This window comes from Agelaius tricolor, unplaced genomic scaffold (assembly GCF_023055355.1).
Source record: "Agelaius tricolor isolate 1412-34295 unplaced genomic scaffold, bAgeTri1.0.p SCAF_11, whole genome shotgun sequence".
NCBI lineage: Eukaryota > Metazoa > Chordata > Aves > Passeriformes > Icteridae > Agelaius > Agelaius tricolor.
This window is the reverse complement of record NW_027269271.1, coordinates 3,488,982-3,628,223: the sequence shown is the minus strand read 5'-3', so window position 1 is coordinate 3,628,223 and position 139,242 is coordinate 3,488,982. Positions and strand designations below refer to the sequence as shown.

Here is a 139,242-nt window from a genome sequence, read left to right as displayed (position 1 = left end):
TGGACCTGATCCTGGAATGACTCTACTTGGATTTACCACAAACAGTGGGGTTTGGTTCAGATGCTGTGCCCTGTGTTTGACCCCAGAGCCAGCTGTGGCCCCAGCTTTCCCTGGTGTGTGCAGCCATGGGGCCGTGCTCCAGGATCCCAGTGGATGGGCTGTCTCTGAGAGATGGATTCCTGGTGGCTGGGAAAGCAGAGCTGTGGCTGGGTGACCCTGTCCATGCCATGGGGTGTCTGTTTCCAGATGGGCTGTGCTCCCACAGCACACTGTCAGCATCGTTGTGGGTACTGTGGTGTCTGAACTGCAGAGCAGGGAAGGGGACCCGTGGCTTTCCCATCCCTGCATGGGGCAACTTTTCAGGAGGAGAGACCCTCAGGTTGATGTCAGTGGATTCACTCTGGTGAGAAGGGCAGGAGGGGCTTCCCAGCATGTGTCCTGAGGATGGGGAATTCTGGAGGTCAGAGTGGATGTATGCTCCTGTTTCCATGGGTGATGTGGCTGTCCCTGGGTCTGCAATCCCACTGGGAAGGATGAGGTACGTGGGCTCCTCATGGGTGGTGTCAGACTCCGTGGATTGCCAGTGGTGGGGTTTGGACTGGCTCCCCTCCAGGCTGGCTGGTTTCCAGCATGGCCACCTCGTGGTGCCCTCAGGATGGGAGGAGCAGCTCATCCCTGTGGCATGTCCAGCTCTCTGCCTTGGTAACCTGCAGTGGCTCCTGTGCCAATCCCACCCTGCTCCTGCTATCCTTCCTTGGAAGCCCAGGGGGAAGTTACAAACATTTGTGTTCCCAAGGCTAGAAAATGGTCACCCAGAAGCCCTGGAGATGGGCATCCAAGCTCTGGGCATCCAAGCTCTGGGCAAGTCACGTCTCCTCCCTGGAGCTCAGGGATGAGCAGCTGGTAGCAGCTGCCACATTGAGCAGACAGAGGCAAATGAAGAGAAGATCAGAGAGTTTTCTGGGTTGTTTTTTGGATCCTGATCACAAAGCCTCACTTCCAGAGCCAGCAGCTGGCCCTGATGTCTGGCCCCAAAAAGAGACAGTCTGTCTGCCTTGTGCTTTCGGGGAGGCTCCGAGAGCCCTCCTGCCTGTAGTACTGGTACACGTGGGAGGCTCCTCTCTCTGTATTGCTGCCTGAATGCAATTAGGCTTTAATGAGTCATTAAAATAAATCTCTGTTTCTACTCCAAGCAAACATGCTGGGGGGATGCTGACAGTCGGAGCAGCAGGTCTTGCATCATGCAGAGGAAGAGGCTGCCCTTCCCCGTGCCTTCCTCCCCTGGGCTGGCACCCACCATCTCCCTTTCCCTTGGAAAAAAAGACATTTCCCAAGCACCATGCAGATTAGCAGCTACTGTGAGAGCAGGATTAGACTATAACCAGCCCTGGGGTTGGGTTTTTTGTTGGAGGAGCTGTGATCTGGGGGTTGTCTGTTCCCTGGTGCCAAAGGGCACCTGGCCAGCTGGAAGTGAGCAGAGATGTACCTGGTTTGTTAGAGATGTTGATGGCCATGTCCTGTTTAACCCTTACCTGGATCTGGTAGGCAGCTGGGAGAGATCTCAGTTGGCCCCATGGCTGGATGGAGATGATTGTGAAGCAAGCAGCAAAATGTGAAAGGGGAAGTGCAGTGATTCACTGATAGGCACCCATATAGTTTTCCTAACTGTAATATAAGTGGGATTTACAGACCTCCTGAGCCAAGAGGGGTGGTGGTGGCCCCTCACCTTATGGGCAAACACAAGGCTCATCTCCTGTCATTCCTCTTAACTGGTAAACAGTGCAATTACCCCTAATGATGTCTATGCTAATTGAATCCCTCCACAGTGGCTGTCTAGCTGGCACACTTGCAGGCAGGAGGGCAGATGCTGGCAGGACACAGAGGGACATCCCATGCATGTCCCAGAAGAGCAGCACCCTTCAAACACCTGTCACTGTTTCAACTACAACTCCCTAGACTGTGGGAGGGCACGGGTTAAACCCAGGGGGTGAGACAGAGAATTTATTTTGTGTTTTATTTTAGCAAAACACGTAAATTGGGCGATGCTGTGGCACAAGGGATCCGCCCCGGTGTGCCATGCCAGGGGGACTGGAGCTGATGGGATTACAGAGGCTCCAGCCTCATCCAGAGCTTTTCCCCTGGGCTTTGCTTTCGGGAGCAGAGCTTGCTGCTGCTCCATGCAAAGGTTTTGCACAAGTTGTGTTTCATGTGGCAGGCTGGGAGGAACTGGGAGAGGGCATCAAGGACAGATCCATGTGGGAACTGGGAAACTGGGGAAAGAGTTTTCATGGGAATGGTGGGAAGGGTGAGATGTCCAGGGCAAGAAGGGTGACAATGAAGTGGTGCCTTGGAGGAGAAGTTGTCCTGGGGGTTGTTTCACAGAAAGCTGCTGAGAAACTGGCTTAATGAAAAAAAAAATCTTTGGAGAGAAACTCACTGCTCTGCTTGGCTGGATCCTGTTGGGGATGCTCTGTGGGGTTTCTCTGAACAATGCCTCTGGGATTGATGCTCCTCTTCCACTGTGCCTGGGATGAAGATGAGTTTGGTGTCCCTGAGTCCTGGTGGAATCACCCCCACTGGAGAGCAGAGCATGCACCTTCCTGTGGGGGAGGAGCAAGACAATCAAACCAGGGAGAAGATCCACAGAGTGTTTTTCCAGCCCCCAGGGAATGGAGGGATTTGGCCGAGGTCTTCATGTCCTTGTCCTGACGGGAAGATCCCACTGGTGTGTGAGGTTGAAGGTTTTGTCTTGAAGCAATGAGGGTGCTGGAGAGACCTGCCCAGGGCTGGGAATGAACAGGGAGCATCCTTGGTGGGAGGCTGGCTCCATCACACTGCTGGAGAGAGCGCTGGGAATGCTGGCTGAGGCTGGGGAATACCTGTGCTGTGTTGGTGCCTTGCCACAGGGTTAAATCAGTCATGGGATACACACAGCAGTGCCAGGTGCTGGAATCAGGGTGGAAGGAAATAACCTTTCCTGCTCCTTTTCAATCTCACAAGGATCCATGTCTTTTGCTGGATGTTGTAAGCACCCATTGTGACAGGGCAACATGGGGTGCAAGTAAGATCCAAGTCCTTGCTCTCCAGATCTGTGTCCTCCAGGGATCCACAGTGCAGCAGGATCCAGCCTGGGCTCTGGCTCTCCTCAGGCCGTGGCCATAGGCAGGGTCCCAAGCCTTTAGCACACGTGTGTGGGAAAATTCTGCAGCTTTTTGGCGAGGGTGAGTCTCACCTGGGCCACACCCAGCGTCCTGGCTCGCTGCCCTGCCGGCTGCTGCAGCTGCTCCTCACGGGGACGTGTGGGTGCTGGGAGGGACGGTGCCTGCAGCAGGGATGCTGGCCAGGTGCTGCCCGTGCGGATCTGACGTGCAGGATAATCTCACAAGCCTTCCTCTGTGTGCCCTGGCGTCATGCCACCGGTTTTGTCCCTGGTTATTTTGGGAGCAGGGCGCAGCAGCAGCTCCCCGGCACGCATTCCTGGCCTTGGCCACACGGGGCTTTTGCCAGGAGCTGCCCCGGGAGATGAGCCCTGTGGATATTCCCATCCTGCATCCCACTCTGGGCTGCCCATGTCTGACACCTTCCCTGTGCCCGAGGCTGCTCACCCCCCTCCCGGGACTGCATCCACCCGGGCTGAGCAAACACAGCGGGCAGGAGATGTGTGGGGGGATGAGGAGGGAGCTGCCATTCTCCAGCCTTGCTTTAAGGCGCCCTGCAATGAGGAGGAGCTGCAAATGGGGCTGTGATTATATAGAGACTTGCCTTGATCCAGGTGTGGCCCTGGCTGAGCCCACGGGTTGGTGTCTGTGTGTGTTTTTGGGGACAGGGTGGGGTGACAGTCCCTTTTGTGCCCCTCCATCGTATCCACGGCTGCAGTTAATCCACTCAGGCAGGCGAGAAGGGATCTGAATAGTCGCTTAAGGAGATAAAGGGCAGATGAGATGCCCAAGTAACGAGATACCGGGATAATCCGTGCCTGAGACGTCCCAGCCTGCAAAGCCGCCCTTCCTCCAGGAGTCTGAGGAGTGCTGAGAGGGCTCCCAGGGAGAGGAATGAGGATGTGCCAGCTGGTGCCAGGATGGGACCACGGCTGGTGCCAGCCCCGTGCCAGGGCTTCACACACCTGGACAGAGATCGGAGGAGATGCTTGGTCCCTTGTGGCTGTAAAGAGAAATTGCTGTTGGCAGGGAAGGTCTCCTGGGCACCCACAGGGCAGGACGAGACGTGGTGTGGGAGGCAGTGATCCTGGGTGGGCAAGAAGGTGGATTTTGGTCGAGTTTGATGGCCAGAAGAAGGGATGTCCTGGGCTGGAGGATCAGGAGCAGGGTGTTACAGCAGGAGTGCAGCCCTTCTGCCCATCTGGGAGCTGGGATCTGGTTGGCAGCTTCCACCATTGAAGGTGTTTGATTTTTTTTTAATTGAGATTAATGTCTTGCCTTTTCCACAAAGCTTTTGCAAGAAAAGAGCTGGTTTCACATCCTTGGCATTTTGTCTTTCCCATCCCTGGGCTGGGAAGAAGGCAGTGGAGAGCCTTGGGGAGCTGGTCCAAGTGATGGAGGGAAAGTGAGGGCAGACTTGCACCAGGGCAGAGAATTTTTAGTTTTGATGACTGACTGTGAGTCACTGGAGCCTCAGCTGGGGGACAGTGTCACCTCTGCAACCTGGCTGCCCTTGTGGTAGCTGGGAGCAGGGTGTTGGCTGCAGCAAAACTGCTGGGAAAACCCCACGTGGCCCAAGGCACCAAAGGCATCACAGCAGGAAAAAGCCTCAGGCAGGAAATGGGCCACATGAAACACCTTTTCTGCTGGGAAAAACCTTATCTGGAGTTTTCTGCAGCAGGCAGAAATAAAAGTTTTCCCAACTGCTGCTGTGATTTCTGTCTGCAGGCTGGTCCAGACTCCAGTATAACTCCAGCAGAACCAGCAGCAGGTTCAGCTGATTTGGCTTCACAGTGTCCCAGGGGTTTTCCACCTGGGCAGGGAGCCTGGGGGCGAGCACTGGGACCAGAGGGAGGCTCCTGGGGAGCTGCCAGCTGCATCCCACATTGCCATTGCCCTGGGTAAGATCTCCTTTGGCTCAGCTCGTTTGTGTGGTGGGGTCTCCTTGGCTCTGCCCCCCCATGGATTGGTTTGTCCCCTCGTGCTTTGCAGTACAGAGCACCTGACATGCAGGGAGTTTGGGGGCCCCAGCCTTGCCTGAGCACCCATCCTGCCCCAGGGCTGGGGGTTTGATCCCCCTGAATCTTGCTGGGCTGGGTCTGTGTGGGGCAGGTCACAGCTGCCTGGGAGCTGCCCTGTTGCCTGCTGCCATAATCTGTTTTGAAAAGGCAGCCCCTGATGCTGGTTTTTTCCAATTAGGCCCTGGGAGATGACTCTGGTGAGGCAGCGGCCGGGCTAATTTACCAGGCAGACATTTCATTGAATTATCCCGTGAGCTGCAGAGCAAAACCAGGAGAGCAGAGCTTGGGTTGGGGCAGGCCTTGTGGCAAGGTTTGGCATGATGCTCTTGGTGTATAAGCTCTTGGTGCCCTGCCCCAGCCTGAACGTGCTCCCGAGCTCTGGTGTGAGTGCTTGACCCCTGCCGGGTGGCAGGGATGAGCAGATGCTGCGGGGACACCCGGGCTGAGTAAGGATGGCAGGGTGTGAGCTGGGCTGGGAGTGCTGCTGGCTGGCAAAAACCTCACCATGGACTTGCAAACCGTGTAAACCTGCTATGGACGCCATTGAAGGAGAATAAATACAGAAGCTGGAGATGCTACTCGTTGCCAGAGTCACTTTTCAGGCCCTAACTTTGAGCCGTGAGGCGACATCAATTAAAGAAAACGTATCTGTGCAGCCAGCGGCTCTGCCCGCCTGCCCGGGGGAGCTCGATAGAGTCACGGACCCGCCCTCCGCCCGCCCCGAGCGCCGGGGACACAGTGACAGCGCTCCGATCACCCCCCGAAAGGCAGGGAGTACGGTAACGCAGCCCTGCTCCTGTAAATCCTGGTTTGATTCAAATGATTTGTGTGCCACAGGGTCCCTGTGCCCATCCCGAGGCACCCGGGAGCGGGTGAGCAGCGAGTGCCAAAGCATCTGCTCGACGTGGGATATTGAAATATTTCAACAACTCTCGACTCCCTTTTTAAGCCAGAAGGAGAAATGGGACTGTGCCTTGGGGAATTGGATTTGTGCATCCCCCTGGGATGCCTCTGTGTCCTATCCCACTCCAGGACAGCTCAGCTCACAGTGCAGCCTAGGATTTACAGGATCCTTTTACTGGGATGGAGTGGTGGAGCTGAGCCAGTGGAGCCCAAAATGCTCCTTTCCCAGCAGGTTGGGATGTGCTTGGGAAGGGTGGATGGAAAAGGGGTATGGGCTGGTTCCTAGCGGCAGAGATGTGAAAAGGCTGCTGTAGCTGTCCTGCCCCTTTCTGGACGTACTTAACCTGTAATTCCCAAAACCCCAGTTACTCCTGAGACTGTGGCTCCTGCTCCTTCCCTGGGAGGTGTGACATTCCCTTCTTCATCCATGCAGGAGAGAGCTGTGGGCTAGAGAAAGCTATTTTGTAGGCACAAATGTGGTAGGAAATGAATTCTGGGCTGCTGGTGGGCTGGGTTTGGGGAAGGGGAGAAGGGCAGGGACTTCCTCCTCTTAAAAACACCCCCTCCAAAGAGAAGAGGAAAGGCAGCACTTCTCTTGTGCTTCATTTTTCCCTTTGTTTAACATTCACTATTTTAATAAGGAAGAGCTCAGTTCCTGAGCAGGGCTAGTGAAATGCTGACCCCAGCATTCCCAGAAATGGGAACACCAGAGATGGGGCATGAGGAGGCCCAGCTATCCTCTGAGACTCGAGTGTCTCAGAGGTGACCAAAATCACCCCAAGGCTAGTCCCTCCTTACCCAGGGTCATTCTCCAGCCCTGCCTGCTCACTCCAATCCTCGGGCTAATTGGATGCTGCTCTCTGAGCTCTAAATCAAATCACAGCTCCCATGAAATGAAGTTTTCTGGATGTGAACAGCTGCCTGCATCATCCATCACCGCCCAGCTTGCGGCGTGTCCGTCTCGGGGTCATCAAAGGTCAGCGTTTGCCATTTCCAGCCACCCATTGCCACCTTTTCCCTGTTAAGGAAGGCACCTGGGGAGGTGACAACTGCACCGAAGGCTCCCTGTGTGTGTCCCTTCACACTCCTGGCAGTGGTTCAGGGTACAGTTTGGTAACAGGGAGCAGGAGCTGAGTGTGTTGGTCTCTATTATTAGCTCTGTGCTGGGTCTCCTGATGGATGGTGATGTTAGCTGGGTTATGGACATATTGATTTCTTTGGGGTTTTTTTATTCCTTTGTTTCATGTGTGAGAGCGGCTCAAGGAGGAAATCCAATGCCTGCCCGCCTTTGGCTTCCTACAAGAACTTCCCATGAGCTGAAAATCAATTTGTGGCAGGCAGGATGTGCAAACCACCACAGCAGAGTGAGGAGGGTGGGTGATTTTTGGGGAGGAGGGTTCCACACTGTGCCTGCTGGGACGTGCAGCAGAGAGGGGCCAGGGCAGAGTTGGGAAGGTGTCTCCTGGAAGCTGCCACCTCTCTCTGTCAATTAGGGCCGCGTGGTGAGCGGGTAATTAGATCTCCTCAGCTGCAACGGGCTGGCACTTGGGCCCTATCAATTATCCCTGCTCTGGACCAGGCACAGAGGGACACGGGGGCCAGTAATGAAATGTGGCTGTGCTGCTATTGGCGGGGGTGATGGGGCCATGGCTGCACCCACCTGTGAAAAATGCGTATTTTATGATTGGTTTTTCTCAAATATTAAAATGAATATTATATGTGTTATGTTAGAAAGTGATGCTGTATTAATTTTCTTAAGTAGTGTGTTAAATATAGTTTTAGGTTATAACATAATGTTAAAATAGAAACTATGCTATGTAAGATACTTTTTTTAAGAGAGGACTCACACTGAGATAGCAGCCACAGGACACCTGAATCTTTCAGAGAAAAAGAATTTATTGCTCTTTTATCGAGTTCTTCCCACCTCACTCAACCCTGAAGACACCATTAGGATTCAGAGGAAGAAGCTGACACTGACCAGACAGAATCCTGTGTTTAAATAGAATGTATGCATCATGGATGAGGTGTATGAATATGAAACAGGCTGTTGCTTTTAAGGGTTAATCCTCTGTTAACGTGGGTCCTTTTTCAGGCTTATTTTTCCTAGAAAAGGTACCCGGACTGTCTGTAACTCTTTGTTTTTATTGTCTCATATTGTCCTAAATCCTAATTGTCCAAATTTTTATTACTCTAATTATATTACTATTTTTATAACCATTTTATTGCTATAAAACCTAAAATTTTAAAAACAAGTGCTTGGTGTTTTTCACATGCTTCTTGCTACAAGTCCCCAGTTTTGGTGAAATGGCAGATTTGGGGCATGGCATCATCCTTTCCTGGCAGTTTGCTTTACCCACCTTTGCAGCACCCACCTTTCCTGACAGCCTTCCTAAAAAAAAACAATTTATTTAGCCCCACTGCGGTGACAGAGGTGGCATTGGTGGGGAGGGGGACACTGGGCAGCCCCTTTGGGAAAGGGGATGAGCTGATGGTGGACTTTTTCTCCTTGTTCTCCCTCCCAGGGCTGCTGAGTGTCCCCGTGGCCATGTGGTGCTGCCTGACCCCACTGTCCGGCCCGGGGCCAGTGTGACTGAGACATCCTGCCTGTCCTTTTCTGGGTGAGTGTCTGTGGGGTGGGCTGGAGGGGCATGGCAGGGCTCCTGGAGGGGATGGAGGAGAGATTTCCTTTCCCAGCGGCACCTAAAACATCAGCACGATGATGCATCCGCCTCCCTTGTAATAAATTTTAAAGTGGAAAAGGCCAAGTGCTGACTAAGCCAGGCCTGCACCCTGTTCCTGTAAAGCTTGGGAAATGCCTCCTTTCCCTGCTTCAAATTAGAGAAAATGACACGGGGGTGAAGCAGGGCTTCCTGCACATCCCAAATCAAGGCAAATTCTTGGGAAATGGGGAAAGGCAGGCAGGTGCAAGGGGAGCTCTCAGGCCATGTCTAACCTCTCCCTCCACTTCTTGCAGGTCCAACGCCTCCGTCACTGAACGTGAGTATCCCCTGGGTGCCAAGGCATGGGAATGGGGCTGGGGGCTGCTTGGTAAGTGCCTGACAGGCAGCCAGGGTGCAGTTTTTTGGCTCAGACCGTTGTGGAGTTCAGAGGCTCCCCTTTGGCTTTGCTTGGTGAAAAGTCCAGGTTTGTTCCTGCATTTTGAAGCAGAAACTGGATTTTCTGCCAGGAGGGTGGAAATCATCCCTTTTGGCTCAGTAAGGGTGAGGTTTTGCCAGTGGGCTGTGGGGTGTTTGACAAAGACCCCAAGCCAGTGCAGCAATAACACTGAGGGGATGTGATGCTGCATCTCAGGTGTTCTCTCACTAAGAGCAGGAGGAGAATAATATTGGATGATGCTTTTCCAGCTGAGGAGAGGAGAATGAGGATGCAATATTTTGGGATGGCTTGTGGGCATCACGTCCATGATGTGATGACAAAACCAGGGAAGGTGAGTTTAGTGTCCCTGCCTTGCAGAGTTTGATGGAGAATCGGTCGGATGACAGCGGGAACTGTTGTTATCACCGGGGGAATCCTAGCGACGGTGATCCTACTGTGCATCATTGCTGTGCTCTGCTACTGTAGGCTACAGGTCAGTGTCCTCTGCCTTGCCACCCCCACCTTGCACTGGAACAGGCTCCCCAGGGCACTGGTCACAGCCCCAAGCCTCCCAGGGCTTAAGAAGTGCTTGGACAATGCTTTGAGGTACACGGTGTGATTTTTGGGCTGTCCTGTGCAGGGCCAGGAGTCGGACTCGATCCTTCTAGCTCGGGATATTTTAGCATTCTGTGCTCCCCAGGCCAAGGTGCTGTTGCAGGAAGGGTCGGGATGTTGGGGGTTTTTTGCCTGTGATGGCAGGGAGTTGAAACCTTCTATCCCCCCAAGGATGCTGCAGTTATGTCCTTCCCTCCCCCAGGTGTGGGGGGTACTGCCCTGAGGCTTTTGAGGCTCTGCAGCACTTGCTAATTGAGGTGCAGGCTTGGCTGGGTTTGCAATACCAGATGGAGATTTTTATATAAATTTTTCCCCTTGTAAATTAACCGAGGAGGCTTTCAACAACGGCTAGCTACAACCTCCTGCTCTTTAAAAGTTAATGTGAAGTCTGTGCCATGCAGCAATGCCCGTGTGATGAAAAGCACAGCGCTTTCTTGGAGCAGTTTGCAGCCGGCAGGATGAAATACCCTCCCCTTGCAAACCTCACAGGGGGATGAGGGTGAGTTCCCCAGCAGGTGCCTCCTGCAGCACGCTCAGATCCAGGTTTTGTCTGGCTTCTGCCGCTTCCCAGGATGCAGGAATGATGGAGCAGATCAGCGACAGGCCCCGGAGGGTTCCTCTGGCAGGGGGATGAGGGCAGTGGGGTTGCGGCAGGGCTACCCCACTGGCTGCTCCGCTTCTCCTCACACAACCCCTTCCCTCTCCTGCAGTACTACTGCTGCAAGAAAAATGACTCCGATGAGGAAGAGGAGGAGGAAGAGGGGGAGGAGGAGGAGGAGGAAGAGCCCGACCTGCCCGCGCACTCGCACCTCGTCATGTGCAACGCCTGCAGCTCCCGCATGGTGGACGGGCAGGGCAGCCCCGCGCCGCCGCCCGGCGAGCTCAACCAGCACGGGGCTCACACCTACTGCCCGACGTGCTCCCCCTACGGCTCCCCCTTTTACATCCGGACTGCCGACATGGTGCGCAACGGGGGCGAGAGGGTCGCCTACACCCCCGCGTGCTACAAGGAGATGGGGCCGCCCCTCAACATGGCCTCCCTGCAAAGCTACACGGTGAGCCGCCACGGCCTCCTCCGCGACAGCTTCCCGAACCCGCGGGCCATCAGCACGGAGGTGTAGTCACCATAGCCACTAGCACAGGGTGTCCCCGGCTGGCACCGGCTCCAAGGAAGGGGCTTTTCACTTGTTTTTGAGGAGAGGAGCCCGTAGGCCAGCCGGAGGCCAGCGCGGCCCTGCTGAGGCGCCCAGCACGGCTGAGCCTCGCGGGCCAGAAGGCGAGTGAGACCTCAAAGGGCAGCGCTGAACTGGCCACCTCCGAACCCGTCATAAGTGTCATTATTATCTACTCTCTCTCCCAAAGGGACTTGTCTAACGAGGGCTATGTACAGTACAACCTAATTTAATTACCCCCGGCTCCCTGAGCCCAGTGAGGCCTTCGGTGTCCCCATGCAGCCAGTGGAGGTGATGCCTGCTGCCTCTGGCACACGGAGCAATGGACTGATCATCCAGGGCCAGCTGCCATCCCCATGAATCCCAGTGCCCAGCAGGGCATGGCAGTGCTCCTCAGCCATGGGGAAGTGAAGAAGGGAAGATCCAGGTCATCCTGCTCCCCTCGTACTGCGTCAGCTGCCGCTAGCAGTTTGCTTTTCTGTTCAAGTGTAAGATAGGGCACCGTCTCCCACCTGCTTCGGTCTTTGCACGTGCTGAAGAAGTTCAGGACATGAATTTAGGTCACTGCCGGGGGAGGCAAAGTTCCTCGCAAAAGATCTCACCCATGCCAACAGGCACAGGCCAGTCCTTCTGTGGCCCCACCTCTTCTACTCTTCACAAGCTTTCTTAGGAACAATTTTAACTTGGACCCATGAATATGGCAAGATTTTACTTATGGGAAGAATTGAATTCCTAAATAACCAGTTTTGGTCACCTTCAGCTTTCAAAGCCCCACCCTGACAGCTCCAACAGCCAGAGGAAGGTTGGCTTTAGGATGGATTTTGCTTTTTACAGCAACAGCAGAGCCCACTGGCTCATGTCTTCTTTGCAGGGCACTCCCACTGGAGAATGATGTTCAGGTGGTTGGGGTCCCCCTGCTTTTGCTTCTGGAAGAAGAGGGTGCAAGACCCAAATATGTCTTGAACATGTGAACATGGGTTCACAGGCACTGCAGCCGGCAATGACAGCCAGTGACTCTGCCTTTCTGCAAAAATGAATGTGGGAAAGTTTCTTCTTCCTCCATAAATCAAATTAGGTGAAAAATTACTAAAGGGACATCTCCATCATTCCCAGGCACTTCCATAGCAACCAGTGCAGGACTGCTCTGCTGAGCACTTCCCATTCACGGCAGGGAGGAGGGATGGGGACAGCAATGATCCCTGCGGATGCTGTTGGAGGCAATGGCAGGAAACCCTTGCCATGCCTTTGCAATATAGGGTAGGACTGCTCAGAAACGTGAGTGGTGGGATTTTATTTTCACCACTGCAATTTAGAAATGATCCCACTGCTCACAGAAGGATTTGGACTTGACCTCCCCGCTCACACACAGAAAAAGTAGGTCTCAGCACAAGGCACACAGTGCACCAGCCTCAAATATCCACACTACCAGGCAAAAGGCTGATGTACACACTGGACCTGCCCATGCCTTGGCACTTCTGATCTGAAGAAAGGAGCCAAAACATCACAAAACATGGTGATGGTCGTTGTAACCAAACACGTTGCCCCAGCCTGCATTTTACGCACACTTCTGAGGAAATGTTATGCACCATCTCCCCCACCTCCAGCCCAAAAAGACATTGTATTTCCATTATCTGGAGACTCAGTCTGGCTGCATTGCTTTTAGAGTCTCTTTCCATTCTCCAAATAGTGATAGCAGGTTTTAATGTCCTCTCACATTAAGGGCAGGCAGGAGGGAAGATGAAAGTTACCAGCAGCAAAGCTCTCTGGATCCCACTGGTCAATAGTCTGTAGCTCCTACTGCCTCCCATCTAGCCAGTGCTTCTCCCTGGAAAAATGGTCTGTAACTGGAAGAAAATCTTGGCTAACTTGCTAAATGCCATTCTTTCCCACTAGAGCATCTGCTCAGCTAGGTCTCATCGTGCTGGGAGCCACGAGAAGTTAATGTGTCCCAGCATGGTCCCTGCCAGACAGCCCCGTGATGCCATCCCCTTGGTGGGCGCAGAGCCAGCACATGGACACGGCGGCTCCTGGCATCCAACTCTACCTCTTGGCACACAGAAAGGCTTTCCACCACCATGGCAGTGCCATGACCTCCAGACAGTGGGGGTAACACACTTCTGGGGGTCACCCTTGTGGTAGAAGGAAGGCCACTCCACTGTCATCTTTGTCACAAGCAAATTAAGCATGACCTGTCGCGGGCTAACGAGGCGCCAAGGCTGGGGAGGCAGTTCCAGAGCAGCCAGATGGCCAAGATGAGGGTTGGCCTTGCAGCCAACACACACCCTGGGTCTGGCATGGCTTCAGGGAAATGGGTGAGTCTGGAAGGGCTGAAAACACGGGGGATGCAGCTGAGAATTAGAGGGTTTGGGAGCTGGTGGAAGAACACGATGGGGTAGGGGCAGGGATCCCAGGTTTTTTTCCACTTCAGATTCCTCCTGTTACTATTCTCTGTCTTTGTTGTTCAGCTATGGGTCCAAATTCAATGTCAGAAATAAATGAGGACTTTGAAATACAAACCAGGAGTGGTTTCTGTTCTTTTGGCAGGCAACACCAAAAGGGCTTTATCCAGTGCTGCCTGGAAGCTCTACTGGTGCAAGGATTTTTCCTCCCCACCCTTCCTGCTCCTGCTTTTGCTCCTCTTGTGTCCCCTGCTCCTCCCTTGGCTCTGGCCTAGGCACATGCATCCCAAATCCACAGTTTTATAGTTTATTTCTTTATTGTGACACAATTTTTCGGTGCGTTTTGGCAGTTGCCCTTGTAGTAGGAAGCCTGCAGGGCAGAGCAGAGGGATGCTGCTGTCCCTGCCCTGCCGCAGGCTGGCCTCGGCGCCCTCGGACACGGTGACAGCAGGGACAGGCTCTCCCAACTCACTCCTCAGTAGCTTTCTAGGCACTGATGGTTTGTCTTGTGTAAAACCCTCTCGGTGGAGAGGGAACAGTGATGACTAAGTCATAAAAATCCTTCCTCGCTGAGCAGGCTGCTCTACAGGGACTAGCTCCGCAGCCAGGCCGAGTGAGGTGGCTTCAAGTGGAAAGTCTGGGTTGAGGGGGCTGCTGCCCCTGAACTTGGAAAGAAAGTAGGGCCTGGCAGTGCTCAGGATGACTTGAGGCGACAGGACCAGCAGCAGGCCTTCCTGTAGTACCAGTGTGAGCACAGCTTCACCTTCAGCACCAGCACGCAGTTGGCCATCGCTTTGTCTTCACAGACATCTTCTGGGGAGCAGAAGCACACACAGGAGGGGTTACAGAGGAGATGTGCTTCCCCAGCATGGACCTCAGGGACAAAGCCATGGGCTCCTCCACCTCCCTGCCCTCCCAGATGTACCTGGTGCCTCCGTGGGGCACGGCTGGAGTTGGCAGGTCTGCCTGGCCTCTGGCTTGGCAGCGGGGTCACAGCCCTGAGCCAGCGCCTCCCCCTGGTAGCACTTCACCTCCCGCAGTCGCACACCAGCACCACACGTCTTGCTGCACTGTCGGGGTCAAGAAACAGCAGAGAGAGCATGAGAGGCATTTTCTGTTTTTCTACAGCTCCCAAGTTCTTTGCTTTACTGAGGTCTCCCAATCCCTGCTTTAGATCCCTGGTCTTGAGGAGGTTTGGGTCAAATGCCACACTGATCTCAAACTTACTCTCCCTTTTTTTTAGCTGGAGGAAAGCATCTCTGGGTTGGGGCAGAACAAGGGTGAGTTTGCTTTTCATCTCTTTGCTGCAGCTCAGAACTATTTTTGTTTGGAGTGTTGATGCTGTGACAGAAAATTGAGAAAATGGCTGCTATAAGCCAGCCACAGCTCCCCAGTCTTTCCATACCCTAAATGTTCACCAGTTACTATTAACGGAAAGAGGGATAGACAAAACATAGACTTCTATCAGTGGAGCAGACATGGCTGTGTCCTGCATGCCTGGAGTGTGGTGCATGCTCTTCTTGAGGCAATAACCCCCATGCTCCAAGATTTTGTCCAGCTTGCATGTGCCTGTCTCTCATCCTGCTGCCTGTTCTGCAGAAGAGCAGAACTTGGGGTCCCATCCAGACTTGGCAGATCCTTGACAGAGCAGAATTTGGGGTCCCATCCAGACTTGGCAGATCCTTGGCAGAGCAGAATTTGGGGTCCCATCCAGACTTGGCAGATCCTTGGCAGAGCAGGCTGCCAGAGAGCCTCAGCACACATCCTGCTCCACCAACCAGGGCTACAAAGCCTCCCCTGCCCCTTGCCCACCACCCCCAGCCCTACCTGGGACCAGGAGGTGGTGAACCACGTTGAACACGGCCTCCTGAAGCAGACAGCTTGTTCCTCAGGCTTTGGAGAGGTCTCACAGCGTTTCTCAGGGTACTCCCTGTACAGCCCGTTCTCCAGCCCCACGCACAGCACCAGCCGGGTCTTCACCCCTCGCCCACAGCTGGCATCGCACTGCAAGGGAACAGAGCAGCCTGGTGACAAATGATGCTCCAGCTTCAGGCTAGAGGGCATTCTGCTCAGAAGGAAGGCTTAATGCCTGTGCTAACACCAGTCTAACAGAGGGAAGTGCTGCCCAGGCCACAGGAGCAGGGACAGATGCTGGTAATTAGTGTTCAGCTGAGTTCACCTTGGCTGGCCTCGAGAGCAGCTACCACAGGGCGCCTGCAGCAGCCAAGCTAAGACTGCAAGAGGCTGTTCCTGTCTTATTTTATGTGTAGCTCTGTTCTGAAAATCCAGATAGGAAATGCATCCTACATCTTGGAGTACTGCCAAGCTTTCTGTGGGCCCAAGGGGACCCAAGTGGTGCAGTGCAGGTGATGTGCACAGACAAGCACTGCTGAACTCAGAGCTATGCAGGCTGAGCTGGGAGGGCTCTCTCCCTCAAGACACCACCAGGAAAAGCAGCAGGAGGCAGGATCTGCTCCCTGATGCCCATGGAGGCAGTTGCCAGTTTGAGATTTCACTGCTTTGAGTTCTTTTTCACCACAGCAGGGCCAGTACAGCTGCCTTGCCTCTGCCCTTAGTCACCCTGAAAACTCAGAGCTCATCAGTGGAGAAACACAGCAAAGAAGCTGGCATAGGCAAAGGTGGAGAGCTCAGCTGGTGTTTCAGAGCTCTAATGAGTTTCACAGCCACGTCACAGCTGAAAATGGCACTTCAGGACTGTGTGTGACCCACCTGGAGGGCCAGAGCAGGGGAGGGCTACAGAACTGCCAGGTTAAACCAGCCTGTGCTTATTACTGGTGCTGGAGGAGGCTCAGCTGAATGCAGTCAGCAGCTATAAAGGGAGCAAAGTGAGAAGAGAGGCTTAGCCGTATTGGAGGGAAGAGGGCTTGGCTGCTTCCCTTATTTCCTAGAAACCTTCTTCCTTAGTGCTATATGGATCCCTGTCTTGTTCAAGACTTCAAAGAAAAAGCCCAAGCCTCACAACTGACTCAATGTGTTTCATTGGATACTCTTGGATTTGGATCAGCATGTATGGCAAAGCATGAAGTCTTTTGGCCTTGAGCAACAGAAAGAGAGTAAAAAGATGTGCAGAGACTGAGTGTTGGGTGGAACAGAGCACCTGGACCACGTTCACTGGACTGTAATCCCTGAAGCAAGTATGCTGTTATGGTCTGGATGTGAGTTCCAGCACAGGGATCTGGGCTGCGGTTCAGGTTTACCTCCAGCTGTTGTTTATCAGAGACGAGGCTGGTTTTGTTCAGATTTTCTCTTTACTGGTGGGAAAGTCATGTCCTCTGTGGGGGTGAGTGAAGACGGCTCTGCTGAGGAGCCAGGTGGGAGAGCAGTTTCCTCAAGGTATTGCTGCCCTCCCGTGGAGCTCCTCGGGAAGGCAGCAAATGCCACAAACTTTGGGGTTTTTATGGGGTACGGCAGGGACAAGCTGGGATATTCACTACTCCTTCCCCCTTTCTCAAAGGAGCTGGGGCAAGGATACAGATCTATGTCTGGAGGTACAGCTGTGCTCTGCCAAGGGAACCAAGCTCCCACCGCATCCTGAGGGATATGGGGTGGAAAGGAGCTCTGAGGATGCAGGGCTGGGCTTGGCTTTACCTGCTCCCACTCCTGCTCCAGCCAGTGTGCGGGGCAGTTCTTGTCTCCACACGGGTGGACAGCCAGGGGCTTGGTGGCGGGGTCACACTGCGAGCTGGAGATCACCTTGCCCTCCAGGTTGCGACACGCGATGAAGCGGCTCATGCGCCCCTCGCCACACGAACCTGAGCACTTGGAGAGCAAAAGGCATTTAGACACATCAGAAAGCAGGGAATTGGACACGTCAGGGTTGGGGGTGCCAGTAGAGTTGAGTCCAGAGTCCAGCCCTGGCACTGGGACTGTTGCACTGGATCCCAAGGGGCTTTAGTGGTTCATTTAGTCAGGGGCTTCCCTTCTCTAGGTGCCGTGAGATTCCCAGATTATTGACTAGAGCCCAGCTCAGAGTTAACCAAAATATACAGCAAGGAGAGGCAAACCCAGAGGTTATGTTAGTTTCTGTAGCTTGGCCCTGCCCGAGGAGAGCCGACAGAGCTCTGCAGCAGATCTGCCCAGCCGCTCCCACCCTCCAGCCCGGCGCTGGGTGCCAGAGGCGCAGCGCAGCCGGACTCACGGGGCCCCAGTCGGAGGCGGTCCAGCGGCGGTCGCAGGGCGGGCCCGTGCACTCCTTCTCGCTGCTGGGCTTGCGGGACTCATCGCACAGCGGAGCCTCCACGGAGCAGCGCACCTCGCGTTTCATGGTCCCCGCCGTGCCGCACCGCGCCGAGCACTGCAAGGGACACCACGAGTCAGCCCCGGCGCTCAGAGCACAGAACAAGGTGGGGAAGCGGCTGTGCCGCCTCCTGTTCTCCTCCTGCTGCTCTGGGAGGGAGGGGAAGGGCCCCAGCAGGGACAGAAAAAGGTGTGTCTGCCCCTACCTTTGCTGCTCATTTATTTTGGGACTTAGAGCTCCCACACATCAATGGGCTGATGCTCAAACTGCTGTTCAAAGTCACTGAGCCACAACCAGAGCAATCAGTCAAAGGCACTGCAATGGGCTTTTAGTTTTTTTGTATCTCCATGGTACTGTTTCCCAATGGTCCCTCAGTTTGGATCCTCCAGAAGAGGAAGCTTCTTGCTGGCAGAGCTTTCACTTGGTTACTGTCCTGCTCTAGAAGTGACCTTAGAAAAGTTTTGCAATGGGCTTTGTCTGCTAAGTAGTGCCAGAACAGGGCAGCTATAGATAAAGGCACTCCTTGTGGGGAACCAGGGTGCAGTTGGCCAGGGGCTTCCTCAGCACCCAACACCTGCCAGCCACCTTCCTCCAGCCCCCCTCAGCCCTGGCTGCTCAGCTCTGGGAGCAAAGCTTACCTCAGACCACTCAGAGAGCTCCCACTGGGGCCCACAGGCCTTGTTCTTGCAGGCTTTCCTCTCCATGGGCCTGGCCAGGCCTGCTGCCTCGCAGAGATCATCGTAGACGGAGCTGTCAAAGCCCGGCGCCAGCATCTTCCAGCAGCGCACGGTGCGGTACTGGGAGCCCTCGCCGCAGGTCCGGGAGCACTCGCTCCACCGGCTGGTCTCCCACCTCCATGAGCAGAGAAGGCACAAAGGAACACCCAGGTAAGGGGGACCAGGGGCATGGGGTGGCAGAAACTCAGGCTACACACCCAGGGCTCCCTCACCCAGCAGCTGCTGCTGTGGCTCTGCTCATCACATCTGATTAAATGTGGTTCTGGCCTTTAGCAGGCAATTCGGGTCCCAAATTCTTCCCCTCTTTTTGCTTACAAGGGGATGTGAGGTCTTCTTAGTTTAAGGATACCTTTCAGCCCAAAAATGGCTGTATGCCTTGAGCAGAAAGTGATCCTTAGAAAGAGATCTCCCTGTGGACAGCTGGTGTCACTTCCACTCACCTAGGCTGGCAGTCTCTCCCTGTGCAAAATTCGTGGGTAGGTTCTGGTCGGGTCAGGGCGTCACAGTAGGATTCATCCACTTCCACTCCATCATAGCGCACACACATGGCATAGGAGGTGCTGATACCTGCTGGGCCAGCAACAGGTATGCTCAGCCATGCTCCATCAGAGCCAAGAGCCTCCTCTCACCAGCATTAAACAGCTGGAGTGCTCACTGCATCTGAAACTCTCCCTGCCATATAAAGATCCATACCAGGATTCTCTCCCTTAATAGCCCAAAAGGACCTCACATGATCAGTCACCTGAAGCCAAACCTACCTGAAGTGCAGGTGGAGCTGCAGGGGGCATAAGCTGAGACTTTCCACCGATACATGTCAGCCAAGCTGATGTCGTCGTGGCCCACAGGGCTCACATCAAACTCATTGCTGTGGAAAAAGGAGGTGGTGTGAGCTAAAAATGAAAAAAATTGCTGCAAAAATGAAATATCGGGAAATTCCTCCTTGCTGTCTTTGAAGATGGAAAGAAAGCCAGTGTTTCTGCTTTCCATTTCCCCCACCTTGGGCAAGGCAGACCACTGATGAACAGGGAGTGCAAAGCCTTGATCCGCCTCCCAAATTCAACTAGCAAGGAGGAAGCATCATTCATAGTGAGTCTTGTGTATATCATGGTTTGCCAACCACAGGGGTGCCCTCAGCCTCAGCTTGTACCTCACCTCGAGGCATGATTTGAGTTGGAAAGGGAAGCTCAAGCAAGGTCCCTCTCATATCATATGATGTGGTGGGCAGAGTTCATATGTGGCTCGCCAGAAATATTTAAAAGCTGCTCCTCAGTCTCCTGCCAGATGTTTACAGAAGCTTATGTGCCCAGAAGAATGGGACAGGAAGGGTATGACACGATGGTATATGTGGATATGTGACATGCTGTGGATTCCTGGCCTTGTTTACAGCCATACCAGGCCCTTCAGCACCATTTAAATGGACCCTGAAATATGTTCCAGGAGCTCCATGTCAGGCCAGTTGTAACAATCAGTCCTTGGAGGAAGCACCTACAGCAGCTTCCATGGATAGACACTGGTGAGTGGGGGCATCAAGGACAGCAGGGGACTGGCTTGGCCCTCCCTCCCCAGCCAACCATGCCCAGGAAATCAGGTGCCACCTTTCAGTGCCAGGGGCTCGCAGAGGCTCTGCCTGGCTGGTGTTGGCAGTCGGGCTGGCCCCGAGCAGAGGGCTCTGCACAGATGCCATCGTGCTGGAGTTGGCTGCTTCCCCCTGGCTCCCAGCAAACACCTCCACCTTCAGGTCCTCCAGCGAGTTCTTGCGAGCCAGGGCTCTGTGGAGGCCCTGTGGCCAGTGGGGCCAGAGCCTGGCTGTGGAGTTCCTTGGTGCCAGCCTGGCTGCCAGGGGCTGCAGCTCCCTGCAGAAGGCGGCGTTGTGGGGATCTCGGTGACAGAGGCGCCTGAGGAGACGGAGCCTGGAGGACGTCCCACGGCTCTTCTCTGACAGCTCAGGTCTCCTCATGCTGTAGGGCACAGCTGTGCTGATGGAGATTTGGTTGAACCTGAGAGCTGGAAATAAGATACAAGCTTTAACTATATGGGATGGCTTGTATTTCAGTGTGTGGCTTTTAACAAGGCAAAAAAATTCAGTGTTCAGCCTAAAAATAAAAAATTTCTACCAGGGAGCATCAGCAGGCTTTAATTGCCTCAGGCAAGCCCATACTCTGTCCACCCACTACTCTGGAGCCCCATTTAAGCTTCAGTCTGGACCTTCAGTCCTGGGCTGCACAATGCTGCACGTGTTCTTATTCCTGAATTGTTGTATGGCTCTCCTAGATCAGTCTCAGATTTGACTTGTCCCCTGATGATCACTGGACTGTTGCCAGGCCCTATTGCTGTCACTGCCCTACCTGCCAAGCTCAGGAAACGAGTGAGTGCCCTGCCTAATCCATATTACAGGATCACAGAACCACAGAATGAACCAGATTGGAAAAGACCTTTGAGATCATCAAGTCCAACCTATGTCCTAACACCTCCTCACTGTGGCCTCCCTCTCACAGCCTCTCCTTCCCTCACAGAGCTAGTGGCCCTTGCTGCTCCCTAGGAGTCTCCATCCCACTATTTCCCATCCTTCCCTCCTGTTCACCCTGATGCTAAAGCCACCTGAGATTTCAAGAAGACCACTGCAGAATGTCTGCTTCCACTCAATACAATGGGGGAAGGGAAAACAAAGCAACCAACCCAACTCTGTTTCTCCACCAACTGCTGCTGCTTCCTCCTCCTCTTCCTCTCCTGCTGTGTTTGCATGGTAGACCTGTCTGATCTGAAAGTCATACTTCTCCTTCTCTTCACTTTGTTCCCAGCCCCAGTCCTGGGTCTGAGTGGTGGAGTTGGTCTGGAAGAAGTGTGAGGGACCAAAGTCTAAATCTTCTTGCCCTTCCCTTAGAGGAAGCTGTTCACTGGTGTCATCTGGTGACAGGGAGAGCCACGTGGCATTGAAATCTGTCTGGGCAGCTCTGGAGTTGGCTGGAATGGGATGGCTCTGGCTGGTCACTGGTAGGTGGTGATAGAGAGGCCTGGCAAGAGCAGGGGCTGCAGTTCGGAGAGGCGGTGTCCGTGGCACAGTGTAGTCGTAAGTTATGTGAGGCATTTTCCCATTAAAGTTGTAGTACTGGAGGAAATGGGGAAAGAAAACAAAACTGCTTTTATTTTAAGGGTGTGAATTTCCCAAAAGCCTTTTCTAGCCACATCTGTTTGGTGATGTTTGTTAAGAGAAGACAGCATCCTCATAAATCCAAAAGGAAAGCCCCCACCCACCTGCCTGGCTTCCTCAACCCCCCTACACCCAGGTTTGGCTTGGGAACAGGGTTCTACTCCTGTTATCTGAAGGAGGCAGGAAAGCCTAGAGCTGGTTCCCCACATACCATGGCATTCAGAGACTGGTTAGTGGGCCCATGAGCTATGATGTACTCCAGCCCATCCGAGTTCAGGCTCGAGGGCCGCCGGTACTTGAAGACGGTGCCAGCCACCCTGAAGTTCTGAGGGTTGTCAATGGCAGAGTTGCCGTTGAAGAAGAAATGTCCAGATTCATCAGCAAGTGCTTCAAAGAGAGAGAAAACAGACAAATGTGAGATTCTGCAGAACTCTGGCACTGAGGAGAGCAAAGAGCTCACAAATGAGGAAAGCCCAGCAGAAACAGAACCCCAGGCCCTGCCCATAGCAAACTTGGGTTCCAAATGTCTCTCCTGGCACTGGAGATGTGGTGGCCTTGGTTTTTGGAGAGATGAAGCTCCCATGTAGCTACCCTGGAGGAAATGCTCTCCGTAGCTCTCTCACAGCATTGGTGGGAGTGCAGAGAGCCTCCTCCCAGCTCCCAGACAGCTGAACTGGGGTCTCCACACCCATCCAGCTCCTCTGCTCACCCAGGATGTTTTCTGTTTTCCTGCGCTCAATGATGAGGATGTCTGTGGCACCAGCAGGGATGTTGGTGATGAACACGTAACCTGAGGAACAGAACAGAGCATGAGGAGACCCCCAGGGCAGAATAAAAAGGTCTGGGTGGGAAAAGCAGCTCATGGGACAAGTGTGTTTGTAGGGAGGCAGCACTGCCCTTCAGGAGCAGGGTGCCAAGGACCTAAATGCACGTTGCACCAGTCTGTGAGCTCTCATCCCAGATCTCTGCAATCCCATTAACAGATCACCATTACGGATGTCAGTCTGAGCACTGCTGGGTTTGGAGTCGGGAAGGAACTGCACAAGGAAACAGTCTGGCTCTGGGGGTGTGGATGAATGTGCTTTCACACTCTTTCTGGCAAGAGCACAGAAAAAAAGCTTAGTAGTGATCAGGGCTGATGCTGAACAGAGGGTGGAAAAAGAGCATAGGTCCCCTCAGCTCCTGACTCCATGGAATTTGTCTCAGGAGTAACATAAAAATTGACCTTTAAAGGGAGAGGAAATAAGAGGCTTTTAAAGTTGCATGGTTTGGCAGTTTGTCTTTCCCGCTGGAAACGCAGGTCCTGTCTGTTCTGTAAGATATTATGAGGGCTGGAATGGGAGCCCAAAACTGTACCCATACTGCTACAAGGGGTAGGACCATTACCCCTGCCCTGGAAAGGGGCCTGAGTGCTTTTCTAGGCTGCTCTTTGTAGGGAGTGAGGCAAATTGGTGAAACAACATCAGTGTGAAACGTTGTTCCAAAACATCCTCAAACCACAGTTCGTTAATTACTAATGAGCATACCACAGTCCATTCCTGCTGTGGTTGGAGGACAGGGCCATCAGGCTGCAGGGAACCTCAGCCCAATTTCAGAGGGGTCTGTCCCTCAGCTGTGCCAGCCACAGGACTGGGGAAAGCAGGAGATTAAATGCAGCTTGAAAAGATGCTGTGACCCTCATCACAGCTTAAGTTTCAGATGAACACGTAGCACAAATAAAAGAAGATTCATTGATCTCTTCACATTATCTGAGGTGGGCAAGATGCCAAAATCAATAGGAACAAATAGATCCCCAGCTGCTTCCTATTCTAAACAGGTGAAGGGAAACCTTACCAGCCTAATATAGAGCACATCAAACCAATCTCCTCTGATGATTAAGTGAGAAGGACAGAACACAGGCGTTTAAGCAGGGCTGGTGGCACTCCTCAACTTTTTCCACCAAGCAGCTGGGAAAGCTCCTACCCACGTTCAAGCCAGTCCCCCTCCATGCCAGCTGGTGGTGAGAAGTAGCAGGTGAAGTCTCCAGACTGGTAGCAGGGAGTACCTATCTGTGAGATTGCCTTTCGGAAGGTGCCCGAGACACGGTGGCAAGTGCTGCCGTCCCCTCCACACACCCTGCATCTGTCCATGGTCCGGGGCGAGTACAGGCTCCCATCGCACCCAACTGGCTGCAAAGGACAAAACAAGAGAGGGTTTCCTGGGCCAGCTTATCTCCACAGGGACAGGATCTTATCCTGTGTGCTCCTCTGGGGAGGTTCTGGGGGGTAGTAATGAATGAATCCAATGCAAGGCCTCTGTTTCAATTCCCCTTGGCTTTGCCATGACCAGGAGGTCCACCCGTGCAAGTAAAATCCCAATTTCTCTACTGCTTCCTCCCAGGGCCTCACCTCACACTTCCCATTGATGCAGACCCCTTGGTAGGTCCTGTCCTTGCAGGAGGTACCATCCTGTGCTCGGGCCATCAGCTGCCTCTCTCCACTGCGGGTGGTGCACTGGAGGTCACAGGGCTTGTTGGAGATGCTGGTGTAGTCATCTGCAGGGACAGAGGCACAGGGTCACCAGGCAGCTCAAGGTGCCCAGAGATGGGCAGTGAGGAGGGGACCTGCCCCTTGTCCCTGCTGATGGTTTGATGTCACCCTGGATGATCCTGCCACTTGCAATGACACCCCAAGGCCATGGATTTTACAGAAGCGAAGGGGTCACGGTATGAGGCTGCACTGAGGACTGTGCCAAGCAGAAATATTTCCTGCTGGCAAACCCTCTTCCTTGCCATGCCCTTGTAGTGCCATCACTGTGCCCAACATGGGAATGGGCATCAGCAGATCCCAGGCCACACATAAATGCACAGGAGCACAAAAAGGGCTGTAAGAGGGGCACTGACTGTGCTGGCTGGTGGCCAGCTCTGCCCCGTTCACCTGAGCAGCTGCAGATGTTCCATGTCCCCTTGGCAGCTAATGGAAAAACAGGTGAATCCAGAAACAGGGTAATATCTCAGGTGAACTCAGTCTGGGCCTCAAGGGCCAACTGGACACCCATGTGAAGTCACTGTGTGGGAAATGGATGAGCAGCCTGTTCAGAGCAACCCAGAGCAGCCAGGAGCATCCGTTCCTTGTCCCCTTGGACTTTACTTTTCTGTGCCCCAGAAGATCCTGTGGGTGTTTTCTGACCCTCACCCCTGGTGTGAAGTTGTGAAAACCCACCTGGATAGAGGGGCATCCAGTGGTAATAGTGCTTCCCAAAGGCTTTGGCATTGAAGCTGGAGCACTGCTGCTGTTTGAAGCTTGCTGTGTTGGCTGGGCAGGGCTATGGAAGGAATAAATGCAATCAAAAAGCTCCCTAGCTCACAGCCATTCTTGTGACAGCTGCTTGTCCCTGTTCCATCCTTGCAGGATGAAAATGCCCTGTCCACCCTGGAAGGAATTGGTGATGGGCTTGGAGGTCCCCTAAGGGAGGCAGAAAGGCCAGGCCTCATTGCAAGGGCCTCTCAAACAGCTGCATTTAACAGCCCTGCAAAAATTCCTTCCAGCAATGGGAAAAGCAGCAACAAGAAAAGCACACTGGAAAAACTTCATCCCTCCCCTCACCCCACAACAAATATGCTTTTACATCCTTTTGTCCCATCTCCCCGTCCCAAAGAACAGAGCCCATCTCTCACATCCTCAAAGGCACACCATCCACCACCCCAGGAGAGGATCATATCCCTTGTCTCCATCCTCTGAGGGACCAATCCCACCCCCAGTGCTGGTGATTTTGCAGCTCCAGGTTGGACCCCATGAGTCCCACACCCCCAACAAGGACCAGGCAGAATTGGCAGTGGTTCTCACCTGCTGCTGGCACAGTTGGTAGTGCTTGGCTTGACCAACACACATGGTGCTGTTTGTTCCCTGAGGCATCTGGAGCCTGAAAAGCAGAAGTTTCCTGACATGAACTGGAGGTCTGTGAAGTACCCAGGTACTGAGGATGACACAGGAGTCAGGCCTGACTTAAGTGGGAGGAAGAAGGCAGGTGTTTCATCAGAGCTCTCTGGATCTGGACTGGCCAACATCTCCTCTGAAACACATCTTCAGTGCTTTTAGGTGGGCTGTGTGGGATTTTAGGCTGTTCTTGTTTTGGGGTAGGTTGAGCAGACAGGGAGCACTTGCAGTATTGGCACCCCTGTGTCATTCACCTCGGAGCTCCAGAAGGGCTGATGTGACCAAAAGACAACAGAACCTGATGGTCCATCCCTCCTATGGATGTGCCCAGGATTTGCAGTGACTGGGGGAGGTGATTTCAGAATCTACTGTGCCATAGGCAGAGATGGTGCCTGTCAGGCCACCCCAACAGATTTTCAGAGAAGGCTTGGTACAGGTGATGAGCCAAACCCATAGGAATTTCTCAACACTTGAATCTTTCACTCTGGCCAGCGTGAGCTCTGCCAGAGATACTGGGCTGATGCAAAGACAGAAAAAATTCTTGAAAGCTGTGCAGGTGTATGGAGAGTGGCTGAGACCACAGGTTAAGGCAAAGCAGTAATGATCTGCAAAATAATTTCGGCAGTGTGTAAAGATCTGGAGCAGACAATGTGTAAACAGCACTGGGAACTGAGGGTACAAGATCACCATAAGCACATTCAGGCTGGCCTGGTGGAGGTACAGCAGCTGTCCCTCCAGAGCAATGCTCTACATGACACAGGCAGAGCCTACATTTGCAGGAAGACTTCAAAAGTACCATGCCTTTCAGAAGCAGAGGCTTCCTGCAGACTCAGGCAGAAATTGTTTCAAGGCCATACCTGGCTCACACTTAAGCCATTCACCTTGAAGCTGCAAAAACCTTTGGGCTGGGATTTCTCTTTTTTTTTTTTTTTAATTCAGATTTGATCCCTGGACTAAAACACCACAGCAAACCCTTCCCTCCCCAGCTGTGGAGTCAAGGATAAAGCTGGCATCAAATGCAGAGAAAAATCTCTCTTCTGGAAGCAGGCAAAGGGCAGAAGGGCTGCTCTGGCTGTAGGGGTGCAGGACAGCCCCAGGCTCCCTCCCTGTGCTGTTCCCCACTGCTTTCCCAGGGTGCTGGAGAGGAGCAGCAGCAGCAGAGACATCCAGGGAGGCCACAGCTGGAGGGAAGGTCCTACAGCACATCTGGACCCTCACCATGCTGTCAGCCAGCTCACCAAAAGGAAGTTTTCTGCTGCAGGAAGGAGGGCAGGCCAGGGGCCCTGCTCTGAGTTGCTTTGCTCAGCAGTGCATTCACGCAGAAGGGAGAGCTGGCTGTGCTGCAGGGTGCCTGCTCTCATTAACAGCCCACCAGCCTGGGGCAGCAGGGTACAGAGCTGCTGGGGACCAGGAGGAGGAGGGGGAATTGGTGGCAAGGTAGCCCAGAGAGGACAGCAGAAGTTCAGGCAGCTGCAGTTCCCCTGCTCTCCCCAGTCCCACAAACCCAATCCCACTGATCCCAGCACTGTTACAGCTGCAGGGGACAAATGCAGATGCTGCCAGGTGACAGCCAGATAAATGACAGAGGGGAAAAAACTTGCCAGCTCTGCAGGGAATAAAAAGGGGAATCTCAATTGCTGAGATGTGGCTGAGCTGGCTGCTGCCAGCTCAAGTCCCCATAAGGTGTCTGGCAGCATGTGCCCACATCCTGAGCACAGGAACTGGCCACAGCAGCCATGGCAGTGAAGGTTTGTGAGGGAAAGAAGAGGAACAGGGCCAGCCCATAACCCTGTCACCTTCAGGACTCCAAGAGAGGACCAAGCCCTTGCTCCCCATCAGACAAGTCAAGCTGAGTGGGTGCCATAGGGAACCTGTCACCTGCCCTCTGCAGCGCGCTCCTCCCGTCACCGCTGCCCGCACACCACAGCTGCCTTCCTTCCCCAGAGGCCACAGAGGAGGCAATGGCTGGCCCTGCAAACCCAGGAGGCTCAGCCCCACAGCACAGCTCTGGGGCACCCCATTGCCCTGGCCAGGGGCTCAGGCTGGCCCCAGCTCACCTCTGTGTCAGGCAGTGCCTCTCCCGGGACGCGACTCCCCCTCCGCAGGAGCGCGAGCAGGTGGACCAGGAGCTCCACTCTCCCCACCACTTGGTGACTTCTTCATCCCAGGTGCCAGCTCCATCTGCTGCCTCACTACTGTCCTGACAGAAACAGAGCATTGTTAGCTGGAGAACCTGGCTCCTCACCACCAAAGGCAGCTGTCCTGTCACCTCCTGAAGGTGGGACAAACTCAGGGTCTGATCCTCTGGGGCCACACCAGGATCTCAAAATCAGAACTTCCCTCCAGGACTGAGTTCTGCATGGGAAGCAGGATGCCTTGGGGTCTCATGGGATGGAGAAGGGCTGTAGGGCTGGACATATGTGGCAGAAAGCCCAGCTGCAGCCTGGCCCCACAGCATCAGTCCCAGCACAGCTCACACCTGGCTCAGGAGAGAAGAGGAAGAGCTGCAGCTCTTGGCCGTGCCAGGGAGCTGGGACTACTCAGGTGTCAATCCTCAGAGCTGCATTTCCATGAATAACCTTCCCTTTGTGACTAAAGCAGCTCAGATCCAGGCTCCTCATCCCCCAATAATTTTCAAGAGAGCTTCAGAAGCAGAGCCTCTCCCCACAAACCCCACTATGCTCAGAGGAGGAATGCTCCCTCTCCCAGCACACCTTTCTGGGTCTCAGCCTTTAAATTTGGCAGACCTGAGCTCCTCTGGCCCCAGCAGGATCCTTGCAGTAGGCTGCTGTTGGCTGTGCCTCCACAATTCCCAGCAGGTAAGCAATTCTCTGGTTTAGTTGGGTTTTTTTTTTTCCTGGCAGTATTTTCCTGTTTAGTGTCTGATGGTCTAAAAGCTCCCAGGGACTTTGGCAAACTTGCCTGAGCAAGAACCAATCTGCTGTTCAGTGAAACACAGCTGTGAGTAGTGTTGAATGCAGCCCTGAGTTTAACACAGGACAGTGACTGGAAGGGATTTATCCAGCTAAAATGCCAAGTGTTTAAATATTAATGGACAAAAATTAATACTCTGTGTGTGTCAAGTGTGCTTTCTTAAAGCAAGGGCTCAGGGAAGTTGTATCAGTGCTACTGGTAGCAAAACATGCTGGGTTTACTTGGGCCTGTTGTAAACAACCTTCTGCAAAGCAGAACTGATGGATGGCAGAGAAAACTCTGCAGGGTTTGCTCATCTCTAAACGTGCTCTGCTCACTGCTTGGGCTGTCTCTTGGCTTTTATGCTCTTTCAGGGTGTAGTAAAGCCAAAGTGCTCTTCATTTTGTCATGTAATTCCTGCCTGAGAACTTGTGTTTCCTCAGTGCCTGCCAACAGAACAGCCTCTGGGCAGAGGAGATGCAGCTGCTTTATGCAAATGGTTTTAAGTTGTAACTTAAATGGTTGCAATGTGCACAGTGCCTCTTTCTGCAGGCCAACTCTGCTGCAAAAAAGCACTGTGTTACCTGATGCTTTGCTCTCCAGTGATTGCAAGAGCTGATTTCAAAAACGAGATAACAGAACTCTTTGTTGTACTTCAGTGTCCTGGCTGGAGCTGACAGGGACCAAATGCTGTGGCCAGCAGCTGAGCTGCTCATTAGGCAAGTGAAATTAAAACAAACAGACGTGTTTTCAAAAATACCTTTTTCTCTTCTTCCAAACTATCATCATAACCAATTTCCTATGAGAATTTTTGTCTTGCTGTGTATTATCAGACTGTAAATGGAAATTCTGACTATGCAGCTTCCACACTTACAAAGGAAATAAACCAAAAGTCTCTCATTGTAAGGGATTTTCAGCTAAAATCTTTCCCTGACCACTCCTATGCTGCTTTGTGACACATTTTTCAGGGCTGGGGTGGAAGAGCTCTTCACAGCTGTCAGGAAGGAGAATTCCAGTGATTTATCTGGTGGCTGAGTGGAGAGCTCAGCACAAAATTGATTCTCCCATAGCTGGAGGAAAAGCCAAAGCTGGTGTCTTACCCCTTCCATGAGGCACATGGGCTGCCTGGACAGAAGATAAAAACATGAGACTGACAGAAGATAAAAACATGAGTAGCTGTAACCTACAAGGCAGCCCTGCCCTGAGGATCTTGTGATCCCAACACGTGAGAAGGGGCAGGAGGAGAACAGGTGAAGTGAAATCATCTGCTCTGTGTATCTACCCCAGATACAAAGCAGGGTTTGTGTGTTTGGAATGGTGAGAAGCTGCAGGCTCCTCTCCAGGGTTCCTGCTCTTGGGGTGCTTTGCCTGGGTGCAAGGAGATCAGGGATGTGGGGGCACAGCTGAGGTTTGGGGGAGGTGAGCATCCCTGCCTTTGTGAGCTTCTTTCTATGAGAAATAGGATAGGACACATCTCTGCACTGCACCTCAGTGACAGGATGAAGATTTATTGGAAGATGCTGGTCAGGGAGATTTGTTCTTTTAATAGAAAGTGTTCTCCCATATCCATAATCCCTGCTCCTGCTTCCTCTCTGTGCTGGAGGAATCAATCACTTTTTAAGTAGATTGATTTGGCTCTCAGGTTTTCCATGACCAAGCTCCCTTGCCAGACCTTCCCTAGGAGCATTTATTTTCTTGTATAAGCAAGGACAATGCTGAGCTGTCCCCTTGGCCATGTCCCTTATGGCTTGACTGCATCTGAGTCCTAGGCCTGGACTAGGAGTGGGAACTTCAGGTACTTGGAGCTGGAGCAGCTGGTTCCAATCTGTGCTGAATTTATTGTATTGTCAGAAATAAGTCTGCATTGACCACAAGACACAAATGGTTCTTGTTTTTAATTGAAGATATATGCATTTTCCAAAAGTCTAGATAATAAATTAAGGACTGTGGGACAGACTCCAGATTAGATTAACTCCTAGCTTCAGTTTCCCAAGCCTCTCAACAAATCCCAAGAGTGAATTCTGGACAAATGAATCCCCCTCCCCACCTACTCCTCACAGAGGGAGAAATAAAAGGGGCTGAATTTTGAACTCTTTTGCACTGTCCTGGTTATGGGAGATGCTGGAGCTGCTCTAATTTGCACTCTGCTGCAGAATCATGGAAAAGGAGCAGGCTAGAAACAGCAGAGCACAGGAGATGCACGTGGCTCCAGCCAAGGGCTCTGCCTAGAGGAGACATAATTCCTTAGGTGATGTGAATTTCCATCCCTAGAAAAGACAGACCATATTCCAGCTCAGCCAGGTGCTCCCCACAAGAATTCCCCCGAGGTCCTTGTGGTTTGGCACCTGGTGGTTGCAGAGCTGCAGCTTTTCCTCTCTGAGGCTGACCAAGGAATTCCTGTGCCTGCACACCTGTGCTGGAGGCCATGGCAGGGCTGCCCTCCCATCCCCTCGCTGGGGGAGCAGAGCTGGCAACCCCAACCTGCAGGGAACTTTTCCAGGATAAAATGCCTGTCTCCAGCCTTGCCAGTAACACAGGAACACCACTCTCCAAGCCAGTGCTACTGAAAGCTCTCTCTGCCCAAGCCAAGGCCCAGCAGCTGCTTCCCCTCTCCCCCCTGCCAAACAAAGGCTGCCACAAGCAAAAAATGCTTCAGCCCTGCACAGAAGGGTGGGCCTGGCCTGACGTCCTATCGGATTTCCAGGCGGCCTTTCTGAAGTTTAAAGGGATAAAATAAATTCTCCACTGCCTCTCTGTCATGCCCTGGACCAGCTCAGAGCTACTCTGGCTTTCCCAGAGACCTGGGAATGACTGCAATTACCGTGTCGGTGGCCCAGTCCCCCGTGTTGCTCATTGTTGTGCCTAATCTTGAGATTCATTAGAGCCTGGCTCCTGGGAAAAAAAGCTGTCTGGGAAGAGAGACCACAAACATGCCTCCTTAATAGAGGAGCTGGGGAAAAGGCTCTCTCTGCAGCCTTGAGGGCTGGGCCACCACTGAAGGGCACAGTAGCTGTCGTAAAATGTTCTGCTCAACCCTGTGTAGGACAACTCGAAACAGCAGCTGAAAATGAAATAAATTCTTCCCAGACCTTTTCTGAGGCTGTTAACTCTATGTCCTCAACCAAAAATCTCCACAATCCCTTTACTGAAGGGCTTCTCTCTACAGCAAACCCACACCACTTACTGCAATACTAAGTAGCTTCAGATGTCTGAATGCCTGGAATGAACGGCAGATTATTATCTGGGAATGAATGACCGTGTTCAACGCCCCTGGTTTGGGTTCCCCATCTCATTCTCTGACTAAAGCTGTGGTGATACACTCCACCAGAGCCCTGAGAAAAAACAATAGCAGTTGCAATTATGCCCCGATGTTTCACAAAAGAATTGGGGTTTGTATAAAGCTATTTCTCATCCTGTCATTGTTTTACACTATTTGTGTAGACTAAATAGTCTGTGTGAGAGATTCAATACTGGAAGCAGACACAAACCCAAATTTTCCCTAGAAAAGCTGAAGCAAGGTACCTGAGGAGTTTTTCATAGGGGCAGGTATCTGAGGTAAAACAAGCAATGCAGAATAATTTTTAAGGGATCAGGAAGAACAGTAATCTGTGGGAAAATGGAAGGGGATCCTTGTTGAGGATGTGGAATTGCAGCAGATAAGTAACAAAAATCTGGACGTGTAATGAGGCACAGATGAAAAGCAAATTAGAAAACCAGTGAACAGAAGTCAGTGGAGAAACGACCAAGTTCTGTTCATAATCCTGCCATGACAGAAAGTTCACAGGCAAGTGCTGCACGTCATAACAAAACACTGGGTCCAAGTCAGTTAGGCCATTCCCTGCAAGCAGGACAACTCTCTTATCCTGGGGCAAGCTGCTAGAAAGGATGGAAAACTGGGAAGGGAGAGGAGGGAGTGAACATGAGACACTTCTATCACCAGGGTTTGCAGAGGCATTGAATGCCGTTAGGAAGGAAGTTAGTTGGGAAGTTGCTTGCCCAAACTGTGGATTGAGGTTTTCTGACACTCTTTGTAAAATGTTTTATGTGGACAACGGGAGGGCAGGAGGAACCACAGGTGAGGGTCCCCAGTGGGCATTTTGTGCACTGCCTTGTAGTAGAGACCAACAACAATCAGTAGCAGCCACCGGGACAATTCACAGCACATCATCTGTGATCAGAGGGCTCCGTGGGAGCAAGGGAACCTTCAGGGCAGAGCTGGTGTGTGTTTATGCTGGGGAGCCCTCTTCCCACCTGGGGATGCCCTTGTCTGAGGTGTTGTGCAAACACAGCTGCTGGGGCAGGGAGTGCACTCGTGTTGATGGAGCAGTCCATCCTGATCAGTCCCGAATGAAGGATTTCACATCTGTTTAGCTTGACCTGGCTTGCTCTGCCTGAAGCTTCCGATTTAGCCCTGCAGCTCAGGGTAAACAGAACAGGCAGCAGATGTGCAGGGAGGTGAAAGCAAAGTGGGAATGAGACACTTGAGCTTCAAAATTAAGACAAACCCCAGAACAGGAGACACTGCTGCTCCTCAAACCTGAGTTATCCCCAGTAAATCTGCAGTGTCTGGTCTTCTCTGTGTCTAAAACGGCTCATGTGGGATTGCTTTATCCCAGCCATGAGTCTGGGGGTGGGAAACACAGCCCAAAACCCTCTTCCTTTAGCAGAGCAGAATTCCTTAGGCAGCAAAGAAATCCGGCCGGGTTCCCCTCGAGGAAACGGGAGCGCCGAGGCACAATGCAGGCAGTGACCCGCGGAGGCAGGGGCACTGCGGCGCCCCGCGAAGCCGGCATTCCTGCCGGGAACACGGATTTCTGCCCGCCCTGCCACGGGCACGGGGGCCATTCACCCCGGCTGGGCCTCGGGAAGGAGACGGGACAGGCACGGGGGTCTCGGTGCTGCGGTGAAACAAGTGCCACGGGAGGAGGGCCGGGCCGAGGGCTCCTTTGTGGTGCGGAGAAGAGATGAGGGCAGCGCGGGGCGCTGATGCCTGGACAGGCTCCCCATGGTTAGTGGGGAAAGCAGCTGCCCAAAGCCGTGCTCGGGGTGGCGGGGAGGACAGGGAAGAGGGAAATCTGTTTGTTTCCAGCCCTAAATTTGAGCCAGCCTCCTGCTAGGGACGAACGTGGAGGGATGGACGTGGTGGGCAGCTTCGGGCGAACCCCCAGGCAGGGGAAGGCGCCGCGCCCCCGTGGTCCCTCTGGTGATGCTGGGACCCTCTTGGCGCATCCTCACACCCCCATCAGCCTTTTGTTAGTGCCAGGCACGGCAAGCGGGCAAAGCCTGCTCCTGGGGTCACCCTGGGGGACAGGCGACGGAACCCCCTTGCCGAGCAGCGCGGGAGGGAAGCGCGGGGATCCCGGAGCTCGGGAACCTGAAACCTGCGGGGAAGGGCGAGGGGCCGCGGCTCGGACCCCTCTGCGTCCGTCCCTGCCCCGCCGCGGCTCCCCGAGGGGAGGGAGGACGGGAGGGAAGGAAGGCAGGAGGGAGCGAGGGAGGGAGGCTCGGCGCTTACCTTATCGCCGAGGGGGGCGGCGGCGCGGAGGAGGAGGAGGAGGAGGAGGCGGCGGGGAGCGGCGGCCATGCCGCGCTGCTGCTGCCGCTGCCGCGGAGGAGGAGGCGGCTCGGCGGCCCCACCAGCGGCGGCTGCGGGCGCGGCGGGGCCCGCGGAGCGCGGCCCGGCATGGCTGGGGGAGTTAATGACTTTACAACCTGCCGGGTGGCGGGCGGCGACCCGCGGCGCGGCCGCTCGGCGGGGGAGGGATGGAGGGATGGGGTTGGGATGGGGATGGGATGGGGATGGGGATGGGATGGGATGGAGATGGGGGCCGGGCGCTCCTCGGGCCCCGCCGCGCCCCGCCTGCCCCTCGCACCGCCCTGCTGCCGCCCCCCGGGCTCGGAGCTCTCCCGGCGCTCTGTGCGATCCTTTCCGAGCCCCCGCGGCCGCCCCGGCACCGAGAGGTCCCTGCGGAGCCACCCGCGCTGCCCCTCGCTCTCGAGCGGAGCGCTCCGCTCGTTTCCTCCCGCACAAAACTCTTTTGCTGCCCGATTCCTCCTTCCTGCCCTCTGGAGGCAAGCTCTGCCTGCCAGGGGATCCCTCTGCCCGGGCTGGAGGAGCCTGTGCTCCGTGCTGGGACAGAGTACAGCATCCCCCAGGACACGGGGAGCTGCTCTTGCTGTGTGGTGGTTGAGTCACAGAATCCTAGAATGGTTTGGGTTGGAAAGGACTTTAAAGACCATCTTGTTCCACCCCGTGCCACGGGCAGGGACACCTTCCACTATCCCAGGTTACTCCAAGCCCTGTCCAGCCTGGCCTTGGCACTTCAAGGGATGGGGCAGCCACAGCTTCCCTGAGCAACCTGTGCCAGGGCCTGCCCACCCCCACAGGGAAGAATTTCTTCCCAATATCCCATCTCATCCTGCCCTCTGGCATTTTCACCCCATTCCCCCTTGTCCTGTCATTCCATGCCCTTAAAAAACCATCTCTCTCCCTCCCTCTCTCTTCCAACCCCTTTAGGCACTGGAAGAGGCTCCGATCTCTTGCCCTCTCCTTTCTGGGTTGCCGTGCTGGTGGTCAGAAGGCAGCTTTCGGCAGGGAGCTGCCAGTGGCCGTGCTGGCACAGCTGGGCCCTCCGGAGCTGCCTGCTGTGATCCACACACAGGCTGTGCAGAAATGGCATCAGGTGTCCCCGGCCGGGGCGGGCAGCGGCGGCTGCTGCCTGCCAGATGTGCTGTGTTTAGTGCGGGAGGCGACCGGGTCCTCAGCCCTCCCTCACCCAGGGTTTCAGCCTCCAGGTGGAGGGAGGAGAGGGAAGGACAGGGATGTCAGCAGGGGGACTCCTGATCAAAGCTGTCTGCCGGCAGGGAGGGGATAGGGGAGGAGGGGGCGATCTGCTTCTGACCCAGCCGGGGAAAATGAGAAGCACTGACAAAGAACACGGCTGTGCCTACAAAAGCAGGGAGGGGAGAAAAGCTTCAGCCAGCTCCTGGCGGTCCTGCCCTGCTGCAGCCCCGTGTCATGTTCCTCCGGAGCCAGCTCCTGCCCCGCAGATAAGAAAAATTGTGGAGGGGCACGGAGGTGGGGGAGAGGCTGTGCCTAAGCAGAAAAAGGGGCTGGCTGGCTCCAGCTGAGCGAGTTTCAGCAGTCTGAGCTCAGTTTCAGTGCGTCTGATCTTCCTGAGCCCCTGTCCAAAGCAGTGTCCGAGAGCAGCCCTGGCAGGCAGGGGGAGGCTCTGCAGCACGGATGGTTTGCAGAGCGGGATCTGCCTGTGAGGCTCTGCGGGAGCCTGGTGGGGCAAATCCAGGCGGCCCCCGGTGCTCTCCCCTCCAGGGCCCCTCCGTGCCCTTCTCTCCTGACCCTTCTTGCTAGTCCTGCTTTCATCTCCTTTCATCACTCCTGAGCCTCCTGTGCTCACAGGGGTGATACAAGTGCAGTGTGGAAGGCAGAAAGATGGTGTTTAAAATGTTGCTTTTGTCATTTCACGTCCTGAATTCAGGCAATGTGGTTGGTTGTTTCCTCTAGGTGCAGAGGAGGTTTTGAGTACTCTCAGCCAATGTGGGAACAAGGATATGGGAGATAAGGGTTCCCTTGCAGTCTTGAGACACTCCCAACATTAACCTGTGTCTGGGAAGGTTTGGTACCACAACTGATTAAATACATCTTAAATCTTGTTAACAAAGCCACCAAAACCTCCTCCCAGCCTCCTAATAATTTCCAATCCAATTCTCTCATTTTTTCCCCTACTATCTTTATTCAGACCATAAACTAAAGGTGCCATTTTCCAATTGGGCCAGCTGGTTCTGCTGTGGGGTAAGTTCTGTGTGAGCAGACTGAGGCATGTGCAGCAGCCCTCTGTGGCCTTGCATTCAGCTCTGCCCTCACAAGGGGCTTTCCCCTTTTTGCTTTCCAGTTTCACATGTCCTGTTAACAGAGAGCAGGTCTGTACTGCCACCAGGCAGTGTTTAAAGGATTCAGGAGTTTGAGGATCTCCCCTGTGGTAGCACCCATGGTTTCATCCCAGCTGTCTCTCCATAGCCAGTGTTTTCCACTATGGGATGCCAATCCTGTTTGGGACTGATTCACACTCATCCCCTGCCCTCTGGAAGTCTCCTGGGATTATTTGAACCTCTTGTTTCATTGAATTTGGTTCCATCAGCCAACAGTTTCCTAAAAAACCTTCCAAACACAATCAGAAGGGGAACCACAGGCCTCTGGAATGGAGAAGCTGTGCTTGTGGCTGCTGTTGCATCAGGTCCTGATGCATTCTGCTCCCCTCACTTGTCACAGGCAGCAGCTGCCTTCTCATGGGGATGGTCTTGGGATCATAATTATAGAGGTTGAGAGTTAAGAAAGATGCATGTGAGACTGGCCTGGTGTGGAGAGGTCTGCAGGCACCTCTTTATTTCCCTGTGTGTGCTCCTGCTGCTGCCCAGCCTGCTGGAGGGAGCCTGGTGCTTGCCCCAGAGCAGGAACAATTGGACTTTTCTCTCCCTGTGAGGAGGAACTGTTGCAGACATCTCTTCATGAAAATTCCTTTCCTTAAGATTTTTCCTCCTGAGAAGCTGAGAAGCTTCAAGAACAAAATGCAAACAATGGTTATCTGCTGCTGTGGAATGCAACAGGTGCATCTGGGATTGGCCCATGTTGGTTTGTCTGTAATTAATGGCCAATCACAGTCAGCTGGCTCGGACTCTCTGTCCAAGACAGATGCTTTTGTTATCATTCTTTTCTATTCTTAGCCAGCCTTCTGATGAAACCTTTTCTTCTATTGTTTTAGTATAGTTTTAATGTAATATATATAATAAAATAACAAATCAAGCCTTCTGAAACATGGAGTCAGATCCTCATCTCTTCCCTGATCCAAGAACCCCTGTGAACACCATCACAGAGGAACCTGTGTGATTCAGGCACTCTGCAGACACAAGCTTTGCCCAGGACTGTGGCTGATCCTTGTTTCTACTGCTCTGAGCAGCCCTAAGGATTCAGCTCTGTTAACCCAGAGATCAGGGGATTCCTTCAGCTCAAGCTGTCATTGTCTGGCCAGGTCTGCTCCCCTGTGGACGTTGCCATGTCCTGGTTTTTGTTGCCCAGAGGGGTCCCTGGGCTGCTGGGGCAGGGGATGGAGCAGATCTCAAAGGATTGTGAGCTGTGTGAGCTGTTTCCATCCTTTGTGCTCTGCTGTCCTGGTACCTCTGCACTGGCTCTTAGAGGATCCTCAGCTCTTGAGTGCCCTCAGGAGGGATCTGCAGAGCCTCTCCTCAGCCTCAGCACAACTGCACAGTCCAGCTACAGCAGGGAGAGGCCAGGGGGATGCCTGCCATGGCTTAGCCCCCTCCCTCTGTGGGGAACACACTTTTCAGCTGCATTCTTTGAGCCTTTTCATGGATCCATGTCCCACAGGCTGTGGCCAAGCTCCTTTGTGTGATTCATTGTACAGCTGCTTCCCCTGCAGAGGCTGAGGTGGGAAATAAAAACAGCTTCCAGCTCCCAATATCTGCAAATCTCAATTACAATGGAGGTTTTGTGGGCCAGAAAGTGGCCCCCGAGGGAGCAGCCCTGTGGAGGGTTAAGCTGCAGATGAGCTCACAGGAGAGATGAGGCAGAACTGGGTTCACTCCTCCTCCTCTTTGTGCCCTGCCTTCTTCCAGCTCCAGCCCGTGCTGGTGCAGAAAGGTGAGAAGGGATGTGGCAGGAATGTCCCTGTGCCAGGGGCAGGGGTGCTGCAGGCAGCTCAGGGTGATGTGCCACACCTGGCCACCACTGGCTGAGGGTGGCAAAGCTGCATCAGCTCCGGGACAGCAGCACATTCACAGGGATAATCAGCAGTGATTTTGTGGTGGAGCAGACCAGGCTGGCATTCCAGGACTGGTTTTGCCCCTGAGTTGTGCTCCTGTGTAATTTTCAAGGTGATTTTTAGGATTGTTGAACACCTCGTGGCAACACATCCTTTCCTGCAGAGACTGGAACTCAAAAAAACCCCACCAGTGCACCTTTCTGCCTCTGAGTTTGTTCAGCTGCTCCCTTTGGACTCAGTTTTGGATTCATTTGCAAGACTTTAAAAAGCAGCCTGGTGTTTGCATCAAAAACCAGTGCTTTTTGCATAAAAACCCAGCATTGCTGTACCTGGGGACACTGGATTTTCATGTAAATCTTTGGTGTAAGATCAAATCTCCTCTGGCATCAAACAGGAGATGGGAGATGTTTACTTCTGGCAATCAATCACGTGGACATCCATGTGAAGGCAGGTGCCATTGTCATGGCTATTGTTGTCAGGGGACTGAAGAAAATCCAAACTAACAGGGTAAATACTTTCTTTTCCTGACCTCTCTCTGTTTAAGCTAGAGCTGGGTAAAATAATTCATCACGAAAGTAAAAGTTTGAGTGTGCTGAAGTGGTGGAATATCAAGTGGAACCAATCAGTTGAAATGAGAAATATTTGCTTTTCGTATTTCTGAAACATTTCTGTTGTCAGTGGATTTCAGTTTTATTTATTATCATTAAATATTATGCAAACCCCAGTATACTTCAGCCTGGGTTGAATCCAGCAGCTCTTTGGGGGTTTGTTTTTAATTTTGCCTCGGCTGAAAAAGCTGCAAATATTTGCCCCAAACAACTGAGAAAAACGTTGTTAAGAGTTTTTCCAGGAAAAGCAAATATTCACTTTGTTTGCACAGCTACAGCCCTGACCTAAGTTAAACTTTGCCTAATATGATGATCTCTTTAGCTTAATGAAAATAGCTGAGAAAAAAAGAATGGAATACAGACTCCAGTCTCACTTTGCTGGCTTCTTTCACAATCTCACCATTTATTTTTAAATAGAAATCCTGTTCCAGAAGCAAGCAGATATTTGTCTTTAGAAGGCCATAAAAATATCTCTGTATTGGAAGAACTCAGGTGGGTGACACTTTCAGCAATGGGGAGTTGCCTTTGCATACCTGGGCTATGCATTGCAAACACAGTATGCAAAATGGAGAGAGAGAACATTAAAATACAGATTTCCACCAAAATATTGGCATAGCATGATTAATGCTCTGCTGGTCCTTAGATCAACACCCTGCAGAGCAGGATAGTGTTTTCCCTCACCAAAGTAGTGTACAGCAATAGAAAAGAGGGAGAAGAGGAAGCAATCTGTATCTCGTATCAAACTGTGCCCTGGGCTCCAGCAGGTGGTTCTCACATTTAGCCCAGTGTTTATCACAGTTAAAACCCCTGTGGTATCTTGTCTTCACATCCCCAACCAACCAAAAAGTCTGTTCTTTGGTCAGAACATGAACAAATAACCCTCCCTCTTCCTTCATTTTGTCCCCTCCTCCAATTAAGGGCCACTAAGGTCCTGGGACAGGTCAAGGCACATGGCAGGGGGAAAGAGAGACAGACTGTGGTTTTAGGGTGCAGGGCTGCACCTCCTTGAGCCCTTGGTGGGGCAGATGAGCAAGGCACTGTTGGCAGGAGACCCATCCAACACCAGGGTCCAGCTGCTGTAAGGAGCACCCTGGTGTGCAGCTGCTAAAAACCAGCGTGGTGCTGTGGATTTGTTCTTTTTGGACACAGAGCCTGGCTCTGCAAGGCCACATCTGCTACAGCTGCTCCTTCTGCACAGGCACATGGGGCTGGCCCCTGGGGCTGCCCTTGGGTTATAAAAAATGCTGTAACCTGCACCTGCCCCTCCAGGTGTTCCTGAGTTGGCTGCCCTGCCCCACAGCACCTGCAAAAACACAGTGTGGAGAAACCACAGCGCTTCCAGACCTTGGATTTCCCTTCCTAGAATGCAGAAGAGGAGGCAAGGAAAGAAACTAATCTGCTTTGTCAAGGAATTTTAGTGTTAATGGCAGAGATTTGGTCTTTACCAGCTAACCCAGCTCTGCTCCTACTTGCTTTGGCAGATGCCAGAGCTCCATCTGCCTGGCAGGGAGGCAAATGTACCCTTGGAGGGCAAGGACCTGGTGTGCTACACTACATGGTTTGAAATACCAATGTTAACATCTACATTCATCAACAGAAGTCACCTGGGGAGAGGCTGGGACAGGCTGCCAGCCCTGCACACAGACCAGAGATCCAGGTGAAGAACAATCTGTTGTGTGGGACCAAAGCATCAGCCTGAGGAGAGAGTCACAGCCTTTGTGTGGTAAAGGGATAGAGTGGACTTGTTTTAGAGAGAGGAAGCATTGCATTACATTGTATTATTCATTTTTTCACCTGTGTAATCCCTTGAGGCTTCACACTATCACTGTGGCAGCAACTGTTTCACTGCTCTCTGGTTCTGGAGCTTGATCTCTGGCACGTGGGATATCCTCATGGGATCCCTGCCATTACGGTAGTGTTCAAGTGCTGACAACTGGAATTTCTGGTAATTGATGTTTAGGGGATCTCTGAATTGCAGGTTTGTTTGAGGATCTGGGCTTGCTTGGTGTCAATCAGGCTGTGCCAGTGGGACACTGCTGGGACTGACGGGTCACACCCTTGACTGGCAAACTGCTTTTCTTTTTGAAGCATGCCTTCAGAAGGTTGGGCCTTGAGGAATTTGACCTTTCTGTGTTCCAGCAGCTCCCTGGATAAAATATATTGTGAGACTGATGTACACAACTTTAGCAAGCTGAGGGGCAGGGAGAGATTAAAGAACTGCTGAATCCCAGCATCCTTCTGTCATACTAATCCTGAACATTATTTGTCTATTTCTTGATAGAAACGCTCCCTGCCAGGCAGTGTTTCTATCAAGAAATACAGTCAGACTGTGTCTGACTATCAAAACACTACCTATTTTCCCTCCTGCCTCCCCACATGTTGATGTTCTCCTGTGGAACTCTAAAACACCCCCTGTTCCCATCTCCCAGAAAGAAGTGTGTGTATCACCTCCAGGACTCAGCTTCCCAAATATCCTGGATCAACTTGTACCTGTCAAACTCTTCCCAGGAACCTACAAGAAACAAACCGAAGAGAAGTAACACCAGTTGTGCCTGTAGAGGCCACCCATGAGCATCTTTCCAACCCTCCTCGGGGCTCTGGCCACTTTTGTCCCTAGGCTTTGGCATAGCAGCCCCCCTCCTCGATGGTCTGCACGGGGTGAATGGGTAGGACCAGGTGGGAGATGCGGCTCCACAGCCCGCTCAGCTTGTCCGAGTCCATGCGGTCGTAGGAGCCGGGGCTCCTGGCGCTGGTGAACTTGGCCCAGAGGAAGTCACGGACCCTCTCCTCCAGCTGCTGGAGGCTGATGTGGCTGTCCAGCACGTCCTCCTCCAGCAGCACCGTCAGCAGCAGGGCCACGTCCTTGAAGGCGGCGCTCTCGTGGTCGCAGTACTTGTAGAAGATGAGGGTGGCCCCGGCGGGCAGCAGCTCGAAGCGGTGAACCACCGCGGCCCGGCTGCCCGCCTGGAAGGCCGCGCTCAGCTCCGAGTCCACCTGCAGCTTGGCCTGGTCGCTGTGGAGCCTGCCTTTGTCCCTGCCCTCGACGTGCACCGTGCTGCCGTGCAGGGCGGCCGAGTAGCAGTCGGCCAGGCGGGCGCCCAGGCAGCGCAGGGTGCGCTCGCCGCGGCGCGCGGCTGTGAGGATGATGATGGCCGGCTGCGTGGGCCGCGACGCGTTCAGGTGCTTGCGCAGGAACTTGCGCCCGCGAAGCCACAGCTCGGGGCTCTGGCCCGGGAAGCTGTGCTGCAGCTGGTCAAACTGGGACTGGAATGCCTCCACCGTGGGGTTCCTGCGGGGCTGCTGGGAGCTGGAGGTGGGGCTGCCGAAGCAGAATATGCAGAAGCCCAGCACTGTGAGGCCCAGGATGAAAAGCCCTGTTCAGCAGGGAGAGACACAACACGGGGAGCAGGAGTCAGTCCCAAGTGACCTGCAGTGACATGCTGGAAAGTAGCTACAATGGCTATTTCTCCCCTCTCAGAGCTTCCCCCTGCACTAGGAAAGTGGAGCAAGTTGGGCAGGAAAGGTGAAAGGGCTGCTGGCTCCCACTCCAATGTGCCAGGTGTGGGGGCTGCAGCTCCAGGGATGAGGGCAAGGATTGTGCAAACCTTCCTGAGGAAATTGCAGCTGCCCACAAGCTTTCCTCTTTTCCCCTTCCTCTGCTTTTTTTTTAGGTTTGTGGCTGTTTAGAGCACCACATATGGAGGTGTCTGACCCAGGTAAAGTGCTGCTTTCACTGCCCTTCTCCATGCTATGAGTGAACAAAGGCCACCGTGCTTCTGCTCAGAAAACAGAAGGTACAGACACAATGCCTTGTGTCCCTCTCCATAGCAAAGCAGAGTCTCCTTCTAACAGGAGGAATGTGTTGATGCAGACCAGCATCAGTGTTTCTGCTTAGAGCCCCAGGACAGAGCAGGGCTGGGGAGGGGGACCCTCAGCACAGCAGCCCCCCCAGACCTCCCAGGGCACTCACAGCATGATGACCACAATATGCCAGCTTTTGAGGCTGAAGAGCTGGAGGGGAAGCTGCCACTATAGGCTTGAACTGAGCCTGTATTTAAGGGGATGTTTTTTCTTTCAAACCCTCAGAAGAGGCTGTGAAAGGTCTCGAGAGAGAAGAGTAATTAAATGTGCTTTATTACTTGCTCCTGGAGGATCAGTGCCTTCTGGTCGATGAGTAACATGCAAGGGAAGCTTCTTTTCCTCACCTTTCCACAGGAGGGACTTTCTGGCCTTCTCCTGCTCTGTGTTTTGGGTGGTGATGTTCTGCAGGGAAGACAGAGTCTCTGGGTTTGGGGCTGTGTCCCCTGCAACAGGAGAAAAGAAATGTGCCACTCAGTGCTGAGGGAACAGGTAAATGGGGCTGTAGTAAGCAAAGCAGGAGGAAACACTGCTTTGGGTTAATACTGCCCCGAGTCTTGGCTCTCTCCTCTTGGGCTGGGCAAGGAGAAAGACAATGTAGAGTGCAATGTGGCTTCACGCCTTTCACAGCACAACAGGAGCAAAGGCAAGAGAAAGAGAGAAGCCAATTAATTTCTTATACCTTGTGACTCCAGGGAAGTGAAAATGGCTCTGAGAGATCTCATCCCATTGTTCTAGTGCCTGTGGGAAATGTAGGAAGTGGAAGAGCAGCAGTGTGCAGCCACCAGCTCACCTTTTGGTCTTCTCCTTAACGTGCCTTGGGACTCACTCTCCTGTGTTTCCTGCCCTCTGGGTGCCTCTGGCTCCCAGTCTGGGAGAGTGGCACTGCTGCTCTTCTCTGCCAAGTGGCCCCTGGGGACATCTTCCACACCAGTCACATCCAGAGGTGTCATTTCCCTGCCAGAGCCCTGTGCCTTGCTTGTTGACGAGACATCTTCCTCTGCTTTGCAGAGACTTTCATGGTGCCCAGTTGTCTCCTGGTGCTCCCGTGTTTCCTGGTGGACAGGGCTGTCTCCTTTGCTTTCCACATTCTCATGGCCCAGCCCAGCTGTGGGGAATAAAATTCACAGACCTACACTTCGTCTCTTTTAGCCCAAGAACCAACAACCCTTTCTCCTGCTCTGCCTCCTCTAAGCCAAGGCCCAAGTTATCAGGCCCAAGGGTGGGGAGAGACTCACCTTCATCCAAGTCCTGTTTTTCCAGGGGTCTTTCTGAGACACCTTCTTTTGTCTTGTCAGATTCTTCTGGCAACACTTCAGTTTCCTGGGCAGGTTTCTCCTCTAGTGTGGGACCAGCTGAACCCAGGAGTGTTGTCTCTCCCCCATCAGCAGCTGATTCACACACTGAAGAGTCCTCCTCTGGTTTGCAGGATGTCTCAGGCCACCTGCCTGTCCCTTGGTGCCCAGGTGTTTCCTGGGTGGGCTCTTGGTGCACAGGACGCTCTGCTGTGCTCCCCACCTCACCCTGGGCTGGTCCAGCTGGTGGGATCAGAGTTCACAAGCCCAGTGAGCCACACAGGAGTCAAGAATGCCCAGTGCTTTACCACCACCCACACAACTCCCAGTTCTGGCACTGCAGAAACATTTACCCCCAGTGAGACAGGAGAGAACAGAGTGACCAGAGGCGAGAAAACTCTTGGGTTGAGATCCAGACAGCTGAGTGAAGGGAAGGAGGGAATCAGGATGCAAAGGCATCACTCACCATCTCCTACAAGCAGACTGATGCCAGGCCAGTCTCCCAGAATGGCCACCTTGGAAGCCACCCCCTTTCTCCCTTTCTGTCTTTGCCCCATTGTTTTGTTACTGAGCATGGTGCTATATTGTGTTCAACAACTCTTTTCCCACCTTGGGTCCCTGCCCAATCTTCTGCACACCCCAGGGTATTTGCTGGGCAGGGACAGAAAGCCTTGATGCTGTGTTCATCAAAAGCCAAAACACTGCTCTGTTTCCAACAATTTTTTTTCTCTAAGTCCACAAATCCAAGCCACAGACCTTACAGCTGCCTTGCTAAAGCTAACTCAATCCCAGCTTGTGTCCTAGGTGGGATGGGCAGGCAATTCCTTCCTTCAATGGTAAAATATGTTACCACATCTTTCACAGATAGCAATGGATTTGAAGAATTCCTAAGGCTGTTGTTGAGTACAGTTATGCCAATCCACTTCAAGCATCTGTCTGAATGTAAATGATAATTCTCATGCTCTGTTTTTCTGTGCTGGAGCTGCTCTCCCAAAGAGCTATGGCAACATTTAATTAGAAACAAACACTGGAGCATAATTCAATAGAGAGATCCTGCAACTGAACAGTGTTTGTGACATATTCTGACTCTCACAGAACCAAAGTGCAGCTCAAATTTCAGGCACTACTTGTGAAAAATTGCTTATGAATGATCAAGCACTACATAAATGATTATGCTATAATTAAAATAAACACTGATTAAAAGGGCGAGGAACTCCCTTCTAATTTGAAAACAGAGAAAAAGCTGCACTTGTCACCTGTCAGAACATGATTTTTACATTCTTTGTCGTTGATTATTACAGTGACACTTCTGACTATCTAGGACAGACCTGAGCTGGTGATGGCATCACTTTATCACTGACACACTCATAGGTACCAGTCATAACAAGGCTCCCACATAATGTAAGTACATTAGAACAAGGCTCCCACATAATGTAAGTACATTACATGGTAGAAACTGAAACATGAAGAACTTGGAGATATCCTGCTGTTCAAGCTGGGCACAAACTGCTCCCTGCCCTGCCTCTTCCAGAGTTTTTCCAGCCAGAGGTGGTGGAAAACTGGCTCATTATTTAAGCATCTGCAGATGGGAAGCACCAGGACGTAGGGAAGAAAGCTCTTCCAGTCTGGATCTCTCTCTTCAGCATTCCTTGTGCTGCCACCTTGGGACACAGAGTCTAAACCTGTTGCAGATCAGAATCTAAAACTGAAAGTGACTTGTTCATCTTTCACCGTTTAAGAACTGATGGCAACTTGCTTTCCTCAGCCTGGAAAAGATGAGATTCTTTTACTGGTTTATTTTTCTTCTGCACAGGTTTCTCATGTCACTGGCAGCAAAGGGATTTTCCTAGCAGATGGAGCAAGCAAAGGATTCACTTACCTCCAAGAAGATCCACGCTTGGAATCTCTTCCATTTTCCTTTTCCCCTGGAGCTCTGGCTTCTGCACGGTTTGGTTTCACTTTCTCCGACGTTCACAGGGAGCTGTATCTCCCTGCTGTTCCGGAGGCTGACCGAGTCCTGCCCTCCTCACAGCCACCATCCCGTCCTGCTCCGGCCAATTCCAACTACACGCCCACAAACCTGATAAGCAGAAACACCGTGAATCACGGTGGGGGAGGCTCCTCCTCCGTGATTCCCAAGGTGAAAATGGGAGGATACGAACCTTCAGCCCGTGGGCTGTCAGCTATTTTGCTTCCCGTCAGTGCAGGGGTTAATGCAAACCGCATTTATCTTGGGACACGCCAGGGGGGTGAGGCACTGCTGTCTCATCCCCACGGACGCCAGGCCGGAGTCTGGGGCTCGGCAGGCTGCCCCGGGAGCTTTTGGGCAGCTGGTAGCTCGCAGCCAGGCGGGCACGGAGCGATGACCCTGCTCCTCCTGTCCTTCCCCCGCCTGCCTCCAGCGTGTCGGATCGGGAGGCGATCCGGCAGAACCACCCCGCGGGGCCGGAGCCGCCGCCTGAGCCCTGCACGCCCCCAGCCATGATTCCCCCCGGCTAAAGCCCTTTGGGACAGGGCACAGATGGAGCCGGGCTCGCCGGTGTTATCCAGGCTTTCCCGAGCACAACTAAGCGGATGGAAAACTCCCAAGAAACTTTCCCCGCTTGGAGAGCGGTCCGTGCGGTTTTCCGTACAGGAATCTCCAGCCCAGCCTCCGAGAGCAGCAGCTTTTCGGGGGCCCCTCGCCCCCTAGCAGTGTCTCCACACACGGTTCGGGGCTATGGGGTGCAGTCGCTGCCCCGGCGCTCGTCCCTCCCCTCCCTGTTCCCGATGCCGACGCTCCGGCAGGAGAAGGAAATCAGCAGAACAAAGTGGAGCCGCTTACCCAGGCAGGTTCGGAGCCGGTCAGGGCGGCGATCAGGAGCAAAGAGGCGGCAGGAGGAGGCCAGCGCTGGCCTTTCCCCTTGCCCTCCGTCCCAGAGGCCCTTTGGTGGCAGGACACCAGCGCACACCCTGAATCCTCCGCTGGAAACGTGACGGTGAACCCTGGCCTTCCCTGGCTCCCGGCTGCCTGCTGGGAGCTGTAGTTTTCCTTCCCGCAGTCATTCTCGGGAGCCTTCAGGAAACGGGAACTTCCTTTTTTTGGCCGTGTTTCCGCGACTCTGTGGCTGTGCGCTTTTTTTTTCAGGCACTCTGCATGACTGGCGCATTCAGTAACAGTGTTGCGGATTTGAAGCAAGGAAACGATAGTGAAAGGAGGGAACTGGTTTGCGAGTTGATTTAGGAAAAGTACTACAAGAAAAGTCACCCAAACACATAAGCAGCAAAGCCCAGCCGCTGGAAATGTCACGTTTCCAGTGCAGGGAGGCTGGGGAGGATGTGACATGGAGGATCTTCAGCATCAGCCTGGGGGAAAGGGATGCAGAGCCCACCCAGTGTCCCCAGAAGTAGGGAGAGGCTGCAAAGCAGGGAAAGGTCTGAGAGTGTTTGAGTCAGCCCTTAGCCTCATTTAGGCAATGCTTTTCCCAAAAAAATCCTATTCTAACTCGTGGTGCCTGCACAGTGGCATGTATAGGCATGGGTATGTTCCAACTCCTTCCCTATTCCCCCTGCCCAGGACACGTTTCATGGAAAGCAGCAGCAGGGAGCACTCCAGGGGAAAGGCAGCAGCACAGGGAGCAGCAGAGCAGAGACAGCAATGCCCCTGGAACTCTGCTTGCTGCCTTTTCATCAGCATCCTCAGAGGAGCCCAGCAGCAAGTGGCTGAGACAAAACACAGGGAAAGGCAAACACAGTGCTGGAAAGGAGGGGGCACTGAGTGGCTGGGGCTCCTCAGTCTGGGGAGCAGAGGGCTGAAAGGGGAGATGGGACTAATGTGTTTGTTTTGTTTCAATTCGACTAAATCCTCCCCTAAACTAGTACTGGAGGCACTTGTAAAACAGGTAAGAGGTTGGGTTCAAATGGGAAGGAAAAAATACTTCTTTATGCTGGCCCAGGGGGCACAGAGGCAGTGTCAGAGGGGTCAATAAAATGTGTGTGCCATGTTACCTGGGGTGTCAGCATGTGCACAGGCATCAACACTGACACTGCTCATGTCAGGAAGGTGGTGAGAAGGTGAGGTGTGCTGGCCACTACACCTCATTTCTGACAGTGTCTACCTCCGTCACCCACAGAGCTGGGAGGGGACAGTGGCCGTGGCAGACTCAGCACATTCCCTTGTCACGACCAGCCTCTCACCAGGGGCAGCAGAAGCTGTAAAACCGGAATGGAAAAGCAGGAAGGAAAAAGTCAGCGTGGCTGACTCACAGCGGCCAAGGTCACCTTGAGGGCCCTGCTCCTGGCTGCCATCAGTCTCACACCACGATCTGATCTCCCTCAGTAAGGAACAGCCCAGGAACAGCAGAGAGGAGCTGCAGGTGGCAAGGGCTTCATGGAAATCCAGGCATTTTCTATCCCTCTGTCCCTAAAACCATCCAGTCCCTTCAACACAGTGTTTGGGGCTGAGGGGCCGCCCTTTCCATGGAAGCACAAGTGTCATGATACTGGTGGTAAGTGTGTGACAAAATTGGGGTCATTTCAGCCTCTCCAGGTTGAGAACCTGGTTCCCAAAAAATCGTTTGGCAGGAAAATTAACTGGCTGGCCTAGGCCATTAAGTAATCACAAAACAGTTACAAAAAGGGATCTTGCCATTGTTGTGTTGATTTTTTTTTTCCTGATGTGGTATTTGTCACATCCTCTTTCATTTTTGCTTTAGAAAACAATGCTCAATGTGTGTGTTCTGCTTTTAGGACTGAAAAGAATGACAATATTTACTGCTGGTACAATGGGAGGTATCTCACAAATATTCACTTGCTTTTGGGTGAAACTGCAACATTTATAGTGTGTTAGTAAAGAATTTAGGGTATTTTTTGTTTTGAAATCTTTGTACAGAGAAGACAGGCATGGGAGTGCAGGCTGAATGGCACTTCCCTCACCCAGCCTTCCTGCTGGATTGCATAAAGTGCCAGACTCTCCTCAGGGACAGGACAAGGAGCAGTGGCCATAAACTAAACCACAAGAAGTTCCACCTCAACGTGAGGAAGAATTTCTTTACATTGAGGGTGGCAGAGCACTGGGAAAGGCTGCCCAAGGAGGGCATGAGGACTCCCTCTCTGGAGACATTCCAAACCCGCCTGGATGTGTTCCTGTCACCTGCTCCAGGTGACTCTGCCTTGCCTGCGGGGTTGGACTGGATGATCTCCAGAGGTTCCTTCCAACCAGAACAATTCTGTGATTCTGTGAATTTGTAAAAGGGTCTCTATTTACTTAGCAACTAATTTCCAAGCTGGTCTTGAGCTGCTAAGGAGGGAGTCTAGAGGAGACCTTGTAGTCCCAAAAAATTGCATCTTGAAAACTTCCAGCCATAGAAACTCTCCCACATGCCTGGGTAAAAAAGTTTTATCAAGAATGCAATCAAACACATTTTAAAAGCCCAGTTTGGCAGTAATTAATCGCTACAAACGGGTAAGAAAAGTGAAATGCCTAGTGAGATATTCCAGATCTGATTCACCAAAACGATTCCCACTCTAAGGAACAGACTAGTGCAACGTTATCAGTGCCAGAGGATCTCATGTCCCCCGAAGTACCTCCAAGTTTCCCTTCTCTGCTACTCAGCTGCTATTTGTGCTTATTTTACAGGCTTTTCTGCCTCCGAGAAATGCAAAACCGGCCTTGTTGCGATCGGTTCGCACATAGAAAATATAACGCGGTGGGGAGCGGAGGCGCCGGGCCCGGGCTGCCCTCAGGGGCCGTGCCCGTCACGCATTTTTTTCACTGGGGGGCAGCAGCCGCGGGGCCGCCGGGCGGGCGTTGCAGGGGCCGCTCCCGCCGGGCCCGGGCCCGAGCCTGATCCCGGATCCCGATCCCGATCCGGGTCCCGCGGGCGGTGCCGGGGCCATGGCGGACCGGCCGCGCTACCACGTGACGCCGCGGCGGCCGCTCCGCGCGCGGGCGGAAGCGGCGGGCGCGGGTCCCGCCCCGCGGGAAGTGAGGCCCGCGGAGCCGCCCCCGCCGCCGCGGGAAGGCGGCAGCTGCAGGCCCGAGCAGGCGGCGGCGGGCGGACGGGGAAGAGGACGGGGCAGGGGACGGGGCCGGGGTAGGCGGCGCGGCGCGGCGGCGGGCGGCATGGTGGGCAGCGGCGACGAGGAGGCGGCTCCGCCGGACGGCCCCGGGATGGCTCCGCCGGACGGCCCCGGGCTGAAGCGGCGGCGGAAGAGCCCCCGGCTGGCGGCGGCGCGGCCGGAGGAGCTCGGGGACGAGATGGACAGCGCGGCCCCGCAGGGTGAGCGGCGCGGGCGGGCGCAGCGGCCCGCGGTGGATCAGGTGGTTGAGGGCGCGGTGGGGCGGCGCGAAGCGGGGCGGGCGGGAGGGCGCCGTGTGGTTCCCCCCCCGGGGGTGCTGGGACGGGACCGCGCCACTGGAAACGTCCTGGTGAGCCTGGTGCTCCTGGAAGGCTCTCAGGCCCGTGGGCTTGAGCTGAGTGTCCGGCTGTGCCCCTCACCCGTGTCTCGTTTCAGGGGACGAGCATCACTTCGGGACCCCAGACTCCCTGACACGGCCCCCTATAAAAGCGTACAGATCGCCAGGTAGGCTCCGATCCCAGAGCTCCGGAGGGGCTGGGATGGCCCACGCTCAGGGAAATGTGAATTATTGGGTTCTAGCTCCTCGGCAGGCGTTACCGTGGCACACAGGTGATGAAATCCCGCTGTGACTCTTACCCCACAGACGAGGGATGGGAGGTGAAGCGATCCTTTACAGCAGGGCACGCCGAAACCCTCAGGTGGCTGTTTTTTTCCTAGGGCATCACTTGGAACAGTACTTTTACCACAGCATCCAAATTTTACTGACACTGCTTGGTTTTGAAAGGCAGGATTTAAATAAGGTGTGCTGAGCTGCAGAATCGATCCCTCAGTGGCTGTGCTCCTTATTGGGAGCAGTATTGTTTATGAGGAAATGTAAAACTGGGGTTTTCCTTCCTTTGAAACACCAAGGATGCTCTGGGACCTGCTCCTGGACACTGGACTGGACAAGCTGATGTGTTAGCACTGTGTGGCAGCCACTTGTGGCTTTATTGATGAAACTTGTGTCTTTCTCCAAGCTATAGAAACATGCTAACTCAGTGTAACATAGCCATGTGGCTTTAGCCCATCATTCCACCAGGAAGCTATGATTAAATTGTATTTCCTTCCTCTTTTCTCTGTTTTGGAGTGTGGCAGTGCTCAGGGATGCATTGGGCTAGCTGAGACTGTTCTCCATTCCCATCTGTGTTTTTGTCACCAAGAATTGTCTGCCTGTATTCTGCTCCAGAAGCAGAATTTCCAGGAGGCATGGAAAAAAAAATCTTGTTTTGAAGAAGGTTATGAGTATTTCTTTAGGCAAGTACAGAGGTTTGTCTATGAAAAAAGCTTTTGCTCCCACATGGTGGCTAACAGGGTATAATAGGCTCAGTGTTTTAAATGCGGCTGTGCTGTTCCAGGAGGTGCAGCTGAAGGTTGGGTTTTTAATTAGATGGCTCTAAAAATGAGGCTCCTCTCCCTCCCAGCCTCCCCAGCTCTTAGCAGCTGTAGTGGATCATAGGCACAACAGGTGTAAAAGTATGATAACAGACTCTAATTGTTTATATAGAAGCAGAGGATTAGTTTCCCCCCCATCTATAGATGTGCAGTATTTTGCTTTTCCTGCAGTTTATGGGATGATCTGTGAGGCAGGGGAATAAGCAGGCTGGGTTGTTGGGGGAGCATTATTGTCCTGCTTCCCTGAGAAGAGAATGGAAACAAAAGCACACCTTGAGAAACTGGTTCCTGGCTCCTACTAAGAGGTTTTAAATACAGGTTAGGCATCTTGCCTGGGGAGCTGGAAAGCTTTAAGAGCTTTAAGAAGAGCTTGCAGAGTTTTAAGAGCCTAAAACCTCCTGCCTTGAATCAGGGCAGCTTCTAGATCAGTGAGCTGAAGATACATGCTAGCAATCTCCATGGAAGTTGTCTTACATTGACCTTTCTTTTCTACAACTTCTGAGAAGTCTCTGTAACACAAAAAATAGTGATTGATACCAGGAAGGGGAGAGCAATTAAGAGCAGGGACTGCCTGAGTAGCCCTCTTTAGATTCATAGATATTTTTGTCTTCTGGTCACAATTACTAGGGAGATTTTCCTTGTAAAATCTGGGTACGTAGTGAAATATTATGGATATGTAGTTTGGCATTCCTGAAAATAATTTAGTGAGGAGCTTTGTGGGAGATCAGTCACTTAACAGCTTTTTAAGATGGGTTTAAAACATGGGCCCCCTTAAGTGTGTGCAAATACTTAACTGTTGCACTTGTGACTTACCATAGTTTAAAACTTACAGCTTTTTCCCATTTTTTGTGGTTTGGATGGGTCTGGTGGTTTTATTTTTCTCCTTAGTATGTTTGACATACACTGGTGTGTGAAACTGCCAGAGCACATTAGAAAAAGGCTGTTTCCTTAGTTGAAGTAAAATTACTAAACACTAGGTGGCAAGCTATGCACTGCCCTTGGCATGTGGTCAAAGAGCTACAGAAACACACTGAACCCCAGCAGGATTAAAGAGTAAAAGGGCCCAGAGTGTGTCAGAAAAAAATAATGCATTGTATTCTTCCCTCTGCTGATGCTTGATAGCTGTGCCACAATCTCTGTTCCCCAACTGTTCTACAGCTTTTTATTCTATACCTGAGCTTTTTCTTGTCAGCCCCTTGGTTCTGGGGTTGCATTTTATCCTTTCTTGCATTTGGTTTCCCAGCCCTGACCTTTGCTCTGTGACCTCTGATATCCTACAGGGTTTACTCTTTCTAGTTAGTGACATATCAGCTAGGCTGGGTTTCACAGCTGAATGGCTCTGTAATTTGGCAAAGAGCTGAAAAATGTTGATTTATCTTCTTCCCACCTACCTGAGAGGTGAAATTAGGTTGCTGTTATGGATTAGGAGAGAATGAGACCTAACTAAAGGATGGCTTGGACTCCATTAAAAGGGAACTTATTTTCTGTATTTGCTTCTGTCTCTTTTCCCCTCTGGCCAATGCTGCATAAGAAAGACAGCACAATTATTGTTTAAAAGTTGAGCTCCCAAAGCTGTGGGGAAAACTCTCTATACTCCCATGGTGTTTACACTGAATCCCCTTAGTGTAAGAAATTTCTTGGCTCCTAATATTCATGTTTTTAAGCCAAGAACTCCTAAATTTTTTTTTAAAGAAGCGTGTGGTGGTGTAGATAGCTGTATTTCTAGTGAACTCAAATTTACTTATTTATTACTTAAATTATAAGCATTTCAAGTCTTAGTTGCTTTTTGTTGCCTTTTGAGAGAGTAACTTTTGGGAGTTCACAACTTAGAAAATCAGTGATTTAGGTCATGGATGTTCCAAAACTACAACTTGGTCCTTCAGATTTATGATCTTGTCAATCCTCTTTTTATTCTTTTTTTGCTCCTGACAGGTGGTACTACAGTTTACTTTGAAGAGAATACAGTAAAGGAAAATGCAAAGGCTCGTGATAGTAACAGAACTGAGAAACCAACCATTTCTGCACCATTAAAAGGTAACAGCTTTCATTAGTACTTCTTCCATGGTGTAACAAATGATTGCTTAAATGTATTAAAATGACAATCATTCAGTTTTTTTAGAAAAGGGGGAGTTTTTGAGTTGAAATCTGAATGGATGAAAAAGGGTTTCTTTTAAAAAAAAAAAAGTTTCAGTGTGTACTCCTGCCTGAGCCAAAGTAAAACTGGTTATAATAGGATGATGATCTGCTTGGGTGGAAAACCTTAAAGTTCAAGAAAAAGCAGATTTCAACTTTGATAAATATCCAACTGTGTGGTTTTTGAAAAGCAAAACGAAAAGAAGTTTTTTCCTTGCTTCAAAAAAGGCCTTATGAGAGTGGATCTTTAATTGCCTCAGGCAAGGAAAACTAAAACTCTTCATTTTCATTTTCTAAAGAGGTGAATTATCTTTGACTTCAGCAGGGGGAGTGACTACACCAAGTAATTTCAAGGTGAAGGGAGCACTCTGCTCATTGCTCAGAGATTTTTCTCCATGTGTATTGCAAAAGCAATGGGGAGATACAGTGAGGAAAAAATGGGATTATTTTTAGCCACAGAAGGAAGTTACGTGTCTTTTTAAAAGAAACCATAAGAAGAATGATTTGTCATGTTGGCAAAAGCCTTGGGGTGAAGGACCAAATTAAGCCCTTTCTAATAGATAAAAGTAACTTTCTCCAGCTCAGGGAGGTCCAAGAGGCTGTGCCTATGCTGCAGGCTTGGTTTGGCAGCACAGCATATCCTCCTGCCCTGATAAGCCTTGAGGATTTCATAGAAAGAGCCAGAAGCATGTGTGGCTGGTCTGTCCTATTCTGATCTCTGATGTGGTGACTGAGTTCTTCCATTTGTGCTTTGCTTTCAGAAATAAAGGCTGACTTCCTTGAGAGAAATCAAGAGTGCTACTCAACTTCTGCACCACAGAGTAAGTAAAACAGGAGAACCTCGTCTCTCCCTGTCATTAGATGAAAAGGACAGAGTTCAGAGTTATTTTCCTTTCCTCTGCTTCTGGTTTTTCTTGTGCCCTGGGACATTGTCTGGGAAGATGGCCATGCACTCAGGAGGCAGATTCAAACAGAAACTGGAGAAGGCAGCATATTCCAGTCAGAGCCTCTCTGAGGTTATTCAGCTTGCTGACCACAGAAAATGCTCCACTTTCTCTTTCATTTTTCTTTTTGGAGTTGACTCATGGGACAGTAAGTGCAGAGCATGGAGTAGAGGCATTGTGGGGTAAGCTGAGAGGGGGAACAAAACCTTCACCTTTTGGTGGCAGTGAATGTTATTGTACACAAACTTTCCCTTTTATCCTTTCCCTCAGAAGTGATGGCTTGCTGTGCTGTGATTGAATCAGTTGTTCTATATTCCTGAAAAGGAGCAGCATTTTTTCTTTGCTGGCAAAATCCAGTCTGCTCATCTAATGACTCCCAGTGTTTCAGACTTTTGGGGGATTTTTTGGGTTTGCCTTTTTTTTTTTTTTTTCCCTCCTGTTGGAAGAGTACTTGAAAGAAAATGTTCTGAATTCTTAGAAAAATCTTGATCCTTGTTTCTATCCTCAGCAGGTTTAGATACAGATAAACAAAGTTCTATAAATCAGATTTCAGTCTGAACAACCTGCAGGAGTTGCTTGGGGTTTTGTTTCTTTTTGGTTTTGTTGTTTGTTTTGTTTTTTTTAAAACCATGGTGCTATCAGGAAGAGAAGTTCATCTTGTGGTAACTGCACATCTGTGAAATGCCTTTGAAAAATGAATTGATGCAGAGAGTTCTATCTTGTCTGGTAGTTCCACTTTTTTGTGCCACTCCAGGTGCTGCAGGAGTGTTTAGTTGTGTGTAGGGTGAAGAACTTTGCACGATCACTTAAAACTCTGAAATCTTTAAGGTGTTTGCAGAAGTTAGACTTTTTGAATTAAGCAAGACAAAATTTACTGGGCCTTTGTGCAAATTGTGTTGTAAATAATGCACAATTCTTAGGCAGAGTAGGGTTTGGTTTTAGACTGTTGATTGAATTATTTTTTCCTTTAGTGCATGAGTTACAGCTGTCGTCTAAATATGAAACCTGCTCTGTGCAAACAGAGCTGCACTGTGATGCATTACAGAATTGAGGTGATTTTGAGCTGTTAACTCTTACAAGATTGAGATAAGCTTAGCCAGGACAAGCTCCATGGCTGTGCCCTTTTGGGGCAGGGGGTTGAAATTACAGAATAGGGCAGTTCATTAAGCCAGTTAAGCCCCAGCTTAAACCAGAGCTGCTTTTAGCACCTTCTGCAATTGCATTCATACAGAAACAAGGTTATGGAGTTTATTTCAGTGTCTTTAAATAACTACTGCAGGGTATGTTTGTTCAATTTATTCTCAATAGTGCCATTGACAGTGTCCTGATTTGGTTATATATTAAAGAGCCTTCAGCTTTGAACCAGTTGCTGTTCAACAAGGAGCCATAAATTCTCCTGTCTTTTTAATTAACTGGCTAAACGTAGAAAACATGCTGACCAAAAATTGCACAGTATATATTCATACTGCTCTCTTGGGAAAGTTGTTCATAACACTTTATGGATAATGCCTCTTGTACTTTGCTGTCTGAGCCCATTTAAATAGACCAAAAGTATATTTTGAAGTTGAAAGCTTGCACTTTGCTTTAAAAGCATAACTCATCCCAAGAAACTCACTGCTGATGAAGCAGGCCTCCAACTCAATCTACATGGAGAGGGAAAAGAAGATATTTAACAGATTGCTTTGTTTTTCCTGTTTAGGTCTTGCATTATGTTGTTTATCTAGTGTGTCCATTGATTAAGTTTCCAGTTTTACGCCTCTCAAATTCTTGAGCAAAATCAGGAAACTTAACTGGGACATGGGATCCTTGTGCAGAAAATAACAGCTTGTTAAATCTCTTCCATTTTATCACCTTGTACTTGAAATGGAGTTTTATTTGCATAATTCTTCAAGAGTTGGAAATCTTTGGCGGTGATTTGTGGTAGGCTGGGGACTTGTGCTTTCTAGGCAAGGCCATGAGGATGCCTTGGGGGCTGGCATTTGGCAGAGGGCAGAGATTGAGATTTGCTCTGACAGTTGAGTGAGACTTCTCAGGCTGGTGACAGTGGTGAAGGTGTCATTTTTCTTGTTCAAGATGATTCTGTTGAGCACAAGGGGGAAATGATCTGGAAAGGAACTGAAAACCCTGAACTTGACCCTGTCCCACCTGGGGATGAGGTGACAGCCTCACCTTTGCTCCAGCTTAGCAGGACTGGCTTTGGTTCAATAGGGTGCTTTGTTACCCTTCCTGTAAGCTTTGTGGAATTTTGCATGTAAAAGTTTTTGTTGAAAATAATGCAGTTTGGTGATTTCAACTCCCTGCTGGAAGACTGGTCATAATTGTTGTCTTAGTGTTCTTCTCACATTCCTTTTTAATCTCTTAACAGGCAGAAGTAAATCTCGGTATCAGTCCAGTACAGAGAAGCAGTCACAGCCTTTGGCCAAAAGTAAGACTTCTGCTTTCACTTCTGTTTCATCCTTGGGTAACATTTAACCATTTTTATGCCTTTCCAAGTATTTCAGTTCCTGGGAGTTGGTGTTAAGCTGAAGGTCCTTGCTAGAACAGATGATTTGCTTGCTGGGATGTGTCATCAGCATGAAGGAAGGAAGGGTGTTGTATAATGGACAACATTTGCACCTGAATTTGAGGTCTTTTATCTGTAATGTTTACAAGATTAAGACTGAGGCAGGGCTAGTGGTGGTGTTATTTAACCATTGCTGTGTTGCTGTCCTGATAAAAGTTGGGGTGTAAAAGGGGGACAAGAGGAATGCAGTTCTTCCTGTTTCCAGGAAGATTGGTGTGTTTTGTCACTCATTTCACTGGGAACAGAATCCTTTTGCTTGCAATGCATGAAACAAGTGTTAATTTAACTGTTCAAATATGAAACCAAATCAAAATTTCTGATATTTGATGTACGTTGTTTGCTGTGTGTACTTTGTGAAGCTCACTGATCCAAAGGCCACAATGTTCTCTGATAGTGTTGACCACCAGTGTTTGAGATGCAAAAATTGCTGCAGGAACTATTTTTATCCTAAGGGAATAGGAAAGAAAAATAACACAGAAACCATTCTGGTGCAGCCAGGTTTCTGTAGCATCTTTTCTGCAGGCCGTAAATGTAGGAGAAGCTTTGACCTTTTTCAGAACCATTTTAAGCTCTTAGTTTGGATTTTATTAAAGTGAATGGAATATTGATGAACTTTAAGAGCTCCTTTTTCAGAAGAAGGACTAATTTAGTCTCAGTCAATGTGGGAATATGTAAAAATGTTCTTTTTTTTTAATGTTGTCACTTCACAAAGTGGCTTGAGTTCAAAACTGTGTTCTCTGTTTTGTGGTTTGGTTTTTTTTAACTAAACCATCTTTTCTGTGCTCTTCAACTACTGTACCTGTATTGAGAATGGGGTGATTTCACTGTTTTTCCTTTCACTTGTTGACTTCTGATGCCTTTTAAAACATTGTTTTCTTCTTGTTTGCTCCATCTCTCTATAGAAGACAGTCAATCACAGAATGGATTTCACAAGATGTGGACTTTTTTACTGGTTCTGTTAATTTGTGTCCCACTGCTTTATGTCCTGTGGAGTGGAATTCAAGGTGGAACCTCCTCAAGGAGAGATGCTGAAATTCTGCAAGAGTTTCGGGCCCGGATGGAGAAACTAAAAAATACTTACCAAAGCCAGGACCCCAGACTGTGGAGAAAAGCCCGTGTGTCCCTTGAGAAACGTCTGAACTCTTCCCATGTGCATCTGGAGCCTGCTATCCTGCTGCTCACAGCTGGCCAGGAAGCTGAGAAGGCCCTGAGGTGCCTGAGCAATGAGATTGCCAATGCTTTCGCCTCATCCCAGAACGCCACCACAATCAGCATCGACGGGGTGGACAAGGCTGTGCTGGACAGTGACACTGTCAAGCTGGAGGTGGACACAGAGCTCAGCTCTGGGTTCAGTGAAGGCAAGAAGGTGGCAGTGGTGCATCGATTTGAGTCACTGCCTGCAGGCTCCACCCTTATCTTTTACAAGTACTGTGACCATGAGAACGCAGCGTTTAAGGACGTGGCCCTTGTGCTGACAGTTCTGCTGGACGAGCAGTCGCTCAGAAAGAGCCTCACCTTCCAAGAAGTGGAGGAGAAAGTCCGGGATTTCCTCTGGGCAAAGTTCACCAGTTCAGATGTTCCTAGTTCTTACAATGGCATGGACACAGATAAGCTGAGTGGACTGTGGAGCCGGATATCTCATCTTGTGTTGCCTGTTTGGCCTGAAAAGGGCCTCCCTCTGGAGGGGTGCACGTAAAAGTTGCTGGAGAGCACTTGGGAAAGGAGGAAGACACAAAACGTGTGTTGCAAGGCAGAACAGGGAAGAACTCTTAGTGTGGCTGCTGAGCTCAGGCAGCAGCAAACCAGTTCTTTCTGTGCAGAGCCTTTCCACCAAGTGGCAGAGTTGTTTCTGCCAAAGTAACTGGGACTTCTCTAAGTAAACTGCAGAGTGTAAGCAAGGAACTTGTTGGTTGTTGGTAAATTGCACTCAGTGATGCATTCAGCCTTGGTATCCTGGAGCTGAACATTGCTGTGCCTCAGTTCAGAGTCACCCATCTGCCTCTGAACCTGTGTTGAAGCACTCTTGGCTTTGCTGTGAGGATCTTCCTCTGGTGGTGCATAAAGCTGGTATCACATTTGACCAGGTAACAATGTAAAGCTATCACCTTCATCTCCCACCATTGCTTACTTCTAACATAAGAAATAAACTGAAAATGATGATTAAGTGATGTGAGTCTAAGCACAAGCTTCTTCCTGATCCATTGGATCACAACATAGGTGTCAGCTATCTCTGGCCACTTGCAGAAGTAGCAAAACTGCTTGAAAGATCTGTGACCTGTAGAGAACCTTTCAGCAAGCATTTCTTCCTTAAATGAGCCTGCCCCAAAGAGTTCTGGGGAGAGAGAAAAGATGAGGTACAAAGGTTACTTAAATTCAGTAGTAATGGCAGTTAAATAATTCCTCAGTACCTCTTTGCCTGGCTGCTTGCAGGAGTTCTCTACTCTTTTTCAAGGTTTTGCAAGTTGTAAAATTTGGATGGAAATGATAAAATGTCATCCCCGTGTACATACTATCTCCTTTCCAAACAAAACTTTAGGAAGACATAGTTTATTTCTCCTTTTACTAAGATCATTATTTTTGCATTGAGAGAATCTATTTATTTGTGGTACTTGATATCCTAAAAAAATAACTTCTATTATCTGTGTATAGCTGGCTGCTTGCTGTATAAATTTCTAGCAAAGAACAGATTTGCAGAGCATGCTTTTAAAATGTTTTTTAGTCTCTCATGTCAAGAGTTTCTCACAAGAACCTGTTTCTATTGTTAAATACTTTGGGTAAAAAAATAAAGAGAATAGCAGCACTTCCATTTCATTGCTGTTACTTCATGCTCTGAGTTAGTGGTCCATGTCCATTTGGTTTTATTGAGTATGAAGGAATGTGTGAAGATGCTCTCAAATTAATAGGATGTTTTCTTGTAGCAGCTGAGAGACTTGGCCCATCCTTCATTCACAAGCCCTTTGAACTCTCCTGTTGCAAAAAAAAAAAAAAAAAAAAAAAACATTTTCAACCAGGAAAACCTGTTGAGGAGCTGGAGCTTCTGGCTTCTTTCTGCTAGGCAAGGTTGGGGGTGTTAAGAGAAATTGACCAAAATCACCTGAAGCAAATAAAAGAGCAGAGTTTGGGAGACACAGAGCTGTGGTCACTTTAACCAAAGGTGGATTGGTTCTAACTATTGAGAGCCAGCAATGGATAATGCTTCCTATTTTAATGGGTAGAAATAAAAACAGTAAGAAGACATGGAAGTGCTGTTGTTCAGGATGTTTAATAGCTCAGGAAAGAAAAGATGGCATTTACATTTTGAACATTTCACTGGACAAATGCTTTTTATTAACAAAAAACCAACTGTGACTTATTTTCAAATTTGTCCTCATAGCATATTTGTATATTATGTAAACTATTTTAGTAATGATTCAAAATAAACATACTTGTTTGTTTTATAAAGCTGTTTTAAGACTTGCCCACTGAATTTTAAGTGCTCAGACTTTTTTTCCCCCGTGTTTAAATTGCTCATTCACCTTTGACCAACTACAGATGCCTAAAATACAACTTTTTGCAAAATTCAGAACTTTTAAGAACCTTGAGTGGAGTGGTAGATACAGGGATGCAGATGCATGTGTTTCATAATATCAGGGCTTTGGTCTGACAGGGAACATGTCAGGAAATGGCTGTGAATTGTCTTTTACTTGGTGTTCTTGTACTAATTTCCCAGTTCTGATTTCAGCTGGAACTAATGCTAAGATATGGCTCACTTGTTTCATTAGCCCAAGACAAGAGTCAGTAGCTGACAAAAGGAATGACTTCATCCTTGTTCCACTCCTAGCTGCATGTTCTGTACTTTTGGTGTACAAAGCAGTGCACTGTGAACTGATAGGAGGGACAGTCTTACTGAAAAGTAACTTTAAAAAATTTATCAGAACTGGCCACCACAAAAAAGAAGACAAAGTTGCAATACAAAGACAGGAGATTGCACACAAATACAATTAAAACACACTTAATACAGGTCATTTTCTGTTTCTAAAACTCCTCTTCCTTGTAGGTATTAAGAGCTGTATTCGTGGTTCAAGAGAAAATAGGAAGGTGTCTGGAAACTGATGATTTAATGTTGTTCTAGCCAAAGGAAAATCTTTTTGTTGTTGTTGTGAACTGTGGGGAAAGCCCACAGAGCTGTACTTCTAAATATGTTGTGCTGCTTAGTCTGAAAAAAATTAAAAACAAGATGATATGGCCCTCCCATAGGAGGGGAAAAGGCTCAGGATTAGAAGACTCTCCCTGCTCTTGAAGCAGCAAGTTCTTTGGTAGCTGGTTGTGGCTTTGTCCTTAAAAGGCTCTCATTAAATATCCACAGGTACTTAATGCAGATCTCATTAAGCAACTCCTACTCAGCCAGAGGTGAAGAGTAATGTCTGTCTGTGTTCCTCACAGGCAGCTGATTACTATCCTCCTTCTATAATTATTTCATTGCCTGGGGCAAACGGAGCCATTTGATGTTTTCCAAACTGCAAAATAGTTTGGCTCCTTCTAGAGAAATCTGACTTGTGAAGTTGAAGTGACCCTGACTGTCAGCAGATCAGGAAATTAGTTGTTGACAGAAAAAATGTGGTTTTACAGAGCAAAGACACCAGATCTGGCCTTGAGACCAAGAAGGGGATTTTCCTTCTTCTGTGGCCTTTAGCAAAAAAACTTTGGAGTAGAACATGATCTTTTGGGGGAGGGCTGAACCAGCTACACACCAAGCTGCAGACAAGATTTCCAGCACTCTACAAATTGGACTGGAAATGGTCAAAGTGCTCCTTGGGTTGTGAGCAGATGGAGCTGCAGTTGGTGAGAGCCCCTTGCAGGTGGAAGGGGGAGTGTGGCCCCTCTCCTGCTGTCATCTGTGGGATGGAAATAACCTTACTGCCTTCAGCAGGGGCTGTTGTGGAAGGGACCCAGAACAAAGCACTGCCCAGCTGGTGTTACCTTGTCTCTCACACCCTGCTCTGAGTCATGCTGTGCTGAGTGTGGAGCATGCTAAGCAGGTTTGGAAAAAATAATTAATTTTTTCCCCTCTTTTTTTTTTTTTTTCCACATCAACAAAATCATACTCTTTCTGCAAATGAAATTAAAAAATAAGTTGTGACTTTCATATCCTTGTTTTTGAAAATTAGATTTGTTTTGAACAAAAAGTCCAGCTTGAACTGAATGCAAAAGGTAAGGTGAGAGCTCCATGTTAAGGCAGGCATAAAATTATTTGCTGTACAGGACACAGCTATATGCACTACCTGCAATGCAATGGCCAGCATGCTGTATATTTAGGAAAAGAATCTGATTTTGGAGGGGTGTAATGAAACATGAACAACTTGCCAGATTCTGTGTTAGGACCCTGTGGTACAGTTGGAAAACTGTGGGAAGAAATCTGAAGTGATGCCTTTATTTCATAAGAGAACAATTTTTCATGCATTGTTTCTGCTGGACAGCAAAGTTGTAGGAGTAGAGAGCGGGGGGGGGGGGGGGTATCCTGTAGTCCTCACAGCTGTGCTGTGTCCTGTTTTATTGTCAGCTCCTGACAGTTGGATTTATAATTGTGTGCCTGGAAAATCTCATTCCATGTCCAACAGGTGGAAGCACCCTTCCCCAAATTCCTCCACGGCTCTTGGGAGCCACGTCAATCAGGGAAAGGGGGGAGGGAGTCTGGGGGCTCTGGGCTGCAGGAGCCAGCTGCCCCTTTCTAATTTTAGGAGGGGTGTGCAAGAGCAGTGTGGAGTGGAAAACTTTCCAAACCTCTTTCTTAAAGCTGCAAGAAGCGAGTGAGTGAAAGATGAGAGTGTGGCTCTTTGCTTTTCCCTCACTGGGTGCCTCCATCCAGCACCAGGGCAGCACTCGCTGCTGGTCCCTGCCATGCTCTGCCCTCTAGGGAGCTCGTCCAGCTGCAGAGGCTTCCATCCCTGTCCTCTCACCTGGGGCTCTGTGCAGGTAAAAGCTGTTTTTTTTATTTCTGAATTTCACAAGGGGACTGTGTTTTGCACGAGAATGTCTTTTTCTCTCTCTCCTCGTGTCAGGTGTTTGGCCATCAGAGCTTTCCACTTCACTGCAAGGGAATCTTTGACAAAGATTCACTTTCAAACCAGTTAGGTTCCACTGGCAGGTACAGAGAGCAAACAGGAGCAAAACCAGAATACAAACACTGCCTTTTAATTCCATTTAAACCAAATGATTTCCATGTTTGAGAAAATCCTAATGTGATGCCTAGTTTGCCTGGAGATGAGAAGGAGGAGCGTGAAACTAGACTAACTGCTTCCAAGCAGAAAAGAGAAACTCTGTTTAAAAGCATAATTAAAGAGGCAGTACATTACGAAAGTGCTGAATAATTTAAATAGGCTGCCAGTCCAGCAATATTAAGCAGTAAATTTAAGCAAACACTATGTGATGATGGGGAATATAATAATTTCATTTGCCCTAGTCTGCAATCAGGGCTCCCATACATTGCAGTAATATTGTTTTCATTGACTGAAATTGCCATTATTATTATTATTAATATTATTATTACTTTCAGTCTCCTGCTTTTGGGAGCAGCGAGTTTGCTCTTTGAGAACTCAGGAGGGAATTTGGCACTGCTTGCCACTCTTTCCCACTAGACCTGTGCTTGTCTTTCCATGTTCAGGCATTTTTTTCCCCTCAGCTGGCAAAATCAAAATAATTATAAAATAAAAATAAATTTTAAAAGTGCCCAAGGAGCACTTTGACCATTTCCAGTCCAATTTGCAGAGTGCTGGAAATAAAAATAATTTCCAAAGGTTTAACCACTGACATCTCGAGTTTACCTCTTCTTTCAAAGGAGGTATGCTTATGCAGGAAAATGTACTCTGTAATTAGTTTGTATATGTAAAAGACCCAAATTAAGGCTAAATGAGAATCCTGTAATTGTAATGTGATTAAATTCTGCATTGCCTAAACTTCATAGCTGTAATCTCTCAGTATTTAGGGTGTTTTCCTATGATGTTCCCACACTGGAATAACTTCCATGCAAAATGATGACCATTTACTAGAGGAGAGGCTATATACAAATAGATTAATCCTTTCTAGTGAAGTTAAAAAAAAAAATAGTTATCATGGTAGTTACCATGATCTTTTAGTGTTTGGTGTTGATAACTCTCCACCCCCGTGCTCCCCCGAGAAATTTGGCACCAAACCATCACACTAATGACTGAAAACCAGACTGGGGAAGTTGTAGACAGGCCCTGAAGGAAGCATTCCCAAAATAACTGTAGGAAAAAATTATTTTTTCCTATTCTAATAACTTTCCTTCTTCAGTGGAAATAATTTGCTATAGCTGGATAATATCTTAGACCTATTTTTGAAGCGTGGGTGGTTTTAATGCATCTTCGGGGTGGAATCTATGCATTAGAAGTCAGTATACTAACAAATTCTTAATTCGTGTTTATAATGAGTGATAAAAGTGAAATGAAGCCCGTGGAGCTCAGTCATGTCTCTGAAGTTCTGCAAATGTTTATTTAAATTTAAATTTGGGAGAGTGTAATCGGAGACTCTTTCATTTACAAAAAAAAAATTATTTTTCTAAAGATGAAGGCTATGAACACAAATGACTAAAAAGCGGTGCCCTAGTTTCGGCTGGAGCCGCTTCAGGAATGCCAACATCAGCGCTGGGTTTAATTAGCATTGCCAAGTCCTGGCCTTGCACCAACACCCAGGGCTCTGCTTAAGAAACGCGAGGGGACTGACCCGGCAGGTCAAGCCTGTAGAACTGTGAGGGGAAAAAGACAAGCTCCGAGTGAAAGCCCGGAGAACGAGGGAGGGCAGGGCAGGGCGGCCGCGCCGCACCCAAGATGGCGGCGGGCGCTGAGGGGGCCCGGCGGCCCGGCGCCATGCTGGGAAGGTCGGCGGCCGGCGGGCCGGTTCTCGCGAGAGTTCCCGATGCGCCGCCGCCGCCGCCGCTCCGTGTCAGTTGCGGGCCGGTAATGGCGGCGCTGAGCGGCCGCTGACGGGCCGCGCACCGGGCTCGGGCCGCCCTCCCTCCGCCCGCCCTCCGCGGGATGTGCCGCGAACCTGCCGCCGGCGCAGCGGGCGTCCACCAGGTGAGGAGGCGGCGGGAGCGGCCCGCGCCGCCGCCCCAGGCCGCGCTCGGCCGGCGGTGCCGCCCCGCCGGGGCGTCGGGCGAGGTGGGGCCGGGGCGGGCCCGGCCTGAGGAGCTGCCGGCTGTCACTTGGCTCGGCCCCTCCGCCCGGCTCCGGCGTCTCCGCGGCATCCGCTTCACCCGTTAAGTCTCTTTCTTTTTCTAGTTTTAATTTGTTTTCCGCTGCCTGGCGTACTGGGGGGTGGCGGGTGAACGGAGAGGGTTGGGGTGCTCCGTTTCGCTGTTGTCTTTTCGCGTTGTGGGGGAAACCACCGATCCCGGGTGTTTTCCGCGGACAAACAGAAACACAGCCCGGGGTGGCCCCGCTGCCCTCGGAGCCGCGCCGAGCACCGGGACGGCGCTTTTAAAGTTTAAATGTGCTCTTTGCTAAATGCGTGCCTGTGCTGTCCAGGGCGTCCTGCCCTGGCATTGCGGCATCGCTCGGTGGCTGCCCGCTCAAAGTCCTCCTGACATCCCCGGCAGCATCTGCCCCGAGCGCTCTCTGGCTTCATCGCTGCCATTCTCTGTGCCTGTTGGAGGCATAAAGGCTTCTAGATGGGTATGACTGGGTTGATTTGTTGGTTTTTGGGTTTTTTTCCGTGTGGATGCAGTTTTGTGTGGTGTATTGCCTGCTGTCGGTGTAGGTTTTGTGGAATCGTTAGGATGGTCAGGCACTGGAGTAGGTTGCCCAGGGAGGTGGTGGAGTTACCATCCTCAGAGGTGTTTAGGATGTTTGATGATCCTAAAGGTGTCTTCCAACCTTAATTTTCTGATTTTTTGATTGTTTCTGTCTCTGGGTATAAGCTGTAGCTTAGCAGCTGAGCATCTCCTGGCACATTGTGTAAGTTTGCAGGTAGAGGTTTGTCTGTCAAATAGCTTCGTTGTGTAGATGAACAATCCACTGTCTTGAAATTGAAAATTTAACACTTGACTGATCGGTTCTGGAGGGAGGGGGGGTTTGTCATCTTAAGCTGCTTCAACTGTTCTCCTGATTGGAAAACTCAAAGTACAGTGACCAAGTTGTTTGTGGGACAAACGTGTGGAGCTGTAAGTGATTCACTGCTTTGCATGTCAGTTCTCAGTGTTCTGTCGGGCTGTCTGCACCGACGGGCTAAGTTTTGCTGTCTCTCTGCTATAGTTCTGGTTGCTGCAACAGTTTCATTAGGTAATGCTTGAGATAATTAGATACAACTGAGGGTGTGGCCATGTGAACACTGTAAACTGTCGAAGGCTTCGGTTTCTGTGAGTGACGCTACTTTAAACAGAAGGTATCCCGCTCCCACTAAGCAGAGCAACTTAATTTATGGAGTAATGGAACATTTCTGCAAGGGCCAGGGTACCGTGCAAATCACCTGCATCCAAAGGAGATCTGGGCAGCATCTTGAGAGAGGTGACCGTGCCCCTCTGGTCCTCTCTCGTGGGACCTCACCTGGGGTCCTGTGTACAGTTCAGGTGTCTCCAGCATAGAAAGAACATGGAGCTGCTGGAGCAGGTCCAGAGGAGGCTGCAAAGTTGGTAAGAGAATTGGAGCACCTCTCCTGTGAAGACAGGCTGAGAATGCTGGGCTGTTCAAAGATTGCATGGAGACCTCACAGCATGTTCAGTGTCTGAAGGACCCTACCAGGAAAGCAGAGAGGAACTCTTTGTTGGGAACTATAGAGGTAGGACAAGAGGGGATGGCTTCAAACTGAGAGACTGGGTTTAGCTTAGGCACTGAGAAGAAATTCTTCCCTGTGAGGGTGGTGAGGCTCTGGCACAGAGCTCGCAGGGCTGTGGCTGCCTCTTCTCTGGAAGTGTTCAAGACTGGATTGGATGGGGCTCGGAGCAACCTGGGGTAGTGGAAGGTGTCCATGGCCAGAAGTTGGAACTAAATGATCTTTAAAGTCCCTTCCAACCCAAACCATTGTAGGATTCTGTGTTGCTGATTGGCATGGATCATCTTGCAGGCTGCCTAGGCTGGGTGTGGTGGGGACTGAGAGAAAGTGATTTTAAAATTATGAACATCTTGTTTGTGTGGGTTTGTTTTACTAAGCTTTGGTGCATAGCTCAGGTTTGAACACTGTCCTGATAAACCAGTCCCAATGTGGATCATGTCTTTTCTGTCTTGAAATAACTTTGTTGGCAATTTCTGTCACCACAGCATAAGCATCCCTTAAATGGGTAAGAATCTAATCTTGGAGTTGCTACATCTGTACTGAAGGTTTTGTTCACTTGGATGTGATGAACTTTGTGTCTCCTTTCACCCCTCTACCAGACATACAGCTGCTTTCTGCTAAAAAGGTTTCCTTGTATCAAGCAGACTTGTGGATGAAGTCATTAATGGGTTTAGTCCCATTGACTTTAGAGTGCTCAGATAAGGCTGCAGTGCTATTAATGTGATTCCAGTTGGGTTTGAAATCAGGAATGTCAGTGCACACAGCACTGGATCTATTCTGTGTTACCATCTCTGGGAGGTGGGTGAAGCTGCACTACATAACATGAATGGTGTCATGTGCTGCTGCTGCTTCTTTCCTCCCACTTTGTCCTGGCAGCAACCTGATAAACTGAAAGAAAAGTCACCATAAAAGAAAAATTACTATTTTACTGCCAGTTTAGTGAGTTGAACTGGCTTGTGATGCAGTCAGGTGAGCATTGCATCTATGACAGAGTGACTTGATTGCTAGAGAAGGCAGCAAGGAATATTTGGATTCCTTCATCACTGTGGAGCTGCTAAATCTGCTCAACTCCACCTTGAAAACTTACATCAGAGAGCCACCTTTTTATCAGTACAGCAGAACTGTTTAACTCTGCTATCGATGTACTTAAACTAATTCATTCTATTCAAATCAATATGAGTGTTAATATAAGATCAGGTGTAGTGATACAGTAATGATCAGAAGGACTTTGGTAGTTGAGTGCAGAAAGAAAACTTTCCCAGTGCAGTCAATATATTAGGCAAGTGGCTGGATTACACCAGAAGTGTAAAATTTATCCATAGATGTAAGTGCTTGGAAGATAGATGTGTATCATTGTGCTAATGATATAATAGGCTTTAATGGACTGCTCCATTGAGAATAAAATTACTTGTATGCCTAAGCCTGAAACCTTTGTCAATATGCTGGAGAAAGAATAGAGCAAATAAATGAACCAATCAATTATACCAGGTCAATTGAAACTTAGTGAATGCTAACAGAAATTCTGGCTGGTTTAGCTTCCTAAGAGCACTTCCCACTGATGGCAGAATTTCTCACTAAGTCACATCCATGGCCATGCACCAGGTGGAGTTCTCAAACTGAAACAGAAAAACTTCTAAAGGGATGGTGTTCTTTAGAAATGAGAAAATATCTTATTGCTACATTTAGCTAGATCAAGAAAAAGTCTTTTAGCAGAGTCCTGGTATCTGCCTTTGTAATGCCAGGTCAGAAACAGAGCTGGTGGTCACTGTTGAGCTTGTTGTGAGCTTTTTGTGTTTGGGATGTTTTGACACCTTGTGTTGTTATTGAGGCACTTCTTAGATGCTCCTTCTGAATGCAATTCTGAGCAGAGGCATCACAGGTGAGAAAGTGGCATTTGGAACATTTTCCATGAAGTTTTCACGCACTTTACTCTGCTTTGAAAGAAAATAGCAATCATCCTGCAGCTGACACAGCTGCAGGTGAAGTCGCTTCTGTGCTCATGGCTCTGCTGAAGCGTTGAAAGTTGCTGTCCTTCTCAAAATTGACAGGTCTGGTCCTTGTACCTGGCTGAGGGCATTGCCTGTAAGTTCTGAGAAGGCTCCTTCACAGTGGAGTGCTCCTGGTGAGATGAGACAGAGCTTGAAGAATTTGAGCACATTCTGCTGAATGGATTTATTATGGGCTGCAAGAATTGAAATCTTCTAATGTGCACTTTCTGGTAACTGGAGGTGGAACAAGTTAAAGTCCTGTTTTGAAGGCTGAGGAAGGAAAATGCAGGAATACTTTATTGCTTCTAGGAACTGGGGTATTTTCTTCTCTGTCATAAATGCTAAGATCTTTGAAGTCAAAGAAAATACAGAACTTGTGAATGGATAGGCAAAGCCTTGTGTGCATCTCCTTAATAAATGGATGCATTCTCTGTGCCTTTGTGCTCTGATTTCTTCATGAACAATGAATCAAGTTACACTAGCTGTCACAACATTCATTTCAATAGATTTCCTCAGAGTGCCTCCTGGCACGTGATGCAGCAGAGGAAGACATTCAATTTCAGTAGAACCACTAGTCCCTTTTTAGGGCCAGTTTTATTTTTTTATCACTTCTCCATCACTTGTGATGAAGCAGAGACACTTTTGCAAGTTGCCATGTCTTTTCATAGCAAAAGAATGTGCTAAATGTCCATTCTCAGCATACAGTTGGAAAAAAATCAGATCCAGAAATGTTTCATTTATAGAGAAATCTTCACTGTAGTTTGGATGCAGATTTAGTAGCTGACTAGTGCCAATGATTTAATCATAGAACTCAGGAAACATATTTGTATTTTCTACAGGGTTTTTTTGACATTTGATGGATGTGTGTTTATATCATTTATCTTCCTGGTTAAAAGCTAGAGGTAGTGACACATGCTTTGAAATTTTTAAGTGCTCTTCTTTCTGCAAGTGTGTGGTGTATCTTGATTGCTCTTTTTTTGTACTGCCTTAGTATCCTTAAAGTTTTCTTGTTATCTAGCTTAAGACAGATCAAATTTAATTTAATTTATTTTACTTATGAAGCTTTTGTTTTGTTTTAATTATTTTCCAAAGTAATGATATTTGGAATGTGAGTTCTTCTGGTATATATACTGCTTGTATTACAAGACAAAATATTGAATATTATCTAAAATTAGATCACTCAGAGCAGCTAACATTCATGAGCTCCTTGGACCTTGCTGGTGTTCACTTCCTTTACATTTCATTTGAAAGCTTATTGTATAAATGAGCATTGGAAGAAGGTGGGTGGAGCACCTGCCTCATTCTGCAGTGTCAGCTGTAGATTCTGGAGATGTGGAGCTTTTTGGACAAACATGTCATGCATTTGTTTGCTGTGCTGGAATTTGTCCTCGGTCCTGAGGAAGGTCAGTACATTGTGTGCATCTGATAGTGTTGAAAGGCAGTTTGCTCAAAATATGCTCTGGCCAAAGAAAGAATTATGCCACTCTTGTATCAAAAAAACATTTTTAAAGCCCATATACATAACCAAAACAAGTCTTAGAACAATGTATTATGGATATTTTTAACTCTCATTTAAGTGAGATAATGCAGTATGGTGAGGACTTGGATTCTGGAAAAATGAGTAGGTTAACGTTATTTTTATTCCAGACTCAAGCATATCATAATAAATTGTATTTTGTGGTATTTGAGAAGACATAGAAAGTGTTTCTGGCATCTTTAAATATAATTTCCATCACTTTCAGTGGACTGGCTCAGCAAAACAATTTGCTCAACTGGGTCTGCCTGTGCCTGTCCACCTTTGTCTGTTACTGCCAGCAGTGCAGAGTTTTAGCTGCACAGACAGCAGCTCCACAGGGCCTTTCAAGATTCAAAAGTCACCTTTGTATTTATACATGGAAACTTAAAATGTTTTTGCAAACAGGAAAAAATAATTATTTGTGTCTGTGTCCATTTCCTCCACAGCCAAGTGTGCACTGTGTGAGGTGTGGGTGCACTGGGACGCACTGGCCAGGGTGCCCTCGGGCTCCAGTGCTGTCTCCACTGGGAATAGGAGCATGAATGGTTCTTGTTTTGCCCAGCCCCTCTGTTCTCCTCGAGGCAAAGGCAGGAGCAGCTTCACACCTTTGCTCCTGGGGAGCAGCAGCCAGTACAGGACTGAGGCTGATCCAACTGTTCACCAGTGTTTTCACCCCTTCTTGTTCATGCATGGAGGGTGGTGTTTACATATGACATAGGTAAAACTAATACAGCAAAGAAACCACCGGGCAGAATTCTCTTAGCCTGTACCAGACTCTCAGTTCACTTTGCTTTACCACATAAACCCACTGACTTTCTGCCTGAATAAGGCAAAGAGACACCCAGGCATAAAGAAAGGAAAAGATTGCTTCTTTTATTGGCACTGGTGCATTATTTTTGCTTAAACTGCATGAAATGTTGTCCTTGTGCACTGTGTACCCAGTTTGTAGCAAAGTCTGTCACTATGTGGATAAAACATTTGAGAATATCCCATAGAAGTCAATGTTAATAACTTGTTTCATTCCATACTCTTAGCAAACTTTCATGTTTTCTTTTGTGGTATCCCTTTCATTTAGTATCCCTTGTGTTTTTATAAGAAACCAAGTCTTGAGGAACACTGTTCCCTGTGCATACTTGTTTTTTTTTCCCCCATAACCACGAAATGTTAATGAAAACAGCAGTGGGTGATCTCTTGCTCACATTGTCTTCCTTCTCTGAATCTGCACAATTCGGTTTCCTCTCCTGTTTCCTTGATTCAGTGCCATGACTTCTGAGTTTCCTCTTTCCTTTTCTTACCAAGTTGGTGCTACTAAGGAAAAAAAACCTTACCAAGGATCTTTGAAAAACTTCACAATTGGACCAATACAAAAGCTTCTTTTCTTCCTTTTTGCTGCTCTCTGTGCCCGTTCTTTAAAAGTTCATTGCATTTCTCTCACCTTCCTAGCTTTCTCATTCTCTTCCATTTTATTTCCTGCTTCTCTCAAAATTTTCTTTCTCTTTTTTCCAGTCTTGTTTTTAATCTCTTCACATTTTTATATATCTTTGGTAAGCATATTCTGCTTTCATATCTCCCACTGTTTTTAAAATGCTGTGCTCTTAGCTGTGTTGAGCCCTTAATTTGCTGTCTGTTGTACCTTTCAGTGCCATCCTTGGTATGTTTAGTATTAATTGTGTGAGTTTCTCATGTTCCTTTTTTACATGGCAGTGGTTTTCTCTTTGTTTTCATTTCTTCCTTTTTGGTGCTTTCTCATGCATTTTCTGATCTGTCAGTTCTCTTCAGTGTCTTCTTGTAGGAGCAGTGTTTGTGGAAGAGAGTGCTTGTCAGGTCCTGTATCCATCCCCCTGTCCAGTTTCTTCCAGCAGTTTGGAGTATATTGTTTCCTGTTGTATTTCCTCTTAGTCCTCATCTGTAGCAGTTCTGCTGTGCCTTCTCTTGTGTACTTTTATTTTTTTTGGACCTGTGAATAAAGAATGAGATGGGCACTTAATGTGGGATTGAAACATCAGTACACAATGGTGTTTGTGTCTTCCTCACCCAAGGAGGGGCTTGGCCAGCCAGCCTTGAATGGACCTGTGTGGGATGGATGTCTGTGTGTCCCAGGGAGCAATCCAGTAACCATCAGATTAGTGCTGTTGATTCTGCAGTCTTCCACCTTTTTTCCAACAATCTTAAGATTCCCAAAGCCTTATCCAGCCTGCAGATAGCCTTGTGCCATCAGTGCTGTCCTCTCAGAAGTTCTTTGGCATTTCATCTTTTGAGCTCAGTCTCTTTGCTTAAGGTCAGTATTTAATACAGATGGTGATTTAGTTTAGCAGAACAAGATCTCTTTGAAGCAATCATTTCAGAATGATTTTAGTTTTTACGTATTTTATCTAAAAGTTATTCGTGGGACTTCAAGACAACTTCTGTATTGATGGAAAATATATAATTTTTTGCTTAGTATTATTCTCTGATCAATATTTATTTCAATATATTTTAGTGTTTAACTGGTCTATTACCCTGCATGCAAGTCCTATAAACAGACATGGTAACTGTCTGGATTTATTTCTTTTTTATTCCCCATCCCTTTTTGTACTCTTGGTAATGTTAAAGAATCTTCTCTGTCTGGTTGAACTTTATGCAGAGGCAGGGTATTGCATTGTACAAGTATTTGGGTTGTTTTTTTAATAGAGTGCTGCTTATTCATGTCAGCTGTAGCAATAGAGAGAAGTTCTTTTAGAAATATGTAGGAATTCAAAGTTTATAATTTATTTGTATGTAGGTTTTGAAAAGCTTATAAATTTCTCCCACCCTTCCAGAGGCTTGGGAGAGGGACACATAAACCCCAAACCCTCAGAGTTATGATTACATCAGGACTGAAAATGACTGCAGTGTTGCCTTCCTGAAACTGTAGACAGCTCCAGAGTGCTCGGTTCTGATGTGCTTTTTGTTTCAGTCAGCAGCAGCCTGAGCTAAGCACAACTGCCCAGTGAATCTCAGGGGCTCTCTGAAGCCAGTGGGGCTCAAACTTTACACTTGGAGCTGGTACTGCAGCTCTTCCTTAGGATGCTTTCTGATTTCTTCCCAGCTTGGAGGAGAGCTTGAATGGCCTTTTCCTGAGGGGCAGTAGAGACTTTTGAAGGAGTTGAGATAGAATTATTGACCACTGGTGATCCTCAGCACACACCTGGGGAGTAACTCAGTGGCTCACACTGTGTATAGAGTGCACTGTATCAGGTGTTCTCTAAAGTGTTTCACTGTCTGAATGAGTTCTGTTAGCTCAGGTCAAGGACTGGCAGTTTAGAGGGTCAGGATGAAAGCTATCAACAAGCAATTTCAGATTGTTTAATGTTGCAATTCTACATTTGCATGGCTTCCTAAAATAAACTGTATATATCTGTACATGTAAAATAAAAGGAACAATTATAGTGCCTGATTAAATTTTCTTATCTATACTAATAATTCTAATGATAAGAATAAATCCCAAGCAATTACATGAAGATGGATACTTAATCCTTTAATAGATGTTTGCTTGTCCAGAAATTATCCAATTAAATTTACATATTGAGTGGGTTTTGTTACATGAGTGTTTGGGCAAGAAACTGATACTGGTATGATACAGTATTTTTCAGCAGTTCTCTATGGAAAATTCCCTCATTTTTATTAATATTTATTTTCTCCATTTCTAGCCCAACAGCTCTTTTCTCCAGTAATGGAGGGGATCAGCTGGATGATTTCCAGGGCAGGGCAGTGCTGTGATTTACAGCATGAATGATGTGAGGCACAAAGTGCTGTTCTGCATGAATGAGCTCTTCAGCACCTGTCCTAGAAGCAGAATTTTCTAACTACACTTGGCTTAATGCCCATAACTATTGGATACTTAAAAACACACCCACCCTTCCTTTCTAGAATTTCTGAATTATTGTGGACTTGTGTTTCTGTACCTACATATATAAGCTTACATGCCTTTTCCTTACTCTTTCAAGCATTCTTTCCTTACTCTTTCAAGCACTTACTTGAACTCATCAAAAAAAGTCACTACTAAAGGTCTTTTGAAGACCTGTGTTCTTATTATTGATAGTTTTTCCTGGGGCATAAGAACAGTTTTTTGGGATAACTTACTGCTGTAAATACAGGATATATGACTGAATGTGAAACTTTACTGCTGTCACTGTGAGTATCCTTAAAACCATATATGATGAACATCCTTGTCACAAAATATATGGGCAAAAATCTGTTTCAGGAAGTAGTAGATAGTGTTAATTTTGGTCTGCTTTTACCAGAAGATTGATCTTTATATTTGATTGCTTTTTTATATGGCACACAGTATAGGGAAGTAAGAGGAAAAGAAATTTTCAGTAATTAAAAAATAAGGAAAATTACATCTGGGAGTTGATGAAAGAAGAGAGGAGAAGGTGCTTTTATGACTCCTTCAGAGGTCTAGAACTTCCTGCTGATTTTTTCTTTCCATAACAGAAGTGTTGTCATTGTGTTATGAAGACAGCTCAGTAAGCATGTACTGGACACTTTTTTGTTGTTTGTTTGTTTGGGTTTTTTTGGGTTTTTTTTTTCCTTTTCTCCTTTATAAAAACTGCTTTGGTGATAGTGGCCAGGAGTTTCCACTAATTTTAGATTCACTGTGAGTCTTAACTTCAAAGTTCACAGAAAAACAATGGTGGCACCAGCTTTGTCTTCTTTCCTGGCTGTGGTGTCCTGCCATGCAGTTCTGCTGTGCCTTTTCCTTTTCCAGAGGTTGGTGACACATTCATTCTGTCACTGGTGGAGTTGGATATTTTCCCCAAGCATTTATAGGTTCAGGCCATGTGGTGCTGTCTCTGTTAGGCCTGTGTGTGCAGTATTCCACTGTGGGCTTCTTCAGACTTGCTGCAATACTTGTTACTCTGATCTAAATTGCATCAGCCTCTAGGCCTCCTTTTATCAAGTTAATGTTTCTTGATGACAGAGAACAAAATCAAACCCTTCTTTATCCATGGAATTACATGGTTTCTGCAGGGAGCTGTGACCACATCTGTGATTTCATGCTGGTTATCTGACCTTGTTCATGAGGAAGGTTTGAAGTCATCAGATGAGGTAGACATTCATCATAATGATCACGGTTATGTTCTCTTTAGACCAAGACAGATTTACTTTTACTTTGTACCTTTTTGATTCTTACAGGACTCTTTTTTTTTTAGGTAAATTGACACAATGTGGAGCAGCAAGTCTAATGAGGTGCCTCTACAAAATCCGAGGCATAACCAAAGCAAGGATTCTACCAGAGGTGAGGGTTTTCTCTGTTCTGCTGCCTTGTTTTGGGAGATATTTTGTCATGAGCTGTTTGAAACTTTGGGGAATTGTTCCAGAAAGCATTCTCCTGCCTCAGTTTGGGAGTAAGAGCATGTGTTCTGTGGCTTCCTTTTTGCAGATAGCAGTTTTGTACTCTGATCTCTGGAGTATTTGCTGATCTGCATTAGCAGTTGCCAGCCTGGGATATGGTTGCCAAGATGGCACAGAGACAGATTTTTTGAAAGTGCTGTAGAGGAGGAGCAGTGCAGGAGCAGAAATTGGGAACTGTTGGCTCTTGAAGGAAGTGAGGAAGAGCCTCTGCCAGTTGCTCAGTTCCAGAGTGGTGAAGACACTTGAGTAGCAGCAATGCATCTCTGCTAGGATGACTTTTACAGCACTGTTTTCTCCCTTAGCTGGAAAAATTGTTTAGCTTTTTACTGTTATGATTACTCAAATTTAGGGAAGGAGGGGGCAGAAAAATTTTAAAATGACAGTACTTCCCTGAAAAAATCTTCCCAGAAAGGAAGAAAGGTCTCGTCTGTAGAGCAACTGAGTCGCGTGCTAGGCCTGTGGTTCGAGATCAATCGTGTGATCTCCAGTGTGACAAAACTGGACTCCAGAAGCTGTTTTGAAAGCAGAGAAAGATTATTATTTTATCTGTAAGAGAACATTATTGCTGATTATTTCCTGTGGTATGGTCAGTTTCCTTTTAAAATTGCCTACTCTTTGAAGCTGTAGTGTTCTGTGGACAAGAAGCACCATCTCTAGAAGTCAAAGCAAAGTTGTTTCTGTGCTGCTTCCCTATCCCTTTTCCTTTGTGGTGTTGTATTTTGCCTGAAATGAAATTGGCAGGTTTTTTACTGTGAGGAAGAGATCATTTCTTTCAGCTGTTACTACTACTCTCCATGGTTCTGACATAAGGATGTTGTGTTTTATAAACCATTAGATTGTAAGAACCATTAGAAAACAAAAGAGGGGAACTGATGAAGTAAATATTTATGGAGGAAAACACTACTACATCCTCCTGAGCACAATTGCTTATAGAGAAGGTGCTGTCTGTTTAGACTAAAAGGCTTGGGTTAGTACCCCCTGCTTGTTCACAAACATTATTTCTGTTTTGTTTGTAGGGTGTACAGTTCACAAAGATTACTGTTCATAATTCTGCCATTCGGAGCTTGGGTTTTGAGTAGAGTCTTTCAGTGACCATGTGGTCATGCTTATTTTACTGAAGAAGAAAATGGAAGGGGGAAAAAAAAGTAGTTAAACTGTAGTATAATAGAAAAATAGAAAGTATTTATGTTGGGGTAGATAACCAGCTTCATTTTATCTTCTAAACATCCTCTATTGTATGTGGTGGATTTGATTTCAGGGGTCGTCATGCATTCAACCTAAGTTAGTAACCTCATAATATGTTACATTAAATACATTTAATGCTTTATAGCTTTGCTAGGATGAGCCTTGACTATGACAGTCTTTCATGGAGGAGATTTACAGGTGGGAACTGTGCTGTGAAAATAACTTGATTAGCAAGGGAATTAAAATTGTTTTGAAGCAACATTTTATTTCATTGTTTTTCATGTACTAATGAGACATTAATGTCTTTGTTTCTGCCCTGGAAGATCTAACTGCAGCATGGGCTTCTATTTCTCAGACTAAGGCTGCTGTAAGTACTTTTTTTTACTTTCTTTTTTGTTCCTTTAGGATTGTTTGGTTTGGGTTTTTTTACTCATTTTCAAATCAGTTAGTGGCTACAAAAGCTTTTACAAAAATATTTTACTTAGTGATTGTCTCTTCAAAAAGTTGTGAATAGCACAAAGCCATTGGAGTATGTAAATGTTGAACATTGCTTTATCTTGGAAAAAGTTTTCTGCACACAAGGAGAAGCTTTTGCCACAGCAAGCTTAATACCTTTTTATTTAACAAAGTGATGATGTCCCATTTTTCTGGAAACTTGGAAAAATACCTCTCCTCTGCTTACTCAAACCAGTCAGAAACTGGGACAACACCAGTGTATTTAATAATTTTCCATTCTGAGCATTGCAGTTGCTGTATTTCTGTGGGAATTAGGTGCATAAGATGATGTAGTAGTGTCTAAAACCTGGCTTCAGTGAGGCCAAGCAGTTTGGGTTTGCATGGAATTCAGCTCTTTCCCATAGCCATGTCCCTCTTTTTTCTCAGTAGCTGAGCATCAGTGTGGGGTTTTACATGTGGAATTTGTATCATGCTCCATTTATAAGGGAGTATTACAGATTTTTTTCCAAGTGGCATTAATATTTTATTCAGGCCAAGCATTAAGTCTCTGAATGGCATGTTATTAATTTTTTCAAAACAGCCTATTTAAGGGAAGAAAACTATGCAACAAAACCTAATTTAGATAATCTTATTAAACAAAACTTAATAGTAGTTTCTGGCCATAAGACCATACAGTTTTGCAATGTCAGCCTTGTGAAGTTGCTTTTGCCTGCAATTTGACTCGTTGTGAAAAAGGAAAAACTTGTCATGTTTGGGGGGGAAATAAAAATATAGCTTAAAAATAGAAAACAATGTTCTAATTTGCATTATCTTCCAATTCTAGCTACGTCATATAGAGAACAAATTGGAAATAGCTCCCAGCAGCACGGCTGTGTTTGATTCAGTCATGGATGCCAAGAAGCCCTCTGCTAGTGGCAGCAGGAAGAGCAGCAGGAAGGGTATGTATTATTGAGGAGAGAATGTGTAAGGCAGCAGAAAGCCACTGCATTCTGGGAAAGCTTGGGTTCTCCCTGCCCCCAGCTTGTCTCCTGCCTGTGCTCTTTATTCCTGAAACTCCAATTGCCCAGAAGAAACTGGTGTTTCCTTCACTGAGCTTAGGATGGAGGGTGTTCCATCCTAGTCTCTTGGTTAGAAGGGATGACAGGATTTGCCCCATGCACTGCTCATCCCACTCTGACAGGAAGTTTGATAAATCTGATGCTTCTGTTATCTGACTGAAGGAGAGCATTTGCTTTTAGGAAATAAGCCCTCATTTTATATACTAAGAGCATTCTGGGAATGTGCTACTGAAGACCAGACAGATCGACCTCTAGTGGCAACACAGCCAACTTCACAGATTTAATTACTTCTAATTAATCTTTAAGCATTATTATCTCTCTTTAAGTATGGTCATTGTTTCAAGCACTTACTGCCTTGCTCCTGGTTGTTGAAATCAGCTTGTAGAAAGAGAGAGCTGCTCAAACCCAAGAAAGACAATGTCAATGATTCAGCCCCAGGAGCTTTCTCTTTCTGGAGAGGTGGGTACATGGAGCATTCTTTGCTTTCTGCTTCAGGTTCCCGCTCCTCCAGCCAGAATAAATCAAGCAAGGAGAAGTCCTCACGCAGCCCTCTTCGAGCAACCACTCTGGAGAGCAACGTGAAAAAATGCAGTCGTGTGGAATTCCGGGAGCCATTGGCTTCGTACAGGTCAGTGCTGGGACAGCTGCCTATTGAAGAAAAACATGCTGAGATTAGATTTAAGCTAACAGTGGTGTTTTTGACACCTCCTCAAAAATTGGTTTGCTTCCTCCCATCACCTACCCATGTGACAGCACGTGTTGTTGGAGTTTTTTAGTAAATATTACAAATTTTTTTTTTATTTAGTGAATATGAGTTTAAAGTCAACTGTTTTGAAATGGGACCAGGCCATCAAGTGATATGCCTATGGCATTAGTGACCTGATGGGTTGGATAGGTATTTAGTTTCAGTAATAAGAACCAAAAAGACTTTTGCTTTTCCAGCTTTGTTTCATTAGTTCTTCAGCATATGTTCCCAAAGGTGTTACCAAGACAGTGTGGAGTAAGAGTAGTAATAGTAGTACGAGAGCTAGTACTAAAGTCACATTTTTGTGAATGTGAGAAACTCCTATGAACAAAAGTGGTACAGAACACAGAACGGCCCATAGAACATGATTATTATCCTGACACCTAAGTTTTGGTCTCTTTCCATTACTTGAGTCAGCTGTGAGGTGATCCTCCTTGTTGCATGTGACAGGGGCTAATTGACCCCTGATTTGGGTCAATTTTGTTAATTGAATAGCTCATGTACTAATTATGCTTCTCTTTAGTCTATACTTGTTATTTAAGGCTTTTCTCTTTTAAATTGAAGGGTGACATTACTGCTTGCTGATTTCCTAGTCTTCAACGTTATATATATTCTTTTCAGACAGAGAGTGCAAAAAATGAAATTTTGAACAGAAGTCTCTTTCTGTTTGATCAGACTTGCACTATTAAATATGAGGTGGTCAGACTTTAAAAGAACTTGCCTTTAAAGTGGAGCCAGGGTAGAGGAAGTCATTCATTTAGTTGATGAATGTGCTGATTGCTGTGTTGAGGGTCCTACATTTGTGTTTCTGACAGTGAATTTTCCCCCCTTCTCTTACATCAGGGATTTATATAATTCTCTGTCTTACCACAGTTCTGGCCAGCTTGAGGCCAAGCAGCTGCTGTCTAGTTTGGAGCTGAGTGAAGCAGAAGGGAAGAGTGAACTGCCAGCCTGTCTGGCACACGAGCAGGACCGGCACAGCAGAGCCTTTGACAGCCCTTTCCCTTCTGCTGCGGACGAGACCATCGTGAGGTACCTGAATGACCGACCCACAATCAACGCCTTGCACAGTCACGAGCCATTTCCTAGGCTTGCAGCACTTTCAAGACTGGAAGAAGAAAAAACCAGTAGCTCCAGGGGAGATGAAAGTAGCACTAGAGCTTCTCAGAGTATCACATCCCAGGACAGTGAACTGAAAGTGTCTTCCCCTTCTGCCACGAGTATTTGCAGTGCTCATAGGCTGGAAATCCTGAGGCAGCGGCAGCACGATGCCAAGTTGGAGAAGCTGAAGGAGAGGATCCGAAAGCAGTGGGAGCATTCTGAGGAGCTCAGTGGCAGAGGGCAGCACTTGGGCTATGCTGAGCAACCTGTCGTGGTCACTAACGTGGAGAACACGGTGACTCCCAAGGTCAGGAAGGTGACAGCTGTGCCTGCTGCTCCATCATACAGAGGTATGGAGGTGCAGATCCCCTCCCTGGTGGCGGTACAGGGTGAGGGAGAGAGCTCAATCCACTGAGCAGCGTTTCAAAGCATGGACCTGGCTCGTAGCTCTCTTTGGGCAATATGGGGGTGCATGGTATGATCACAGATCACAAATAAAAAGAAATTCTTGCTAAATTACATAAGTGTGAATTCCTTTGAAGTTTTTCCTGTGTCTTATTAGAATTACTATAAAAAGAAGCTTGCTGTATTGGTGTTTGGGTTGATTGCAATAATTTTTTTAATGGTCTCAGAGCTTATTGAAAAAGCCTTTCACATTTTTAATAATCTTTTCCTCACCCATTCTGCTGTTTTTCAACTGTGAGCAAGTGGCAGACTGGTATATTGCTTTCTTCTAATTTAGCATTAGATATTCACACAGTTACTTTTTTACTTGGCAGTTTCCCATCCCTTCCACTCTAACAAAGCTGTATTTCCATTTTATGGAGTTATTTTCAGCTCTTGAATGGTTTACTTTCAGGTTTCAATCCTGCTGAAACAAGGATTCGCGCTCCAGATGGAAAGATCTGGCATACAGACGAGTTTCGTATTGGTCGGGAGCTTTACAGAGATATTGCACTCCAGTTAAAAGGTGAGCCACAAGTAGAATTGATTAAGCCACAAAACTTTCTCTAAGAGGCAGAGAAATATATTTTGTACAAGTCTACAAAGTCATGGGAACAAAAAATTGAAGGAATGGGTGTTGAATATATTGTAATTCTCTCCACGGGAGGAATTTACTGAACACTAAAACAACAACAAAATTAGTCCTTCTCCCAGTTCTCTCATTCAAATACTTCTAATAAAAAAACAGTACCACAAAGAATGCCAAGTAATGGCATCTCTTTGAAACAGGAAAAAAGAAAACTCTCCATTAGAATAACTTTTGTTTAATTTTGTGGCTTTTTTATACATGGTTGCATGAATGAGTACAATTTCCTGGTTAAAAGGACAAAACCCACTTTTGGTTTCTGTTTTCAAATGTACTGCTCCAAGACACAATCTTTATTCATCTTCCTCTCTGAAAAACTGCAGTACCATTGGCAGCTCTTTTCTCTGGGTGAGCTGGAGTAGGATGCCCAAGTGTGCTTTTTTCATTTGCTAGGCTGGTTACAGTGAAGTGCTGTAAGCTTGAATTGCCTTGACTGACTGAGTAGGGGAAGGGAGAAGAGATCAGGTGAAAAAAATGGAAGGGAATGGAAAATAAAAACCCCAGAGAACCTCTAGTTTTGCAGTAAGAGCTTACTTATTAAGAATAACTTTTCTCTTTGCTCAAAACATTTAAGACTGAAGGAAAATGCATTGAGATTTAAATCTGTAGGTATCTGTGCAGTAATAAACCAATTTGTCTTTTTTCCTTGTACAACTCGATAAATTACTGAGGACTTTTTATGGAATCACTCATAAAAAATAGTTCAGAAAGAAGAGATGCTCCTTTCCAGTAAAATTATTTTGCAAATATTTTTGCACTGTTCACATCAGTCTGTGAAATTAATGCTAAATTTCCACAGACTTTTAATCTATACTAGCATTTTTTTAATTTTGGCAAGCATAACAAGCTGTTTATAGAAATTCAAGATTTTTTTACAAAAGCTCTGTTGAAGAGATCCAATTAAAAGGCATTTGGATCATGTGTCCAGTGCCTACAAAAGGAAGGAGCTGTGTGTGTGTTGATCCACACTTCTGTCCTGATGCCATGTGTAGAACAGCTGTTGTGGAACGTGTCTCCTTTCTGAGCTGAAAAGATTATGCTGAATATCTGATTGCTAGTAAACAAATGCTGGTGCTACACATAATATGTACTGTAAGTGTATTTTTAGGTTGTCAGATTAACTATCCATGTGTTACTTCTGTATTAAATTTACACCATGTGGTGTTTTGGGTGTGTACAGTCAGTTGTATCAGAACTGTTCTTTGCTCTCTAGTGCTGAAATAATCTGTTATATCTCTAATATCTACAGCAACAGTCATCTTTCCAACAAAAAGATTTTTATGTATAAGCATAGACCATACAGGATGTCTTCATCTTTGTATAGCAGTTGGGCTAAAGGATATGATATGGACTCCAAGTTTCCAGTAATTTTGGCTAAAAGATGTTCAGGATTTGCCATAGTAGAACAAAATTGCTGTAATAGGAGCAGGGTGAGAAGCAGCCTGTACTTTCCTGGAGTCAGGAAAGGGCTGTTTGTTGCTAAAAGAGGTGAGGAGGAAGTTAACTTTCTGCAAATGCAATCACTGAGGCTTGTGGTACTCACTGCATTGATTGTCTTACCTGCTCTTGTTGTCAGCCTTAAAGGCAGCTAGAAAATCTGTAAGGAAAGGGTGCTAAGGGTGAGAAAGACTCCAAAAATTCCATTCTTACATCTTTGTAATACGACATCCTGTTCTGCCTCTGATGCTTCCTATGGACATCCATCAGAGAGTGGATTCACATGAAATTGGGGGCTCTAAATGTTTACATTGGCATCTAAATAAAGCTTCAGATCTGTCCATAGAGGGGGTTGAACAACATCTTGGTTGTTTTAGGTTATCTGATCCCATTCTTCAACGAGGAGGAACCAAAAAACAGTGGGAACAGTGGCCACAGAGTTCCTGATGTGCTGAGAGTTCCTGATGTGCTGAATGTGCTGTCATGCATTAATGTGGAAGCAGCAGCCCTTGAGTTCAGGAACTACATGTCCTTGTGGAACATTAGAGCAGTAAAATGCAGTATCTGTAGCAGAAGAGAACCAGCAACTGTTTAATATAAACTGACAACATTTCTTTTTAGTATTGAAAACTAACTTTGTAAATATCTGTATGGCCTTGCTGTGGCTTCACTGCCTTCCAGTGCATAGGTAAACAGACCTTGATTCAAAATTCTGTGAGGATTTTAAAGTGCTGGACTGGAAGTCATTGATCTGGGTGTATAATCTGGGAAAGTCAGTGAATTCTATTATGTTTCTCTGAGGTCTGGTTTTTCAGATGCTGAAGCAAGCTTGTTATTCTATGTTCTCCCCTGTGGGATATCACTTAACAGCTTTTGTTTGTTTTTAGAGGATTCAACAGTAAAAGGAAAATCTAGTGAGAGAAACAAAGAGAGGAAATCTACAAGACCAGTGCGGAAAGTGCAAAAACTGACACGGTTGTCAAGTCCAGAGTCCAAACAAGGTGACTATTTCTGCTGTGGAGGGAGGATTGCTACATGTCCTTCAGAGATAAGTTTTGTCTCAAGAAAGAAAAACAGAAGTGCATTCCTTTAAAAGCCTTCTTAGATGTGCAACAGTGCTGTTGTAGTGAGTTTGTGCACTGTGCTGCATTGGGGCTTGTGTGTGGTTTTGTTGTTGGCACTTTTTTTGTGGTTTATTTTAATTTTTTGCCTTTCCACTTGCTGTGTGCACCTTGAGGAAACTGCTGCAGAGTGTGAGTTTCTTGTGGGGAGAGGTATCCTTAGGTACCTGTCAGGGTTATGTAGACAAAAAGAAGCAGTAGCTCTGCTCTGGATCCTGTCTCTGTTTGGGGTGTGATGAAGCTGGATAAAGCCTGACCCATGGCTCAGTCAGCAATGCTGAGACATGATCTTAAAATCAGTGCCAGTGGGACTTGCTGAGTTGCTTTCCCATCAGGTGAGGAGGGGCTGCTGTCAAAGGTGTTCTCTGGGCTGATTTCTCAGTGGGGAAGCAGAGAACAGGATGCTCCTGGCTTTTCTCTGGTTGTTGTTCTTCCATGTTTCGAGTTATTGCTATTCTGCACCTTCATTTCTCCTTAACCCACTCCTGGCTTTTTCAGTTGGTGAAATAATGTAAACACACATTCCCTGAGTAGTCTTCCAAATCTTGGTATTTTTAAATAAATGTTTCTTTCTTTTACCAACTGATAACTTTTCCCCCCACTGTTGTCTGACAATCCCACTGATTGTTAAATACAATTTAAATTTAATTATTTAGAGAAGATGATGCAAGCAGGTTTCTGTAGAGCAGTGCCTTATAGAAGAAAATAAAATTAAGCACATGTGGAATTCTGACAGTGCTTCTTAGTTTTCCAGTAGTGTGAATGTTTGATATTGGCAGCAAAAGAATTAGGAAGACTTCCTGATATGCTTCCTATTTGGTTTTAGTTTTCATACAAAGTGAGTAGCTATGGCTGCAATCACAGAGCAATTTCTTTTCTTTTAATATATGCAAGTTTAGGCACCTTTTGAACCCCTCTTAAGGTATTCTATTTTTCCTTAGGTACAGTGACCATAATCTGTAAACATTTTGTAGAAATAAAAAGCAGCTTTAAAAATTATTACAAAGGATTTTTAGAGAGTGAATATGTGCTTCTGCATGCTGTAAATCCTGCTTGTGAATATTTTGTGGTAAGGAATACCAACACTTCAAGTGATAAGCATGGATTTACTCCCTCCTATGCTGATCAATCCCTACTTAAGGAATCACACTGAGCTGTATTTATGACAGTTCCAAGTGAGAGAGAAGCACAGGACAACCCCAACAATCCCACCTTGTGCCTGAGAGCATTGTCCAAACCCTTCTTGAGCTACATCAGTCTTGGGACTGTGACCAGTTCCCTGGGGAGCCTGTTCAGTGCCCAAACACACTCTGAATGAAGAATCCTTTCCTAAAATCCAACCTAACCCTCCACTGACACAACTTCAGGCCATTCCCTCAGGTCCTGTCACTGGTTACCATGGAGAGGAGATCAGTGCCCACTCCTCTGCTTTCCCTTGTGAGGAAATCCTCTCTTCCTTCAAGGGAGTCAACAGCTGTAAGCTCCAGCCCCTTTATTGTGTACAAAGCCACCCCCTGTTATAATGGATTAAGTCCATGGAAAATGATGGCCTGAAATCCCTGGAAGACAAGAACCAGCCCTAAGTGTCATGTCCATCCTCCTCCAGTGACTGCAGTAGGAAACTGCTTACCATGGCCCAGGCTATGAATAGCCATGGCTCATGTTCTGCCCCATTGGCGTGTTGGAGTTAAACAGCTGACTGGAGATGCAAGATGACACTTGACCCTGGCTCTTTAAACACACACAGAACTAATGGGAGAACAGTGAATTCTGCAGGAGAACCCCTTTGGCTGATGCCTCTGTTTTACAGAGACTTGAAGTGACATGTTTCAAGTGACAGCTCTTTTATAAAATACTTGGGTAATTTACAATGCAGGCAAGGAGTTCTGCTAGCAAAGAGTTGAGTAGTGGGCTGCAGACTTCTAGGTTAAAATAACAACAAGAAAGGGGGTTGGAAACTGAGGACTGGGTTTGCCAAAACAATTATTCTGCTGTGCTGGAGTTCACTTGACATTGTTGGTATCCTGTCTTCAAAGTGCTCCTGGGCCCAGTACAGTGCCTTTTTTGTTTGGCTGTGGTGATCTCATGCTGCAGTGGCTGGGTTTCTTTAGGCAGAGTACTTGGAGGTAGAACCTGAAATGGAATCGTTAAAAATCAACTGCAAATTATATATTCAAGTTAGGTGCTTTTCTGACAATTAAATACCCCTGGAGGGTCTGATTAATTTACAGATTATTAATTATCTGAATTACCTAATTAAATTTTCTATTTTATACTGTATTTTTCTCCAAAGCATTTTTAAGGTCATTATTAAAAAAAATATATTAGTATTGGAAGTTAGCATGTTGAAAGGTGAGTTGAATAAACCTATCATTTAATCTACCCAATATTAGATAAAGATGCCACCATAACCAGTTGTTATTATTTAATTATATGGAAGAATGTTCTAGGTAAAAGAATCCTAGAACATTTTGATTGGGTTACTGTCACCTGCAAGGTATTTTGTCCTTGAATTAAGTATCAACTAATAGGGTTTATTCTTAACTGTTTTCAGTGCTGGAACAGAAGTCCCAGCTAAGGGACAGTGAGTTAGCATTAGTTGGTGTAAAACATCTGGTGCTTGATATTTTTTAACCTCCTTACAACACATGTATCTCACCAATTAATTACCGGTAAAAGCCTTTAAAGTAGTTTTGAGGTTTTTTCCTAGAGTTTTAGCTAATATTATTTTGATAGGAAGCTTAAGGGGTTTTTATAACTCACCTTTATTTTTGTTCCTCTCATTACAACAATTTAGTTGCTTTTATGTTTTTATTTCTTATTTTCCATATTTGAGTGGTGGTCAACAGCTCTAGAAATATTACCCCTGTCCCTATAAGGCTTATTTGTATATTTTAGACCTGCATAACCCATTCTTCTTTTTTAAATCAGTTTTTGTAGGGCTTTAATATGCTGCAGTGTGTTTTGTGTGTTACACTGGGGCATCAGTGTTCTGGCTGTTTGTGTAACTGCAGCTGTACCACTAATGCAGAATTAAATGGTACAGAAATGATGAATGGCTGCAATGATACTTCTTTCTGATACCATGGCAAATCCTCTAGAGCTTGGCTTTTATTTATTCTTTATTTTGAAGGTGGAAACTATGTGATAAGTGCATCCTCCTGGCGGGAGGGACAAAAGCTGGTAAAAAAGATCCTGGGTCCAGCTCCCAGAATAGAACAGGACAGAAGAGCTGTATCCAGTGACAGAACAGGCCGAGAGAGAGCTGCCAAGTCTGGTAAGTTGTTCTTTTATCACTGGACTTACTTCATTTTACTTTATTATATAACACTGCATGTCTGCAGACTAGAGCAGACTTCTGAGATAGAATGTTCTGAGATAGGAGTTTCTTATCAAAATTGCTCCTATTTTTAACCTGGAATTTGAGGGAGGTGGGGGGAAATTTTGCTCACAACCATGGCTGGGGTGCATAAGCTCTGTTCCTGGGTGCATTATGGACTTTTTTTGGTGTCATGGTCCCTGCACATGGGACTTGAGGGGTGGTATGTGCTGCAAGGGTGCTTGGGGTGTCTGGAAAAGATGAGATATAGGCTGCAACCAAAAAATGGACCACCTGCAATCTGTCTTTGCCTCTTGAAGCTAGTGGGAAAGGAATAGCTAGCATGGTCCAAGGCCAGATGAATTTTGTAAGTTTGCTGTGCATAATCCATAAGCTGTGATTGAGCATCCCAGTTGAACAGGGATTGTGGATTTTCCAGATACAGTATAATGTCATCTGTGTGCATCATAAATATTCATTGATTCCTCCACCAGCCTTTTTCAGAGTTTATACAGAATCTCAAACAGACAAATAAGGCATGCTGGGAACTGCTGTGCTTCTTATGCCTGTGAGGTGGTGAGGATGGTGAGAGTAGAAAGGGTGTGGGCTCAGTCTGAGCAAGGGCTGCCACATTCAGATTGTGACGCCAGATGAAGCAAAGACCTGTTTACAGTGAGATCTGCACTCCTCCCTCATCCTTCTTTTTGCAGCTGTTTCCCAAATTTGATTGTTACCTGACATATATGACATCTCATTCTTTAGCAGGCTGCATTGGAAGGACAGGTTCTGATTCCAGATTAGATGTTACCCGTAAAAGCTCTTCAAGAAGTTCTGAAAGGTCAAGAAGTAAAGTTCGGTCTGAGACCAATCTGAGAAAACTGGAAGCTGCTCTTCCAGGTGATAACCAAGAAGATCATGCCTCTGTAAACAAGGATTTCCTGCCCGTGGAGATACGTGGAATTCTTGATGACCTGCAGTTGGATTCCATGAGTACAAAGCAAGAGACAGATGTGGAAAAGCAGAATCAAAAATCTGTTTTGCCAACTCAAACTCTGAGGAGTCACAGTCCAACCAAAAGGAAACCAGACAAGGTAGCAGCCAGTGAGGAGCCTCAGGTGATCTCTAAGAAACGCCACTATGACAGTGATGAGGTTCGGCAGTACATCATCAGGCAGCAGGAGGAGAGGAAGAAGAAGCAGAATGAAGAGAAGAAAGCACAAAAGGAGGCAACAGAACAGAAGAACAAAAGGCTCCAAGAGCTCTACAGAAAGCAGAAAGAGGCTGTTACTAAAGTGAAGAATGTGCCTCCTCCTGAGCCTTCAGCAGCCAAACGGTTACAGGAAACCTATTCCAAACTCTTGCTGGAACGAACACTTCTAGAAGAGCCACCTCAGCTGCCTACGGTGCAGGAAACACAGGTACAGCTGATTCACTAACTTAAGGTCTTGCATTGTTTGCAGGAATAGGAGCTCGGATGTTTAGGGAGGCTGGGACTTGTGCTGTTCTGGTGGTTATCAGTTAAGAAAAAAGAACAAATCAAAATGTGTAGCTTTGCTTAAACAGAGTGATTTCAATGTACAGCCTCTTTGCTAGTGGCTGCTTTTTGGCCCAGCAAGGCCTACTAGAAAGTTGACTGGAAATCATCTTTCTATTTTAAAGAGAAGCTGAATTGTGGATATTAGCCCTCTCAATAGTAATGAAGCAAGAGCTCCTAAACTCTGACACATTGTTGAAAATGCATTTTTCTGATTGTCTTCATCTCTAGCCCAGACCTGGTTATCAACCATCTGGGGAATCTGACAAAGAAAACAAGGCTCAAGAGCGTCCTCCGAGTGCCTCTTCCAGCAGTGACATGTCCCTTTCAGAGCCACAGCTGCCGCTACTGAGGTGAGCAGATGGGGCCTTGGGGGAGAGAGGAAAGTTCTCCTGCTTTCATCCCTGGGAGGAGAAAATAGCCTTGGCTCTTGAGTTCCTGTTCCAGTGAGAGTAATTGTCTTTATGTCAATTACAGCATTTTCCTGGCAGTAAAAAGGAAGCTGATGCAGGAAACCATATGAAAATTTCGGCTATGGCTGATTTGCCAGTGTGTAAATAAAGTTAATAGTGATTGCTGATAATGTTTTGTTGACATCAGTGGGGTGTGTATTTCATATTGGGACACTCTTATTTCCTCTGCCATTGGGCAAGATCATATGAATGTATTTGTTGATTTTTCTTACTCTATTTGCTCAGTGTTGCTGTTTGATCTATTGTCTCAGATTCAGCCATTAGTTACTCTCTATGAAGTACCAAACATGGCTGCTTCTGCTTGAAACTAGCCTTTCCCTCTTTCTTTTCATGCAGTTTTCCCAATTTTGAATTGTTCAGTGTATTATCAAAGTTTTCTTACTGCAAGTCAAGGTGCCTGACCAAACACTTAGATGTAAGGAACTAAAAATCCTGAAGTTTCTTGTATATTCTTAATATCCCTGTTGTGCAAGTGTCTTCATTTTTAACTACATAATGTCTGCTTCTTAAATGTATACTTGTTTCATTATGGGTACTCTGACTTAGTAAGTGCAATGAGAGCTGTTTCCCTTCTGCAAAAGTTCAAGGAATGCCATGTACTACCATGTGTAGAATAAAATAAACAATATGGTAAATACTGTTAGTGTAACATCATAAAGAAAAGATATAATTACTAGTAGTAGAGGAGAAATGAGACTCCCAGGACTGCTTAAGGTATTCAGAGACCCTCATAGTCATCAGAGAAGTTTTTTTGGGGGACTTATAAGGTGTTCTGGACACGGGCAGGTGAGAAGGAAAAAAAAAATCTCCCTGAAACAAAGAGTACACCATCAATGGCATTTCAGATTTGGGAGGTGCTGTGTTGTTTGGTTTGTTGGTTTTTTTACTAAATAACATTGTGCTTACTGTCTCATTCCCCACCCCTCTGATCCCATAAAAAAGTATTTTGTCCTGAAATTAAATCTGTGGCAACAATGCTTTAATCTATGACATCAGTACTCATGTAAATCATCAACTAAATGTTGACTTTTCATTTCAGGAGCGATCTGATGGAGCCTCCATGGGTACAACCAGACAGGTTGAGCCCAAGAGTCCAGCTCCCCCACCCACAAGCTCTGTTGGGCTCAAGTGGAGGCCCTTGTTCCCAGCACTGGAGTCTGGAGCAGATGGACCTTCTGTCGAAGGAGTGTGATGCAATGTTGGCAGGCAGGAGGAGCCATTCTGCCCCTGTGGGGTTGCTGATGCCTCAGTTGTACATGAATTCATCTGCTGCACAGGAAAACCTCTTGGTAAAACCTTCTGCCAGCCAGTATAAGAGCAAATTAGATCGCCTTGAAGCTTTAAAAGCTACAGCTGCTTCCCTTTCTAGCAGGATTGAAACTGAAGCCAAAAAGTTGGCTGGTGCTGGCATCAACTATGGTACCACGTGGAACTCAGAATTTATGCAAGAAAACCAGGATGAGGGACGGTGGGCAAAGGCTGTGAGTCCTCCTGTGAGGGAGGAAAATGAAAATACTTTTTCAGCCAGAATTCAAAGGATGCTGGGTGCCTGCGTGTCTCATACAGCCTTTGATGACAGCCTTCCTGGGGTAGGCAACCTTAGTGAGTTCAAAAAGCTGCCTGAGACCATCAGACCTCTTACTGATGTAATCAGCCTTGGATTGAGGTCTCCTGCTGCTAACAGGCATGAAGGGATCCTGGGACATTTATCCAAGAGGCAGATGGAGTCCCCAGGGCGTGAGAACCAGGCGTATCCTCTGAGCAAAGCCGTTACTCCTCACGAGTCCAGCATTGACTCCATCAGCGAAGGGCCTCTCCTGAGTGATGAAAACCTCTCCGAAGAGGAAGGAGGCCAGCAGAAGCAGCTGCCACTGAAGATGTTGGAGACATTAAAAGAGAAGGATTTTTGCATTCGGGAGAGAAATGCTTTTGAGCCCATAAAGGAGTTTCAGAAAGCAGCTGAGAGGTACTCCCCACTTTTCACTCAGCCAAGTGACACACACAGCAAGGGGCCCTGGGAGGAACTGGCAAAGGGAAGTCCCCACAGTGTCATCAACATCTTTGCAAAGAATTACCAACTTCATGGAAAAGGTAAAAATGGAAGCATTTCTCAAAGCTCTTGTGAATTTTCCCAGTCCTACTGCTCCATGCACTTCATACTTTGCAGTTAGGAATGTTCTTTCAGAGGTCTCAAATACGAATCTGTGTAAGACATGATTTACAACTGTCTCATGCAGCATGCTCTTTTATTTTCATTTTTTGTACAATTTTTTTCCTCTTTTTATGAGTACTTTGTCTCTACCCTGGAACTCCTCATTCTGAGGAGGAGTGTTTTCTAAGGAGTTGATTTTTGTCTTGTGGTTTTTCTCAATTCTTTTTTACCTTCATATTATTTTCTTTAAAGATGATTGCATGAAATTTTCCGCAGATGGCTCTACTCTAAAGCACAGTACTCTTCAAGAATGTTTTGGTTGGAGTAGGTTAATGGACTAAAGAATTCAATAATTTACAAAAAGAGGAAGACTGTGCTCGTTATGTTGTGTTAAAACTGCCATTGTGTTAAAACAGCTGTACTGCTGTTCTCCTGATTCTGTGTTTGAAAGGAAGTCATTGTAACTCACAGTTGGGAGCATTTAAATTCCTATTACCTACTTGATGTATGTTTGTATTTGTTATAATCTTTGTCCTCTCCCCTCTCTCTCCACACCTCAGTGTTTGAGGAAAGGCTGAACGGAGGCTCTGCCCTTCTGCGCCCTCTGCTCCCTGCCATGAGCCCTCCAGAGAGCGTGGCTTCTTATGAGGATGACTTTGCCTCCTCGCAGGGAAGCAGCACTTTAACAGACAAAAAGATTTCACGTGACCTCAGGTAACTGTGTTAGACTTCCTAGAAAAATAAAAATGCAGAATTCAACAGAAAATAGTTAATACAAGATCTGGTTCATAATATGCTGGGTGTCTTTTCTGCTATGCTGTACTGTGCTAGTCAAAGTGATGAAAAACTTTCTTAGGACCTTGCAGTTAATAGAGCAGCCAACATAAAGAAGGTGGAGTCAAGTATTCCTGTTCCAGAGTCCAGTATTCCTGTTCCCTGTCTAATTTTTGCTGTTCTTTAGCCTGTAAAGGTAGCTTTAGACAAGATTCTTATCCTTTGTAGTCTGGTGAAAATTAGTTCTCTGACTTGTGTGGCTGCAATAATGCTCAGTTGGGTAGTCTTGTAATTCAGAAAAAATAGAAAAGCTATTTTAAGTCTGAAAATGCCTTCAGTACTTCAAAACTTTGTGGTAAATCTGTAATTGCTTTCAGTAAGCATTTGTCAGTGCTTACTTAGTAATGGATACATTAACTGTCTGTAAGAATTTTTAAAAGCTTTTGTTCAGATTAAAATTTGAAGGCTGTAGATCATAGACTCCATGCCTACTACATGGCTTCCTGAATTTTCCAAGACCCTCTTTTTTTGTAAGGAGCTATATTTATATCTTTTGGCCACCTTGGGGAAGGCCACAAGTGTGTTTGTACCTGTGATACTTCAGAAGAAAAGAAGTTAAATGTCACTTTGCAGACTGAAAATGATTCTTTCTGATTAAAACTTCTTTCTTCTTCTGGTATTATTTAGTGTATGATGCATTGGCATCTCTTTTTTGCAAGTCTTTTGTAATCCTTTATTGAAAATTGCTCTTATTTCTGGCAGTTGATATCTGTATGCCCAGAGATTATCTGAAATGCAGTCACATTTTGAGTCATTCTTATGTTGTTCAGGTTTGGAGTCAAATAGCTCTTAAGAGTTAAAATTGGAGAGCACAGTTGTTATCCATCTTTTAGTGTCTCATATTATTGGAAGCATGTTTCAGTTTGTTCAATATCATATCAAACTTCCCAATGCCTTAGCTGTCATAGCTTTTACTCTCAAAACCAATGCTCTTCTAGATGGGCTGAGTAGTGCAGTTTAGTCATCTCTCTCTAATGCAAAGTGTGGTAGTTTCCTTGTGCACAGTGTAACATGGGAGCTGGAACTCCTTAATCACCAACAATGTGTTCCTTTCTAGTGCTGGTGGCAGCAGTAATTCAAGCATTCAGGAGGAAATTCCCAGTAGGAAGTCTCCCCTTGAGCCTCCCCTTGGTTCTCAGCACTCGTCTGGACCCCGGTCTGCAGCGTCCTCCCGCTCCTCTGCTTCCTCCAAAAAGAGGGGGAAAAAGGAAAGTAAGTGCAACACTTGGGTGTGGAGGATCCTTTTTTATTAAAGCTTTTCTTGTTAGGAAAATTGCAGTACTACGTATCTAATACTGATAGAATGATTGATTCATTCCTTCAGTGATTCCTTCTTAGATTCTTTTTTACTCTGGTTATTCTCTAACCTTAAAATACAGTAATTTAAAGTTGAATAAACATGAGGTTGTTAACAGCATTGAAAAGTTTCCTTTCCTAAACCAGCCTTCTGATCAATAAGTTAATTTTAATATTGTGTGGGAACTATCCTTAGATTCTGTACTGAGAAAATGCCAATAGGCTTCTGAGTTACAGCCATGTTTGTGAAGGTGACAGCAAATTTCCCTAAATGCCTTAGTTTTTACAAGTGCACAAATTAATAAATACATTGGTTTCTGTGGTAACCTGTACATTACAAAAGCATGAAGAAACTTGAGCCTTGGTGCACCCATAGTATATAAGCAATGGATAAAAAACCCCCTAGGTTTTAAGCCAATAGAAACATGACAAAACTAGGATTAGGCATTCTAAATTATCTCTCTTCCTATTTTTTCAAAATTCTTTGCCTTTCCCCCAAAAAGCTAGGCTGTATTCTGATTATTAGTAGTAAAGAATCAAACATGTAGTTTCCTTATTTAAACTGATAGTGTGCTGAAATAAAAGCTGAGTGAGAGTTTTGGCAGTGAACACAATATACAGAAGAGAATTCATTGCCAATTCTACATTTCTTACTTGTTGGATTTATAGACTTCTATCTCAAAGGCTTCTTTAGTTGGGGAAAAACTTCTACAAATTCATTGTTTTGGGGCTTGTGATGGTAAGGTATTCACATGTAGAACCAAACAAACTTTTGACACTATTGTTGCTTCTTAGGGTTGGATGCTTTCAATGGAAGTTCTCACCACTTTTCTGTGGAAGAAGATAAAATACTGTCTGAATTAGAGAGGGGACCCCAACAAGCTAAGAAATCCTTATTGAGTAGCAGAATTTCTAATAAAGAGCATGAGCAGAACCCAGATACAGACAGCACACTGGAAAACTTGTCTGGACACTCCCTGATGAGGTAACAGGATTGTTATGAAACTTTATGCAAATATAATGAGGCTTGGTAATGTTACTGGCTGTGTCTTTGGATATGCAAAAGGGAAGTAACAGAAATGGTCAAATGTTAGTAGGATGTGCATGCAGAAAACATTTCTTCCCTGTATTTTAAATATGAAACCTGGTGTCCTGTCATGTTCAGTACCTTAAGCATTGAAATACAGTTTTTGTTTCCCTCTTCTACAAAAGGTCAGTTAGGAATGTGTCAAGGTTTATTCAACCTGTGCAGTCACCTTTCTTATTTCAGAAGATACACAGACAGTTTTGGCAGTACTTGTGTTCAGCTAATACTCACAAAGTCTGTCCAGCTCTGTGAGTTGATGCCTTTTCAGAGATTAACCCATTCTTGGAAAAGAGTGTATTAAAAAAAGAAGGAAACATGTTTTCTGTTGCAACCTCTTTTTGTCTAGCTGAAAATGCAGTTTTTCTGCTAATTGTCCAATGAAGATGGTTATGAAACACTCAGTTTTCACTGCACTTTTTTCTAAAAAGCATCAAACAATTTGCATGATCTCTCTTTGTGTGTTGGTTTAGAGCAGTTCTGAGGTATTGGCTTCTATTGGTGACTGTTGCTGGCATCCAGGATTGGCTTGGAAAGGTCCTTTGACCTCCCACGATGTGCCAAGTAAAGCAGAATGTCTTCCCAAAGGATTTAAACAGCCACTGTTAATCCTCTGCAACCTATTAAAATTGAAATAGTAAATTTAAGAAGCATCTGTATCATTTTCTCTGTTTAAAAAAGAAATGTCTTTTCTCAAAAAGTTTACCATAGTATCTCAAGAATTGTTCAAGTTAAGTTTTGGTCTCCATTGCATTTTAGGAGAGAGATCAAGACTCAGGGCAGTGGCTTGTCACAATCAGTTGCATCCATGTGCTGATAGTAAACTGTTCACTTCTTAAAATGCAGATGCAGATGATTGCATCCTGACTTTCTCATGCCAGCCTCCTAACAGGAGGCACTGAAACTGCTTGTCTAGTCATGTACAACATAAAGATACTGTGTTAATTATAAAAAAAAAAAAAAGTGTGTGTTTGTGTATGTGCTAACTAGGCTTAATAATTGGGGAAAAATAGGGTGCTCTAGAAACTTAGCTCTGAACTGGGATTTAGGAACAAAACCCCTCTCATGAGGCATTTCCTGAAAATAGACTGGACCTGTGCAAACTGAACAGACTGTGCCCTTTGCATGGATCTGTTTGTGTGTAGGAATGGAAGTACAAGGTTATTCCTTTATTTTATCAAGTGGCTGGACTAGGAGAATTATTGACTCCTTTTGGTTTTTGTTTCACTGTCAGTTTCTCAGACAAGGGAAGACCCCAGAAGACACCGACTTCTTCCCCATCATCTGGCTCTCAGAAAATGTTGCAGTTGGATTCTGCAGGCAATACAGCAGAAAGAGTCAAGTCACCTGCTGGCTTTTCTGGAGGTTCAGCCCCAGGGCTGAAGCCAAACGTGGCCTTCCCCGACGGGGGCCTGGGAACCAGCAGGTCTGCAGCAGGAGCAGCCTCAGCGAGCGGTGAGTGTTTGTAAAAGCCATGCTGGTGCCAGAGCAGCTAGAGCATTTTTCCTTGAGTTTTTGGTGTGGGAGCCTGAGGTGTGTGAGGGTGAGCAGTGTTTGTTGCCCTGCAGGGTGCATGCGCTTCTCCCCCGCGGGGCTGCAGCACCGGCTCTCAGCAGAGCTGAACTACCTGAGCGCTATCGAGGAGTCCGTGCGGCAGCTCTCGGACCTGGAGCGGGTACGAGGCATCTCCCTCGCCCAGCAGGAGAGCGTTTCTTTGGCTCAGATTCTCAAGGTAATGGGACAATACTTCTTTGCCTTAACCTTTCTCTTTTTTTGTTTTATTGTTTGTTTGCAAAAAAAAAATTATCAAGTTAGGGCAAGTTAAGCTTTTGTTAGCAGTGCAGAGAAATCGTAATGGGCATGATGGGCTAGTGGCCATTTTTTAGGATGAACATCAGTTATCTTCCTTATTTTAAGTTGACACCAAGGAAGGAGCTACTCTGGAATACGTGTCATTAATATCCTCTTAGCTGGAATCACTGTTTTGGTTGTATTTCTTGTTTTGGTTGTGTTCCTCAAATAAAAGCATGATTGCCTACTGGGATTGATGTTCAGTTCCAGTGCCATGCAGTGTAGTTGTTTGGGCTGGATAATTTGTTTTATTCCACAAAAACAGTATTTTTGGCTGAAGTTTCCTTATGCTGACAAGATTGTTTATTCTAGTTTGTTGAATTAATTGATCTCCTAAACTCCTTTCTGCACTGTGGTGGAAGAGTATGGGGAATGTGCATTGCCTTAAAAAGGAAGAGGGTCAGTGGGTTAAAAATTCTGTTTCAAGCAGAAGAGACACCCCCAGCAGAGTAGATCCAGATCTTTAAGAAGGTAGTTTGCTTCAACCAGTGGCTGAAGCAAATCACATCTTCATGTTTAACTTGCATGGTCAAAACTTGTTTTCCTGATCTGTAGGCACAACAGCAGCGCCACGAACGGGACTTGGCTCTTTGGAAAATCAAGGCTGAACAAGAAGCTCTAGAAAGTCAGAGACAAATGGAAGAGGCAAGGCAGAAGGCAGCCCAGGTAAGACTGCCCTTTAAAAATATGGAGTGTGTAAGAGGCAAAATGTTGTAAGTAAATCCATGCCTACAGATATTCTTAATTTGAAGCTGTGAACATATGAAAGTGCTAAAAGGGTTTAATACACTAAAAGAAACTCTCAAGGGCTGCTTCAAACTTTTTTTCTGCCAGATTTTGAGAAATAAACATGTAGTTACTATGGCCAGACCGTTTTGAAGAGCTGAACTGTCTGTGTGCTCTGCCTAGGTCCATGCAGAGTCACTGCAGCAGCTGGTGCAGTCACGGCAGGAGGCTGGGCACGAGCCCCCGTGCAAGGCTGCAGCCAAACAGGCAGAACCTGCACTGCTCTCTACAGATACAACTCACCAGCTCCGTGAGGTGAGGCCCCAGGGAGAGAGAGAAAAGCTATTTTATTACTTTTTTGCCTTTTAAGTTATTTTCTGTTTGGTGTCATTCTTGGTACAACTTCTTCACTTTCATAACATGACAAATGATAGGACTTCAAAGGAGCTGCTCTGGCATTGTTACTTAGGAGTCAATCAGCAGCTTTAAATCCCTGTTCCATGTTCTTATGATCTTCCAGTTGATGAACTGTTAAGAAGTTTGTTCTTCCAGGACAGATTGATGACAGTGAACACAGCATCTTCAGTTTGTAAGAGTTGCTCTCCATCAAGCATTGATCCTATATCTGTTTCGTGTGCAAATTAAATTAGAAAAGCAGAGAATTGCAATTTTACTTACTGCTGAAGGTGGAACAACAACAAATAAAATTTAAAAAAAAAGGAGAAGGGAGAATCTTCAGCAAAGCTTTTGACTTGGTACAGAGTTTGAAGTTTCCTCATTTTGAATCTTTTTGTTCATCTTGTGCTATACAGAATATTTCTTAGTTTTCAGGTTTTTATATCAATTTATCAGTTTTTATACTTCTTGTTTCCAGTATGTAGCAGATGCTTCAAACATGGATAAGGAACACAGTAACCAAGAAATGGTCTTAGTCCATCACAGTTTAGAAATCACTGTGACTGTGGGTCAGTATTATGGGATGGAGCACAAAAGGCTGACGAGTGTGAACAGAACTGTTTCTTCACAGCACCTGCACATGTTGGTGCTCACCAAGTCTGGTTTTATGATGAGTAATGGAATTGTAGAATAATACTGATGTACTTGTTCTGGGTTCTGTCAAATATGGGAAGTTTAAATAATTTTTGAGTAGACAAGAATGGGTTAAAGGAGCAGAAAAGCTCAGAAACCTCAAATAGATGCAGTGTATTGTCATTGAGAGTAGGTAGTGAAGTCTTGGATAAAGACAAGGAAGCATTTGTAGTTTTTAGAGCTGTAATGGGCAGAAACCAGTTAAGAAACAATGGAGAAGAAACAGAGAAGACAGCTTTTATTTGGTGTAGGGTTTTAACCTCATCAGGTTTTGACTGGAGTTTGAAGTCTGAGCATAAGAGGTGCTGGTGGAGAGGCTGATGGGGATGACCTGGTCACTGATGCTGGATCAGCAGAGTAGCTTTTCCATCTCTGTTCACAAGTGACTCCAGGTACTCAGTTGAACAGCCATTTGTTTTAACTGGAATGCAGCAGTGGAAACATCTTTAACCAATGTGCTGGGAATATTTTTGAATGTACACTGTAATTTATTATGTGTAAAGGGATGGAGTATGGAGGGATATGCATTCGCAGAGCAGTATGAGCACACCTTTACCATCAGAAGTGACTGACATGTGTTGTTACAAACCATTGTAACCTCATGGCTTACACAGCTGTTATAAATCACTAAATTGGCTGCCAGAATGATTATTCTCTCTTCCAGAAGCATTTTGATGCTGATAAGCTGACAGTATTGCCATGTTTTTGCTGTACTCAGGTGACAGAGTCGGCACGGGACACTGTCAGTGCCCCGGCTGCTCCCGGCTCCGCCTTGTTTGACCACCAGCGGCAGCACCACTCAGAGTTCATGAAGCAGCTGAGGGCCCGAGCTGATACAAACAGGTTTGGCTTAATGTTTCACATCTTGGGAGTGGGGAAGTAAGATTTGTTAGGTTTTGCTTCATCTGTTTGTGCAGAAAATGTTAAGATGTGATAATGAGTGAGCATTTAAGATGAACTTGGATTCCATCTTTATGCCCTTAATAGCATACAGCAAAGGTGACGTTAACTGGTTCTGTGAAACTCTACATAAAAAAGAGTAGAAAAAGATGATCTAAATGTTTTGTGGGATGATTTAAGCTAGTTTAAGCTTTAGGAAATCTTTTAGCAGAAATTTTAGCTGTTACTACTTCTAGTAAACTGATGAAAACTCATGAAAACTGTATTACTCCTATGTTTAAGACAATGCAGATTGACCCCAAATGCTTCTCATTTCCAGGAAATGTGAGTCTACTGCCATATCACAAGGTAAAGAGGAGACTGGTGACTCAAAACAGACATACTCACCAATGTTTGATAGTTACTCTGAGTCCTCAAGATCAAAGGTTCATGATCAGAGGTAAGAAGCTTTTTGTGTTCTGTTCACTTACCTGATACAGTTAGGTCCTGTGAAATTTCTCACAGCCCTTCTCTGATCTTGAACTGGAAAAATGTTGTCCTCTGTAGTTCTCCTAACTTCTAAAACAGAAATTCTAACTTACCCATTCTTCTAAAATCTGGAAGAAGAACTTGTTTGCATTTGTTTATCATTACTACTCATTGCCAGGTAAAGGATGTGCATACCTTCCAACCGCATGGATTTAAGCTAGAATAAAACCAACAATCAGTAGTTTGATGAAACTTGGAATTTTAAAATAGCCAAACTGCATTTTAAAACCAAAACCAAACCCTCTGCATGTTGGTTATTGTTGTGATGTTAATCATGGTGTGAACAGCAGTAATATAAGTATTTTGAAATGTGCAAAGTGTTTTTAAAAACATAATCTCTGGATAACACAGTAGTACCAGCAGCCGCCAGGAGAGCCCTTCAGTTCCATCTTCTAAGGAGAATGAGAAGAAGCTTTCTCGTCGTGAGAAGACAGCCAGCAGTATTGAAGAGCAGGCTCACACTGCTGCAGATGATTCCTTGCCCAGTGACAGTGTTTTGTCCCTGCCAGATGAAAAAGGTTGGCTCTGCTGCTGGTGTGTGATGGGTCTGAAGGTGGAGAGGGAGGGAGGGTGGTGCTGTTTCAGAATGAATTTCTGAAATAAATGAGGGAAAGTGTGTGAAGAAAGCTGAGCCCCAGGTGAATTGTAGTCTCTGAAGAGGTAACAGAATGGCACAGGGAGATGGGAACCTTTGAGATTCTGCTGTGTTAGCTTAGCCACATGCTCACGTGCTGAACCTGCAGGCACAACACCAAATGTTTCAGCAACTCCAGATGTGTTTATACCTGTGCACACAAATCTGTTAGGTCTCTCAAAGCTGAATAATAGATGTCTTCTAACTCAAAATCACTCTTTCCTAAACACCCATTTTTCTACATTAGTTATCTCCCTGTCTTTCTGACCCCCCTAACATCAGTGAGATGAGACAGACTAAAATTGCATTTGGGGTGCAAAACTGAGTGGAAAGCAGCTTCCCTGATTTCTCCCTCAGATTCCGCTTCTGTTGCAACAGAGTATTCCCTGAAATTTGATGAGTCCATGACAGAGGATGAGATTGAAGAAAAATCTTTTCGGTCTTTGCTGCCCTCTGAGAGTCATCGCAGAAATAATCTGGAGAAGAAGCGAGGCACTCGTGATGATTCTGATGAGGAAGTGTCCCCAGACAAAACAGCTCTGTCATCTATCAAGGTAGATGTTTTAAGTTAAATTAAATTAACTGAGCCGACATGGTTAAACTGATAAGCTTCAAGTGAGCTGTCCTTAGCTGTGTTTGCTGGGTTGTGGGTTCTTCTCCTCCCTGTGGTTCTCTGAGCATCTCAAAACAGAGAGATGTGTGAATCATGCTGTATGTCACTGTTGAACAAGTGTGATGACTTATGGAACAATCCATCCAGGCCTCTACCTTGTGGCTTAGGAGGAGTGACTTTTTGAGGTAGGTTTTAAAGTGGATTAAGTCCTCCAACTATGCTAATATAGAGCTAGGAAAAACTGTCACATAGGGCAAAAATAGCTGGGCTACACAAAGCTCAGACTAAAAACAGCTTCCCTTCCTACATCTATTTTTGTTTATCTGGGTATATGCACACACAGACATACATTTTGTAAGTGGAAAAAAGCCATGGCATTTCTGTGGTATTTGTGCCAACTTTATCTTTCCTTCTAGGAGCTAAGCATGCCGTTCTCAGGGGGGCAGGACAGTTTCTCTAAGTTTACCATGGAGATGGTAAGACAGTACATGAAAGAGGAGGAAATGAGAGCAGCTCATCAGTCCTCACTGCTCCGGCTCCGGGAGAAGGCTCTCAAAGAGAAGACCAAGGCTGAGCTGGCATGGCTGGAACACCAGAAAAAGTGAGGCAGCTGTGAATATACATAACTGCTGACTGACCATTTCCTTCTACTTTTCAAGGCTTTGTTTCCACCTTACTGCTCCTTTATTAAGTGTTAATGGTTGAACTAATCTTCTGACATCAGTGTTCTGTACAGTTGTTACTGGGACTTGGGAAGAACAGGACCCAGTTTATTAATGTGCTTTGATATTTACATTGAATGGGGTTTGATTAAGAATTTCACTGAAACAGTAGAAGAGCAGATGTTTGTTGTCAGTTGGAGGAGGTAGTTGACAACTGTTCCTCTACACGTCTTAATTCAGGAAGATATAAAACTGTCAATCAGTTTGACCTGTCTTTGCTTGATGTGTATCTGAAGTCATTTTAGTTGACTCAGGCACATTTTGTGAATCTGGATGCATGTTGTACTGAGTGCTTTGTTTCCAATCTAAGATATACTTTGTCCTGAAGTCCACTTGAAGTGCTCACTGATACTAGTAAACAGCAGTGGCCAGATTTAATCAGTAATTTTCTCTGCATGACAGTATCATTGTTCAGCAGACATTTTCTTACAATTTCTTGTTATTGTGGATTTGACAAAGGAGTATTAGATAGTGAGCCAAGTGTGCTTCCTATTGTGTTTCTCAAATGGTGAGTGTGCTACCTCTGCAGAGCTTCTGCCCATTCTTTTGTGATCTCCTATTACCTGTGCTGGCCTTTTTACTGTGCCTGTCTGACCAAACGATGCAAAACATTCCACCATAGAGCATGCCAAGGATTAAGGTATATACTTTTCTGCAGAATAAGAAAAGTAAACTTTTTTTTTTCCACTTTAAAGAGTAAAAGGCTTGTTGTGCACTTTTGAATACTGCTTTATTATTATTTATTATTATAAAGCAATTTTATTACTTTATTTATACTTCTTTCTTTCAATCTATTTGCAGGCATTTGAGAGACAAGGGAGAGGATGATAAGATGCCTCCTATTCGAAAGAGGCAGCGTGGTCTGCTGCTGAGATTACAGCAGGAAAAGGTAAGGGATGCCCTTTAGGAAAGTCCTGTTGAAAGCCATGTGTACCCATTAAGGGTTTCAGACACTGGAAATATAGATTACAGCAATATTTCTTACCTGTAAGTTTTAATTTGCATTTCAGTCATATTCAGCACATTGTTCTCCAGGGTCCTTCTCTATCTGTAATCTCATGATTGAGACTCTGATTAATTCATCTCCAATTCTTTGCTACTGAAGTTCAGCCTGTAACTGCAGTCATGTCAAACCCATAGCAAGGGCACTGTGGCACCTTTGAGTGTGTTCTTGAGAGAGGTCTGTCAGTGTTCTGATGCTGACTCTTTTACACCTAACAGGCAGAAATTAAACGTCTCCAGGAGGCAAACAAGGCTGCTCGGAAGGAGAGGCAGCTCATCCTTAAACAGCAGGCGGAAATCGAGCGAATCCGCCACACTACGATGAAGCTGCAGGAAAAACTGAAGTCTGCAGGAGAAAACAAGCTGGTGAGTGTTCAGCACAGAAACTGGAGTCTTCCCTCTTCACCATGCAGCTTCAGTGTTTATAGGAATGGAGGGATGCTAGATTGGACCTATCACTTGGAAGTTTTGTCTGCCTGAAGTGATCTCACCCCTTTATCTCCGCAATTTATCCTTAATTTCTTTAGAACTTCATTTAAGGAAACGCCTGTGGAGAAGTTGCAAAATGCTTTAAATGAGCAGTAGATATGTTTGTTCTTTCTTAAGCTGAACTAATGACTTTGGAAATATGAGTTTTTTGATGCCTAGATCACTCAGGCTTTGATTTTTGTTTGATTATTTGTCAGGCCCAAAGTACTAAATATAAGCACTAACCCCAAAACTTCCTGCTGTGTGCTAATGTAATTATGCTAAGTTGCTTGCCTCTACTTGCCTCCTTACAAAATTTTGAGAAGACACAAGTTTAATAGTAGTACTGTAGAAAAGGTTGATTTCCTGTTTGGGTAGCTGAATTCTGGTTTGTTGCTTTGGGGGGCTTTTTGTTTTGGTGGGGTTTTTTGTTTTGGGGTTTGGTGGGTTTTTTTTTTGGTTTTTTGTGGGTTTTTTTTCCTTGGGTTTGGTTTTTTTTGTTTTGTTTTGTCTTTTTTGTTGTTGTTGTTCTGGATAGAGTTAGGGGAAAACTTAAATTATGGAGAGAAAGGGTGTGCTAAAAGCTGTGTGTCAATTAAAAATGAGGTTATGAAGTTAAATCTGCAAGTGGACAGAAGCATTATTTCATGTAATCTAGAATTACAAGTTAAATTAACACTAACACAATTTACAAAGGGTTTTGGAATAGTCTTGTAATACTTCATTTTTATTTTAACCCTTTAATTGCAGGAGCTTCCCAGTGAGGATGACATCAAGCAGAGCAATGGTTCCAGCCCACTTCCAACTGATGCAGAAACACGCAGCCCTTCCCCAATCTCCATCTCCAGCAGTGAGACCAGCAGCATTATGCAGAAACTTAAAAAAATGCGCAGCAGAATGGATGAAAAGTAACTATATCTCTTTTTTTTCTTTTAAAAAATACTGCTATTTTAATGGAACAAGTTGGTTTGGCCCAAATTTGCACTAAAAATGGCCATCAGAAATATTGGTGGTGTTGATATCACACCTTGATCTGAATTGCCTGAAAAACAGCTGATTGGAAGCACAAATAAAACTATTAATCTTTGAACATAATAATTTAAAGGCTACAGTTCTTTCATGATTCAAGCATTATGGCAGGCCACATAGTCAAGATTTTCTTGAAGAAGATTTGGTTTAATCTCCTTTGTACTTGATAGAGTTGGTAAAAGCACATCAGCTTAAGAGATGTTGATGTTTGTAGGTACAAGGAGTATGGACAGGTTGTGGCTTCACAGCACATCCTGTCAGAGTTTCTCTTGCAATGAGAGACCTGAAGTCAAATGGTCACAATGGTGCCTGTATTTTGTACCTCCCCTTTAACCTTAAAGAGCAAAAAAATATGGGGAGTGAGACTCTGGAATTACAGTGCTAATTTTTGAGTTGAAATGTAGTTTATAACAGCAATTATCTTATGCAAAAACTAGTAACTGAGTTTCAGATCTGGCTTACAGAAAGACACTGAGGTTGTCAGGTATGTGATTTCTATCTAATTATCCAGCTGCTGAATTTTAATTCTGATTGCATTAAAATCAACTAGGATGAGCTCTTTAAATATTTTCTTTATTAATGGAGATGATGTGTATGTGACTGAGAATATATTTGGTTTACAGGTTGGAAGAATGTTGAAAATGTTTGTTAGGCTCCAGAGGAAATAACAAAATCTGTGTGCAGTTCCTGTGTCTGAAAACCTAAAATGAATCTCCTGGTTTTGCCTATGAAGTTGTTTTAGACAAAAAATTGTTTCTGCATCCTTTTGGTGTAGGAATTACTTTGTGTGCATGAAACATCCCAAACACTTTATACCTGCTTGTGCTCATTAGTTTGAAGTCCTAAATTCTTATTTGAGACTAATTGATTGAAAGTCTGGCTTCTGCCAGTTGCCACAAGAAATAGTCTTTGCTTAAACAATTCTTTTGAGCTTAGAACCAAGACAGTCACTGCACTTCACCCCACATGGGTGATCTTTGCAATGTGTTTTCTCTTGAGACTGCAAACACAGCTGGATAAAACATCCCAAAGCAAGCAGTGCCATGGAAAGGCCAGCTGTCCTTGTCACATTTAGCAGCCTGTTTGCTTGCAATCATTTCAGAAGCACATTTCCCACCCATGCATATATTTGAGTGTGATGAAAATAAAACCCAACAGCAGTAAGGGAGGCTTTGGTGTGAGCAGGGAAAACTCAGAACCTGTTGTAGTTTCATGGCCTTTGTGGCTAGTCTGAGTTGATTGCTGTTTTATTCTGACTCCTCTGGTGGCATCTGATAAACTGAACAGCCAAAATCAATGCTAATTAAAAGTTTCTGAGGTGTCATATTTCTAAAACTAAACTCAAGGCATTCCAAATTGTATGAAAACCACCCCATCATCATAGTGGTGAATTCTCAAAGTATCTTTTGAGACTGGTAAATGACTTAAGATAGAGACTTGAAAAGCTTGTGTGTTGTAGGCCATGCTGACTTCTAGGGTTTCAATAAAGTAATGTTTTTCTTCTGATCTTATTTTTCTGTTAAAAGAGGGTCTTTATCTTATTTTTTCCCCACAAACAAATTCAGCAAATTTCAAATGGTGATAAAAAACAATCTGCAGCTTAGGAACTTTGAGATACAGTATTAATACTAAAAGAGATGACAAATAGACTTGTATATTCAGGACTTCCTTTGCTACTTTTTATCAGCTAGTGGCTTTGTCAATCTTGTTCTTGAAATCTTATTTTTTCAAAGTACATTCATTCCTAAGCCACACTTAAAATTGCAAAAAGACTTATCTATTACAAGGGATAGTAGCAGATATCAAGTATGTTCTACTTTTAAAAATATTTTAGTCATGATTTGATTATTATTTTATGTAGTTGGAAATATTTCTCACCTGGAGAATACTTTTCAAAAGCTGGATACCAAGATTTGAGATGGAACAATTACTTTTAGGCAGAACAAGTGGAAATTGTGTGATCTATATGGTCATGTGTTTTTGGTTTTATGGTTTTAAGACTTGGATTGTTGTATATGTTCAAAGGAGGAAGTATTTTGTGTGAGCATAAATGATTCTCTAAAACTTGATTTCCCTCTTGTACAGTTTTTGCACCCCTTTGGCAGGTGTTTTGGTAGTGATAGCAGTGCTTATTGATTGAAAAACTGCTGACTTTGCATCTTTTTTTAATGTCTTGATTTGTAAAGCACATAAAAATAGCATTGAGATGTTTGGTTTTGGGGTTTAATGGTAGCAAGCTGCCATTTGAGGGGAATCAGGGTGGGAAATAGGGCTCAAGGGAAGAAGCTGGATGATAAATATAAAGGAACTTAAGGAACTGGGAAAGCCTGCTATGCTGGATTTGCTGTACTCCACAGCAAGTGAAAATCCTTTGGCTTCCTTACTTAGGAGGCAGCTTTAATATTTGTCTTGTGCTGAAAGGGGAATGAATGGATAGTTTTGTTTTCATTTGAACTGATGAGTCTGTGTAGCCTGCATGTGAACAGGAGCATGCTCTGTCAAAGAGAATTAACCACTTTCCCCTGGCTTTCCTTGCATATGCAGCATTAATGATAATTTTTGCAATAACAAATTAAATGCTTATTTTCATTTGCTTTTCCTTAGTGTGCTTCTTAGCTTGCATTGTGGTTGATAGAGCTAAATGGAGCATGGCATTTTTCTATAAATTTGATAATTCATTAGGAATTAGCTTAAAATGGTAATAGTTTTAAGAAATACCATTTTAAGCAGAGCTGTCAATTATGTAGATTTTTTTTAAAAAACAATAGGTATTATCTTTCTGCAGTTAATACTTCAAATGAAATATATGAGTATTCTGAGATCAAGTCTGTACTTTATTGCAAAAAATCCCAATTAGCAGCTGTAATGTGAATGGCAGGTATATCTGGAACTGTCTGTGTTTTAAAAGTAAACTATTTAATCTCTTTTTTCTTTGCTCTTTCACTGGTGCTTACACTACTGTAGAAATAATTTTACTGAGGTTTCACCAGGTGAAGAAAATGTGTTTAAAGTTTCAGACCAGGAAATTGTTGATATTGCAAACCAGCATGCTCTTAAATACCAATAACACACTCTTTTGGGAGAATAGCTTGAGAAAGGTCAGACTGAGATAAGTTAACTGGTACCTGTGCATCAAAGTAATAAAACTCTCCAAAATTTAAAGAAAAATACAGCAGTGTGAAAATAGCTTGTCTTTCATTAACAGAAAACCAAATGTTGCAAGTGTATGTTCTATAACCTTCTGCATAACAGTGTATAGTTTTTGTACTGCAGATGTTGGGTATTAACTATACAATGTTAAATGCAATTAATTTTAAAGTTCTTTGCCAGATGCTATCCTTTTCTCATTCTTTCTGCCTTAATTGCTATCTTAGTTTTAAACTCTTCCTCCTTATTTTGTAGACACTGCTCTCCTGTTCACTACTTCTTCTCTGTCTTTACGTCTCACCACTGGGCCTCTCTCAGTGTCTGTTTTCCCAACCTCCACCCCAAATTCCAGCTGTATATCTACAACCAATTGGTCAGGTAACTGTATATTTCTCCAGTGATAGACTCTTTGATAGAGCATGCTCTGTTCAGTCCTAGAAAGTCCAGAGGTTCTTCAGCAGTGGACATGGTTGACACTTGCCTCACTGTTTGCAGATCTTTATCAGTGACATAGGCAGGGGGATTACTCCGCCCTCAGCACCAGGCTGAGCAGTGCAGGGATTTGCTGGAGGCAAGGAGTGCCATCCAGAGGGACCTGGACAAGCCTGAGGAGTGGGCCAGTGTGATCCTCATGAAGGTCCACAAGGTGCAAGGCCCTGCAGCTGGGTCAGGACAATCCCCACTATCAGTTCAGCCTGGGGAGGGAATGGATTGAGAGCAGTTCTTCAGAGAAGGACTTGGAGATGCTGATGGACCAGAAAATGGGGTATGACTCTGCAGTGTGCACTTTTAGCCCAGGAAAACAACTCCTGTTTTGGGCTGCATGGAAAAACAACAGGTCCAAGGAGGTGGTTCTACCCCTGCACTCCACTCTGCTGAGACCCCACCTGCAGTGCATTGTCCAGGTCTGGGGTCCCCAGTGCGAGGGGGACATGAACCTGTAGGAGCAGGTCCAGAGGAAGGCACAAGAAAATGAAAGAGAGGTAACACCTTTCCTGTGCAGAAAGGCTGAGAAAGTTGGGCTTGTTCAGTCTGGAGAAGAGAAGGCTCCAGGGACAACTTATTGTGCCTTTTCAGCATATACAGTGAGATTATAGGGAAAATGGAGAGAGACAGGGCCTGTAGTGATAGGGCAAGGGGTAATGGTTTTAGGCTGAGAGAAGGTAGATCTAGATTAAATATAAGGAAGAAGTTCTTTGCTGTGAGGTTGGTGAAGCACTGGCACAACAACCTGTCCCATCCCTGGAAGTGTTCAGGTCAGCAGGAACTTTGAGCAACCTGGTCTAGCAAAAGGAGTCCCTGCCTATGGTAGAGGAGTGAAACTAGATGGTCTTTAATGTCCCTTCCAACCCAAACCATTCCAGGATTCTAATTTCTTATTCCTGCTATGTTCTGAGTGGCAAACAGACAGTTCACTCTGTTCCCACTGTCTGGTTACTACTTCAGAATAGCTGCTGAAACCTCATAGTTTGGGCTTATAGTCAATATACCTTAAAATGTGCAAATACAGTTTAGAGCAGCAGGTTAAGACTAATATTTGAAATGCATGGATAAAATGTGTGATGTTAGCATCAGAGAAACAGACTTTGAATTCATGCTGCTGTAATCTGAGTGCTGCTGCTTCCTCATTGCTCCCCCACATTTCCAGCTGCATAGATGCCAGATGTGCTTTTGCAATTTTTTTTTCTGCTTTTGAGGATAAATGTGTACGCTTGGTGTTGCAACTGGAACCCTCTAGACTGCAGTAAATATTAAGGCAATGCATCTGCTATTTTGTGGCTCTGGCCTTTAAAACCCCAGGGTTATGAAAGGGTCTGCATCTTTGGCCATGCTGCTTTGATCCTCCTCTTCTTGTGGGTTTTTTGTTGGAATCTTCTTTCTCTCCCATCACTTCTGTTGACTTATCTTTCTTATTAAGAAGTTCTTCTGTGGTAATTGTTTTCATGGCAATTTTGTTAATTCTCCTCCTGTTTGTGGTCTTTTGGGTTAATTCATTTGACATCTGCTTTTAGGGAGTCCTGCTCTTTTGAATCCATTTATTTCAGCCTTTCTCTGCATTTTATTTCAACTTGAAGTGCCTCTCTCAGGACCCGGTGAACTGCAAAAGTTCCCGATGAAATCAAACAGTAGGTGAAGAAAAAAGAAAAGGTTGCTTTTTGCATTGAGGTCATTGTAATAAAGACCTCTAGAACAAGTTCCACATGCATGATCTGCTGGACTAATTGGAACTGATGTGTGTGTGAGAGTAAGAGTGGGTAGATCTGATAGTGCTGGTGAAAGACACAGCATTATCATGACTGTCCCTGTCATGTTTGTAATGCAATTGCTGTTGGTAGTTTGCTCTGTGAATGACATCAGCCTGTCAGTTTTGCCTAAGTGTAGATGATGTTTGATGTTTGTCTATAGAAAGGATAAAATTATGCACAAAATCATGGAATCTGTCAGCTTGAAGGTGGCAGATGTTCCAGAGATTCTGAGGTGCTTCTGTTTTTCACCTCCTCTTGTTTTGACCATCAGAAAGAAGATTGTGAGCGTCTCTAACTGGCTTCTGAAACTTTTCTCTTCGTGTCATAACTTGCTCCCTTTGTCTGAATCTGTCTTAGGTTGAGATTCAGATAAGTCCTTCTCTTTCTGATCAACTGCCAGCTCACTTTTCCAGGGAACAGAACAAACACTGAGTGAGCAAATGAGAAATGTCCCTTAGCAGGCAAGACCTGCACATTAGTCACTTGGCCATTCCAGACTCTGTAAATAAAAGGGTTTTTTGAAACATGAGAGATTAAAAAGCACAAATGAGATTATTATCTGCTTTGCAGCTTAAAAACTTTGATGCTAAGTGCTTGGGATGGCTTGAAAATTATAAGGACAAATTAGCAAAAACAAAGTATCACAAGTCTTTGAAGTCTGCCTTCTATAGCACCACAACTTCTGTACCATTGGCAAACTCTCTAGCTGGCAAACTATGGACTTTGTACAGAGTGATTCTGTGACATCTTAAAGCTTTCAGTGGAGGAGATTAATAGATTGATAGACACTCTTCTCTAGACTTGGCATGCCAGGGGAAGTGTGTGCAATTGATGCTGAACTTGCTTCCAATTTACTGTCTGAAAGGTTAAGTGCTATGGTTACTTCAGTGCTCAGAAATGAGACAGGAGCTGGCAAAGAGAACAAATGTGTGCACACAAACCTATTCATACCTACCAAATCCTGTGAGAGTTTTATCAATTCTAAGGTTTCATGGATCACTTAAGAGCTCTTTGTCAGAAAGAAAATATCTACGAATTTTCAGCATGAGCTTAAATTTTTATTTCTTCTTAAACTACCAGCTAGGTATGTTAGTAGCTGGGAAGAAACAGTCTGGCATGGTTATTCTCTTGATGCTGTCAGCTCACAATTAACCTTCCAAGATGATGCTAAGATGATGCTTAAAGGAAGAAGGATTAAAGCTCCAAGAGGACTCTTAATATAGAATCATCTTCTCTTATAAGAACATATTTGGAAAAAGCCATGGGGCGGCTGAGGTTACAATTTTTCTGTCACTGGGATTAGCAGAAAAGAAAAGTTCATTTTTCAAATGGTCACAGCTTTCTAGAAGGTTCCAGTTTAATACCACAGGTACATTTCATGTCCTGAAATTGGGAACTTTTTTTCTGTTTAGTTTAGTGCATATGATTTTAATGATTTGGAAGATTTTTTAAATATAAACAGCCTCTTTACAGTATGATGTAGAGATTACTTCCTGCAGAGAAAAGAACCCTTGTCTCCTTGTGGGGTTTTTGCAGCAGCACATCAGAAGTCTGGGAGATACGTTCTTGTGGCTATTATCCTAGAAAACAAAGTGAACAGCTGCAGTTCTGGGAATGGTGGCAGTGGAGCCATCGGGGTGTTGGGAGCTCAGAGTGTGGCTGGCTGGTTTGGCATTGTCCTGTGCTCTGCCTGGCAGGTTCCTGACCAAGCGGGAGCAGAAGCTGATGCAGCGCCGGCAGCACGCGGAGGAGCTGCTGGAGTGGAAACGGCGCCTGGATGCCGAGGAGGCAGAAATCCGCAGGATGGAAAAGCAGGCTCTGGCTGCCTGGGACAAAGAGCTGCTCAAAACCAAGATAGCCAAGAAAGACCTGGGGGACCAGAGAGCTGAGCCCAAAGGTAGTGGGGACTGGGGGGAAGTGACACATATGATAAGAGTGAAGGATTGTTTAGGTTTGCTGTTGTTTCCTTTTCTGATATTTTAGTTGCTTTCTGGATACTCTTAGAATCTCAATTTCTGCACTTTGTTGCCTGTTTCACACCATAGTTAAATGTGTATTTCTCCTTTGCTATGTGTCCTCCCAAGTGAACAGTGCAGCATAAGCCCATCAGTCACTTCTATATACAATTTTTAAACTGTATTTCTGTCTTTCAAAGCAGAAATATTGCAGTATGGCGTCACAGACATCTTTCATGAAAAATCCTTTCTTAGGATTTTCCCTTGTGAGAAGCTCCAGTTTCAGCAACCAAAAGTAAACAATGGTTATCTGCTGCTGTGGAATGCAACAGGTAGACCCGTGATTGGTCTCCTGTGGATGTTGGGATTTCCTGACCACTCATGGCAGAGCTGGCTCTTGCTCTCTGGCTGAGACACAGATCTTTGTTATTCATTCTTGTCTATTCTTAGCTTAGCTAGCTTCTGAAGAAACCTTTTCCTTTCTATTTCTTTTTAGTATAGTCTTAATGTAACATATATCATAAAATAATAAATCAAGCCTTCTGATCATGGAGTCAACATTCTCGTCTTCTTCATCCTGAAAACCCTTGTGACCATGGTCACAGTATGGCATGATTGTAGCAATGTATCAGAACAACTTAGACTACAAGGTGCACCAGCCATTTCACTTGTTACTGTTCTTACCAGGATTTTCTCAAGGCCCTCTGGGATTCATCAAGGTTACTAAGACATAAACTGTGCTAAAATAAGAAAGAAGAAGCTGAGAAACCAAATTCCAAACCCACGAGAACTCGATAAGGGGGGGCAGCAAAGCTCCTGGACTGTAACCAATCACCTATTTTGAGAAGTGCATGCAAAACACATGAACAAACAAAGGCACCAATCAGAAATACATTATCAGCCTGTGCAGTAGAGTTAGAATGTATAAATAAGTGCACAAGAAACAGCTTCTACTTAATCATATTAGTTAGTTGTCCAGGAGTCCTGAATTTCCCACACATGATCTTTTGCTGGTAGTCTTCTGAACTTCCTCTGTTAAAACCATTTTCTCCAGTGGTGAGCAAAGTATCTCTGCTTGTTAGCTTTAGTACTGTTGGTGAGGATGGCTCCTGGCTGCTTTACCATTGTCTATGTTTTCAAAAAATTGAAAGAATTTTTTTCTCCCCTCCCTTGTTAATGCCACCTGTTTGAAATGTGTAGCTGTGGTAAAGTATGCTAGGATGTAATTAGTATAAATGATGCTATTGTGAGGAAAAATTGAATTCCCAGATGTTGGAAGCTACAACTTTACAGTTCTGTTTTAAGTGGATCATGCTGAAGCACAAGGAACAGAATAGCAGTGAGAGAAAGTGATTTCAGGGATTGTTCTAAAAACATCTATTTTCCTTTTTTTCCCCACTTTACTGAAAGTAGGAAGCACATCCTTTGAATGTACAAAGGCAATTCAGAGTAATGCCCTATTACACTTGTTACTGAAAGCAGTCATGTGGATTTTAGGCACTGTAAGACATTTTAAAAATTATATGTGTATGGGTCAGTAAGTTCCAACGAACAAAAATTCAGCACAAATGCTGAATTCTTATCAATAAGTGAGAGCTGTTTGTATCTACCAGTAAACATTGGAGCACAACCCTGCTTCAGAAAGAAAAATCCTTTCCCCAGCCTTTACTCAAACATTGAATAGCTCTCCATGGCTGCCTCAGTAATGCCATGACTCCTGCAGAATTTAGTAAACAGGAATATTGAAAACCTAAATTATTATTTTGTTTGTTGCCATTTGAGAGACTCATGATGAAATCATAACATTAAAATGTTTTCTGCAGCTACTGTAAAGGAAGCAATCAATTCTAAATTCAAGATCTGGCCTGTAGATTATATGCTCCTCCATGACTTCTTCAGACTAATAGTGACTCTTGCTTCTGTATGGTCAACTGGAAGGACAGGTTTCCCTAATAATCTTTTCAGGGTGTGTTGTCTGGAAAATGTTAGAATATCCTGAAAACCTCTTTATTTTAGATATTCAGCAATCACTAAGAATGCTGGGCAGTTCTCACAGATGCCCAGAATCATTTGGATTGTAAAAACCCTTGTGAGATCATAAAGTCCAACCTCTTACTGATACCACCTTGTCAACTAGACCAGGACACTAAGTGCCACATCCAGTTGTTTCTTGAACACAAATCATGCTTTAAGTCATACTTCTCTGGTAAACAGGCTTGTTCTTGCTAAATATTTCACCACTGGTTGTCTAGGTGAGTGAAATAGTGCTTGTTTGACATGTACTGCTAGCAGTTACTGCTTTATCTGCAGACAGCATAGAAAGTTTGCCTTTCAACCTTATGCCTTTAGCCTTATATGCCTTCAGCTTCTGCATATAAGATGGTTCTGATGTGCTTTGTTTTTTCTCTCATTGAATCTCAGAAACAGCTAGTGAGGAAGAATCTCCAGTGCCTTCTTGCTCTCATCTGAATAGTGAAAGCTCTATCCCAGAAGATCTTGGCAGTCTGGTTGCTGAGTCTGTTCCCTCAGAGCCCATGGGCCATGGACAGCCAGAAAGCCCAGATCAGAGTACAGTTAATGAAGAAATTGTTTATTCTGAAGATTTCAAGTCCTCTACATCACCTGGCAAACTGGTGAGTGAGCTATTCTGCCTTAGGTACTCTTACACACTATCAGAGAAATGGCAGGTATAGCCATCCCAGTTGTCAAAGTAGAGATTACACTGTTCACTAAGTCTGTTTTCTGTGTTTATGATACCATTTAACATTACTGTGAGTAATCATTGTGATCAGACAAGTGCTTTGAAGTCTTGAGGAAATATTGTTTCCGCACAGAGTTTAGATATTTTTAAAATTGTGCGTAGTCTTGCAAAACATTTTGCGTATGTCACGCAGGTATGCAGTGCTAAGTGGTGGAATACTGACCCAGTTTAGCAGTGTGAATTAGCTGTGGGCTAGCTTGTTGCCATTGTATAAATTCTTTGAGGCCATGGAATCTATGCTCTGTTTTTCCACTTTGCCTTATTTGCAAGTGATGTATCCCAAAGTGTAGCTGTAGGATGAAGAAGCAGACCTGTAACCTCATGCACAGTCCTTTGGGTTTCAGATTGTGTCTGCTTGCTGCTTAATTCTGCCCTATTGTTCTATTCCAATTGTTATTTCTAGTTGGATGATAATTTTAATGAGTTTCATCCTGATAACTTTGCCCTGTGCTCAATAAGACAGAAAATTCAATGTCTGTGGGGTAAAAGAACTGCTTATCTAGACTTATTACAAATACTTTCTTGGCAAAAATTTGCTGAGGAGATAATAATAAAATGTCTAATGTGTGCCAGAAGTTATGTCCAAGGTGTGTTAAAGGTTTGTAGGATAATGTTGAAACATTAAGCAGCATTTTAGAAGAAATTTCCTCTTTGAGTTTTTGCCTGGCCTCAGAAAAATAGTGCTCTGTTGTTTCACTGATTCAGAATGTTGTCTTGCACCCTCTCCATGAAGTGGTTAATTTTATTCGTTTATTTACTGGGAGTTCCTTTTGCTGCAGATGACACAAATGTATTGAACACATGTGAGTCAGAGCCATGTCAGTTCACTTAGGTGGTAGCAGAGTAGTCTAAGCAGTTTTATTGAAATCTAGGCTCAAAGTAAGCAGTCAGCTGTTGCTGCTCTTCATATTGCTGTTTTATTTTCTAGCAAAAATTGAATTCTTCAAATGGTTGTATAGGTACCACTGCTTGAGATGTCCTCTTGTCCTGCTGTTCTTTCCTTTTAAGTGGCTCCTGATGACAGTGATCTTTTACTTTCAAACTGCAATTACTTATTTATCCTGTTCTTCTCTCAGTCTCCTCCCAAAAGCAGCATATCTGTATCAAAGCAAGACTCCAGCAGAGGTAGCCACAGAACTGGAGGACAGCTACATTCACCTGTGAAGTCCCACCAGACATCTCACAACTGGTCTGATGAATCTTTATCCATGACACAGTCAGGTAAGTGTAATACTCACTTGGGTTTATGTTGCTTTTTCAAAATTTTGCTTTTAACAAACTTGAAATGCAGACATGGGTGTGAAGAGGCAGACAAATTCCTGGAAATAGCCATGGCTTGGGGTTGGTGGGTGTATTTTCCCATTATGTAATTTGATCTCTTCAGCTGAAGAAGATCTTAATGTAAGAAGGTTTATACTTTATATCCTCTTGTAGAAAGCTGTACAGGTTCTGCAAGCACATGTGAAGAAGATAAGAGTCAATAGTTAAGGTGGTCCTAGGATTTAAAAATCCTTCCTTCTGCACCCAGCTCCAGAAGCAGAACAGCTCTGTTACATGGCAATATGGGAGAGACCTTTGGGGCTGCTCTGCCATGTGCAGAATCAGTGGATGCTTCAGGACAGAGAGGTTTATTTGTGGAGGAGGGTTTGGTCTGTGTGCAGTAAAATAGAGCCTGGGGAGGTATTTTGAGCTATAAAATCTCCTGCATGAACTCATTATACCCTTTATCCAGTTACCCAAGCTGCCTGCCAGTAAATGCTGAGGGGAGGAATACTGAAAGTGAAGTGGTTCAGAGCCCTTTCCCTGCTGTGCTCTCAGTCATATGGAGTCCAGAGGTTCCTGAGCTCCCTCCAGTGGGTCACCATCATCCTCTCTGTTCACCTGGGAAGTCTGTTTTGACTCTTTCCACAGTTTTAGTCTCTAGAACATCTTGTTTTCCACAGTGCAATTGATAGAGCAAAATACTTCTTAGCAAATGAGATAGCATTTTCCTTCTTGGGATTTTTAATAGTAAGTCTTCAGTGGAAAAAGAATGAGCAGGTTCTCTTGTGTGTACTGTCTGTTGTTTGTGATGGTTGGTAACTTACTGTGGGAAACACCTACGTATTTGCACTGAGTAATCTATGTTGGGATTCTGTTTGGAGAGCAGTTTCCAACACAGTGAAGCTTTCAGCACCCTGATAAAAGTTATTTTAAAGCTCTGACTCAGCAGTCATATAAGGAAGCCATTATGAAGTGTAGAGCAGTCAACAGTGATCACAAAAATAAGCTTGTATAAAACAAAATATTGACAGTCTTTGATTTCAAATTCTAAAGAACGGTATAAAAGGTGGGAAGCTGATCAGGATGGTGCTGGTTTCACAATAAATCATTCCATTGTAAAGAGACAAATGTTCTGGCCTGCTGACTAACAATGAAGTCATGCCCTGTCAGTCTGATGCATGCGTAGACAAGGTTGTCAAAGATGAAAGCATGTGCAGATCTTTCCCTTATGAGTTGATCAAGAAATGCTGTAATTACATAGTGGTCACTTACTGCTAGGGAGGAGCTGTTAATTACAGTGGCATCACAAAGTGTTCCTGATTAGCAAGTGAGATTCCATTCTTTTTGTTTGGGTTTTTTCAAATTCTTTAAATGGTTGTTAATGCAAAAAGAATACAGTCCTTTGATTGCATTTACTGGCTGTTGTTAAGAATGGAATCCTTCATTATGGTGGTTTGTTATGTTCAGAAAGGAGATGTATTAGGAACATGTCAGCTGCTCCTGCTAGCTGACCAAAGCATATTGGTAACTGACTTTCTGAAGTACCAAGTAATTGGCATTTATAAGCATCCAGAAAACAGGACAGGTGATACTGAGCATTAGAAAAACAAACCAGCCAAAATCCTCATCTTGGGAGCTGCAGCTGTAGCAGAGGAAGAGGCACATGAGCTCAGGGAGAAGCCCCCCCCCAGTAAGGCTATGTCAGGTAACACTTTGAAGAGTTTTTGATAGTTAATTGTGGTAGCAGCAATCTGGGACAAGGATCTTGTTTTGCACTATGTTGGTATACATTTAAAGCAAGAAACAAGTGGACATGGTCAGGTGGGTGGAAAAAAACAACTAATGAGAGGCTGAGGCAGTCTGTCTGTGGAGTCTGAGAGACTAAGAGGAAATAAGGAAAGCTGTTACAGCAGAAATAAGAAAATCAGCAGAGTTATTGGTAGAATTGTGCTACCATGCAGAGACTAGATCTGAGTATCAGGGGACAGTGACAATCTCTGCATTGTTCAAGTTGACTTCCCTTCCAGCTGTTGGCCAGTCAGCTCTGTATTCATAGATGTATTTAGTCTAGGTGACAGAAAATCTGCATGGGCCAGAAACTCATACTTGGTTTGAAGTACACTGTCCCAAGTGATATTCTCATCAATGAAGTGTACTCTGCAACTTGAAACTCTGTATTATATTTGTAAGGCTGTGTTTCAGATATTTGGTGTTTTTAGACTTTTGGTGTGCAGCTCCGAGTTGTATTTTTAAATATAAAAATGAATTTCTGCAATACCCAACATGACAAGCAGCTAATGTTGAAGAGCATAAATGTGTGGTTGGTGTGAATAAACTTGTTACCAAGTTATTGTATCACAGCCTAACTATGTCTTTTAAATTAAGCAAGATGCAACACCTTTTTATATCTTTCACACATAGTAGTGTTTACAACCTGAAATCCCACCTTAAGAGTCTTGCTATGTTAAATAATATGCTGACATTGCATTCTTTGACATGTTTCTTGGAGTGTATTTTGTAATTACTGAATGACTGTTTAATGCTTTGCTCAGAATTGTTTTGTGAGGTGCAAATTTGTAAAGACTAAAAGTCACTTTTTCAGAAACCACCTCTGATCAAAGTGACATCGAAGGACGCATCAGGGCCCTGAAGGATGAGCTACGGAAAAGGAAATCTGTGGTTTACCAGCTGAAAAAGGAGCAGAAAAAGAGACAAAAGGAGAGACTGAAGGCCCAGGAAGCCAGTTTGATCAAACAGCTGGAGGTCAGGAATAGAAGAAAGAAGGGCTAAGTAACAGACTGGTAGCTTTAGATAAATCTTGATAGTATGGATGTTGTTGGCAAGATATTGTATCAACAGCTGTGAAAGACACCTTCTTGTGATAGAAGTGTGACTATTACACAGAATCACAGAACAGTTTGGGTTGGAAAGGACCTGGAAAATCCTTTCATTCCAGTCCCCCTGCCATGAGCAGGGACACCTTCCACTAGACCAGGCTGCTCAAAGCCCCATCCAACCTGGCTATTTAACCATTTCCAATCATGAGCCAGAGCCTTGAGGCAAAAATGCCATTTCCTTTTAAAATGTGTATCTGTAATGAGTTGCTAGCAGCATTCTGGGCATTATGTGTGCTTATACACATTACTGTCCTAGCTGAGATTAAAGATGAGTGCTCATATAATTTGGTTTTGGAAGTAAAATACTGAAATTTCTAGGATTTGCAGCTGTAGCTTTTAGGAAGTTAAATAGATTGGTTTATAGAGAAACTGAGTGTATTCTTTATTCACTTACTAGGTTTTGATTGTTGAATTGTAGTTGTGGTTTAATGTATTAACAGCTGGAATTGTTTTCCATGTGCAGTCATATGATGAGTTTATCAAGAAGACTGAAGCAGAGCTGAGCCAAGATCTGGAGGCATCACCAACAGCCAAACCTCAGATCAAAACTCCATCCTCAGCTGCTGCTGAAAAACCGAAGATCAAGGCACCACCACTCCATAGGTAGCTGGATTTCTCTTTTTTTTTTTTTTTTTTGAGATTATTTTGGAACTGACTGCTGTTTTAGCCAAAATCATAGATGCAAGGAAAGCTGCTAACTGCTGTGACTCAAAGCACTGGACATTGGCAGTATCCAATTGACCCATTTGCTGCTGTCACCAGACCCAAAACAGAGAAGATTTACCATGTCTGTAATCTTATGCACCTCACTGTTCTCCTGCCCTGCCTTTCAGGCTCTATTTTCAATTTTTTAAAAAATTATCATTTTCTGTTGTACAAGAATTCTGCCAGACACTGTGTGTGGATTATTAGCCTGAAGGCTTTTTTGTTTCCATTTTGGTCACTCATTATGTCCACTGCACTGTGTGAGGCAAACCGTTCATCTTTGCAACTAAAATCTGGTTTAGATCTTAGCTTTTAAAGGGTAGAGAATTCAGCTGATCTTCTGCACTTCCTACTGTATTTTAAAGTGTTCATTTTCTCCAGCAGATGGTGCAATTTTAGTGCATTCAAATTTTAAAAAAACAGAAACAACCCAACTTTTTTCTCTCCTTTTTTTTTTTTTCTTTTTCTGGAAAGAGATAAAGTTTGATTAGTCTTTTTTAAAAAATAGTTTCCAGGACTCTCCAGCCTCTCCTCTGTCCCCATTCCCATTTTCTAAGGTCATAGTATGTTGACAAAGCAAACTACTTATGTTATAATTATAATGCCACTTTGGTGTGGTGTTACAATTATACATGCCTGTATTTCTGTTTTTATCTATTAAAAAAACCAACCAGACATCACCCACTGGTGTAACTGTAATTCATGCCATTTGATTTTTCCAATTTAGGCCTGAGACAGCTAAAAACTGGAAATCACTGACTGAGTCAGAGAGATCCAGAGCATCTTTGGAATCCGTTTCAGAACATGCAGGTAGGTAACTGGAAGAATCCATACCACAGATTAAGATCTTGAAGACTGACTGTTTTAAAATTCTTTAACCTTTTCCTTCTTGATTCACCAAGAGGTTTTAAGAGAGGATGGAGACTTCATGAAATGATAGTGATGGAGCTGTATTTTTTGCAGTTTTATGTAGCAGGATTCTGCTTTTGCAGAATACCCTGTGTATTCAGTAGTTTACTCTTTCTGAGGTGTATATGAAACCGTAATTAAGTGACAACCTTTTTACTTTGTTTCTTGTTCCTTTACCACTTGAGTTCAGACACTTTCCACTATTTTGCAGTTAATGATTATCTCATTATTTCCCGTTCTGATCTTCATTGTATTTGTGGCTTGCAAACTAATAACTGAGTCCTTATCTTGGGATGCTGGTTAAAGGAACAGAAGTAGAAAGCAAGCTTTGTAACCCTGGAACTGAATGGAAGTTGTTCATGTTCATAGAACTGCCAGAAGTATATGTTTCCAAGGCACCAGTTTGTATCTTCTTTTAACACAGAAACCTTGATATTAATTTAGTTCCCTGTGATTACAGCTTGCAGTAAAACAATGGGGGTTTATACAATCTGCTAAAATTCACTTTTTATTTTCCTTCAAGATGCTGTGTCATCAAGGACCGAGAGATCTGTGTCTGTGCACACCAAGAAGGTGGCTGTGACAGCTATCCATGCAGGAGAACCTTCTGAAACAGCTTCCTTGGCTTCAGTGCTACCAAAGAGTTCCAGAGCAGGATCTGGTGATTCCTCAGATAGCTCTTCAGCTCGTCTCAAAGATATGAAAGACATTAGCAGGAGTCTTGAGTCACTAAACAAAGTGGTAAATGCATCCAGTGTTGGTCCTACCATTAGCCAGAAATCTGAGATTACAGAAGATCTGGAATACATAAAGTCAGAGGAATATGAGACTGGAGGTTCTGATGTTAAGCCTGTGGACAGTTCTGACGTCTTGCTGACGTTAGATGAAGGACGGGAGAGTTCACTGGATCACTGCTCTGAAAACAAACTCTCTCAGAAGGAACTGTTAGATGTAGCTGTGGAAGGTCTTCATGATACAGAAGAAATCTTAGAACAGAGACAGTCAAATAAAGATGCTGTAAGTGGCCCAAGCATAGAGGAGACTTCTCACAAACTCAGCAAATCTGCAGAGGAAAAAGGTGATCTGCTTTCTGAGCAGCTCTTGAGTCAAAAAGAGCCATCGTACCCCGATGACTTTGAAGGATCCTCTTCCATAAAGCAAGGTTCAGCTGAAGAAACACTGCCTGGGGAACACTACAGAGATGACTTTGAGGGATCCCTGCTCTCTGCTAATGGGAAGTCCCTGAGGGGGCAGTCCCAGCACACCCAGGCCAGCCGGAGCAGATCCACCAGCCTGGGCAGCGATGGCGAAATCAGCGAGTGCCTCAGTGACAGGTCTGTCTCTGGCAGCACGCACTCAGACAGGCTGCTGGAACTCAAGTCCCCAACAGAACTCATGAAAAATGCTGAACGCAGAGATGTGGAGCAAGAACAGGCTCCTGCTTGTTCACCACTGTGGGCCTCGGCTTCAATCACAGAGGAAGCAGATAGTTTGTCCAATTTCAACATTGGAGACAGAGTACTTGTGAGTAAAGTCCAGCCTGGAACCCTGCGGTTCAAAGGGCTTACTAAATTTGCCAAAGGGTTTTGGGCTGGTGTGGAGTTGGATAAACCTGAAGGGAACAACAATGGAACTTACGATGATATTAAATATTTTGATTGCAGAGAAAAGCATGGTATTTTTGCTCCTCCTCAGAAAATCTCTCACATTACAGAAAGTATTGATAGCCACTTAGACACAAATAAGGATGATGAAGATTCATTCTTTGATGATAGACTGGAGAAACAACACAAAGCTGAGCAGAAAGACAGAGAAAGTTCTAAACCTGGCAAAGAAGCTGAAAGCCAGAGCAGAAGTGCAGCAGAGAACTATTCCCAGGATAAAGCTCCTGTGGACACAGCTGTTTCAGAAGCCTCAGCTGAGGAAAGGGTTGAAGAGGAGTTGTCACCTAAAGCAAACAGCATAAAAGAGATTTCTGTATCTACTGGTTCATTTGCCCAAGAACAGTCAGTGGTGAATTACCTGAAGGATGCTGTAAAAGAGGAGAATGGCCACACTCCTCTCACTTCTAGTGTTGTGGATGAGATTTCCACTGTTCAGGTGGATGATGTATCGGATTTCCTTTCTGAAAAACTGGAGAGGCAGAAGACACTGGGAGAGGAATGTGCTGAAAAGTTGGATGATCTCTCTCCTGGTGTTGTGGAGAAGCCTGCAACTCCACTGCTGGATTTGCTGACAAAAGAAAAGAACCAGTTAGAAGCACAGCTCAGCCTGCCTCTTAGAGAGGAAGAAAAGTCAAAAGACCAACTGGAAAAGGTCAGTTTGCTGACAGATAGTCTGCTAAGAGATTTTGTGAAAGACACAGTCAATCAGTTACAGCAAATAAAGAAGATCAAAAATGAGAAAATCCAGCTGAGCAACCAGGAGCTCTGTGATGTGAAGGAAGAAGCCACTACTCCACCCCAGCAGGTGGAAAAGCAGATTCCAGATGGACTGAATAACTTCTTCCTAAGTTCTGATTTGGAAGATGACAGAGAAGAGCTTTCCTCTCCAGACATGTGTCCCAGACCGGTGAGTAGGAGACATTTTGCACTGATTTTAAAAGTTGATTGTGCCTTTGACTGGGGATGATTGAATCAGGAATGTGATGTGGCACCAGTTGTTCTCCCAGGTTCTGTTGGATGATGTGGAGATTACCACATGTTCATACCACATGTATGTTCTGTATGTGTCTCATATGTTTTTGTGTATCCCAGTGCATGGCTTGTTTTGGTAGCCATTTCTTGCCAACTACATCAGTAAAGCATTTAAAAATGTAAGCTGAGGGACACAAGCGTGTGACACCACTTTGACATTTACTCTGTGGCTCTTGATTCGCAGGAGAGTCCTGTGTTTGGTGCCAGTGGCCAGGAGGAGCTTGCCAAGAGACTGGCAGAGCTGGAGCTCAACAGGGAGTTCCTGAGTGTGCTGGGAGATGATCAGGACTGGTTTGATGAGGACTATGGTCTGAGTTCCCGCAAGCTGCAGCAGAAGCAGGCTGAGGAACCAGCAGTGCTGCCCCAGGCAGAGCCGCAGAAAGTGCCCACCAAGCCAAGCGAGGAGCCCCTGGCGGTCCCTCACACCGCAGTGGAGGTGGAAGGGATGGTGCATGCAGCAGCTGAGGAGCTCTGGAAACTGAAAGAGCTGGGTCATGATCTTCAAAGCTGCAGCCTTAAAACAGATCTGAGTGGTACCCTCCAAGAGCAGGACACAGACACCATAAACAAGCAGGTTTATAGAAAGGTACGGTCTTCAGGCATTTGGTCTTGCCCTCCAAAATTTTATCATGGACAAAAAAAGCCATAACCTTTACTTTTTCCTTTGTTCAGGTGGTATTTGATTTAACAAAAGAGATCTTTGGGGAAATCTTTGCTGAGGATCCTAATCTGAATCAGCCCATTTGGATGAAACCGTGTAGGATCGCATCTGCTTATTTTCGCCGAGTCAAAGATCCAAATGATCTGGATGAAATCAAGGTAGGACAAAGTATTTGTTGAGCAGGGAAAGTAAGATGAAAAACACCAAACTGGCATTTACCTGAGTGGTAGAAGATCATAAGAGGTGTATCCAGCAAGAGATGAGTTGAGAAAAGAAAGAAAGAAAATTTGTCAGAATGGTCCTTTTTTACTCAACAGATTGGCCTCCCTGTCCTTATGACTGCTGCTGGTTGTTTTTAAACCTCAGTCCTCTATGCAGAACTGCCAGGATGACCTTGATCTTATAAAATTGGTATACTGACAGCCTGCTGCTGTAGCAGATTTCTGTATTGGAATGGATCCAACGGTAGGGTTGGGCCAAATGGGATGAGCTAGATTTTTCACTCAGACACACACACTTATACCAACCTCTCTGAGGACAGCAGGAGTTGCTCAGAGGAACCCAAACTTTGACTTGTGAGGGCATTGTTGTATTTGGCAAGCCGGAGGAGGCCTTCATGTTATTGGTGGTAGTGCTCAAGGAAGGACAAAATCACAGAGCCTGAGGGACAAACAAGAGCCTGACTGGACCTAGGTTAAACTTGCAGGGCTGTACATTGGGGGAAAAACCTGTCTCCCTTAAAGCCCTCCACAAAGAACCTTCCATATGCCTCATCAGGACACAAAGGAAAACTTCCACCTGCACTGTTTCTTCTGAAAATGAGGCAGTTGACTAAATTTTGATTAAGCTGCTGAAGATACAGCATGTTAACTGTCTAGGAAAGCGAAGAAAAGAAAGAAATAGTATCTAAATCACTCTGTTAGTTGAGAAGACTTTCAAAAGCTTGTGGCTGGGGACAGCAGGGACACAGGACAAGGACACCAAATTCCCACCCTACTTTTCTTTAATATTTTCCCATAAAATAAATTGTCAGAATCCTCTGTTTGTGTAGTGTATAAAGTGTCTGTTCTCAAGGTTGAAGCAGCAGTGGGCGTCTTGTTTTCCCCCCCCACTTCTGGGTTTAATAATTGTCCTGCCAAGCTGATGTGAATTCTATAGTGTGACTTTTTTATGGGAGCTGCTTTGTGCATACCTTTAATTTCTTAGCTCAAGTGTGATAAATCTCCCCTTTACTGTTCTGTAGAACTTCATTGCAGCTGAAGTACTGAAGCTGTTCAGCCTGAGGAAAGAGCCTAACCACAAAACAGACTGGCAGAAGATGATGAAATTTGGGCGGAAGAAACGAGACCGGGTGGATCACATACTGGTAAGTGGATGAAAACAAACAATCTTGTCAGGTGCTGTCCACCAGACTGAAGTGTGGCACATGAATGTATTTTCAGTATTCAGTCATGCTGTTTAAAAACTACAAAGTGTACATGAGCTGTCAGAAGTCCAGTGCCAGTGAGGGAAGATGAATTGAGTTAATTCTGCCTACTTGTTTGACTGCAGTATAAATTCACTCACTCACAAAAAGTTTAAAGCATGAATTTCCAGAAGGAAACAATGAAATACTTGACTGAGAATAAACTTTTTCTTTGAGATGGGAATATGGTTTTCCTCTTAGTTTAATAAAAAATATTTTTATTTTGAAGTAATATTATTTAATTTGAGACAGTAATAGAATGTAATTAAACTAATGAATGCAACTGCCACTGGGGCAGAGACAGTTCAGTGTTAAAACTGCCTGAGATGGAGCATGTCTGGCTGTGTACAGTTTTTGAAAGTTATTTTGTTGTCTTGTATTGCCTGGTTAACATCTTTATTGGCTATAATGATAGTGAAGGTTGTGCTTGGGAATATGAGTCGTCATTAACACTGCTTCACTTAATTACACCTGGAATTGATTCCACACAGCAAGCACATATGAGTAATTTGGAGTTGTGGGTCGTGTGGTCTTTTAATTGCCCATCACTGGAGGGTTTCCAACACAGGGGTTTAATTGTATGTAAATAGAATATATATTTATAGATCCCAATATATCCTGATATTCTTGATTCTGGGGTATAGAGGTTGTTAAAGCATGCACAAAAAAGTTATCTTTAGATCTCCAAGGAAACTAATATTACAGCTGTTATGCATGTGTACCAACTTCCTAATGTTTTTGCAACATAGGCATCCAGAGTGCTTCAGATGATGTTTGAAGTTCAGACAGTCCAGTCTGTGATTTACATGCAGAGCCAGACATCAAAGATTAATGGAGCTTTGACAAGTTTGGCCTAATAAATAATGTGTTTAATTTTATTTTGTTCTCACAAGAATATGGTAATAAAACTTCAGCTGAACACTGGGAATATCTCTGTGAAGGTTGCAGCATGCCATGCTTTAGGAATAAGGCAGTCCCAGGGGCATTTCTTAAAAATTTATACTGTGATGTGAGCCACTATCAGAGGAACTTTTAACTGAAAACCTAAGGAGATAAGGCAAGAGAAACTGAACTCTATTTTATTAAAATCTCTGTGAAGTATGAAGTATTGGACAGCTTTCTCTGTCTCCTAAGCAGCCCCAGCTAAGGTCATGAGTTCTGTGGTAACACAGATGCAAGGCCAGAAGAGGATATACAGGTGCAAGACCTGCTGCCTATTCCCAGTAGCTCATGAGGTAGCCCTAAACTGAGAGGCCAGGTTTAGGATTCTTCACATTTTGTTGAAATTCTATTCAATGAGTACAAGAGAGAAATTTCTTGAAAGTGAGATTGTTTTTGTAGGTTTCGGTGCTGTGAAGTCATCTTTGAAAATCACAATTCAGAATACTTAGTTCCAGTTTTTGTGAAGGTGTAGCCAGTATACACCACTGCAGTGTGGAGGGGATGTCATGTGAATACAGCTCATTGATTCCCCACATTCTTTTCATGCTTGTAAAGACAATGACTGTTAAAATAAAACATGATCTCTTTAAAACAGAGATTAATATTCTTAGGCTTCTGTTACTTGCATTTAAACTTAGGGCACAGTTTCTTCCCAGTTTCTTTGTTCCCATTTTAAGTCAAATTAACCTTAAAATGAAAACATCCCTTCACAGTTTTCTGTTGAGACAACTGTGTATTTTAGTGATGCTGAGAAGACTGACCACACCTGACTGTCCAGTTCTGTCTGACCCAGGAGCTGGCTGTGACTTTTACTTCTTCTGCAGACACAGAAACAAATTCCAGGCTGTTTGACTGAACTTATTCTCTCCCTGATTATGCCTGGATACAATGTTCTGGGTTTTTCATATTAAATTTAATTGCCAGGGGAAGGTTCATCCCTGTAAAGAAGGGGCACAGCAGGAGAAGCAGCACTGATGATCTCTGTGACACTGGGACCTCTAGGTTGGCCATCCCACTCCTGGGAACAAAAGGGAGAACAGGATGGATTCATCCTTTGCCTCCTTGCTCTGCCTTGAGCTTTGCAGCTTCCTCCAATGGCTGCACTTTTAGCTGCATTTTCACTTTGGTCTGTGCTTTCCCAGCATTGACACCAATGTGGTGAGTCATGTTTTAGTGCCAGTGACAAAAGAACATCTTCCTCTTCTCCTTTTTGCAGCATTCTTTTTGTCTTCAATCAGGCATCTCTGTCCTCAGAAAAGAATTTATATTGGGATTCTTCAGGGATCCCTCTGATATGCTGGATATTTGCTCCAGTTACTAACATTTGCAGCAAACCTTGGCTTTCAATAAACAAGTACAGGAGTTCACATTTATGAAAAGCTACTTTGTTTAAAATCAAGTTAAAGGAATGTCTGAGTATTTGCTTTCTTCCCTTTTTGTCCCTTCATGTTGTTCTTTATCACGTGTGCTGTCTGTGCTTTGTGGAGAATGTCAAATGTACATTTCAGTACATCAGGGCTGCCACAATCTTTCAAAACCTATTTTTAAACTACAGCAAGAACCCTCATATCTCCTTATTTAAGTTCAGGTGCTGACAATAGGTTGTTTCCACTCCTTTTTTTTCCACTTGGGTCTTCAGCCAAAACTCCCTGTGCTGATCTGTTTGCATGGGGCTAGAACAAACTCTGCCATTGCTTTCCCTGCCAGCCCCTTTCTCTTTTATGTGGAGCTTGAGAAAGCAGAGCTCACATGATACTGCCAAACCTATGTGTTTGGTTTTCACACCTGAGGAGCCTGCCAGCAGAGTGCTGCAAAGTGCTTGATCTTCTGACCTGTTGATTTAACAGCCAAAATGTTTCTCTCTGTGCAGAAGCTCTGCAACAAAGCAGGACTGTTCCCACCAAGCTGGCTTAATTGGAAAGCTGGAGGTGCCACTGCTGCAGCACCCCAGATCTAAACCCAAGGGGAGTGCACAGTAAGAAGAGAGTGAAAGGCTGTTTGTATGCTGTGTCTGAAGGTTTCCAGGCACTCTGAGAGCTAAGGGCTGTGAGAATGCACCTGCCTGCCTTCCTCCTGCTGGCCTTCTTCCAAGACACTACTTTATATCTGGATGCTTATTCTTTTCAGTCTCCCTAATAGTCTACTTACTCCTTAAATGTAGTTTATTTTAGAGATATTCTTGGTTTTGAACAGGAATCTTGAAAATCAAAACATGCTAAGTCACTCTCTAAATTTCCTTCTGATTATGTTACTTCATGTGGGGTTTTTAGGTGCTGTGCCATTTAGTGGAGGGCCAGCAGGATCATGTGACCATGTTATCTCCTAGTTTTTCTTTTGTGTGCATGCCCCCCTCCTTTAAATGTTTTATTTTAAATAAAAAGTGTGCATACAAAAAGAAAGGGTACAGAGAAAAAAATACCACACAGCCTTCTGCATTTCATCACTCTTTATGTTTTCATGTAGATGGAATTCATTAAAACTGTAGTTTTCCTGACTTCACCCAAATGCAATTTCTTTCTGGTATAGAGATCTTGCTTCCTGGTATCAAATATGTGAAGTTTTACTTCTATCATGAGAAAGTGCAAAGTACTGAAGAAAAGGCAAAATCCATTTCCATGCAATCCATGATAGTTGTCAATTATTAAAGAAACTGTATCAATTACTTAGGAGCAGTTTGTGGTAACACAACAAATGGATCAAACCATTCAAACCCAGACAAAGGAATCACAACTGCCTTGGCTCAGATGTTGCAGCCAGGGCTGCAAAGCAGCACAGCAGTTTCCACACGTGTTCTGAATGCACTATAAACAGGACTTGCCTGCAGCTGCAGATTGTGCATTCTCGCAGTTTTCCAAAAGCATGCTCGAGGAAGTCCTCCTAATGCCAAAGGAAATTGTGCACTCTGCCTCTGAGAGAGGGAGGGATGATACAGGCAAGAGAAAATTAATTATTGATACTGTTTTTCTTTCTGGTGCTGTTAAACATTCAGCCTTTCTCTGCCGGGATCAAGTACCTTCTCGTCTCTGGTTTACTTTCACTTCTTTATCCCGTGTATCTCTTTTCACTGCTTGAGCACAGTAAAGAAATTGTCTCATCACACAGTTGTCAGGGAGACAGAATAAACAGCACCTTAGCATGGATCTGGACATTGGGGTTTGTTCAAGGCCAGTGAGATCAGAGCTTTTAACCTGCTGGATTATTTTTCTCACTAGCTTCCCCCACCCTCAGTGTTACCTTCACTAAGTCTTGACTTCACTTTTCAGCAGTGGAGTGGCTGCTGGCCTGGGAAGGCTGGGCAGAAAATCCCTACGGTGTAGCTGCTCCAGGTTATCAGCCTTAGATGTCATTGGTCAAGGTCCCTGGGCATCCCCTGGCATTTGTCTCCACCCACCTCCTTCATCTTCAGGATCTTCCCTCATTTCCAGGATCTTTCCTGCAGCAGCTATCATCACCTCTCCCTTTGAGCCCCCTGTTGCTTTTTCCCAGATCACTTCTGCTTTTAGGGAATCCTTTTCCAGCATCACCTCTTCTTTTCATGACCCCTGTCTCTTCCTTACCTAAATAATCTATGAAGTGGACACACAACACATGATCAGTCTGCAAATTGCTGCTTCTGTATTGATGGGAGAACTTGAGACATGCTTCTGTTTACTTTATCAGAATTTACAACCAGCACATACAGGTTGCAGGCAGCACATTTCTGTGTGAGACTTCAGGAGTCTGTTTCAGACATTCATCCCCACACAAACCCACAGCCAATTATCCACCACTTGTTAGCCTTCCATTTAAATTATCTTTCACCTACAGCACTCCTTCAAAGTTTGATTGCAAATAGTGTTGCTTCTTCCTTATTAGTAACAAGCCTAATGAAGCCATTAATGCCTCTTCCTTGACAGCTGTGTGGGAAAGAGGCACTTGCTGTGGTAGCACAGATTTGTAAGCAGGCAGTGTGACTCTTCCAAAGCAAAGCTGTTTGCAGGATGAGATCCCTGCCCCTCTCCCAAGCTCTCTTTAGAGAGGGAGAAAGGAGCTGTCAGCCTGAAGCCCCGTGTCTAACCAGGACCTTATGAATGGCTGCAAACCCTGCAGCAGTGACAGTTCCCTGGGGTTGCCATAGCAGGCTTTTCTTGGGCTTCACACTCTGCTGGGGTTATTGAATCAGCATTGTGCCACAGCAGCTGTCAGCTTCAAAACAGACCAGTTTCTGGGAGGTTTAGCTTCAGGCAAAAGGAAGAGAGTGTCTTGGGGCTATAGTTCATGTTCTGTCTCAGAAAACAGCACTATTACATACTGATCCTGGGTTAGTGGGTTTTTCAGTATGTTTAACCTTAGTTTGGCATTGTGTAGGTGTCTTCTACACTGTAAATGTATTTTGAGTTCAGAGTGTAAGATTTATGGGCAAAGGAGGTTTCTGCTGAAGCTGAGCAGAGACAGAGCTTTTAACAGGTTTTTGTTGTCGTTTTAAATACAAGAGATGTTTGCATTCATTCCTTCTTTTCTAAAATGATTGAGTATGTTTAGGTTTGTCTGTAATACTGAAGTGGTCAGTAAGACAAATTTTTAATAAGTTTAATTGAAGATGTTCGGTTTGGAGAGACTCTCAATAAGACTTGATTTGCTGATTGAAACTATATATTTCATTCTGATACTAAACCACTTATTTGTCAGTGAGCAGTAAAAGGGAATTTTCTTTGTCAACAATTTAGTAATAGAAGGAAATAAGTACTTTTTGAATGTACTGGTGCAAAACTCCATTTGTAGTAATGCTGTCAAATCCAATGAAGCATGGAGTATTCTGTGCAAATGAGTTGTAATGCTGTCTTATAACATTTAAGCATTGTTCCTATGCAGAAGCACTGGAAGTTAGTTGTTTCCTTAAAGTTTTCTTATTACTTTGAACTGAACTGCAGTGAAATCTCTTCTTTTCCCCCTTGCCCCGTTCAATGCCTTTCCATTACTTCCTACCAGTTTAAGCTACAAGGAATTAGCTTCTTGCAAAAACATAATTAGGGACTAATTAATTAATAGAGCTTCTGCTGCTGGCTAAGACTTTCCCATTAGCTGAGTCCTTTCAAGTGAAAAACTTGTGCAGGAATATGAAAGCCTTTAAAATGGTTGCTAGAGTGAAAAGTAGAAAACATTCATACAGTGAAATAGCCTGGTTCAAACAGATCTGTGTTCGTTTTGCTATTCCAAGCGTTTCCTGTAATCTCTTACAAAGACAGATATGTTGTTGACAGACAGACTCTGCTTTGGACTCTTTCTGGAACTTTGCAGGCAATATTATTTTAAAGCAATGGAATTGTAATGTTTCTATTGCCTTTCTCCCCTCCAAGGTGCAGGAACTCCACGAGGAAGAAGCGCAGTGGGTGAACTACGACGAGGACGAGCTGTGTGTCAAGATGCAGTTGGCAGATGGCATCTTCGAGGCCTTAATCAGAGACACTGTTGATGTACTGAACCAGATAAACGAGAAACAGAGGAGGCTGCTGCTTGTCTGACAGTGCTGAAGTGAGCTCAGAGCTGCCAACCATGGAGTCACAGGCCTCTCTGACTCCTGACCTGCTCTCCTCCCTGCACGTGCTGCAGCTGGACTTCCACGCGTGGGGTTCCCAGCCAGTTCAGATGGGCTGAACAGAACCTGAACTGGCTGCCAAGACCTCGCACCAGATTTATTGTTTGGAACAAGCTGATCCCTCACTTGAGGCTGCTTTGAGGAGTGCTCAAGACTGTTCATGTGCCAATGCAGTTATGTCACATAACTGTCAGCAGCTGCCCAGGGCCCCGGCCTGGGGCTTTGATATGTTTGGCTTGTTCCCTGAAAGGGTTGGGTTAAGTTGGGATATTGGCTGTTTTGCTGGAATGGTGGTCAGCCATCAGTACTCAACTTGTCTTTAGAAATGTGAGTAATTTGGAGAAGCAACAGTTTGGTCAGGTTTTGGTCATAAACAGAGACTTACCATACTGAACAGTGTTATAATCTTAACACGTCTTCTCCTGCAGTCCTAACAATGTGCATCAGTTCCTTCTGCTTCAGAGCCTATTTAATTCACTTCTCTGTGAAGCTGGTTTTCATCTTTCTTCTATGATGTGGTACCAAGCATGGTGCCAGCCCAGTCCAGGGAAATTAGATGATGTTTCTTCCTGCCTACAAGTAAAGAATTCTTGCTGCTTTGCTCTGAGGCAGAGCAAGATAAAGCCTGCCTAATGTCAAGCCTGAAAGATGAGCCCATGGACAACTTTCCTCCTACTGTGTAGCACTTCTCTTCCTGGAGCACCAGCTGCTCCCAGATAATGGATACTCAGGATTTTCTCAGGCACGAGACATGCAGGAGTGGAAAATATTTCCTCAGAAAAATTTGGCCTTCAATCCCTCAGCTTTCTCCCTTACTGTCACCTAATGAAATTGGAGAAGCTGTTACTTGAACAATTTAGAGAACAGAGTGTATTCACCAAAGAAAGCAGTGTCTGGTGCTTGACTGTCTGCATGTTTTGTGCTTGTGGGTTTTTTATTTATTTTCAGATAATTTATTAAGTGGATTACAGGAGAGTGTCCTGTGCAGTTGGCTGCACTGTCTTGTGTTTTGAGACAGACAAACTTGAGAGAGCATCTGGTTTGGAAGTTCCAGAGCCCCATATTCTTCACACAAAACCTCCAGCTTCATGAGGCAGATACAAGGGGGTGAAGGTAGGAACAACCAAACCTCAATGACCAAGGGTGATGCAAGGACAGGTCTAGGAGTGGAGCTTAAAACCGAAGCACCTGGTTCAGAGACAATGGAGAGTTGAGGGGGCTGAGCTGAAAAATTGTGTGAAAATTCCCAGCTCTTTCTATTCCCTTCCTTTCCTAGAACTTCTGCACCATATTATGTGGTTGATTTTGGTTCATTTGCCTGGATTCATCTGCAGTGTCGTTCTGCTGAGTGCTGGTTCCTGACCTGTTCTTCCTGTTGTGTTTTTCTTGGAGGAACACAGACAATCTAGGGTCAAACGTTGATGCCTTAATAGTGGATGTCCCTGTTTGCTAACCTGGGACAAGACCCAGAGGGAAGTCAGATTCTCCAGGCACTGGAGTGTAGACAGACACTTTGAAGCCCTCAGAGGTGCCCCAGAGATGCTGCAGCCCACAACAGGTGTGGCAGGGGGCATCTCAACTGTTTCATTCATCTGCTTGGTTCTTGGGCTTCCTGCTGTGCATAGCTCTGCTATGCTCCAGTTTGGTTTCTCTATTCCACCTTTTTTTTTTTTTGGTTGGGTTGTTTATTGTTTGGGATTTTTTGATCATTGGAATATTTGCATTTTGCACAATGACACACAGCTGGTAATTCTTCAGGGACAGCACTGGGAAATGTTGGATTTGCCAGAGGTCCATACAGATTCTCAGATGTAGTGTTGCCAGCACCTCACTTATGAGTTAGTGGTGAGTCATATCCATGGGAGCTCTGTGAGTGGAAGAACAAGGAGGAGGTAATGGTGGGTAGGGACACCTCCAGTGGGAATATGCATGTCTGTCCCTCAGTGGTGGGCCTTTTGGCTGGCTGGAAGTCAAATAGTCTTGGTGGAGCATTGCTCAGCTTTTTTTCTCAAGTGATTCATTTGTTCATGTAAAATGTCATGATGCTGAACCAAGAAACCCTTGGATACTTAAGACAGAAGCAAACTAAAGCTGCTAGATTTAACCAGCATGGTGTCACTGATCGGGTCACCACCTCAGATTCCCTTTCCTGGGTGTGTATCTTTCAATAGCAAGGATTGCTATTTTTATAGGTAGCAATTATGGAAAGAGGACACAAACCTGCAGAGTGGGTTGTACCTGGAGCATCAGGTCAGGTTCTGTTCTGTAGATTCTGTGGCCAGTGTTGAGAAGGTTGTCCTGCATCCCCAGGGCTTTTTGCTCTTCTGAGGGGCTCATGGGGTGTTTCTGGTCTGTCCAGCAGGAGTGGCGAGGTTGTGCAGTCAGGCCTGACAGGGCATGGGGGCCTGTTGGAGATCATGTGCCTGTTGTCTTTTGGCTGTAGTACCCTCCACAGAAGCACTAACTGTTTTTAACAGGTGTTTGGACAGAAGCAAGCTGCATCTAAGTAATGGCTTTGTTCCTTTGCAGACATCACTGATTTATTTTTGGTAGCAATCCTTGCTAGGAGCAACCCTAAAATGACTTGAACGTACGTGAATTACCTTCTCAATACCTCACGTGTGTTGAGTTGCTTTGAGTTGAGTGTATGTTCAAAACCTCAAGTGGGTTGAGTACTTGTGGACTGATGATGAAGCAAGGGTCAGGCTGGGTCAGGCTGCTAGTGAGGAGATATGGGGAAGCCTGGGGTCCCACAAACAGGCTGAATTCTCTGCTTCTCTCCCCAACCTTCCCTTTGTAAGAGCAAGATGATATTTCTGCATCCTGGTTATCTTGGTGTAACCACATAAGAAGATTCAAGGCTGGGACACTTGGCTGAGACTCCTGAGCTGTTTGGGGCAGCAGCAGCTGTCATCACTGGGGACATGCTGCTCCATTCTTTGGAAGGATCTCAGAGCCAGGTGGGAAAGCCCAGGCTTGTGGGAACAGGGAGTGTGAATACCTCTGTAACGGCAGGATGCTCTGTGAGCCGGGCCCTGGAATATCAGTGCTTCTGCCTTTCAAAGAAGGCTTGTTGCTCACAAGGTGGAATGAGGGATTGAAAAATCCCATCTTGTTCCTTTTCCTTTCTTGAAAAAGTGGCCTTAGCTTTCTGCAATACTTGAATAAGTGTGTACCTGCAGAAGTAGCACAGTGACAGAGACCTTTTAAGTGAATATTCTGCGAGGAACTGTGTGCAGTTCCAACTTTCATATCTCTTTGCTACCTTAAGAATATTAGGAAATCAAAGTACTTTTCAGCAGACAAACAGTTGAATCTTACAAGGTATTTAGTGCATCTGAAGTGTTTACAAACCAACTAAAATGGAGAAAAGCAAACTATTGAACTTATTTGTAATTTAAGTGTTAAATGCAAAATTATATACAGATGAGAAAGGAATACTGTAATTAACCTGCATTTACTAGGGGGTTTTATTCCTTGATTTTGCAGAGCCTTTTGATACACATTTGCAAAGCCGCCTTTTGGGAGGCTCGGTCTCCCCATGTACTGTGTTGTGGAGATGCTGAAAAGAAACCCATTTACTGTGTATGTGTAAATAACCTGGTAACTTGGGGTTTGGGCCAGTTTCAGCTCATGTTCACATCCACAGCAGCTTTGCACAGTAGACAGATCCAAGGATGTGGAGGGGGGGTGGGGAGGTTCTTTTGTAATTAAGAACTGTAAAATAACCAGGATGGTCCCTGTGTACACCAGTGTAAATATCTTTGGTAACTGAAATGTACTTTAAGAGAACAAATTCTGTAAATAAACTGATTTATAAATTAATCTTGTTTCCTGGATTTTATAAAATTGAGCTTTCCAATTACCCAAGCAGTTGCTAATTCTGACGGTGTCCTGGAGATTTGTCACTTGTACGTTCCACTTTCTGTCTGATGCTGTGCTTGGGATGCCAATCACAGTCTACAAAATCCCATTAGAGTTGCCCTAATTATAATCATAACTTTTTTAGAATTTCTTTATTGTTAAAGCTGACTGTTGATAACACCAGAAAATAGCATTGAACAATCATTGCAGGAGTTCACAGTGGGAGAAAAACTACTCCTTGCACATATTTATTTAAAATATGTTTTTAAAACTCATGGTTTAAAACATTTTTATATTAAACAACAGATTTGGAATTAAATTCTTCAGAACCTCAGTCTTGTTTTCTGTTCCTAAATTGGTACATCTCTGTAAAGATGTTAGCAGCACCAATCCCGTCCTCACCAAGGGGCAAATATTGCTCCCTGGAAACTTTATGTGTTGGTGGAACTTGTCTAAATCTTTGCTGTTTTCTTTCCAGGACAAGAAAAAAACAAATCACTTTAACACCTGAAAGGTCCTGGAGCTCTGTAAGAGGACAGCCAAGCACTTGCAGTGCCAAACCACAGGTGGGGGCACATGGTGATGGAGTGGCAGCGTGAAGGGGTGAGCCAGGGAGCACAGGTGTTTACTGAGCCTCCTCAGTGTCTGTGGCCACCTCTGCTCTGGTACCTCTGCTGTGTTTGGTGCCTTTTATTAATGTACAGCCCAGCAGAAAAGGCTTTGCTTTCCATTTATGGCAGACCCTGTACAAAACCCAGCATTGGTCTTTCCAGCTTGGAGGACACTGTGACCATCAACTCCTCACCTGCCTGGGAGGGCTGTTTGCATTAAATGGGGGGGACCTGTATGAGCTAAACCATTGCAGTTATTTCTTCTTTGCTTTTCTTTAGCAGAGGTACCTCATCCTGGAGGAGGACTTGCTGCATTCAGGCTTCTATTATGGAAGCAGCTTTACTGCAGTCCTGCAGTGCCGGTGTGCTGCAGGGCTGGTACTCAGTGGAGCATGCTGGGGACACCATCACAGCCCTCAGACAGAAGAATATCACAGCCCTCAGACAGAAGAATATCACAGCCCTCAGACACCGTCACAGCCCTCAGTCGTCATCACAGCCCTCAAGACAGGAGAACATCACAGCTCTCAGACACCATCACAGCCCTCAGACAGGAGGACATCACAGCCTCAGACATCGTCACAGCCCTCAGACAGACAGGAGGACGTCACAGCCCTCAGACACTGTCACAGCCCTCAGACCCTGTCACAGCCCTCAGACAGACAGGAGGACGTCACAGCCTCAGACACTGTCACAGCCTCAGACAGACAGGAGGACGTCACAGCCCTCAGACAGACACTGTCACAGCCCTCAGACAGACAGGAGGACGTCACAGCCCTCTGAGCTCAGCGGTTGAACTGGCCAAACACAGTGGTGGGTGTCCAAAGATCTGGGGCCAAGTGGTGCTGCAGCCTCTGTGGCCTCATTAGCGAGCAGCAGGAGAGCATTTGTGCCGTGCCTTTCCTCGCCCCACAGCAGTTTTACTCCACAAGTTCTGTATTTTTGGACAATTGTCTACTTGCATCCATCCCTGGAAGGGGCTCAGAGTGCATTTCATGCTGAAAAAAACCAAACTGATCTGTGCATCTCTGGCTGAATAAGAGGCTTCCTTTAAGAACGGCTGAAGCTGTGGGAGTGCTGCCAAGGTGCTCCGGCGGGTGACGCAGCAAACTGCTGCATTGCTCCTGCTGTCCTTGCCCAGGATGCCCAGCAATCAGCGTGATGAAGGCTCTCATTTCCTCATTTGCAAGTCTATGTTGCTTCACTTTGTCACTGACTTTCTACCCGTGGCGTTTGTGCAACTCTCCCCAGAAGCCTTGGAGCATGGTTACCTTTAACAGCTGTTTCACCTGTGGACCTGGTGAAACTCCTGGGTTGGGCAATGGCCAGCAGCCGCCTTCTTGACTGTGGATTGAGTAGGACTGTTTGGTGCCTCCCTTCCCAGGTACAGCCCACTCCCAGGTGCCTCCCTGGGGATGTGGTGCCAGCTGCAGCCATCCCACATGCTATAATGCCTGGCAGAGCACTGGAGCGCTGGAAATGTTGACTCTGCTCCAGACGTGCTGTGCTCTGCCTAGCACAAGGGCTTCTGCAATGTCCAGGCTCTCATTAACACAGCCCTGAGAAGAAAAGGAGTTGGTGGGGAGCTGCTGAACACCAGCAGCTCTTCAGAGTGCAGGAAGGAGAGGAGGGGGGCTGCCCAGCTGCTGGCACCCAGCCCGGAGCATGGGCCATTGCCTGGCAGGAATGCAGATGAGATGTAATGGAGTTTGAAAGTGTAGGGCACTCCGGGATGCCGGTCCTGTGGGGGAGGGAAAGGCACCCTGTGAGACCTGGAAACTGGAGCAAACAAAACCCCTAGGCCCAGCTCTGTACCCTCCTGCCTCCTCATGAATAAGGTCTTGCAGAAATTTGGGGAAAAGGAGGAGAGGAGAGTAGCTCTGTTCAGGAGGGTGATGGTTGGGCAGGTTCAGGGGCATAGAGGAGTACAGATACCTTCTTTGCCTGCCAAGAGTGCTGATGGCCTGGAGCAGGTGGTTAGTTCCTGCTCTGAGTGTTTCTCTTGGCCCCAGTTTTCCAGCCCTTTGCTCCACCTGTACAAGACCTGCTGTGTCCCTTGGGCTGTGTTCCCTCCCTGATGTGGGTTTCCAGTGGCTTCCTCTTGCATGAAGTCTAGACTGACTCTAACTCAGATTTTGTCTGAGAATTTGCTGGAGGGGGGGTGTCACAGCTACGATTTGATTTTATTCCAGCAAAATAAAGGAGGCTGCAGGGGATCCCACTGCTCACGTGGCTTGGCTTGGGGGCTCAGCAAGGAGCCTGGTCCAGTGTCTGTGTCTGCTGCACTGCTCCAAGGGCTGATGGAGCCAGCACTGCTCAGGGAACCTGTGATTGGGCACAGCAGTCCTTGGAAGGTGAGACCTTGCTTACGTTGCAGGACTACTGTCAGAGCAAGAGAGGAGTGCTCCATTGTCATCCCTGTGGTATTCTCAGTTTCATGCACTGCAATTAAACCACCTGCCAAATAATGATGTGGCAAATCTGGGCGGTGTGGCCTCCTCCAATCTGCTCCTTAAAGCTGGGAACATGAGCTGGACTGGAAAACATGTGCTCTGTGCAGCCTGGGTCATGGTAATCATTTATGACTGTTAGTAGATCTGAAATTTGCAGGTAAAACGTTTCCTACCCAGACATACCAATGACAGTGCCAGTTCCTCCTGGTCTCCCTGGGTTCTTCTGAAAAGAGCAAGGCCAGCGTGGCTGCTGTCCTTTGGAGCAGGGATGAATCAGCAGAGGGTGAATAGCAGGAGGCTGGTACTGCTGTGTTCTCTCTGCAGATGCAAACGTGAACACATTCATCATATCCTGAGAATGCACCCCAGATTTGCTTTTGTGCCTCTTGTTATTACAGGCTGGTTGGGCTTGAAAGGTGGAAATCAACAATTTCCGACCAAGCCTGTCTCGTGGAGTCAGCAATTCCCAGCTGCCAGTGGGGCTTTGAGGGGCCATCCTGGTCTCCACAGGTGGCAGCCTGGCAGAGCCAATGCAGAGTGTGGGAAGCAGTCGGGATTCACATCCCCTCCGCGTGTCTCAGCAAAGCTGGCAGGTTTGTGGCACAGGTGCTGCCAAAGGTCTTGTCAGAAGCCGTGTCTCAACTGAGGTGTGACTTGTGCCACCAAGGAAAAAGTGCCACCTGGATTGGAATGTCAGGGAGGTGGCAGGTGACGCAATTTTCTGTCGCTCTCTGAGGGAAGTGAGGCTTTTTATTCACAGAAGGACCACGATTTAAGCAGTGCCGTGCTGCAGATCAAAGAGGACTTCCTTGAGTTCACCATCCTGTGAAGTCTGGAGAAAGGAAAACTGCTGAGCTTCTTCTGCAGCTGGTATGTCCAAGGTGCTTGCAGGGCTGTTGGATGCAAACCTCTCAGAGCAGGCTCCGAAATGCCAGTGACGGGGTTGCCGTGATTGTATCATGAGTCTTGCATTGGTTGCG

At 45.9% G+C, this 139,242-nt stretch overlaps 5 protein-coding genes across 16 annotated transcripts in view; 3 read left to right on the top strand and 2 right to left on the bottom strand.

The window, feature by feature from the left end:
* Positions 1-13,454, top strand: part of LOC139594155 (protein FAM163A-like) — a 15,770-nt gene extending 2,316 nt beyond the window's left edge. The window contains exons 2-5 of the mRNA XM_071435866.1: positions 8,605-8,700; positions 9,057-9,079; positions 9,557-9,671; positions 10,504-13,454. Coding sequence (XP_071291967.1) covers positions 9,579-9,671; positions 10,504-10,914 — 504 coding nt within the window. The 5' untranslated portion in view covers positions 8,605-8,700; positions 9,057-9,079; positions 9,557-9,578 and the 3' untranslated portion in view covers positions 10,915-13,454. The remainder of the gene's footprint in view (positions 1-8,604; positions 8,701-9,056; positions 9,080-9,556; positions 9,672-10,503) is intronic.
* A 208-nt stretch (positions 13,455-13,662) lies between these two features.
* Positions 13,663-34,110, bottom strand: LOC139594154 (ADAMTS-like protein 2). Of its 3 annotated transcripts, none has more exons than XM_071435863.1 (18): positions 33,850-34,110; positions 27,479-27,616; positions 25,332-25,407; positions 24,708-24,810; positions 23,895-24,040; positions 23,552-23,675; positions 22,217-22,297; positions 21,719-21,894; positions 21,036-21,465; positions 19,955-20,363; positions 19,118-19,224; positions 18,800-18,929; positions 18,261-18,474; positions 17,524-17,679; positions 16,974-17,144; positions 15,192-15,368; positions 14,290-14,434; positions 13,663-14,177 (listed from the first exon to the last, which is right to left on the bottom strand). In XM_071435863.1, exons 1-18 carry the CDS (start codon positions 34,017-34,019, stop codon positions 14,059-14,061), a joined length of 3,072 nt encoding a protein of 1,023 aa, XP_071291964.1. In that variant the 5' UTR covers positions 34,020-34,110; the 3' UTR covers positions 13,663-14,058. The 3 variants fall into 3 exon arrangements, with proteins under 3 accessions (XP_071291964.1, XP_071291965.1, XP_071291966.1); XM_071435864.1 differs by having other exon boundaries at positions 18,800-18,926; XM_071435865.1 differs by having other exon boundaries at positions 18,800-18,926; positions 27,479-27,621; positions 33,850-34,052.
* Positions 34,111-39,106: 4,996 nt separating this feature from the next.
* On the bottom strand, positions 39,107-46,905 carry TOR1AIP2 (torsin 1A interacting protein 2). 3 transcript variants are annotated; one of them, XM_071435860.1, is made up of 6 exons: positions 46,714-46,905; positions 45,769-45,969; positions 43,833-44,135; positions 43,388-43,702; positions 42,876-43,040; positions 39,107-42,110 (listed from the first exon to the last, which is right to left on the bottom strand). In XM_071435860.1, the coding sequence occupies exons 2-6, from the start codon at positions 45,800-45,802 to the stop codon at positions 41,350-41,352; spliced, it is 1,578 nt and encodes a 525-aa protein (XP_071291961.1). In that variant the 5' UTR covers positions 45,803-45,969; positions 46,714-46,905; the 3' UTR covers positions 39,107-41,349. The 3 variants fall into 3 exon arrangements, with proteins under 3 accessions (XP_071291961.1, XP_071291962.1, XP_071291963.1); XM_071435861.1 differs by having other exon boundaries at positions 43,833-44,132; positions 46,714-46,904; XM_071435862.1 differs by having other exon boundaries at positions 42,942-43,040; positions 46,714-46,903.
* Positions 46,906-49,749: 2,844 nt separating this feature from the next.
* Positions 49,750-60,461, top strand: LOC139594152 (torsin-1A-interacting protein 1-like). The gene is made up of 6 exons (XM_071435859.1): positions 49,750-50,149; positions 50,385-50,453; positions 53,313-53,414; positions 54,275-54,334; positions 56,823-56,882; positions 57,923-60,461. The coding sequence occupies exons 1-6, from the start codon at positions 49,765-49,767 to the stop codon at positions 58,714-58,716; spliced, it is 1,470 nt and encodes a 489-aa protein (XP_071291960.1). The 5' UTR covers positions 49,750-49,764; the 3' UTR covers positions 58,717-60,461.
* Positions 60,462-64,931: 4,470 nt separating this feature from the next.
* CEP350 (centrosomal protein 350) lies at positions 64,932-135,159 on the top strand. 8 transcript variants are annotated; one of them, XM_071435855.1, is made up of 39 exons: positions 64,932-65,092; positions 75,464-75,549; positions 77,174-77,217; positions 78,130-78,244; positions 78,860-78,992; positions 79,983-80,560; positions 81,070-81,180; positions 83,625-83,738; positions 86,992-87,135; positions 87,940-88,595; positions 88,943-89,064; positions 90,224-91,275; positions 91,897-92,050; positions 93,228-93,382; positions 94,262-94,451; positions 95,785-96,005; positions 96,119-96,282; positions 96,957-97,067; positions 97,311-97,442; positions 98,935-99,059; positions 99,436-99,555; positions 99,996-100,162; positions 100,636-100,832; positions 101,308-101,492; positions 102,415-102,502; positions 102,835-102,981; positions 103,834-103,991; positions 107,515-107,637; positions 111,203-111,402; positions 113,882-114,093; positions 115,298-115,442; positions 118,087-118,247; positions 118,845-118,984; positions 119,814-119,896; positions 120,519-122,566; positions 122,876-123,277; positions 123,364-123,510; positions 124,596-124,718; positions 131,096-135,159. In XM_071435855.1, exons 2-39 carry the CDS (start codon positions 75,477-75,479, stop codon positions 131,258-131,260), a joined length of 9,405 nt encoding a protein of 3,134 aa, XP_071291956.1. In that variant the 5' UTR covers positions 64,932-65,092; positions 75,464-75,476; the 3' UTR covers positions 131,261-135,159. The 8 variants fall into 8 exon arrangements, with proteins under 8 accessions (XP_071291956.1, XP_071291953.1, XP_071291954.1 ...); XM_071435852.1 differs by having other exon boundaries at positions 79,953-80,560; positions 87,943-88,595; XM_071435853.1 differs by having other exon boundaries at positions 79,953-80,560; positions 99,999-100,162.
* Positions 135,160-139,242: the final 4,083 nt, after the last annotated feature.

What these genes read in the sequence shown, in the direction of transcription:
- LOC139594154 (XM_071435863.1), bottom strand. Translation starts at nt 34,019, where the DNA reads ATGCCGGGCCGCGCTCCGCGGGCCCCGCCGCGCCCGCAGCCGCCGCTG. An exon ending in ACCAGTCTCTGAATGCCATG is followed by an intron (nt 21,466 to 21,718) that starts GTATGTGGGGAA and finishes CATTTCCTCCAG; the next exon opens with TACTACAACTTTAATGGGAA. An exon ending in CGAGCCCCTGGCACTGAAAG is followed by an intron (nt 19,225 to 19,954) that starts GTGGCACCTGAT and finishes CTTTTTCCACAG; the next exon opens with CAATGAGTTTGATGTGAGCC.
- CEP350 (XM_071435850.1), top strand. Translation starts at nt 75,477, where the DNA reads ATGTGGAGCAGCAAGTCTAATGAGGTGCCTCTACAAAATCCGAGGCAT. An exon ending in TTTCTCAGACTAAGGCTGCT is followed by an intron (nt 77,218 to 78,129) that starts GTAAGTACTTTT and finishes TTCCAATTCTAG; the next exon opens with CTACGTCATATAGAGAACAA. An exon ending in TCTGGACACTCCCTGATGAG is followed by an intron (nt 94,452 to 95,784) that starts GTAACAGGATTG and finishes TTTCACTGTCAG; the next exon opens with TTTCTCAGACAAGGGAAGAC.
- TOR1AIP2 (XM_071435860.1), bottom strand. Translation starts at nt 45,802, where the DNA reads ATGGAAGAGATTCCAAGCGTGGATCTTCTTGGAG. An exon ending in AAGCGTGGATCTTCTTGGAG is followed by an intron (nt 44,136 to 45,768) that starts GTAAGTGAATCC and finishes CTCTGATCCCAC; the next exon opens with CAGCTGGACCAGCCCAGGGT. An exon ending in CACTGATCCTCCAGGAGCAA is followed by an intron (nt 42,111 to 42,875) that starts GTAATAAAGCAC and finishes CCTGCTGAACAG; the next exon opens with GGCTTTTCATCCTGGGCCTC.
- LOC139594152 (XM_071435859.1), top strand. Translation starts at nt 49,765, where the DNA reads ATGGCGGACCGGCCGCGCTACCACGTGACGCCGCGGCGGCCGCTCCGC. An exon ending in GGACAGCGCGGCCCCGCAGG is followed by an intron (nt 50,150 to 50,384) that starts GTGAGCGGCGCG and finishes GTCTCGTTTCAG; the next exon opens with GGGACGAGCATCACTTCGGG. An exon ending in CATTTCTGCACCATTAAAAG is followed by an intron (nt 53,415 to 54,274) that starts GTAACAGCTTTC and finishes CTTTGCTTTCAG; the next exon opens with AAATAAAGGCTGACTTCCTT.